Raw genomic sequence first — 144179 nt, 5'->3', positions numbered from 1 at the left:
TGGGTATATTAGCATTTGTATCTGTGAAAGTGTGTTTCTGGTTACGTTAGTGAAAGTGTGTATGTCTAGATATGTTAGTATATGTGTGTGTCTGGTTATGTCAGGATATTTGTGTGTCTGGGTTTGTTTGTGAGTGTATATGGGAGTATTGTAGTGTGTGAACATGTGTCTTTGAGTATGTTAGTGTGTGCCTTGGTATGTTTCTGTGTGTGGGGATGTCAGTGTGTGTGAACATGTGTCTTTGGGTATGTTAGGGGGGTGTGTCTAGGTACATTAGTGTGAATGTCTGGTTTTGTAAGTTTGAGTGCCGGGATGTGTTTGTGTGAACGTCTGTGTGTGTGTTTTAGTTGTGTGTACATCTGTGTTAGTGTTGAATGTCTGTGTGTAAGCTTGTCTGGTTGTGTTAGTGCAAGTGTCTGGGTATGTTAGTGTCTGTGTGTGAGCGTGTGTTAATGTGAGTGTCTGGGTATATGGTAGTAGTGTTGAGTGCCTGTGTGCGTATCTGTTAGTGTGCATGTCTGGATGTGTGTGTGTTTGTTTGTTTAAGTGCCCCTCTGGAAGCCAGGCTCTGGATCTGTCCTTGCTGTATCACCATGTCTAAAAGGCATCCAGAAAATATTACGTAGCCCACCAAGGCCATCTTGTAAAACAACAATGTTTCAGATTGCTAAAGAGTAACACATCAGTGTGAAGGTTTTAGTGACATCATGAACAATTTTGTCTAGGAAAACTATTTTAATAAACACACACTGCACTTTACACACAGTCCAAATATTCTTAGCACCTTTAAAAAAGTACATTAGGGTAGGAACATGGATCAAAAGGTAGACACCTAAGAAGTATACTTTTGCAGTCTACCATTAAACCACCCAACTATCAGAGATCACCCATTAATTTCCTCTCATCCTACAGCCATTGGTATAATGTCTTCATTATTCTGCCTTAGAATACAGGAATCCCATTTGGATTTGAGAATGTTCAAGCCTAACAAAAAATGCACTCCTCTGTTTTGCTTTTTAGGGCAGGAAAACTCTTATGGTGACATTGATTTTGCACAATGGTGCAAACTCTGTTTTTATATAAATAAGCAGCTTATGCAATGCACGAGAAGCAGCTTCTTCAGGTGGCTCAAAGTAAGGGGCATGCTTTAGCCACCCAGGGGCAATGTCCCTTTGCCCCCTTCTGCTGTCAGAAGCAGATTAGACATCAGCATGGAACCTCTGAACCTGCCCCAAGTGCCAGGAGCACTCTTTAAATGATATTAGTCTGAATATATAGTCCCAGCAGTGATTTTTATTACTGCTAGCATTTTAAAGCTCATGACATGTGCCATCACCATAAATCACTCCCGCAGTCATTTCACAATAAAAATAAATAAATAAAACATCGGTAATGCATTTCACGTTGTAACATGAAGCTAACCTGTAGGACTGCAGAAGAAAATACAGAACATTTAACTTTATTATTTTGCTTCAATTTAAACTTGTTTTTGACAGTTTCGGAAAGTCTAATGATATTATAAAAAAGACTAGCAAAGTAGTAATTTATGGTAAAAACTGTATTTATAGACTAATAGCTTTGCCGCCTACTGTGTGGCATTCTAACGTTAATGTGCTGTCAGACATGCGGTGCAGCCATCATAATCGCTACAAGGTGTGCTTTATCGATTAGATACACAAACAGCCTGGGGGTTAATATTCTGATTCAGAGCTCTTTACTATAACTTTGGCTCAGTAGGATATATGTGACAGATGTTGGTATAAAACTCTTAAAGGTGCAATTATGTCCTGAGCTTCTTTACAAAATCACCCATTGGTTTCATATTTCGCACAGAAATTGTTACGGTATTTTTGAAGCCAGTAACCAGCAGTGTATAGATAGGTTGCAACTGTAGAAAGATAGATATATAGATACATACTCTATTACTTATGACAGTTCTGACATTTTGTTTAATGTATAGAGCCATAGAAAATGTAAGTTCACCCCAAAGCTCAACATTTTTGTTAATTCTTCCTGTTCCTCGTTGGTGACACATTTTTATTTAAAGATAAATATAATCTTTCATACTCTTCATGTCGTCCCGAGGACCATCCAGTTCAATAGCCAATGCCATAAGAATATTGAGGTAATTAAACCAAAATTATGAACAAATATGGTTCTTAATGGAAATACATAAAAGTCATGTACTGGAAGTTCCCTCTAAATAAACCTCTAAGTTATAAGGATTGTATGATAATTGACCTATAAAATAACAGTAATTTTGTTCTGTACATTGATCTTCTATTTGTTGTTAGATGAATATAGCAGGTATTTAAATAATACATCATAATGTAGTTAAATACAGTAGGAAGCATTTGTTTGTAAAAGTAGCCAAGCATTGAATAATACAGAAAGCGATAACGGAACTGTGTATGGGAATATGGAGCCATGGGAATAGGCTACTGTCATAACTTATTAAGACAAATATGCAGAATGATGTCAAGGTGAAGGGCAACGTTCTGGGTAGCAGTACGGAATTTAGATAATCGATAAAATGACAATTCACTGTAGCATGTATATGGAAATTATGTCTATTAAATGATTTTTAAAAATCTTGTATATGGAGAATGGTAAATTGCTTTACTCACACTTATTGCAAGGTTTTTGGAGGAGACTTGATAAAATAGCCTTTGTATTAGTAATAATCTGTTATAAATGTGATTCATTGTTCTAACAACAAGCAGTTAAGTAATCAGGGGATTTTTTTTCTGGCCTATTTTTTCCATGAGGTTGTTTTCAAATGCACTTCATCGGAAGATAAAAGTTTATCATGCACTCTATACATTAAAAAAAATATATAATGGTGTTAGATTGAAATATGCAATGTGTTCGTAAGCCACCTTATGTTATGTGCACATCATGGGATCATCAGTCTCCACTTTTTGTTGAGGAATGAATTGTAAAGAAGCGCAGAAGAGAAGAAAGAGGACACTTCAGGATAGTTTAAATCATTAGGCAATGCTAGTTGTGACACAAATTATGCTGTTGAACAAACAAAAAGTACAAGCTCATTTTAATTAATGCTAAGGCTGGCTTGTTAGTGCAACTGTCCCCCTCTAAAGCAGGGTGAAAAGGGTAGCTGTCCTGTGTGCCCCACCAAATTGGAAAAAAATGGAAGACAACGGTGACCAAGGTAAACCAGGCAAGGCTCTTACCCCCATTGGGATTCTGTGCTATTGGGAGCTAGTTGGTATTTTATTTTCAGTCTTCAGAGCTTACTTATTTTCTGTGCCACCCAGTCTTGTATCATTCCAGACTCTCTCTAATCTCCTTTATCTGCAACCCTTTATGCCTCATCACTTCGTTCCATTTTCTGCTACTACTGCTTTTCTGAGTCTCATTATGGCTTCTGTTTGCCCTGTGATCTGAATAAATCTGTTAGTTTTTTACTTCTACACAGAAGGTGACAGCTGTCAGAAGATCCTGGAATAGAGAAACAAGAAGGGCCTCAGGGCTCAGCTGACAGCAAACAAGAACTTCACAAGAGCAAAAAAAATCTGAAAAAGCTCTGAACTTTTATCCTCAGAGAATAAAATTAGAATTTACAGCTGATAAAGTCAGAGATCACATTAAAATAAGCAGTACACTGACAGGAAAATAGGATGAACACAAATAACTAGGAACAGTAAAAACATAGACATGGGGGAGGTAAAGACATCTTCAAGGGATAGGCCCTTTACTGGTTTTATCCTAACTGCTGTACAGTAGCTTCGCTACGTGGCCCACTGTGCCCCCCAACTGAAACGATGTAGTCGACACCCTGACCTCTAACCAGCCCAAAATAAAGGGAGCACAGACCTCTGAATTGCTGCTCCCTCATGAAGCATGCCGGCTATTGCTGCCGAGAGCGTGGATATAACATCATAACCTGGCACCAGAATTGAAGCCAGGTCCACTATGACGGAGCACTGAAATAGAAGTCTGTAGGAACAAACCTTGAGCTCCCACCACTGCAAAGGTAAGTAATGGAGAGAAAGGGAAAAGTTAGATAGTAAGAAAATGGAGATATACAAAGAAAGATACATAATGGAAATTATGAGGAGAGAGACAGGGAGAATGAGAAGATAATGAGGAAGAGGATAGATGGGGACAAAGGGGAGAGAAAGTAATAAGGGGGGATATAATAAGAAAGAAGATAGATGGGAAGAAAGCAAGAGATAATGAATAAAAACAGAGATAGGGAGAACGGGGAGAGATAATGAGAGCGAGGAAAGATGGGAATAAATGGGACAGATATAAAGAACGAAAATAGATATAAAGAGGATGAGAGATAGAGAAAGAAGAGGAAAAAGAGAAAAAAAGAGAAAAGGAGACAGATACAGAGAGATGGGGAGAAAGGTGAGAGATAATGAGAAAGAGTGAAAATAATGAGAAAAGGCTGAGAAAATTAGAAATGGGGGCCAATCTGGAGACAAAGGAGAGATACAGTGAATAGGAGAGATAAAGATGAATGGAAGAGCTGAGATAAAAAAAGAGGAAACATAAGGGAGGTCAACAGAAAACAGAGAGGTAGACAGAAAGAGAGATAAAGATAAATAGGAAGAGAGCTATAGAGAAAGGAGAAAGGAGAGAGAGAAAAGGAGAGATAAAGAGAAATGGTGGGGATATCAAAAGAGCAAAGAGATAAAACGAAAGAGGAGTGCAGATAAAATGAAAATAGAGAGCTGAGATAAAGAGAAATTTGAGATATGAGAAGGGGGAACGATCAAAGCGAAATAAGTGTGAAGGCTGTACCTAAGGGTACTTAAGTGTTTTGGGTCTCTAATCTGTCTGGGTTTACCTTCCTTTCCTTCATTGCTTGGGGCAGTTTCTCATCAGTTTCCAGCCAGGCGCATCTGTTCTCATACGCACGCACATATGCTACACTCGCATGCAAACATGCACGTGCGTATCCAGCCCTCAGCATCCACCACGATGGGTCACGAAGCGGCAACCCTCAACCCGCTGCTCAGTGTTTCACAGTAGGCAGGGGTACACTAGCAATATCAGGCTGTTTGGGGGCAAGGGAGGTTGGTTTCGTTAGTGTAGGGGCTCACAAGTGGGCGAAGGGGCAAGGAACAATCAGCAGGAACAGGACTGCTTAGCAAGGGGGTGACTCGCAGTGCACAATGGCATGGGGGGATTTGCTTAAGGTTACACATGAGGAGGGAGAGTCTGTGTCTCTCTTCATCAGATGTTCAGAGCTCGGCTGGGGCAAAAGAGGGTGATCTTACTGAGCGCCACACAGTCATAGTACAGGGGAGAGGGATGGTGATAGCGGTGAGGGAAGGGCGTTTCATTTACAAAGTATATCTGATGGTAGGCTCTCTTTGTTCTGCTTACAGTCCTACACCTGCTGCCTTTCATATCTCTTCTCCTGTGCTTTCAACCTCCAAGACTGTTCCCTCACCTGGACCTTTTGCGATGGGGGTTTCATATCATTCTAAATAGAGAAACTTTACTGGTGGGGAGGTTACCCTGAGGTCATTCAATTCATTTTCCTTAGGTGAAGGAAACGTGCGCGTATACCAGGTATGCGTGAGACGTGCAAACAGTGAGATGAAATGAAATGGAGCTCCTAGCCTATAAAAAAGGTATTTAACAGTAGGCAAGTACAAATAATGGGGAAGGGGATAATAAGGGACACAACCGCCCCCAAGGGGATAGACAAGGGGATATTGCCAAATAAACACAAGTAGCTGCATACATCAGAGTAATACAAAATGGTGGCATCTGAGGGAAAAGCAGAAAAGAAAGAGGAATTGCTATTTATATGGAGTTTATACTAGACTTGTGCATTCCTATTCAGGCAAACATAAAAACAAACACAAAGGGTGCGTTTTCGTTGTGCAGACCGAATACCGAACATACGAACATGGCAGCAGCAAAAGTATACGAAGATGAAGACACACAACAGGAAGAATCTTTGTATTCGTCTTTGTTTACTAATCTTCCTCATCTAGCCTACTTTATCTACGCAGCATCGCAGGGGAAATCCATAGGTTCATCGTCAGGAGTTAAAGGGCACTGCGAGCGACTCTATTGGTTGTCTGCAGGGGCCTCCTCTAGCATCAACCAATTGATTGATGCTGAAAGAGGCCCCTGTCGGCGACCAATAAAGTTGTTCTTATGGCCCTTTAACTCCTGACGGCGAACCTACGAATTTCAACTCCTGTTAACCCCTGCGATGCTGCGTAGATGCATCCCTAGAACTGTCAAGTGGGAGTAGCCAGTGACATCTGCGCAATGAGCGCAGACAATCTCCACTGCTATCCGGGACGTCTATGGTGGAGCACCAGAAGGTCATGTCACACCAGCGCTCTGTCATAGAATGTCGACATAACTATTAGTATATAACATAACAGGATGACATGCAGAAACAACAGGTGAGTTAGGATGTATTATAAAAGAGGTAAAAGTAAGTACAATAAGTATTGCAGAAAAGGGACTAGGAAAGACAAGCTAAAGGAATATGAGAGGAAAGGGGATTAAAGCATAAGTTTGTAGATGTGCTTAAAAAAGTGTGTTAAGAGATTTTTAGAAGGAGCGAAGGTAGAGGGAAAGATGGATAGGCCGGTGAAGGAGATTCAATAAGATAGGGGCAGCCCTTGAGAAGCAGCGTGCATAAAAGCTAAAAATCAGAGAAGACAGATAGAGATCATCGGATAACCAGAGAAACTGTTTAGTGTGTGTAGAAATGAGTGAGGAAATGTAAGTAAGCAAACCGCTATGAAGAGCTTTGAAAGAAAGAGTCAAGATTTTGAAATTGCACAGGCAGCCACTGAAGAAACTGACAGAGAGGTGTTAGCAAAGTAACGGGAGAGGAAGATAAGTCTGGCAGCAGCATTCATGTGGAGACTGTAGAGGGGGCTTGACAGGTAAGAGAAGGACCAGCTAAGACAGAGTTACAAGGCAGGAGATAATGAGGGCATGGATAAGAGCTTTAGTGGCATCATGTGTTAGGAAGGGATGGATGCGGACAATGTTTTCAAGATAAAGGCGGCAGTTTTTTGAGACAGATTGAACGTGGTGAGTGAAGGATGACACCAAGGCAGCTTGCTTGAGGAGATGGAGAGATGATTCCACCATTGACATAAAAAAAAATTGATAAGGGAATGTTAGCATTGGTGGGAGGGAATATGAGGAGTTCAGTTTTTGAGAGATTAAGTTTTAGGAAACGTGCAGACATCCTGTTGGAGACAGACACAGGGAAGTTAGTTACACAATCTAAGACAGAGGGAGAGAGATCAGGAGAGGATAGGTAGATCTGGATGTCATCAGCATAGAGGTGGTATTGAAAGCGAAAGGATGAGATTAGTTTGACAAGTGAGGTAATTTAAAGAGAGGACAGAAGGGTTCCTAGAACTGAGCTTTGGAATACCACAACTGAGAGGGGGAGGGGATGTGTTACTAGAAATGGAGACGCTGAAGGTAAGATCAGAAAGGTAGGATGTGAACCAAGATAGAGCAGTGTCATGGAGACCAGAGAGAGTGAGCATGTTCGTGTTTTGAAAGTATTTGTATGTTAGGGAAAGTATATCTAAGGGCAAGCAAGTGTGTGGATGCAAGGGCACGTATGTAAGCCAGGATGTTTATGTGTAAGGGCAAGCATGAATGTGCGTGAGTATGTATTTGTGTATAGGCAGAGGCGTGTGTTTATGGGCAGGCATTTGTAAAGGGTAGAATTTATGCGTGTATTTTGACAGCTTTCCATTTCTGTTCCTGTTTGGGCCATAAGCTTCTAGAATGAGCAAGGGCATGAGTAAGCCTGAGAGGAGCCATGGCTGAGATGAGACGTGAGACACTGAGGGGATACCACTGTGGGTGCAATCTGGATAAATCCTGTGTCTGTGTGTGTAATCTGGGTGCTGGGGCAAATCCTGTGGGTACATATTATACATAAAATTGTAATCTATAAAGCAAGCTGTCAGGACCCGGGCGAGCAGGTCTGGTAGGAGTCCATGTGCAGGGGATACGGGGGACTCTGTCTGTACTCCTTTATGCATGGTGACAGAGAGATAGGTACAGACAGAGTAGCAGAACTGGAAAGGACGGGAGCTGAGGCACAGAGACGGGAGCAGAGGAAGGTGCAAGCTCGGGAGCTGAGGCAGAGAGACGGGAGCTGAGGCAGGTACAGGCTCGGGGGCAGGTGCAGGTACCGGCTCGGGTGCAGGTGCAGGCACAGGCTCAGGTGCAGGTGCAGGCACAGGCTCGGGTGCAGGTGCAGGCACAGGCTCGGGTGCAGGTGCAGGCACAGGTTCGGGTGCGAGCCCACTGGCAGGTAAGCCCACAGGCAGGTTCAGGCACAGGTACAGGCTCGGGTGCGGGCCCACTGGCAGGTAAGCCCACAGGCAGGTTCAGGCACAGGTACAGGCTCGGGTGCGGGCCCACTGGCAGGTAAGCCCACAGGCAGGTTCAGGCACAGGTACAGGCTCGGGTGCGGGCCCACTGGCAGGTAAGCCCACAGGCAGGTTCAGGCACAGGTACAGGTACAGGTGAGGCCCACTGGCAGGGCGGCCGGGAACGGAGGCCCACTGGCAGGGCGGCCGGGAACGGAGGCCCACTGGCAGGGCGGCCGGGAACGGAGGCCCACTGGCAGGGCGGCCGGGAACGGAGTACTACCGGGCCAGGCACGTGTACAGGTTCATGCACGGGTACGGACTTACACTCGGGTACTGGATCATGCACGAGTACCGGCTCAGGCACGGGTACAGGAACGGGCTCAGGCACGGGTTCAGGCTCAGGCACGGGTTCAGGCTCAGGCACGGGTTCAGGCTCAGGCACGGGTACAGGCTCAGGCACGGGTACAGGCTCAGGCACGGGCACAGGAGCAAGCTCAGGTACAGGTAGCGGCTCAGAGCAAAGGCAGTCCTTTAACATCAATGCCAAGGCCCTGACTGATGGGCAGGGCAGGTCTTATAAAGGCAGGCTTCACTCAGTTCATGAGGCGCAGCTGTACCTGATAATCAGGTTCAGCTCACTCCAGAGGGAGGAGGGTGGCCACTAGTGGTAGCAGATGTATTAGCTTGATGTATGATTCAGCCATGGTTCAGGGAGCAGAGAGTGGACCCTGACACAAGCAGACTTGGTGGCATATTTGACATGGTATGATGGGGAAACTGGAAAGGACCAGCTTCCAAGATGTCCCAAATAGGACATAGGTGCAGGATGACCTGATGCCAAAACTTCAAGTTAAAAAATGCAGATCTCCCAAATGTGGCCTTTTAGTCCCTAAACAATGCAACAAATCTATGCATGGGTGGTATCATTGTACTCAAGAGATGTTGTTGGACACATATTGTGGTGTTGTTTGTGAGTGACATATACCAAGAGCTGTACATTAAAAACCTGAAATACAATATGTATGGGGAAAAAAACTACAAATAATGACTACCACAAAATTTGACAAAGGCTGGTGGTAGAAATAGTGCATGGAAAGTGTTAAAACACAAAATTATTATTTTATAGTAAATTAGATTACATGAACAAAATAATGGTATCTAAAAATAGCCCTTCTTGTCCTGATAAAACAACATATAATTTGTGTGGGCACAGCAACTGAGAAAGGAGAAAAAATTACATCTAAACACACACAGTAGAAGCGTTAAAATAGCTTTGGTCACAAAGGGTACAGAATCATGGACACCTATTTAAACATTAAATTAGGTTGGATACTGGCTTATTGCTTAAGGCTTGGGGTAGGACATGGACAAATAGCTTAGGTTATGGTGGGGTAAGAAAGGGTAATGGGAAATCCCTCCGCCTAGAATTAAGAAATAGCATCCACCTGTGACCTGTGCATGGTTTTGTGTAATTAAGGTTTAGAGTAGTAAATTAACATGCAGAAATGTGTACAGTGGTATCCACTGTCTAACACTTTCCATCATAACAAATGACTGTAGTTAGCAGATTGTAATTTAATCAATAACAGAAAAAGTGGCCTTTTATGGGCAAAATATACCATGACCTAAACATGGGCAGTTAATAAGCTCCACGTTTAGCAGGCGCTAAACTCTAAGGTAACTCTCATTAAGTGAGCAACTATTAGCTCCAGATTTCACTGGGACTAAATGGCATAGAGGTGGGCGCAGGTAGAACAACTCATGTTCCTAGCAGTTCAATGGGAAGTTCCCATACGAGAAGGGCAAAGATGAGTATTTCTATGCTTTAGGGAACATCCCAACATAAAAATTAGACTTGGGCGACAGAAAATACTTTGTTTGATCCTGTGTTTTTGCAGCACCACTTCACCAGAAGGTGTAATACTTATATTTAATTAGAATATTGCGCTTCACTTTTTTGTATTTTGAAGAAAATACTTTGTGTTCGTCTTCATGTTCGTCTTCGGGAAAAAAATATTCATATTTGTATACTTCTTCGGATTCGTTTTTCTCTTCGTTTTCTCTTCCTTAGGCTTTAGCCTATTTTAAGTCTTCCGTAGTATAACAGGGGTTTTATACGGGAATCCGTAGGATCACGCCAGGATTTAAATCTCCGTAAGAGCAACCCTATCGGTCGCCGACAGGGGGCTCATCTGGCATTAACCAATGAAGAGCAACTGTTCTTTCCCATTCACACTAAAGAATGAGTGAAAAGAGTGAGAAGAGGAAAACAAACAAAAAAAACCACAAGAAAACAAACAACACAGCTCTAATCAACCTGGCGAGAAAAAAAACAACACAAGGGAACACTCACTGGACTTTTTCAAACCTCAAAGACCAGTTAATCCAGGGTACAAAAAATAATCGTTGCGTTCAGAAGCATGACCTTCTTTTTCTTGAAAATTTATAAAACATAAATATTAACAGTTGTTATAGATAAAACAGAAACCTATATTAAAATAGAAAAAGATTTATATTTTTTTCTTTCCTTCCAACTAGCCCTGCATGACTGATCATAATATGTGTGATCAGCCTGCAGGGGGAGCTTTGGAGATTACTGCAGTGTCTAGAAAGACCCTGCTAAATCTCCTGCTGAATTTGCTTGCACTATTACATACGATGAGTCATCAGGAAGCCAGCAATGATAGCTTTTGCCGACAGAGGAGGGTCAAGGCTGCCAATAGATGTTGCTCCTGCGAAAAAAAGGCAAGAAATACCAGTTTGTCCTAATGGGAGTCTTGGCACAGCTTTTATGGACATAACAGAACATCCTAAGGTGTGTTAACGGGTTAAACAGTCTGTTCTGTCTTTTCTGTTGCTGAGACAAGGATAGTGAGCGGCACTATTATTAGTATATTTTGCATTATGTTTCTGGGGTTAGTATCTACTAGTATCTACTGAATTTAGTATCTACAAATTTCTAACCTGACACTTCACAGCATTCTAATGTTCTTTTTATTTGTTTCTTGCTACTTTTTGTATTAGTGGGCTGTAGGTTGCGCCACTATTTACCCTGTCAGGCGCGACTGTGTGGAACAGGTTATTGATTTGAATTTTCCATCTCTTTTGGAATTATTGCTGCCCTGTATCTCTTCATTGACTGTTATATGTAATTCAATAAAATAAACATTATAATCATTTAATAATTTCACATTGGAACTCTGTTCAAACTTACACGTTTCACCTTCTTTGCTCATTTCCAGATGTCGATATGTTTTATTAAGGGCCAACCCTTAGCCTGCATAATGCATAGGTAAATCTTTAAAGAAGCAATGTCAAATTAGCCCTTCTTTCATCCAATGTCAACTCTAGATAACATTACTTGATGACAACATCATGTAAACTAGACCCACCATTATACATAATGTATATTATAGCTTTATTATGCTTGCTTGATTTGGTATTTTATTGCCATAAGACATCAGACAATATCATAAAATGCTTGCTATATTTTTGTTGCACTTGTAATGTGTCGTGAAATAACACTTAATCGAAGTTGTTTAAATCCGTGGCTACCGAGGAGCACTATCATCTGGATCCTCAATATATAAGTACATTTTTGCCTGAAGCCAAGCATACCAGAGACCACTGAAATTGATACCCTATGTTTTTTTAAACAAATGTCAGTTAAAGTAATTAGGTCTATAAACACGTGTGTCTTCCGTCACTTTCTCTTTTATACTGCTTCCACTGGTGGGATTTACTATACACTATTAGTGTCTAACAACTAATTGTGCATCTCAACAAGTCGGCCCTTACATGGGTCCCTGTGGGTCCATGTGACCCAGACAGCACATTGACAGGGGCATATTCTTTCTGGATCTCATAGGCAGACTGTTTGGGGCACTCACAAGCTGTTTGTGGCAAAGATGGCACAGGCAATCTGTTTGGGAGCACTGACAAGTTGTTTGGAGACAAAGATGACATAGACAAGCCATTTGGGGACAAAGATTGCACAGACACTTGGCTTGGGGACAAACATGGCACAAGCAAGCTGTTTGGAGACAAACATAGCACTGGGGTCTAATACAAATTGTAATTATTTTTTTCCAGAATACACCTTACCTTATGTTATTTGCAGCATTGCTCTCACACCAAGATCACATCTGAAAATCATGTCCATTTCCAGTGTGCAGATGTCATTGGAGTCTAGCAAAGCCTCTGCCAGAGTGCGCTCCTACTTCAGCACCCCTTAATGGGGGACCATGTAGTATTGGGTTACAAGCTTGGTGGAAGGAAGACTTTGTCTCCCTGAGCGGGCCCCCTAAAACAACCGGGCCCCTTACAACTGTAATAGTTTTACCCCTTGATGAAGGCCTTGTCCGAGAGCATGAGAGAGTGAATTATTAATCCTGATATAGCACAATAGACTGCACCGAGACACATACAATTTAAAGCCTTCTCTGAGCAATATTTATGCCTCAGAAATGGTTCTTTTAAAAAGTATTTGCTGGGTGGGAGCTGATCTTTTGCTGATCATTTTCTGAATCTGAAAATGTAATATTCAGGGTCTGTTGCCGTCTTTGTATCTTTTGTGCATACTTGCAGGTTCTGAACAAATCTTAAAGTTAAGCTGTGCATTGCTAGGAGGTACTATTGGGGCAGAAGCACAGAGTTTCAACTTCATAGCCCTGAATGGAGACTCTGCGGCTAAAGCATACTTTAGCCCCATTGTCTTTATTAGGGGCTATAGGCTGGCTGAGGAGATCATGGATTTCACTCTTACCCAGGGTGCCACTCACAGTGTCACCACAATTTGTTCCTGCCCCCCCAGGGCCAGTCCAGGATGGACCCTGTCAGGGCACTCGGTGCCGGATCAGGTAGGAGTCTCAATGCAGGGGCAGGTTCAGAACATGGCTGTAGGCAGGCTGATGTGTCCAGTTCAGGGCTGTGCTCTACTTTAGATTTTCTCTTGAGCGCCATCTTTAGGTGTTCAGAGAGAGCAGGATAAAAACAGGCAGGAAACTGGAAGCCCACTGGCAGGGCAGATGGCTAGGAAGCCCACAGGCAGGGCAGACGGCTAGGAAGCCCACAGGCAGGGCACACAGCTAGGAAGCCCACACACAGGGCACACAGCTAGGAAGCCCACAGACAGGGCACACAGCTAGGAAGCCCACAGGCAGGGCACACGACTAGGAAGCCCTCAGGCAGGGCACACAGCTAGGTGTCATACACGGAAAACAGATCAGATGCGGAAACGCGGTAGGTCAGTATACAGGGCCAGGAACACAATGCTCTAGCAAACGAGGGGCAGGTGTTTCAAGAGCATTAGGGAACAGCCTGGTCCAAGGAGAGGCAGAAGGAGACCGTGATCCAAGATCCACCTGGTGGAGTAGTGGATAGGTGATTCACCTAGATTCACCAAGGTTGCAGGTTAGAATCTCATGACAGGCCCGCTGTTTCTGAACAATTTAGGACTGGACCAGGGAGGCAGGAACAGAGTGGGGGTAAGTGAGGGAAGGAGGGAAAGGGTATAAGTGCTAGTGAACATGAATGCATGTATATATGTTTGTGTGTGAGCATAGGGACAAAGGGGACAGATAAAGAGAAAGAGCGATTGCGATAAAAAGGAGAGGGATGGAGGAAAGGGTAGCGATAATAAGTAAGAAGTATAATGTGAAGGGGAGAGATAATGAGAAGTAAGGAAAATAGAGAGAAAAGGGAGAGATAAAGTGGAATCAGAGGAGAAATTAAAAAAGGAAGAGGTGGGGGTGTGGCCTGCTCGGTGGGGGGCGTGGCCTGCTCGCGACCATGATGGCCGCTTGAATCCGGAGCTCCTCGACATCTGGTCCTAATTTCGCTTCGGTTTCGCTCCTGTCACCGCGATGGGCAAACATAATAAACCCAGCGGCACCCCGAAACCTTCGGGACCTAAGGAAAAAAGGTTGCTTACCTCCTTCTTCCACGCAACGTCCAATCAGGACTCTCGTGATTCCTGCACCAGGCCGCCATCTCCTGCTGCCAGCGTGGTTAGTGAGGCCCCTGATAATGCTGCCATGGACGGGGAATCGTCCTCACTTGCTCAGCCGCCTCGCACCTGGAGAGAAAAGCTGGATTCTTTACCCACGAAGGGAGACATCGCGGGTATTATCGAAAGAGCTACCCAAGGCATTCGATCCAGTCTCACAGAGATACAGGCTGACATCCGCCATATTGGGGGCCGTGTGGCGGCGCTGGAAGACGACCAGCCGCGTATTTTTCATACGGTTGACTCCCTGACTTTCCACATGCGGCATCAATCGACTTTAATCCAACAGCTATCCAGGAAACTGGAAGATCTCGACAACAGAGGTCGGAGGAACAATCTCCGTGTGCGGGGCCTACCAGAGTCTATAGAGCACCTGGATTTGCCGTCTACACTCCAGTCTATGTTTAATTTGATCCTGCAGAGACCTGAGGACACTGAGATTCGCTTTGACAGGGCTCATAGGGCACTCCGCCAAAAGCCCTCTGGCACTATGCCCCCCAGAGACGTCATCTGCTGTCTACAGGACTTTTCCCTCAAGGAACTCATCGCTCGTGCCTTTCGCAATCGCCCCACGTTTACCTGGAATTCTTCCACTATTACGGTGTTCCAGGATTTATCGCCAGCTACGCTACAGTCCCGTCGTCTGCTGCAGCCTATTACGAGGGCGCTTCGGGAGGCGAATATCCCCTATCAATGGGGCTTCCCCTTTGCCCTAATCGTGCGGCGCAATAACGAAACTCATGTCATCCGTCAACATGGCGGCGTTCGCGGATTTCTTGAAGCCTTAAACCTTCCTCATTGTGAGGTTACTGATTGGGAATACTCCTTTCAAGCGCCGGCCTATCTCTCTGATCCCGCCAAGGACTGGTCTCCTAGACCGCAGCGACCTAAACGTATGAGGCGACAGGATGACCAGCGTTCGTGAGGATCTTTCGACCTTCATTTACTTCCACCTCCTCTACACTACCCACCACCGCTAGATGACCACCACCGCCGAGGCCAAGTCTCGTCTGCGCTTTTCTTGTACCCGCATGCCGTTACCACCCAGTGGCTTCCTGGGTTCTGCTTTCTGCGGCATCCCAGGCTTTCTGGACTGCCTCGGACCGCTGCGGACTCTAACCATGCTCCTATCAGATTGTGCCTCTCCGACGTAGACTACCTAGTCGTACGAGACACGGTATTATGCCTACGGGCTTTGCTTACTGTTTGGGGGATGATTGTTTCCCCGGAATGTTTTTGTTTTTCATTTCTGTTTGTGTATGTGTGTCGGGTATGTTCGTCACGATTACACATATATATACACTCATTTTCCTTCACTGCGGTTATGTTCTCTCACAGATGTCTCCCACGCGCATACATTTTGGCTGGGTGGCTGTGCGTATCCCTCTATCACTCCCCTACTTTACTACACGGGGTAGCGCCTTTACCCGGAATGATTCTCCCGTTAACCTACTTTCCTTGCGGCTGCTCTCGCTTCATATGTAGGTTTACCTCATGGCCCATTACATTGTTATATGTTGTTACCTTTTTATTTGGGATCTTAAGCAGACCAGATGTCCCACTTTGCTCCATACACCTTTCCCTTTACGCACATATACTCCCCCAGAGCCGGCCTGCTTCGGCTCTTTTCAGAGTCGTGGCCTTGGTTCATGACCTACCGATAGGTTGCATGGCTCATTATTTGATGCCTTGGCATCCAGGGCCTCTTGCTGCGTCTTGCACGCACATTCTGGCCCATGGTTTTTGTTTTAGTTTTTTGTCGTTTTTGTTTTCTCGGGTTCTGTTTGTTTTGGTTTTTCTTTGTTTTTGCGCCGCTGTCTGACTGCCTACTCCATCAGGTCCCTCCGGTTTCCTCACTGATGACACTTGATCGCATTAAACTCACCTCTTTTAATGTAAGGGGTTTGAACAAACCGCAGCAGCGGTCCAAGCTGTTGCACATCCTCCACACATTTCACACACATATAGCGTTTCTCCAAGAGACGCACTATAAGTCCTCGAAGGAATTCAAATTAACTAATCATCATTACTCACATAGCTTCTTCTCTAGTTCCTCAGACTCTAAAACAAAGGGCGTGGCGATCCTCCTGCACAAACTGCTCCCGTTTCGTCTGCTGGATATCTGGAGGGACACGGAGGGTAGAGCTCTCTTTCTTAAAGGTTACATTGGCAATCAAATGGTTTCTCTGGGGAATGTGTACGCACCCAATCGGGGTCAATCAATGTTTTTGTCTCGTATCTTATCCCGTTTTGCGGAATTTCAGGAGGGTTTGGCTATCTTTGGAGGGGACCTGAATATGACTTTAGATCCTCTGAGGGATTCCTCTTCCCAATTTTCCCATATTCCATTCCGTCACATCAGGAAGGTGCGCAGGGCCCTGCACCTTAACCAGTTGGTTGATGTGTGGAGATCCCAGCATCCAGACACGAATGATTACACCTTTTATTCTCCCCCCCACAACCGGTATTCCCGGATTGATATGTTATTCTTATTGCTCCAGTTACATTCCTCGGACATGGGTATTCGTTCGTTCAGGGATCATGCTCCAGTGCACCTCTCGTTTTGCTTATCATCGCCCAGGGGCAAGACCTGGAGTTGGAGACTGAACGAGAATCTCCTTGATAATCCCGCCTCTCTTTCTGATCTCTCCCTGCACCTTCAAAACTATTTCTTAGAGAATAACACGGGTGAGGTCCCTTTCCCCATAGTGTGGGAGGCCCATAAGGCCGTGATTCGGGGTCATCTTATTAAATTAGGCTCTCAGCAGAAGAAAGCTAAACTGGCTGCTGTGTTATCACTACATAGCCAGATTTCCCTTCTGGAACAATCTCATAAAGCCTCTTTAGACCCGACCATTCTACCCCGCCTGCAGTCTCTTAGGCAGCAATTATCCTCCCTTTTAGATGCTAGGGTGAAGCCCTCCTTCCTCTTGGCGCGTAGAGCTTTTTATGAACTGGGAGATAGGCCGGGCAAGCTTCTTGCTAGAGCTTTGCGGTCCAAACGGGCCTCCGTGTTCATACCGAAGATTAGGAGACAATCAGGTACACTGTTATCGGAATCCTCGGCTATTGCCCAGTGTTTTAGGGAGTACTACCAATCCCTCTATAATTTGCCCCCCTTGACTGACCGACACTCGCATCACGATGCCTCCATCGCCACTTATTTAGCGAAATACCTGCCCCGACGCTTGACTGAAGGCGCTAAAACGGCTTTAGATGTACCCATAACGTGTGACGAGGTGAAGGCTGCACTCAAATTGACCCCTAAGGGCAGGAGCCCTGGCCCGGACGGCCTCACTAGCCGTTATTACGATCGTTTCTTTCCGGTCCTGGGCACTCACCTAACCACCCTTTTCAATTCTTTAGCTGACGGTGCTATCCCAGACCCCCATACTAACCTGGCGCATATTGTCGTGATCCCTAAACCGGGTCGGGACGCCAAACTCTGTGCTAATTATCGCCCCATTTCCCTCATTAACGCCGATCTCAAGCTCATGGCGAAAATTATGGCTTTACGCCTTCGTTCCTTTATTCCTCCGTTAATCCACAGGGACCAGGTGGGCTTTGTGCCTGGGAGGGAGGCCAGGGATAATACTATTAGGGTGTTAAACCTGATGACCATGGCTCGTGAGCTCGGGACACCGTATGCGCTAGTCTCTATGGACGCCGAAAAGGCGTTTGATAGGGTCTCTTGGCCATTTATGTTCCGAGTCCTGGAATCGATCGGCATGCCGAGCCATTTCCTCAATATGGTCAGAGCCCTATATGCCAACCCCTCGGCATGAGTTAAAGTGAATGGTATCCTCTCTGATGCTTTTGACATTAGGAACGGCACGAGGCAGGGCTGCCCCCTTTCTCCGCTACTGTACATCCTAGTCATGGAGCCCCTGGCGCAGGCCATACGAACGAATGCTAACATTTCTGGACTCGTGGTTGCTGACCATATTCACAAACTCGCCATATTTGCAGATGACATGTTATGCATGGTCACCCAACCGGACATTTCCCTCTCACACATAGTTAGGGAACTAGGCGTTTTCGCGGACCTTTCCAATTACAAAATCAATTTGCAAAAGTCAGAAATTCTGGGACTCAATGTCCCTGCTCTGACTAAAACGAATATTATCCACTCTTTCCCCTTTAAATGGGCGGATTCCGCAATTCAATACCTGGGGCTGTAGATCCCCTCAGATCTTTCCCTGCTTCAGTCCCTAAATTTTGACTCCTTACTTTCTTCTGCACTTGCGGATCTTCGCAAATGGTCCGTCCCACACATTTCTTGGTTTGGACGCATAGGGGTCCTGAAGATGAACGTTCTCCCTAGATTCCTGTACGTCATACAGTGCTTACCTATTTTTCTCCCTAAGGCGTATTTTCGGAACTGTCATAAGATTTTCCGGAATTACATATGGGCTGATTGGAATCCCAGGCTTGCCCTTTCCCACCTGTCCAGGCCCAAACACAGAGGTGGCATGGGGGTCCCCAATATCGAATGGTATTGGATGGCTTCTCATCTCCGTCGCCTGGTGGAGTGGTCCATTGCTGCACCCAAACTTTGGATCCCCCTAGAGGACTCTTTCTTCCTTCACCCTATTGCAGTGGCCCCGTGGCTGCCGGATCGCTGTGCGAAGCGTGTGCCTTCTAATCACCCTACGATCCCCGCCACTTTGGGCGTTCTGAAACGTGTAGCCTCTCGTCGACTCTTGACCTCTGTCCCGAGTCCTCTGTTGCCTCTTACGCACAATCCTGCGCTGGACTCCACTACCCGAGGTGGCTTACGTGCCCTGTTCCCTCAGTCGTCTTTTGGACCTATTAGGGTCCACCAGCTCCTGAAGAGCGATGCCTTTCGTCCGATTCGTGACCTTACGAGACAAGCTCCCCCGTCCTTTAGGCAGCTCTTTGTCCACCACCAAATTAAGCATTATGTCTCTACTTTACTCCCTGATCCCCAGGTTACAAGGGAGTTAAGCAACTTAGAAAAGCTTTGTATTCTAGATAAGGAACCAACTCACTTGCTCTCCCACCTCTATTCCCAGCTATTAGAAGTGCATTGTAACACTAAGCCGTTCTTTTTGTGTCTTTGGGAAAGGGATCTAGGGATCCCTTTTTCCGAGGAGGACTGGGATAAGATGATACTGTTCACCCATAGGGGCAGTATCTCTAGTAGAGTGCAGGAATGTTCCTACAAGTTTTTGACGCGTTGGTATAAGGTCCCCTCGGAGTTGCACCACTTTCTCCCCCTTGTTTCCCCCCTGTGTTGGAGGTGTGGTGTCTCTAGTGGCTCTTACTTTCATCTGTGGTGGGACTGCAGGGATATCCGTCCCTTTTGGTCCGCGGTGGTACTGGTGATAAAGGAAATAGCTGATCCTGACTTTGTGGCCTCTCCGGCCGCCCTCCTCCTGCACCACACGGACTCCCCAGTTAACACTTATAGAGGGTCTTTGCTCATTCACCTAATACAGGCTGCTAAGTCGGTTATTCCCCGTTATTGGAAGATCCAGGTTACCCCTCCCATCGACGCTTGGCTGGCCAGGGTTAACTTTATTTATCAAATGGAGGGTTTGTCGGCTATTTCCCGGGGCAAGGAATTTACCCACGATGTGACCTGGCTCCCCTGGGTGGCTTTTTTGTCCTCCTCCCGCCTCCTCGATATTTGCTATTGATCTTCCTTGTCTGAACTCCCTTTCATTGGTCTACGTGAGGCTTGTTGGCATCCCACTATGCCTGTACCTCCGTCATGCCGTCCCATGCCCTCTGGCCTCCCTCCTCCTTTGTTGTTTTTCTACAACTGGATGTGTATACGATGACTGTTTTGTGTCTGCTTCCCCGAGTGCCTTTATTTGAGTTCTCTCGAGACAGTGTGCACTTTGTTTTCCTTGTTTTCTTTGTTTATATTACTTTTGTTGCCTCTCCGTTGCTATATGTATCGCCTGCCCGTATTCGGCTTCAGGTTGTGTCTTGACACTACTTCTCGTATGGCTTTTACGGGCCCTGGTATGTCGTATTTTGGTGATCCGGCTATTCTGCTGTCACTGTTTCAATTGTTATTGTGACTTCCTGGATCAAATGTATTTGATTTTCTTTTGATTTGTATCACGTTATGCATACTGTGCTTCTATATTTTATATCTGCTGTTTTTGGATGTTATGCATATTCAATAAACGGAGATTTGAAAAAAAAAAAAAAAAAAAGGAAGAGGTGAGATAAATAAAAAAAGAGTATATATAATGAGAAAGGGGGACCAAAGGAAAGGGGGAGAGATAAAATAGAAAAGGAAGAGAAAGTGGAGGAGCGAGAAAGAGGAGGAAAGAAAAAGAAGAGGACAGATATAGAGAAAGAGGAGAGAGAGAGAAAAAGATGAGGTAAACAGAAAGCGGAGAAGTGACAAAGAAAAAGGGAAGAAAAGCATCTTGGTCCTAGAGAAAAGAAGAAATGTCGGTGCGCTAAGCTAGTCACAGGCTCAAATAATACAAATATATAATACGAGGCCTACCAAACAGGTGTAAGCATGCTGCAAAAACAGTGTATTGGCTGTACAATGTATACAAAAAAAAAAAACTGTCTGCGCTTCTTACCCTAATAAAGTTGGCAACAAATATATAAACATAATATAAATGAGAGGTTTTGGTTATATGAATTGGCCTACATAGTGGGCACACAAAGCAGTTTATACTGCTACCAAAACCTTATTAATGTGTAGGAGGTGAGAGTAGGTTCTCACCCTATTGAGAGTGTGCCTTGACGTGGCGGGTGAGCTTAATTATGCTTTGGCCAATTCATATAACCAAAACCTCTCATTTATATTATGTTTATATATTTGTTGCCATCTTGGTGCTAGATACCACAGCACACCTTAAGAGGTCTAGTGAAGTCTATACCTCGACGGGTCAGGGCTGTTTTGGCGGCATATTAGGCAGGTGGTCATAATGTTATGGCTGATCGGTGTATTGTGCAGTGTGCACAGAGACCACTCCCAAAGCAGACTCCACTGCTATCCAATCTGCTGAGGCCTCTCTGAAGACCTAGCAACACCCCTGAGGTTAAGCAATCCAGCTTCCCCACAGATGCCTCATTAATGTCCAGAGGCCTTAAAATTGCATGAGTGGGTTAGAATGCAGTGCAGTCCCAGTGTTTCAATACCTTGGTAAGCAATATAGCCATGTAAAATTAGATAGGACTCACCAAAATTGGGGTACTTTGACGTAGTGTCGGGCTAAACAATATACGCCCATATAATGTAGTGTACCGGAATGCCCAATATTTATGCCTCAGATAGGTGCTTTAGATTAGCATGAGCTGGGTGGTCGCTGATCTTTTGCTTTGAAAATATTTTTTTTACGATCTATACCCTGTTCCCGGTTCCCACGCTGCCGCAACAGCCGCCACGAAGGAGAGGGAGACCCCCCTCTACCGCACGGCCACCTCCGCAGCAGCCGCCACGAAGGAGAGGGAGACCCCCTCCACCGCACGGCCAACTCCGCAGCAGTCGCCTCGAAGGACAGGGAGACCCCCCTCCACCGCACTGCCACCTCCGCAGCAGCTGCCACGAAGGAGAGGGAGACCCCCCTCCACCACACGGCCACCTCCGCAGCATACTCGCATACTGCAGGACTTTACAAAGGGAGATTACGCCACTCTCAAGATGGCCACGATTCCCGGACACCGGAAGTGATGTCGTGAGGGGCTGATGGGAGATTCAGACTTCCTCCGCAGTTCTCCATTTAAACCCCTCAGACCAGTTACACCTTGCCTTCTGATGGTCATCTATGCCTTGTGCTAGTACCGAGATAGCGTTTACCTGTTTGATTCCTGTGTTTGACCTCGGCTTGCCTGACTACGTTGTTATCCTGTATCCTGACCTCGGCTTGTTTATCATTTATCCTGATCTCCGGAATCCTGACCTCGGCTACGTATACCGGCTATTCTGTTCTCCGGAATCCTGACCTCGGCTTGTCTGAACTGTTCTGTCCTGGAGTCCTACCTGACCACGGTGTCTCCAAACTACTTGTACGTGACATCAGGTATGGATTTACAGCTCCTGGTGTGTTTCACTTTCAAACAAGACCAAAATATGTGTTCAGCAACATCTCCCAAGTACAGTGTTACTACCCATACATGGTTTGCTTTTTTAACTTGGAAATTTTACATCTGGTCCTACTGCCCCAAAGTCCTTATGCCTCTTGACATCTGCTCTGTTTATATAAAGATATAATGACCCCCGCTCTCTTTTCATGCCTCATTTCTGTAGTGAATAAATCCAGTTTTATAAATACTCCTCACATTCTCCTTAATAATTTTGTGGTTGTTCTTGGTATTGTTTCCAATTAAATCACACTTTCACTCACATCATGACCTAAATGAATTCTATGTAATTTAATCATCTGCAAAATCTGAATTTTTGCTATAAATATCCACTTCAATGTCATTGAAATACAAACTAAAAAAACTAAAATAGAGCTTATAAAAAGTTCTGCTTTCTATCTTTTGAATAGTTTCCATTCCAGGTACAAACACTACATTTTGGGCCTAGTCCCCTTAATTTAAAGACCAGTCTTCCTAGTGTCCCAACCTATAACCAACCTGCCACAATAAACATGAACTTGAGAAGACGCAGTATTATATGCATTTCGCAAATGTATTTCACTGACTATCATGCATTGTGTGAGCCAGGGGAGTAATAGAAACTTAGCAAGAGTAATATAATTACATATAAAGGAAAAAAACAGGTTGAAGAAAAAGCACAGAATAAGGTAAAATATTTACAATGGAAAACAAGGGCACTCCATGCCACCATCTAAAGCTAATAACAATAGCTTTTTTTATTATTAGTCTTCTAAGAAAGTAACATCTTTTAATAAAAAAGGAGGAGGCTAATAACCTCCTCTTGGAAAGTACAAGGGCTAAAGCCTTTTCACTTTTGAAAGAAAATACGATGACATACTGTATCTCTCATCTTACTTGGACCTCTCACCTCTCAAGCTAAATTTTTCTCTCTCTTTCAGAAAAAAAACCACTGCTTACTTACCAGAAGCACATTGTTTTCAATGAGAAAAAAATAACATGATGTGACAACAGAATATTAACTGATCAAACTCAAGGCCTCAGATTTTTAAGGAAAAAGGGAAAAAAAACAGCCATTCTGAGCAACATGTTGCACACCGATATGAACATCATTAAAAAAAATCCCATTAAAGGACAAATACACAAAAGAACAAAGACACAAGTCGACTTGCAGGTTTTGGTGCACTGCCAAATTTTATTCTCCTATATTTCTGGCTTAGGAAAATTTGACAAAACAGTGTTTAAATTCAAGACACACATGTCTTATATAAGGATAACCTTGCGTTATATTGTTTTATTTTGCACCCACTCATCTGCTAGAAAAAAGCTCTCTCCTCACATATATGCTTTTCTGTCCTTACACCACTACACAGTTCTTTGCACGCTAAGAGCAGTAAGTAGCCTCTCTTAATGCGGGAGAGCATTCTTTTGCCAGCAGACACAATGAAATGTTCAATAAAGAAAAAAAGGTAGAAAAGGACAAACAAAATGTTAAGGGTTTGGTTGAATATTGATTGCGTTGCAAATATAGGAATCCCATCCTACTAAGTTTGAATTTGGAAATAAATCAACACTATTATAATAAAACAAAGTGACATTTACAGGTTTTAAGGATTTGTTTGAAGAAATCCTAGAATAAGAACTCTTCAGACTGAACGCCACTTGCGTGAAACACTGACTCATAGAATCAAGGATTGATCTTTTTGGATGGATTAGATAACTGCCTTAATGTGTGTGGGTTTTTTTTTTAACAATAAAACAAAAGTAAAACTAAATGTTGCTACAGTGGAAATGTTATCATTTTCAATGACATGGCTGTATTCTGTGTTGCCAACCATTCTAGTCGAATATCCTTTTTAAATACTAGTTGTTCAACTACTTATCGATAAAACTATATCATTATTCTCTCATACACAATAGTATTGTGCCCATTTCCCAATCCTTGGAGGTGGTCATATTTAAGAGGTTACTTTTGAGAAGCTGGCTAATTCCTTTAGTTCGATAAGCCAAAAATGATTATACTTGTGCCATTATCACCCAGATTAAGAAAGTGACAAGCTGCATCAGCTGCTCAAATCCCCTGAGAATATTACTTGTCACATTTGAGGTGCTTTTTCATGCTGTTGCTTTTCTGGCTGACTATATTACTGAGAGATGTCCACAGGCTCATTTCCATTCATAACACTGAAAGTTCTCTTACATTCCTGATTTGACAAAAATGGAATACTACTAATAATAATAATAGTAAATGATTGTGGATGCCAACTATATAACATTTACAATGTTTTCACATAACCCCTTGCTTTATTTCCCTTACCATTAAGTCAACTTCTTACATTGTCATTTTCATGTTAACTCATACTATGTCTTCAAACTTGTATTCTGTGCCTGTTTTACCCATTTCAAGTCTTTTGGCTGCCCTTTTGATGGATGATAGATTGTTCACTTTTATACCTGCTAAGTGCTAAACACTGTTTATATGCAATATTTATGGGTAACATAGCCTACCAACAGCAATATCATAACTTCAGCTTATTATGATGTGCTTGGGACAAAGCCCAAGGGACTGGGTCTGGTTGGAGGCACCTTTCCTTGTGGAGGTTCTTCATCTGCGAGCCTCATAATACACTGTTGATATATACTTTCTAAATGATGATAAATATGACCTTGTTAACTGTTTAGATATGGTATACAGAGACATACAAAGATGACATGCTCTTCTTTTTTAATGTCTAAATGTACCTGAATGTGATTGAGATAATGTACATGAAGAAGAGAAAGAGACAGGTAAAGCCAGTGGCTACAGAGGATGAATAGTGAAATGGTGGAAGGAAAAGGTGAGTGGCAGTGTATGGGCTTGAATACATTTATATAGAGACACAAAAGGGAAAACATTATCCAATCCCTTATGTTTGGGAGAAAGCAACAGTCTTACTGGGTGCATGTTCGTTCATACTGTTTGTTAATATTGTCCCAACAAATACCAAAGCTATGCCATTTCTCTGACTCTCCTGATGTAGTCTCTAAGTTCCTGTGGATCTCGTAGTCCCATGTCCCGACAAACCCATTCCAGATCGTTTTCCTCTGTTCCTGGAACTGCATCATAGACACTCCCTTCACTTGGCAAGCTGGTAAAAGTGGTAAACTTCACTCGCTTGCGTTTGGATGTTGGAGAAGAACTTAGAGGGTCTTCACTTGCTTCCCGGCTTGAGCCACCGCCACCAGAGGAACCATCCCCCCGTCCATGAGACTGGCTTTGCACACTAGCTTGGGAGCTGCTGTTACTACTGCTTCCCCTTCCCTCCCCTCTACAGCAGGAAGCATGATGAGGTGGTAGAGTTCCAACCTCTAAAGGGTTACCTGGACTTTCAGGTGGGGGTGACAATTCTCCTCGTGCCCTTAGAGGCTGCCCATTTCCTAGGAAGACCCAATGATGAGAATGATCTGGGTTAGCCTGGCCCTCAGGCGGCACCCTCTTGTGTCGATACTTCAAAACAAATACAATACAGTTTATGAGGAACACCAAAATGGCAAGGCAGAAGACCCCAAGGAGGGCATACATCCCAATCTCCAGATCTGTTAGGCCCCTAGGCATCTGAGGAAAGACAGTAGGAATAGGTAATGGATATTCCCCAGAACCATGTGAGCTACGATCTTCCACAGGTGTGGTAAGGAGAGCAACGGAAGTTGTGCCAAATATTTCTTTACTTTCTTGCGCAGGAAAATGTGGGGGCTCCACACTCACCAATTTCCCTGGTTCAGTCTCATCCACAGGCTCATCCAGGCTAAAAATGACCTGTGCTACAGCTGTTGAAGTAGCAAGTATGCTCTTCCTCTTTGTTTTTTGGCAGCTCTCATTTATAATCATCTCTGCTCGCAAGAATGCACCTGTGCCTTCCTCCTCTCCAGCTATCACTAATGGATATGCCCGTTCAGGACTCACAGAGACAATCCGCTGATCCGAGCTGTTTAACGTTAATGTATAATCTTTAGGGTCGTAGAGTGAAAGAGGAGCTGTAGTCCCATCGCTGAACGTGAGCCAAAGATTTAACAGACCTTCCTAAACATGAAATATAAAAATAAAAACATGTTATGTAAGAGTTTGCGTGGTCTTATGATACAAATACATAAAGACTGGTTAAATAAATGAAATATGTTAAATAAAGTTATTAAATATATATGTTTTGGAGTCTAAACTGGTATATATAGGACATTATGTCACATAATCTCTCTGCTTTTGTACAGTGTCTGGCATACACCTGTTTTATGCTGGTACCTACAGTTTGAAGAATCACTAGTTATGTGGCAGTAATATGCTATGTATATAAAATGAACAAATACAATATATATTTACCTTTCTAGTAAAGATCATTAACTCTTTCTTTCACAGGTAGGAGAATAGTTCTCTCTATGTCCCCCAGAGTGAACTTAACTGACCACTTTATGTAACACCATAGTAAATAACTTATCAGAAGCTTTCAGCTGTCCTCAAGTATTTTTATCGCATAACAGTGTGACGCACACATTTCTAAACATCACTTGAAATAAGTTCTTCATGGTAGATGTGCCTTTGCATATTGGAAACCAGTTACACAATAATAACGCAATGTTTTTTCAGACATAATTTAAAGATCTTCATTTTGTATGACAGATATTGAGGTCTTACAATTATCATGAGATCAATTTGTTTGATTTTTTTGCAGTGCTATTTTATATTGGGTTTTTTTACAAACCCAGGGTTCGATTCATTGACCTGACTAAACCTTAATTGGCCTCAACAGTGTTAAAAAAAACCCCCACAGCAACACAACAGCCTACCTAAACCACATAGAATATACATACATTCTAGGGTTCAAACTCACAGAAAATGCTACACTGCCCCTAAAGCGAATCAATGAGGCGCAGCGGTTCTCTGAGCACCTAAAATAGATAAACTAGACATGACTAAACTAAATGTACACCCTGTACAAGAACCAATTAAACACACTTCACATGAGCAGTCAAGCAAAAATAAAGCTCATCAAGGCATTTTAACTCTTTCGATGCTGAAAATGTTATTTACTATATATTAACCACACTACTCCTGTCCTACTTACACCTTACAATGCTTGTTCAAACCTTACTTATAAATCCCATCATGACTGTCAAATGCTACAAATGTAGGGATTGTTAATGTTATTGGACGCTGTGTGCAAAGGTATACTATGTGTAATCTAATGTATAAAAAGCATACACCCACTGTCAAATACCTCTGTTGTCAACTCTCTTTCTCTCTCTAAGTATCCTCCACATCTTAGCCTATTGTCTAATAGTTTTGCAAAAGTTTATGTGTTATATGGAATGGTTGTTTCAAGTTTCCCACTCCCACTTAGCTGTAATCAGCATTTTCTGTGGCAAATGGCAAGCTCCAACATTTCCTTCATCTAATTGATTGTTAAGTGGTTTGGCGGTTTTCGTAATGCACTTGCGGTGTGATTAGGTGATATGGTTATATTGTTTACGTGCATTTCGGCTGAGAGCAGTCGTTCATTTCCTCTTAGTCAGGGGCATCAAATTGCTCTGTACATACTGAGTACAGAAGAACCATTCTGTATTTTTTGACTACGACTAGATTTAGTCAGGTCCATTGAATCAAGCACTTTGCCTCTACATAATGCATGCTGTGTTGTTTGATTCACTCACCTGTTTTGGATATTTCAGTATGTGCTGAGCACTTGTTTTGGCTATTATAGTGTGGCTGTTTCCAGGGCTGGGATGCAGTGAGAGAGACAATCCAGATATCACCTGCGCCCGTAGCTCAGTAATGCTGACCTTTTCATCTGTCACAGTAATCATGGTTTCGCCTAGCACTGCCTCCATGAGTGGGGACACTACCTTGTAACACAAAAGCAGAGTAGTAGATTGAAACATTGTATACTGTGCAAGTAACTCATCTTCTGAGTTGGTGTCCCACTTTAACCCCTTCAATCCCAGGGGTTTTTGATACCTCAAAGCCCAGAGCAATTTTGCCATTTTTGGGGTATGTCGGTTTAGCGATGATTCTCTTTTCCTGTGAATAGTGTACCCATATAAACTATATATTGTTTTTTCAAGGAGAGATAGAGCTTTCGTTTGATGCCATAGTTGGATGATTAGCTGAAAATTTAGAATGAGAAATTTAGTAAAAACTAGCGAAGATTAGAAAATTAAACTAACTTTTTTTTACATTTTCCCTCTGAATCCTCACAAAATTAGGTAAAGTGATGGAAAATCCCCTCCAAGTTTATCAATTCAGGTGTCCTGATTTCAGAAATACCTAATTTATATAGATTTTCCAGACTTTCCCAGCACCAGGGAGCATACTATAAGGTGTACAATTTTGTATAATTTTTATGCCTATGGCTTAACGGGTTTGGGGGTTGTGAACGGGGGCAGGAGGGTTATACTGGCTAGATGTTATGCTAGGGCAATGGGAAGTAAGGTTTTTTAATAATTTTTTTATTATATATTTTTTTTATTTTTTTTTATTTTAATTTTTTTACATTTTTTTTTTATTTTTTATATATTATTTTTACACAGAAATGGTTAGAGGTCCTCCTAGGGACCTCCTGAACATGCCAGTGATGTCACAATGACATCACAGCTCACATTATATATATTTTTTTGTATTATTTATATTATTATTTTAATGATTTATTATTATTTTTTAAATGGACTAACGTTTTTTTTTTTTCTGCTTTTCTCTTTCAGGACGGGAGGGGGAGTGAGAGACATGGTTTCTCACTCCCCTCCCCGCGATCCCCCTGCACCGATCACACTGTGATCTCTATGCAGGTCCTTACAGACCTGCATAGAGATCGCAGCGTCTCTGTGCCTTATCTGAGGGCAGGATATCCCCGCAGGTGACGCAACCTGGAAGGGAATGCGCTTATGCAACTGCGCGATCGGGCACTTTCAACTGTAACAGCTTACTGGCTTTCATGCCAGAAACTGTTACAGGAGATCGGGCAGCAGAAAGCCGGCAATGCCGGCTTCTGCTGCCAGGAGGGAGTCCAGGCTGTCAAACGACAGCCTGGTCTCCCGTGCAGCGGCAGGGATGTGTCCCTGACGCTGCACGAAGGGCTGGACGTACCGGGACGTCCATAGGGGTTTCTTAGTGGGCGTTTTTTGGACGTCCCGGTACGTCTATAGGGGATTGAAGGGGTTAATAAGAAAGTGGCAAAAAAAGACACTGCATTCAAAAAAATGTGGTGTCTAAATAAAAGCTTGGTAAAATAAGGTAATAAAAAACATGCAGACTTATATAGACCCATATAGCAAAGGAAGACACATCGTAGGTGCTAGAACTTCCTTGTCACTGATACAACCACCACACTACCTCTCACCCTTTCTCTATTCCTTATGCTTGTCCTCACCCCATTCCCTCAAGATTATAAACTTGCGAGCAGGGATCTCCACCTAATGTATCGTGTGTTATAGTCTGTCAATTCTCGTCTTGTCATACCCCTTGAATATATGTATTGTAAAAGGCGCTGCGTAAATTGTTGGCGCTATAAAAATAAAACATAATAATAATACTATTTAAGACTACATAGTAACCATTATATATGCAGCACTTGACTATAGGGGAACTTTCCAGTACCTTAAAATAGATGCCCACATTCACTACTACAATAGCGAAAAATGAACTAAGAAAAACAGATGATCACAATTAAACAACACAAAAAATCAAACCAGCCCTATTTCTCCAGATCAATACCATAGGTATGTAATAAAATATATTAATAATCCAAGCCCCACAAAAGGGGCTACCAGTGCATTTAAATGTAAAGAATAAGATATTAATGTACAAAATGTAGCATACATGTTTCTATCTATAATACTGCTCTGTGGAGCATATGGTTAATTTAAGAATAAAGAAATAATAATAATGGTAACAATAATAGTGTCACTAAGTTGTAAGTAATTTGTCAACTATTGTACCGGAGATAACGAAGATTTTTTTTTTAATTCTGCAACATATGTCTGTTTCTCAACAGGTATTTAATTATTTTATATGTCAAAAGTGCTATCACTCATATTAAATTGGACCTAAATTCCAATGTACTATTACCTCTGCTTGTTTCTAATGCTGAGTTGTAGATTGTAGATTCTGTAAACCTCATTACCTTAAATACGGTAACCAATCTCTAATCTTTCAGAACAAACTGTAAAAGCATACACAGAGTTTTATACCACAGAGGTTGCATTTTTTATGTATTCATGACAAAACCAAAGAGGCAGATGGTAATTAGACCAATATTTAAAATCATTGGGTTGAGATTGGGTTAATTTTGCATCACTTACTTTAAAGGCAGTTGTACCAGGTTCTCGTCCTGCCAAAGTAGTGCTATCAACCATTTCTGCTACTCGTGGGTCTTCCACTTGCATAAAGTCATTGACTAGATCAGTAACCTCCACGAGCCAGTCAGGGCCCAGCATGGTGATAACCTGGTCAGTTCCTTCAGAGGAAGTTGTATGGAACTGAGTAAATACTTGTAGAGTAGCATGCTGATACTGCAAGGTACACCCACGGCTTAGCTTTCTATCATCCTCATCGTCATCATCATCACTGTCACGTACAGACCTGAAAAAAAAAATAAAGTCATATCCATCTGCTGTTGCCTCAAAAAACAGGGCAGCACATTAAAAAAATGCACATAGGCGTATTTATTTTTTCATAATTATGCTTAGTGGCATTATTCGATAAACTAAATTACAATCCACAGACTTCATTCCTCTCAAGCCTAAAAGTCAATGGTAAGCAATATTGTTCACCTGCAAATTAAGAGCTGAGGAGGAGAGGTATAGTGATTCCTAGGATAAGTATTATTAAAAAAGTACTTGATAAATTAGTCAGTGTCAATTTCGGAGCACACTGATTATGGCAAACTGACTCAAATATCAGGGTACGTTTTATACTAGAAATGTTGTTCTGATCCAATAACACAATATATATATATATATATATATATATATATATATATATATATATATATATAATATTTCCCTGTAATTATGCTATCTAAAAGAACAGATTAACAGAATGAGATGGTTGTGTAGTTTTTTTTTTAAAGAATGCATTACAAATAAACAGAACAAAAATGCATGTAAATAACGGGCTGGCAGTCAGATATATTTAATGTCTACTAATGTGGTGCAGGATTTAGAATACAGTTACATTTGTTTTAGACTGTTAATTAGAATAATGTTATTTTTTAAATACTCCATAAAACAAGGTTGAAAACAAAACTAAACACAGAAAAATAATGAGCTGCAGCAGTGGCCTGCCCAAGGGAAGGTTCATGTCATTATAGAACATAGCAATACCCATGCTTTCTAATGTTTGTTCCAACGTTTTATTTTCTATTTCACTTTATTTAGATTGGGATTTTTATTTCTTGTCAGATCAGGATGTTTATAGAAAGACATGAAACATTTTAAAAAACAAAATTTGTGGAGATGCCAGGGCACAAAATAATAACCGAAGAAAGTATGCTGGCAAATAAAATAAAAAAAACATATGTTGCATATAGAAAAGACAGAACAATACCAGTGGAAACAATGGCTTCCTTTTTAGGGGAAATCTACTGAAATACAGCCGAACTATGACAAATCCCATCTGCCAGCCAAATCAAAACTTCCTGTACTGCTTGCAAATTTTTTTTTATTTACAATCTATGTTTAGTGCATTAGTGATGCTGGACCAATTAAAAGAAATCACATTAAACTGATTTGATTTCCCTTGGAACAAATTAGCCAAATGCTTCATGGGGTTTATTTCTTCTTTGGTTTCAGCTGGCCTGGAGTAAAGTCAGAGCAGGATTTAAAGAATCTCACTTTCACTTCATTCGTATTCATTTTTTTTATTTCCTGAAGTGTATAGAAAATAGAATATTTCAGAAAAGAGACGACTTAAGTAATTGTTTTTTATTACTCTAGCACCTTCGTACCTTACCTAAGGATTAAGAAAAAAAACATTATTTATACAGTCATCAGTTCAAACTCTAATACTGCCAGATCAGTCTTAACAGAAGATACCCTGGAAAAAGCATTGTCTAAGATTAGATTAGATTCATATGTCAAGAAGTTGTGTTTTACTTTTCATAAATGTACTGTGTTTATATAGAAAGACATTACATGAACCATTGTGTGTTTAGCTATCCTTAAGACATTTTACTATGTAACACAATATATGTATGTGTATCGTATTTATAGCAAGTATGTACTGACTTACAGTATAAGGAAAATAGTATTTTTTTCTTTACATGACATGTATTATGTTAAAACAGCAATGTTTTAAATGTCTATGTATCCTTAGGTCTTTTGTATATAAAGAACAAAAGGTCTGGCTCAACCAGTATCTTTAAGCTTTGTCTTCTTCTTCTTGACCATTTGAGCCATGATAGGGAACCATCCAAGAAACCTTTCTGGACAGCTGCTACATTCAACTTCAACCTTATAGGATCCTTATCGGATAGGTAGTGCTACTTTTATGCGTAATATCTAGATGTGTATCAAAAAGTAAGGAAACATGTAGAAAATATATATGGCTTAATAATAAAAATAATAATAAATAGATAATAATAAGGTAACATCTTTGGAACTGCAAGAAATGATATTGTTTTCTGTTTGCAGATGGAATTAAAAGTCATCTCTCAGTTGGGAAAGAGTTAAAAGAATAAAATTAAGTCATTTCTATTCTCTTTTGAAAAAACAAAGTTACTGATCTTCCCCTTGGCTGAAATCGCCAGAAAGCAGTGGTGCAGAAAATTGAAGAGAAGAAATTGGAATTCTCAGATGTTTAAAGTATCAGTGCTTTGCTCTGTAGATGAAGGGGGAACACTGAAGTGTGTTACTAGTGCTGTGCCTGAATAGCACTATAATGCTTGGTGGCCACAGGAGGGGTGATGAGTAGGGGTTTTGGACAACACAGAAATTCAAATGCATTCTACATTCCCACCCATTTTGAGATTATAGGCATACAATATGCAACCTAGACAGACTAGGTCGTAGTACACGTTGGCACAAACGACAAAGTTAAGGGCAGATGGGGGGTCCTTTAAAATTATTTTAAGGCACTAGGTCACAAACGTAGGCAAAGGTCCTCCAAGGTAATATTCTCTGGAATATGACCAGTACCACAAGCTACATCAGGGAGACAGTGGGAGCTTAGGGAGATCAATGCGTGGCTAAGAGTGTGGTGTAAGAAAGAGGGATTTGGGTTTTGGAGAACTGGGCAGACTTTGCAGTCCGCTACAGACTCTACAGCAGGGATGGACTGCACCTCAGTGAAGAGGGGGCTGCAGTGCTAGGGGAGAGGATGGCTAGAGGAATTGAGGATCTTTTAAACTAGGTTCTTGGGGGAAGGATAAAGATAGAAATGAAGTGCTAGCTAGAGTAGACTGGGAAGGGGATCTAGCTATGGAAAAAGGGACTGAGAGCAGTGGTGAGGATAGCATAGACAATATGGAGCTACATAGTGCAAAACCTGCAGTCCAGAAATATTTGTCAACTGATAAACCAAAAACGGGTAGTAACCTTAAATGTATTTTAAAAAATGTGAGAAGCTTGGCAAACAAAATTGGCGAGCTGGAAATATTGGTAAGTGATGAACAATACGACTTGAAACGTGGGATGATACGCATAACTGGTCAGTTAAGTTACAAAGTTACTCACTTTTAAGAAGGCACAGAATAAATAGAAAATGAGGAGGGATTTGTTTATATGCAAACCCTAAACTAAAGCCCAGTATTAACCCCTTCATGACAAAGGCTGATTTTACTTTTTGTACCCTTCGTGACAATGGCCGTTTTAACATTTCTGCGCTGCTCGTGTTTAGCTGTAATTTTCTTCTTTCCCGTTTACTGAACCCACACACATTAGATATTGTTTTTTTCAGGACAAGAAGGGCTTTCTTTAGATGACATTGTTTTGATTGTATCATATTATTTACTATTAAAAAAAGTATAAAATATGGTGAAAAATTTAGAAAAAAATGACTGTTTCTAACTTTTAGTTGAAAAATCTTTTACTCATCTATAAAAGGTAATAAAAAAACCTGCTAAATAGATTCTACTATTTGTCCTGAGTTTAGAAATACCCAATGTTTTTATGTTTTTTTGCTTTTTTCTGCACGTTATGGAGCAATAAGTACAGGTAGCGTTTTGCTATTTCAAAGCCATTTTTTCCACATCTGGTAATTCTTCCCCCCATGTGCCATTTCGGGTATCTTTGAAGCCAGCCAAAGCAATTTACCCCATCAAATCATATATTTTTGAAAACTAGACAGCCCAGGGTATTCCAAATGCTGGTATTTTAACCCTTTCCAAGCACTTATTCTACCATCAGCCTTTGTCAAACTTTATGGTAGTAATTTTTTTGCATTTGTTTTTTCACACACATTTTACTTTAGGTATGAATTAACAGGTTCTGGTATATGTCACTATCAAAAAACACCCCAATATGTGTTTAGCAACATCTCCTGAGTACAGCGATACCTCACATGAATGATTTTGCCTGGCTGTTTGGGGGCAAAAGGGCCACATTTGGGGCATGCACATTTTCAATGTTGAACTTTGGCATTTGGGGATCCACTGCCCATGCCCTATTTGGTACATCTTTGAGCCGGGCCATTTCAGTGTGCCCAAATAAAGCTATATATTTTTGAAAACTAGACACCCCAGGGTATTTCAAATGCTAGTATTTTAACTCTTTCCATGCACCATATCTACCACCAGTCTTTGTCAAACTTTGTGGTAGTCATTTTTTTGCATTTGTTTTGTCACACACATTTTACTTCAGGTATGAATTAAACATTTCTCGTATATGTCACTATCACAAAACACCCCAATATGTGTTCAGCAACATCTCCTGAGCGCAGTGATACCCCACATGAGCGGTCACAGTCCATCCCCAGGTAAGTGTTTGGTGTCGCTGGATGCCTCCTGATCGAGGCATTCCAGCGACACCATTTAAGTTTAGGAGGCGATCGTTGATCGCCTCCTAAACGCTTTTAAAACGGGCGTCCGCCGCCATACAAAGTATGGCGGATGTTGACGCCCCGGGGAGGGGCCAGAGATGGCCCCTTTGTGCCGATAATGGCGTTGCTGAATGCCTCGAGGTCGAGGCATTACAGCAACGCCGTTTCGGTGCAGAAAGCGAAAATAGATCGCTTTCTGCACCCGTTTAATGACGTGCCGGTCCTGGCACGTCATTTGTCGTTACGACTTGAATTTCCGTGACGTGCCCGGACTGGCAATTGTCATCAAGGGGTTAAGGAAGATGTGCATGATGACAGTAGTAATGTGGAGACGCTGTGGGTGGAGATTAGCCTAGATAGTAAAAAGAGTCACACATTACTTGTGGGTATATACTACAAGCCACGCAACATTAGTAATGAGAGGGAAGATCAGCTGCTATTTCAAAATGAAACGGCTGCAAATAGGAATAAAGTTTTAATCATGGGAGATTTTAATTACCCAGATATAGACTGGAATAGTGGAACTTGTTCCACGAAGGGCAGCGGGTTTCTGAACCTGCTTAATGACCAATTTATGTCACAAATAGTAGAGACCCCAACCAGAATGGATCTGGTAATAACTAACAAACAGGAACGTATCTCAAACATCAAAGTAAGAGAACACTTGGGGAATAGTGACCATAACATGGTTTCATTTGAGATTAATTCCAAAAAGCAAATGGTTAACTACTCAGGCTAAGGTCATGTATGGAAGGTATAGACTGGCATGGATTGTTCTCTGGACTAAACACAGAGGACAAATGGAATACCTTTAAGCACACATTGCAAAATTACACATCCCAATATATACCTATGGGAAACAACTACAAAAGAAGCAAATCAAAACCAATGTGGTTTACCAGGAAAGTAAAACAGGAAATAAGAAATAAACGATTGCCATTTAAGCATTATAAAAGCGAGGGATCAGTAGTATTAATTATAATGATAAAAGTGTTTGTACCGTGTTAGCCATTCAGAAAACAGGAGAAAAGTACAGTTAAAATGATGCAAGCTTTCGAGACCAAGTTGTTAGGTCCCTTAATACCTGAGGATTATTAAACTCTCAGTTAGCCAATAAATGGTATCATTTTAACTATACTTTTCTAGTATCATTTATGGCATACAAAGCTTGCAAAAAGGTGATTAAAATGGCTAAATTGGAAAATGAGAAACTAATTGCCAAGGAGAGTAAAACCAATCCCAAGACTTTTTGTAAATGGAAAAAAGTTAAAGGTAGAGAATGTTGGTCCTTTAATATCTGAAACCGGAAACCTGGTTACTAAGGACAGAGAGAAACACGACATCTTAAATACTTTTTATTGTTCTGTTTATACCATGGAAGAACCAATAACGGAGCCCCTGCTGGCTAACTTTAAGGAACCATTGCAGCAAACATGGGATTGGCTGATCCAAGAAAAAGTGCTCAAGAAATTAAATACTGTTAAAGTAGACAAGGCCCCTGGACCGGATGGTAAACACCCAAGGGTACTTAAGGAGCTAAGCCTAATTCTGGCCCAACCATTATTACTAATCTTTAGGGATTCTTTCAGTTCAATCATAGTTCCATTAGATTGGCGAAAGGCAGATGTTGTGCCCATATCTCAACCATATCTCAAAATCTCAACCAGGCAATTACAGGCCAGTAAGCTAAACATCGGTGGTGGGGAAATTATTTGAAGGCTTTCTAAAGGTATACATTCAAGAACATATCTTGATTCATAATCCAATTAGTAGAAGTCAACATGGATTTGTGAAAGACAAAAGTCTTGTCAAACCAACCTATTAGCATTCTATGAAGAAGTTAGTAAAAATATAGACCTGGGTGTGGCTGTAGATGTGATTTATCTGGACTTTGCTAAGGCATTTGATACGGTTCCACATAAAAGGCTACTCTACAAATTAACAGAAACAGGCTTAGGGGCAAATGTCTGTATGTGGATCAGAAATTGGCTGAAAGATAGAATGCGGAGAGTTGTTGTGAATGGATGTTTCTCAGATTGTACGCAGGCATTAAGTGGAGTGCCTCAGGGGTCTGTCCTGGGTCCTCTTCTTTTTAATTTATTTATAAATGATCTCCCAAGCTGCATTTAGAGCCATGTCACAGTTTTTGCTGATGACACAAAATTAGGCCCGGTAATTCAGACTGGATGTTTCTTCTTTGCAGGAAGATTTAGACAGAGTTGGGGACTGGGCGTGCAAGTGGCAGATGAGGTTCAGCATAGATAAATGCAAACTTATGCATTATGGTAAAAATAATAAAAATGCAACCTATACTATAATTGGAATATACCAATGAGAAGGACTTAAGAATAATGGTAGACAATAGACATGAAAACAGTGCGCAATGCCAGCAAGCAGCTGCAAGGGCCAATAAGGTTTTGGCATGCATAAAAAGAGGTATTAATTTTAAACAAGGAGAAAATCATCTTGCCTCTTTACAGGTTCACCCCACCTTGAATATGCAGTACAATTATGGGCACCAGCCCTTAAAAAGGATATTATGGAACTAGAACAAGTGCAAAGGAGGGCTACAAATTAAGGGGATTGGGAGATACTAGTTATGAAAAGAGACTAAAAAAGTTAAAATTATATACACTGGAAAAAGGTGTCTTAGAGGGGATATGATAACTTTATATAAATATATGCAGGGCCAATATAAAGAGCTCTTCAGTGACCTGTTCATTAGCAGAAATATACAAAGAACAAGAGGTCACCCTCTGAGACTGGAAGAGCAGAGATTTCATAGACAACAAAGGAAGGGATTCTTTACAGTAAGGACAATATGGTATGGAATTCACTGCCAAGGGAGGTGGTGTTATAAAATACATTAGATACCTTCAAAAGGGGTCTGGATATTTTTTTTCAGAAAGGCAGGACATACAGGGCTGAAAATAGAATTAATATTTTAGAGCTTATTGATCAAAGGAGAAATCCGATTGCCTCTTGGAGTCGAGAAGGAATTCTTTCCCCTGATGGCAGAATTCAAAGGAGCTTAATTAGGGTTTTTTTTGCCTTCTTTTAGCTCAAGAGTAGGAAGGTTAGGTAGAAGGGTTGAACTTGATGGACTTAGGTCTTTTTTTTTCAACCTTATGTACTATGTAACTATGTAGTTACTTCAGTTCTACAGGTCATATTTGGTTACAGCAGAAATAACTTGATGTTGCTTGTAGCCTACTTATCTTCCATATACTATATCAGCCCTGTGACTGTAATTTATTTAACATAATTAGCAGTAGAGTTGCAACTAGGAGACAGAGAGCTTCTACATCTAGAGCCGCCTTTCCTGTGCAAGAACGGAGGGGGTCTTTAGCATTTAACAGACAATGTTTAGGTTAGTTCTGATGGGGGATGCAGAAACACATACGTAACAGATGAGATGCAATATGTCCTCCACTTATCTTTACACAACTGTGTGCCCTAATCTTTACACAACTGTGTGCTATAGTGGCACCAAATAGTTGTAGTACAGTTGTGTGCGCAGTAAGGCTGTAGTATGAGTTGTTCCCTGTTCCCTCATCGGTTGCTATTGGTTTTTTAATTCAAACTGATTTGCATGTGGGGTTTAGATGGAAAGAAGGTTGAATGTGATTAATCAAGGAAGTAATGTTGACCGGAGAGAGTGAAGTAGTTGTAATAGATTCAGTGTCATTACTGTCCAAGGAAATTCAGCTCAGGTCTTATTGACCAACATAATTGTCAGTGGGGCTACTGGGAGGTGAACACCAGTAAAGGCGCAGCTCCATATCCGAATGCTTGCCTCCTAGCATGGGTAAGAATACATTTCAGTGTGTGCATATTTTCATTATGATTCTGATGGTGTTTCTACATCTCAGGGTGTGAATGACAAGATTCCAAAGGTTATGCATTCTGTGTTCAGTCCTCTCACTATAGGGAATAAATTAAGTGGAATATCTGACTGATCACAGACAATACTATCAGAAATATACCTTAATTGACACATTAGAAGCAAAACAACCAACCTCCAGGACACCAAGATCACAATATCTAACACTTCCACTTGAATTAGAAATTCATTGTATCTAAAGCCTTCGGGTGACTAATACAGGAACAGAGAAAAAACCCAGATACATTACACCTTCATTTATTCGTTGCCAAAGGCAACAATTAATTATATTTCACAAAGTGGGGGTGGGTGATATTTTTACATGTTATTGTAAGGGATGAGTTTGTGGTTTTTCTGTTAGATGACATTTTATAGATATTCATAGAATACAGGAAAGTAAACAATTACGATGTTTTTTTGTTTTTTTTTTTAAAAAAGCACATTAACTAGAAAAAAATGCATAGTTTAGAAGGAAAATGTGCTATGATGAAAATTGTTGTATCAACATTCAAATCTATTAATATGGGCTTCAATTTCTCACTCTCCCTCACTTAATAACAGAAGCATGCCAGGTAGACTACTACTACATACATAAAAATACAAATTATACATTTATCTCAAGTATTAGTCTCTGCCCCAAGCTTTATAAGGGTTCTAAGTGTACATTTTGAGAGAGGATAGAGGTGTATGGCAATTGGAACATAAAATGGCTAATTGTAGAAGTGAGTAGTGGACAATTAAATCATCTTCCATCTGCTGCATGTGTAATGCAGATACTATCTCCAATTCCATTTTCTAGCCAGTACCAATAACGCTGTTTAAAATATATTATTTTTGTTAGTCCCCATATAAAAATGAGCATTTATTTGCATGTCAGTATTATAAATTTGAATACTGAGTATAACTAAAGTCAGATTAGTACAAGCTATTGCTACTGCAGACCTAATTTATTATAATTTGCATTCTGAGTCTAAGTGAGTCTAAGATTTATGCTCTTTATCAGCCCTGTAATATTTTGTACAGGAGTCTGGATAAAACCAATTAAAAGTAGAATAGCATATAGAGGAGATGCGACAGAAGCTGTGATATGGTTATGCTCCTTGTAGTTTACTGGTAAAAAAAAACAAAAAAAACCTACAAAAGTATATTTGCAAAGTCCATCAAGTCATTGACCTAATTGAATCTCTGGCTGCAATCCACTGGTGACAGCAAACAAAATAGTCAAGGACAACGAAATTCTTTCATTTGCTATAAGAAATAATGGTTTTAATGTCAGTTTAAGTAGGACAGATCTTCTAAATCACACAGAATAAAATGATCCGCTGAATTTTACTGCACGGTAAGATGACTTATACGTGTGGTGAGCTATGTATCTCTGGTACATGTACAAATTTCTGTAAAAAAAAACTGAGACTGTAATGTCAGCCGCGAACTTAAACAGAGACATAATGTTTTCACAAAGCCCAACCAACAGCCTTTCATTAAAGCATCATTCCCAGGACCCCCTTGAGGTCAGTAACAAAAAAAACATTATTTCTTCCCTGCTTTTTCCTGCAATGTAGTTTAACATTTTCTCCTCTAGGCACTTAAGATAATTATACTTAATCACAGATTCCCCTTACCGTCTGTCTGGCAGTATAGGGATTCTCCACCCTTTCACCTGACTCAGTTTGGAGTCCGAAAGTTCGATGTACAATGGGAGTTTTGGAACCCAAACAGTCATTTCCAGAGGTGCGTTTAGGTGCTCATAGCTAAAAATGGCTTGGGCATTCATAGAGCCTCTGGTCTCTTTTCCGCTCACAAACACGTAGTCACAGCTGCTTGACACCTGTCAATAGAAAATGGTGTAGATTTAGACACTTGAAAATGACTCTGCCATAGTATAGCACTCAAGACAGGCGTATCTTGGCTACAAACAGAGTCTTCCTTTGTAAAGACACAATTGATAGGGTGAAACATGCTCATCACAGGGTTAACCTTGGATTCTCCAACCTTTGATCTAGCCCCTTCTGAATGATCTTAAAGTGTTAAAATAACAAATATATAGATGTTTTGACCATCTTAAGCTAACAACTTGCTTTTTCATTCAAAGCTAATAGAAAACTGGACCCCCAACCTACTATTTATGGCAATGGGAATTTCTATTTGTGTATTATTGCGTGAAATAATGACATATAAAATGATGTTTTAATAATGGACTAGCATTTAAAGTAAATTGGTGAGGTGTAGCTTATAAAAATTATATTCTAGGGACTAGACTGTTTAATAGGCCCCAATGTTATATAAACCAATGTAACATCAGTCGATTTAGCTTCAGCCTTTGGCATAGAAAGGGTTGTGGTTGTGTTCTCTTCTACTCTAAAAGAGAATGTTCAACAATTACTTGTGGACCACAGACCGTAATAGGCAATTTTCAAAGACAACAAGAATATGACCCATTACATCAACAAAAGAGTTGTTTCTATGGAAGAAAACAGGATTTGTCATATAATGCATTTTTAGAGATACTTTCAGCAAATCTGTGAATCAAGAAACGGCAGGGCATTTTTTTTCTCCATGTAGAGTTGAAAGAGTATGCTGGTGCTGAAGAAATATCAGTAAAGAAAACTAAAGATGAAAGATATATTATTTCCCTGAGTCCACCACTGTGATCATATGATGCACAGGCTCTCTGTAATATTCTTGTGCTTATTCTGCAGAACCTAATGATTTACAGCGTCACTGTGGGAGTTACTTGAAACTTGTATCATAATGGGACATATCAGATTCTGCATCTTTAGGCACAGAGTTATTTTCTTTAGCCAAGAAAGCTGCCAAAGTTGAGTAAAAGGCTGGCTTACTATTGGCAACAACTACAAAAGGAGATAAAAAAGTAATACACAAATTTCATATATTTTCTCACTGTGTATAACTGTGCACGGGCTGAGTTAGAAGTGCTAGGTCATCTGTTTTTTTATATTATCCTTTTATTATATGAGACTTCATTTTGATTGTATCATTGTTTTCTTCAGGAAATAGGATTTGCTCTGTGACATAAAGTTTTATTTTTCCGCAAACCTAAAGTTGTTGAGACTGAAAATTCACTTTTGTGTAGCGTCAGTTGTTGATAGCTTATTCAACAAAGTGGGAGGAGAGTTTGTAGAAAAAACAAATTGGTTTATTCTCCTTGAATTTACTATTTCTCTGTAACAAGCCTGGACTGGACACCCGGCACACCAGAAAAATGCCGCGTCAACTGGGGACCAATAGCTGGATATGCATCAGTGCATGGTGTGCAGTCTTGCCCTGTTCTGCAAGAATGATTACGTTTGCCCCGGATAATGCACAATGCAATGAGTGGGGTGACTTTCAAAAAACAGCTCAGATTTAATAGTACTTTTCAGGACCATCCAAGATTTTTTGCAAAAGCTCACTGAAACCCTTCATAATGTAAAGTTACGTCAGTGAGATGAAAGAACAACTCTCCTGTCATCTACTTCTTTAGCAAATCAAATCCATAATGTAAATATATTATGTAAAAGTCCTAACGTTTAAAAAGCATATTTAATTAGACTCTTTAAAAGTGCCAGTGTTGGCCAAGTAGCTAGTATAGTTTAAAAAAAAAAAAGATGATTCCCAAATATGCACACCAGTGTATATTGGCGGCTTAGTTAGTTAGCTGGGATCTAGTCATTTCAAGTTCATCATGGTGTGATTTAACCTTGCGCACAGAGCAATCAGTTTTCTGCACACAAGTCTTGCATGTATCCATGGATACCTATTATCTTTAAGGACATGTTCCAATACTCCCCAACTGCAAGCAATTCCTGAGCTGAGAAAGGCTCAGTCATAAAATTGCTGCTGGAAGATGAGACTCTTAGCTTATATCGTGCCAATTAAGGATCACTGTAGCTAATCTGCTGTGTGACCTCATATTTTTTTACACTAAAGGCATGGAGCCAGAAATATGAATTAACCATCAAGGATTCACAAGTTTGAATCACATATTGCGAAGATGGCAAATTAGGGGAGCCTAGTTACAAATATCAAAGAGTAGTTTGACACCTAGAGAGTCAGAATACAGATACTTACAAATTCCCAGAGGCATGGATGATGGAGATGATGTGGGAACTTCACCAAGCAACATGAACTTCACCCCAAGTTCACCAAGCAACATGTCACACAGTGCCCTAGACAGCTTGTGAGCACCACCTTTGCCCTAAACAGCTTGTGAGCACCACCTTTGCCCCAAACAGCTTGTGAGCACCACCTTTGCCCCAAGCATCTTATAAGTGCAAACCCCCAAAAAGCCTTTTCAGTGCCCCCAAACAATGAGTTTATTTATTTATTTTACGCTTTACACTTTTTTCTTGCTGGAGATTCCTTTATGATACCATGGTAAAATAAATGTAGTATTTTTTTAACTTTATTTATTTATTTTAACTATCTTTAAATAATTTTTACTTTTTAAATATTCTATAAATATTAAGTATTTTTTGAAGATGAAGAAACACAGTTTCTCCCTCTCTTCTCTTTGATCACCCCTGGTGCTGATCACAGAGTAAGCAGTAACAGGGCTCCATTGGATAGACCCTCTGGGAACCTTTAATATTTAATATTGTTTTAAGCGGTGTCACAACCGTCAGGACTTCTGTTCAGGCATCCGCCGTTAAACCGGTGTAAAACTATAGGATGCACTATTTAGGATGTACTATTATGTCATCTGTTATCTGTTAGAACATAATAGTACATCCTGTGTCACAAACAGGTAAAACACTGTTTTAGTTAACTGAATCTCCTAAACGTTATCAATTGCTTGGCCTAACTGTAGTTCATAGTTCATAATGTTGCATTATTTCTAATACATGCAATTTTTAACTTTAGAAGGCGTATAATAATATTATTATGTGCTACAATTTTAAATTGTGTTTGTTATATATTTTCACCGTGCTCCATTGTAACAGCACTACAGAATATGCTGGTACTTTATAAATAAATGTAATGTAATACTTAAAGGTTTACAGATGGCTTATGTAAGAAGTGCCAAGATCCCAATGGCATTTTTCCCCACACATAAGGGTCTAAGATTCAGTCCTTCTGTCAAATGATCACCCGTATTATCAGGAAGGTTGATAATCTAATTTTTAAATATTTCCCAGAGGCTGTGTAGCTACACACCACTCCTACGCAGCTGGCAAAATATAAAATAGAGACATTCATATGCTAGATCCCGAAATCCCCTACATTGAAATCCCCTCTCTGTCTGTTCCCTTATGGAATGGCTAGCTAGGATAAAATCTAGCAACAAGTTGGATAACATTGTACACAAAGCACAGGGGGGAAATGGGCTACTTCTGCTTCCCTGGACACATTTCTGAGGCAAGAGGTCCTTAAATCTTTGTAATTTGGCCATGCTTAGATCTAAACAACTGGTCAGGATGATTGGCTGGCTAGACTTTCTCTGTCTAGGGTTTTAGAAGGAGACCAAAGCCACTCCAAATTGATTGTAACTTACATAAGGGATGTTCCTGTTGGTATAACTACAGCCATCTCTTTTTTTGTCTTGCTCTCTCAGAGCATGTTTGGTTTAGTTGATTTTATGTTTTCCAGTACTTTTTGTATGGTGCTATTCGCTGTATTTGTATGTCTCACCTTGATGATGTCCTCATTACTGGATTTGCATGTAGTGTGAGGTGATATATCTGTAATATCTCCAGAAGTCTCAATGGCCAGGACCTTCACAGGGATGGCTACTGTCCGTCCAGTTAAAATGGCTGTGTTTATTATTTCTGTGTCCTGATGATACACAAAATCATATTTGTACACCAGATACATACAAAAGCTAAATAATGACAGAAAACAAATGGAAGGGGGTATGATATATCAAATAATATAAGGTAATTATATGGCTATGGAAGTTGGTAAAGAGAAAAAAGAAAATACTAACCATTGCAAGAGGGACGATGGCTCGAATGTCTTTCTGTATTACCGTTAGCTCAGTAACAGCTTTTTCCAGATCAGGAGGGGGATTTCTCCCTCTATAATCTAGGTGCCACATTATGCGTCTTGTGACAGACTGACTAGTGAAATTCTCCATCTCAAAGTCCAGCTGCATTATCTGATAAGGGGCATCATCCGTCCTAGAAATAAAACAAATGTTCAGAAAAGACATCGACCTTTAGTTTGTATATATATATATATATATATATATATATATATATATATATAAGGAAGGCAAAAATATCACAGAATACATGAAAGGCATTTAGGAATCTGAATTAAATTTAATAGCCTTAGAGATACAAAGAGGTGGAAGCAGGAAATGTAGAAGACATCAATGGGAAGTAATATGCAGAGATCGGTAGACACAATTTAGCAGAAAGGTCAAAACCTGTAGAGAGATTACAATTTGATTAATACAGTGTGTCTCCATGTCTCCTTAAGTAGTGTCCCAGATCTTCTGTATATAACAATTAGAACTAAGATCAGCATATTATATCCATGCTCTCTGAGAGATATCTAAGGTCCAGGAGCTAAAAAAAGAGTTTTTGATCTAAAAAATATATGTAAATGTGCTCTATTCCTTTATTGAAGAGACTCCATAAAACTTTTGCTTTTTGGCAATATCACCTGATCAAAGACATGGAAACTGGGAGATTATACAAAATCTGTGTTCATGCAACATTTAACAAACCTATTATCTTATTTCATGATGTTTCAAATATACAACACGTGTATTTAGAGTACCTTCATATACATATTATATTTAAGATAGTTTGATAATGGTATTTACAATTTCCAGAAAAAATGACACTGCACAGATGCTGATGACTTGAGACACTACATATATACTTTGCATTATAATGCATTACACAAATATCAATATAAAAAAAACACCATGCACACCAGAGATATAATGGAAGGTGATCTAGTACCACGCTCTTTATTGATGCAAAGAATCAGTAGGCTGTACAAATAATACAGGAAACACCCGAGTAACAGAAAAGGGGAGACGTTTGAAGTGTGTAAGTGTTTATTGCACACACTACAGCAGCCCATTTCTTTCACTAAAACAACAATGCTATTTGTGTTGGTCTCTAAGGACAAGAGTCCTGTATCTATCAAACTCAGCATGGGGAACTTCCAATGTATGTGTTTCTATCATGTGTTATCTGGGTATGAAGTGTGTGAGAGAGGGACACATATTGTGCTTGTGCCACACGTATTAAAAATAATGATTGCTCATACAACTTAAAATAATGTCTTTATAGATGTAATGTACAAATGTAAACAGTCTGGCACTAGGGAAGGCTGGTACTGTTTTGTAGATCATGTGGGCCACTGACAGATGTTTTTTTGTGGCCCAGATACCACACACCACATTCGGTAGAAATATATGAGAAAAGCTTTAATCACTGAGATCCTGCTGGAGTCTGAATTTCGTGCCTGCTGGAGTCTGAATTGTGTGAGTTGTACTCAAACATACCGTATTTGCTTTTACAGCTTGATTAAGTTTTGGACTTATATTTTTTGGACTTAGAATTATGGTTCAAACAATGTTTCAGCCACCAGAATATACGATGGAAATCAGTTTCATAGCTTCACATAAAATAAGCGACAAGGGAAAGATGTTGAGATTTGACCAGAGGTATATCACACTATGTGCAAATGGGCCAAAAACCATTTGGACTAATTTGGAGTTCCTTTTTGGCCCGTTCATTTTCAGGCAACAAATTTTGTTCCCTGCCCATTCACATCAGCTGAAAATTCAGGGGTATTTTTAATTCAGGAACAAAATTTGGTGCCCGGTGCCCACATTTACTCTCACACTCTCAATATTGTCCACTCTCTCTCGCTCTCAAAATGTTTCACTACATTATCTGTAGACCACATCTTCTTCGTACTTTATTCTTTCCCTTCTCTTATCCTCTACCTTCAATCTGCTATCTTCTATCTTTGTCTGCATCTTGGTGGACATAACCTCACGCGAACTGCCGTAAAAAATGACAGCGTTTACCACCAAAATTACAACACTTTCGGTGACGTCCTCTCCCTCCCTTGGTAGATTAAGGAGAGGACGTCACCAAAAGTGTTGTCAACACTTGTGGAAGTTCCTCCCGTGTTATGTCCGTGCTGGTGCGATAAAGATAGAAGATTATTAACTTTACCATTATTAACAGTAGACTGGTATTTCCTGCATTAGAAGGATTATAATTTGCCCTGGTAAAGGGCAAGTTCTTGCTTCATAAATGCCTCGGGTTGAAAGGCACATTTTGTTTCTTGTGAATATGAACTCCAAACATTTACAAATTTGGCATTTTCTGGTAGTTGATATTACATTCTCCTTCCCGGATGCTTATAAAATGTGGTGGGATATGAGTAGAGCTTAACTGTATACACTTACCCCACTTCTGGACATCATAGCCAGGTCTAGGACATATTGAGTATATAACCAACCCTATTTGGTCATTAATAAGTAGAAGGAAAATATCCATTTATCACAATCAGCAGAGGTATAGAAAATGGCCAAATTATATAACCCATTTTACATTTCATAGCATGGTGAAAAATAAGACGGTCCTATGAGATCGCTATGAATCAATGGTGTTAAAATCCCAGCATCAAGGGCAGCAAACAGCCAGGATTTGTGGCTATAGCTGCTATAACAGCAGTTGAAACTACCTGGGTTAAAACAATATAAAAAAATCCCTGGTGTGTTTGCAGCCCTCAGGGCAAGGGTTTACATAATCTGCTGGTATGGCCTCCTCAGCAGTTGAAAAAGTCATGCACAGACTCGTTCACAGCACACCGACACAATACTTTTATAAATACAGGATTGAGATTCCCCTTAGTTCCCCCCCCCCTTTACCTCTAACTGCACCTTAAATTAACCTTATTAAATTAACTCTCAGTCCTCAGCATTAAATTGACCCTAAAGACCCCATTAACCATAACTGCCCATAAATTAACCCCCACCTCCCCTAACTTTCAGCAACCGAAATATTAATTTTATACTTACTGTTAGATGAGTTTCTAAGCAGTGTGGAGGCTATAAGAAAAGGGGTGGGGCCAATCATCAGAGTGACTGCAGGGAGGGACTGGGAGGTAGTAACTACTGTAAGTGATAGGTCGGATTATAAAACGAGGGGTATTTTTCAGAGCATTTGCACATGATCTCAGTATACAGTATGTATAGTATCTGAAAGGCCCCAGAGTCTGCAACACCAGTGAGCAAGGATACCACCAAGCAAGCAGCACCATGAAGACCAAGGGGCTCTCCAAACAGATCAGGGGCAAAACTGTAGAGAAGTATAGAAACTGACTTTGAACATCTCACGGAGCACAATTAAATCCATTACTGAGAAATGAAAAGAATATGGCACCACAACAAAGGTGCCAAGAGAGGGCTGCCCACTAAAACTCACAGCAAGGCAAGGAGGGCATTAATCAAGGCCACAGCTGAGCTTGGAGTATCTGAACCCAATGCAATTGACAATATGTGGTATGACTTAAAGGTTGCTGTACACCAGCAGAACCCATCTAACTTGAAGGAGCTGAAGCAGTTTTGCCTTGAATGGGCAAAAATCCCAGTGGCTAGATTTGCCAAGCTTATAAATACCTACCCCAAGAGACTTGCAGCTGTAATAGCTGCAAAAGGTGACTCTACAAAGTATTTACTTTGAAGGGGTGACTAGTTATGCACGCTCAAGTTTTTTTGTCTTCTTTTTTCACAATAAACATATTTAGAATCTTCAAAGTGGTAGGCATGTTGTGTAAATCAAATTATACAAACCCCTAGCAAACCCACTTTAATTGGTAGATATTCAAATATTCGCAACCCCATCGAACACATTTGGGATGAACTGGAATGGAGATTGTGAGCCAGACCTTCTCGTCCAACATCAGTGCATGAGCTCACAAATACTCTACTAGATGAATGGGCAAAAATTCCCATAGAAACACGCCAAAATCTTATGGAAAGCCTTATAGTTGCAAAGTGAGACCAACTACATAGTAATGTCTATGTATTTAGAATGTGATGTTGTAAAGTTCCCTGTTGGTGTAATGGTCAGGTGTCCCAATACTTTTGTCCATATAGTGTGTATATATACAGACACAGTGAAAAAATAGATTTAATAAAGCTTATTCTTCTACTATAATAGTATTATACATGGGAGTGATATGAGATTCATTTTTATTAATACACATATTGTGTGAAAAAAACCCATTTGGAACATTAGCAATTAAAAAATTCAGTAGTAGTTTCGATATTCTCTGTAAAGTGCAGTCCATCTGTATTTTTTAAATAAACGGTAATAATGTATAAATGTCTCTATTTTGAATGCAGATTGAAATCAGACTTCAAAAGGTTAGAGACAGATGAGGAATTTAAACTGATCTCGATCACCGTTTGGGAAATCATACTCACGAAAAAATAATGCGAGAATAGATATCACCTACTTCAGACCAATTCTCTGCAGGAGGCTTAGACGTCAATGTATTTATTTTTTTAGTTCCTTGTTTAGACCGGACTTAATAATTTATGTGAGCACTGCATGGTCATTTAATATAAGTAGCCAGTTATTAGTTTTAGGGCAGGAGATAGTACAATATAGCTTACTAGACAGGCTCCAATAAGTCTGTATCTGTGCACAGTAAGACAGACAGTGTAGGGGTCAGTTAGGTAGACTAGGCTGGTGAGCTTAGAACAGGCAAGTAAGCAGCATTAAGAAAGGGCTGCCTCATTACGTCTTAGTAATTTCCAGGAAAATGTAATGTTTTAGGTTAGTTGGAATTTGCGTAGTTTGTTTAACAGCCCATGGGTGGTCATTAACAGATCTGATTGAATGCATGGGTGTTCATTGAGAGTCACAGGTTAAGGATAGGAGTGTTAGGGCTCTTGAGTTTAGATATAGCATTAATTCAGCATTCAGTATTAATGAAAGGGCTGCTTTACATGGCATATAAATATAATTCAGGTTAGTGTGGAATGGGCAGAAGAAATTACACATAGGAAGAGGAGGAATTTGTGAGCAAGAATCATGGAAAGTGTATGGCCTTTTATGTGTGGCCTTTTATCTCCATGCCTCTGTGTCTTTATTTGACATTGCACCTGTCAAGATTCTGGAAATATTAAGAAAAAATGGCAGTGTTCTTTGTGAAGGCAAGTAAAGAAATATGCATGTTATATATCCTTGCACTCAAGATTTGTGGGAGTCAGATTAAGAAGATAATGCAGAGCCCTTTTGATCTATAGGTTGTTGTTTAAAACAACTTTAAATATGCCTAAACTAAGCCTAAAGGGGTTTTTGGTCACATGCATTTCAGTAAACCACTCAACTTATAGTAGGGGACTTGCTGTCCTCGTGTAGGCCTGCAAAAGGGGTTCCTACTCACAGTCATAGTCTCTGCAGGTGTGAGAGGAGAGGTGTAGTTGGATATGACATCATATCCCTTGACCTGCTTCTTTCAGACCTATGCAAGCATGTTTTAATGTTAAGGAAATCACCAGTGGTGTCGTGTGGGCACCAGGATGGGAGCCCCTCTTGCCTGTTCAAAGGGGGTCCCCAGAGGCTGCTGGAAAAGCAGGGAAATTACTGGACAATACTTATGGAGGATGTGAAAAACAGGTCTCAAATAACACTCTTCTCTTCTGTTGCCTTGTTTATCTCCAGTAGCACTACTAGGATAATATCCTTCTAGGATCTTCTAGGATTTTCTGTTCTTATGGAGAACATGACCACGAAAGTGAGATAAAATGGGTACTGGAAATGGTGAGTTAGTGACAGGGAGGAGAGTAAATGAAAGGTTGTTTAAATACCGTATTTGCTCAATTATAAGACGACCCTGATTATAAGGCAACCCCCCCAAAATGTCAATATTAATTTAGCAAAAAAGAAAAGGCCTGAATATAAGACTACCCTATAAGAAAAAAGTTTTACTAGTAAATATTAATTCACATGTAAACTATTTTTCATATTTAATAAAATCTATGATTGAAAAAAGTTTGTTTTGTTTTTATTTCCTTTTATTTGCCAACCTGCCCCCAGTTATGCACATCTGCCCCCCAGAAATGCCTTATATCTCCTATATGCCACTCTGCCTCCCTAATAAGTCACTCTGCCCTCAGATATGCCTTTTAACCCTTATATGCCACTCTGCCTCCTTGACATGCATTTTAACCCTCTATTTGCCACTCTCCCCCAGATATGCCTTTTAACCCCCCTATATGCCACTGTGCCTCCAGAAAACCATTGAGCCCCCATGCCACTCTTAACCCTCCCCATGCCACTCTTAACCCCCCAACTTACCAGTACATCCCGTTACTTGTTGTGACCCCTGCTTCAGACTCCCTGATGTCTAGTGGGGCAACCTGTGCAATGCAGACCTCCGCTTCTGCTGGCAAGTACTTCTGCCGGAGCTCCTATGACTGAGCGCCGGCAGCAGTGGAGGTTGTCTGCGCGCATCGCACATACCTCTACCTGCTGCCAGGGAGGCGGATCCGGGTCTCCTGCAGCTCTGTGGTGGATCTGGATCTTAGTCTTGTAGTCAGACCTCTATTTGAGGTCTGATTAGAAGACAACCTCGAATATAAGACGATGGTTATTTTTCAGAGCATTTGCTCTAAAAAAACCAAACCTTGTCTTATAATCAAGTAAATACGGTATATATATATATATATATATATACTTAATCTAAGCGTAAAGTGTTTCTGGTGACATGCATTTCAGTAACCCACTCACCTAAAATTTCCTGTAAGGTAAATTAATAAAACTCATACTAAAATTTGAAAAGCAGAAAATGCTAAATAAATAAAAGATCTGTTATGTATAGGATATGGAAGGGTTTGTAAGCGATAAGCAGTACCTGTATGGCAGACCCTGAACCCGTGAAACATCCACTGTGGCAGTGGAGTGTTTTCCACCTGTCAGAAGTTCGGAGTTCACCAACCATTGGGCATCTCTTGATCTGGTACTCTGTAGATTGATTCCTTTCTTTGCTTTCACCCTAATTGGAGACATTGGGAAGAATTACTTATGCAGAACGAATACAGTTGCACCTACCAATCTTTATATCACACAGCCAATACTGCATGGCGGTTTAATTTTTTCATGTCAATTCACAACGGCATCTTTGTTATCCCTGACCCCACACATATGATCTAGTGAGGGTACCTGTCGGGCTACAACATTTTAGAAGCCTCTGAAATACTGGAACATCCTACATAGTTTGTTCAAAGAAGGTGCACAGTTGGCCACCTTAATGTGTCTACTCCCCTAAGGCAAGAACAGCTGGAAACATCTTAAATTGCCTCAGGGAAGGAGCTGTACTGATAAGCCAGAATGCCTCACTAGAGACAGAAATGTTTGATGCAATTCTGATCATCCTATATATTTTGTCCCCTGTGTTAACATGACTGTATGTCGTAAACATCAATGCAGATGAGAAGGAGGGAGGAGCGGAGATGAAAAGAGGCAAGGAGGCAGTTAAAGCTTTGCTGAGCAGTACGATACTATCTCTGAATTATATTAACAAAAACCCCTATGATAGGCAGTGCCGGAGAAACCTCCTGTTATTAAAATAATATAATAAAGCTGACAGATGCTAAACAAACACGCGACTATCCGGAAAAATGCGCATAGTAACATGCAGTAAATATTCATATACATTGCTGTGCGTAAAGATCTGAATGATAAATCATGTAGAAATATGTCAGGAATATTAACTGTTGGTACATGGATTATCATTGTGTGATGACAGAGAACTACATGCTTATGACGGAGGAAGGAAAGTGATCACCAATGCCCCTATAAAAAAAAAACCACATATATAACCTACAGATAAAATGCAATTATACCCACAGAAAACAGAAGGGGAGCACATCTCCATATGACCAAATGCGGATGCTCTGACATGCAAACACAAAATGCCATGGGCACATTTACAAAGAAATGAGTATGATACATTGTGCACAGATGACTAACCCTCCCAGAGAAAGGGCTAATTGAAAGGTACAACGTGACGCTCCTGCCTCTCTTTCCCCAATCACACAGCCTGACAAGAAGGGAGGTAGTAATACAGAATGGGGAGTATGATTATTCAGAAGATGGAATAACAGATCAGAGAGCACCCTCCTCTCTCTGCTGTGCTCCCTGATTAGACAATTATGTTCTAAAGATAGTGACAGCCAGGGGAGCTGCTGACAGCAACTACCTGCGCTGCTAATCACTGCAGCTTCCTATACGCGTGCAGTAGGGATACCTATCATCCTGCAGAGGGCTCTGTTATCATTCACCATGGTCCACATCTCTGCATGACAAAAAAGCCCATAAAGATAATGTATCTGTTCAAAAAGCACCAACCTTTTGGGATTGTGTACACGGTTATATCTAAATTTTGCATTAGTGCTATAGGTCACAGTATTCATGCAGTGCTTAAGTCTGATAGTATTATGTCACCTGATCTTCGCTATGTACACAGTACATCGATCTACCGGCCAGAATATGGAGCTGTTCAAGAACTGAGAGTAAACACAAGTCATTCGGTAAAAAACGATTGACACGTGTTCCTAAGAATGTTTCTTTAGGACCAGAGTTGTAATAATAAAGACTGGAGTTTGGTCTTAAAAGAAACGTTATCCTTACCATAGCTGATGAATCTGTGAGTTTATTAAGCCTTAAAGAGACATTGTCATTCTTTAAAAAAAAAAAAAAATTCTAAGCGCTGTAATTCTGTACCGGTATTTGTCTTTCCAGTTCTCCACCAGAGTTTTCCAAGTCGAGTGGGATGCCAGCATCATATTGGAACACATAATAGGAATGTGCCAGACCCAACAAGCACAATAATCGGCTTGAGCAGCCTCAATATTATGCCACTTTTAACCCTTTTCCAAGGACACCAATGTATTTAAACAGCATTTGTTGCTGGCTTGACAGCACATTGTGAATAATGCTGGAGCTCGTATGCTGACAGAGCTTTCTTCAGCAGAATTACTCTAAGCAAAACAGATGTGACATATTTACTGCAATTGATATTGGTCAATAAGGATGCATCGTAAATTGTGTCATCTGTGAATTCCGTGACGGCTGAAATGAAATGCATTTCAGAATCAGTCGTTGGATTTCTTAATTATTAATATACAAGCAAAAATAACCCATCTGCCAACCTGAATTCTTAATAAGGCACATTAAGCACTTGCCCAGAGTGTCGTTTTATTTTACTCTGAAGGCGTTTATCCCTTATGTCTTGATCGGTTCATAGAGATTTTTCCTTTGTAGCTGCTGTGTTACTATAGCTTGGCATTTCAGATCTGAGCAACCCTTATGGGTAGGATCGACTGTAAAGCTGGTGATTCCTTCTAATTTCTGTAGTAAAGAGCAGAACAGTGGCTGAAATGCACCCATATGGATGCATTCCTAATAATAGGCTGTTAGCGCCTTTTGTTTAGTTCTCAGCTAAGCATCCCACATAGCTTTTGGTGGAATCCATTATTTAAACATGCTCATCCCACATCCAGCAACCTTTTTAACTTGGATGCTGCCCTGGGCCTGACCCAAGGCAGTGCATCAAGCTGAACCATCCAAAGCAGCCATCCTCAATGTGGAGTATGACGCCTTAAAGCTGCATAGCCTCTATTGTGTAAATGGGCTGGTCGGGCAGATCACAGACTGGCTCATTAAGCAGCAATACATTGGACGGAAAGATCACCCTAGACCTGCGCCTTCGGACTACACCAGAATATATCACTCTTGGAAAAGTATAGCTGTTTGAGGTTATATTCATAGCTCTGACATTGACCTAGGCTTATGGTAAAATCAGTCTGCAGTCATTTGGAGTTTCGTTGGCGAGTGTTTCATTTTAAGACAACAACATGCTGTTGCTGAGAATCATGGGAGGCATTGGGAAAGACAACCAGTCTTAGTAGATACATAGATCACTACAGAAAAATCAATTAAACAAATAAATCTTTCAGGAACTTGCCTATGAATCAGACACCTGCCTGTTTACATCAGGATTATGAGCCTGTATTTCCCGACTGTTTACTGGTATTTCTATGTCAAAGAGTGGCTTCCAATAATGTTGCTGAGCTTTGTACACTAGATCACAGTTCACTGGTTGCACCCTATTGAACCAATTTTGTTCTAGAGTGCGATAGGTGTTTAGGATACACAACAGATTCTAGTGAACGGACAGGATACGTACACACCCAATTATGCCAAAACGCCAAGTTCTCTTCTCCATTTGATCTGTGCTTGCACAACAAGGTAAATAAGGTTCATTAAATCTTGCAGTCAGTGTTCAACAAAATAGCTACAAATGAAGGGACATGACACTGCAGGCTATTAGCTGTACTTGTGTGAGAGCACAGTTATTACAGTAGATGTCTGGCCAGTGATCCTGTTGCTCGGTGCTTTTGAATCAATGAAGATACCTTGTTCTTCTTCTCAAAACTCCCCGGGATGGGAGAATAAGCACGCAGGTGCTGACTGTACTCTGATTGGGGGCAGTAAGCACGTTAGGCCTAATAAAAGGATACACGGTGCAGCATATGGTTTGTCGCACTTATGCTAATAACCTGAGCAATTACTGCAGAACAAATGGTACAATTGTAAATGTGTCTCCTTGGGGACCCATTTTTCTTTCTCTCTCTCACTCTCTAATACTTTAGTCCTTCTCTCTCATTTACTTCCTTTGCGCTGGGCTGCCAGAACAATTCCTTGCTTAGAAAGCACTGATAGCTTTGAACGTTTATAATGTGCAGTTATTTAATTAGCCACCCTGTCCTTATGTGTGCAAATCACATCAATATGCCTGTGGTAACAGCACCATTGCTAGGTTCTTAAGCTGATTGGTGTTATGTGACAGATGTCTGCAGCATAGGGACTGCTGTCTTTATGACACTGTCAGCAGTAAGGATGGTGTGATTCTCCACCTAATAAAAAAATAATAATAGCAAAAGTGTGTATACAAATGTTCTTAACAATATGTGAGCGTGCTATTACTAAATCAACTACTTTGAAATGTTGTGGGCCCACTGTAAAATAGTATATTAGCTCAATACGCCCTTCAACTAGGCCAGTTGTCTATGTCAGTGACAAAGAGAGAAAACTCAATCACTACTACAAGGACACCAAACTTTGTGTTATTTTGTTTATTCCCCCCCCCAAAACTTTAATCAGTAACTGTGGATAACTCCCTTTTTAAATGATCAGGGGCTAAGTGTGATGTAGCGTCCTCACATGACATCATACACCAGCGCTCAGCAGTAAGGATGGTGGTGCGGCAGCTGGTGGAGCTGCCACTGGGCAGTGCCGAAGAGAAAAATGCCCCAAAAGCTTAGGCCAAAGCTTAGCATACCACAGGCGAACATAAACTCTTCCGTTCCATGGCAGAGGGGAAGGATCATTTGAACAACATAATGTTCGGCACAGAAAGGTACAATATTAATAAATAAAAAGACAGTATGGTTGCTTGTCACAGTTCTCACATATATGTAAACATGCTGAAAGTTAAAAAATACACAAATTTTCCAATGTGCAAATTTTATTTTTGGGAACAATGCCATGGAGATGGTGATGTGTAGATGAGTGAATTTACTATAATATAATACCATGGTGTTATAAATATTTTATCATTAGCGATGCCACCCATTTTTATTGCCACCCTATTTTCTCACTTTCCTAGAGTGACAGCTAGCATGTGGTGTATGTGTGAAGGCACAGACGCTAATTGAATTATACAAAATAACTGTTACAAAATAATTATTTTTCATCACATTTTACTCTGTAGTGCTCAATTCCTAACCCAAAACAAATACTTAAATAAGAAACCCCAAGAACCTAAAACTAATTCCAGTCAGTGGCATATCATGGCCTAGAGCGACTAGGGTGATTCAGCTGCTCAATGGGCCGGTTAGCATGGAGATCTTTGATCTCCTCAACCAGCACATTTACATTATGGAGGCATTGCAGACTCAGTACAGCCTCCGTAGACAACATTAGAATGCGCTGTGAGACACAGTGTACTGGGATATGACATCATGCCTTTTAATGCAGTACAGACATAGAGCGAGGAGGGGCAAATGGGGGCACTGCCCAAGGTTGGGCCTAGCGTAGCACGAAATGTACATGCATTGCTGATTGCTGTATATGTATCATCTAGTATTGAAGCTTCTGTTATAGGTTATTGTACATATATATTTTATGTATGCAAATCCTGTACAGATTCACCTAAAACTGTTTCACATTGGAGGGTGTGAAGCAGTGTCCTCAGAAGCAGTATCTCTGAGTGCACAGTTTAATGGCACCCTAGTCTAAGCATATTGCTAAAGTGACTCCCAGAATAGACGCACATATGATGGTCTTAATGGATCATCACTTGCTGTGTCCTCCACTAAATTGTTCTTTCAGAACTGTTAAAAAAGAAACAAGATTAATCTTGACATTCGCAAAACACGTCTACCAACAATATAACATAAATTGTTATGTATAAAAAAAAGTTATTCTGGTGCAAAGTGTGAAAAATTACCACGGCTACCAATGGAATGATTTAACCTTTACCTATTTTTGTGCCATAAAGGGTTACTGACTCATAATTGTTTTGTCTGTCAGTTGGCAGTTTTAGGGCAAGTTGGAATCTATTCTTCATCATTTGGCACTATTTATTTTTATACTCTATTAGAAGCTGTGAGAACATGGCATTTATTTTTCTCATTCGTGAAAATGGATTAAATATCTGTAGGTCATTATTTCTATAATGTTTACTACAAATGATTTAATAACTATTGTTTTCATCAAAATGCTAATGGACTGTACAAAGGAACAAAATATATTAGCATCAGCATCCAAGATATGCTTGTATTGGTGGATGCCAGTAAGGAAATACAAAATCCCACAATTCCTTGACTGGAAAGCAATGATCATACTTAGGAATTATCCTATATTTTTTTGCAATATGTAATGAGGCCACGGTTTCACAGCTTATCAGTGCCCTCTTTGTCCCCAAACAGCATGAGGAAAGAGATTTAGGGGTAATTATTTCTGAGGATTTAAAGGTAGGCAGACAATGCAGTAGAGCAGCAGGTAATGCTAGCAGAATGCTTGGTTGTATAGCGAGAGGTATTAGCAGTAGAAAGAGGGAAGTGCTCATGCCATTTGCACTCCTGCTTCGGAAATAATCTAGATTTAACGAGGACACTAGTGTATGAACACCAAACATTTTATATATAAATATATTAACATTACCTGAGTGTGAAGTGCTCTACACTGGAGTTTCCCACCAAATAGAGCATGATACTAAGGATCTCTCCTGGTCTTAGAGGTCTGTCTGGTAATCTGATGAAAATATTTGGATCCAACTGCTGTTCTTGCATTTGCTCCAACTGAACTGGCTGGTATAGGCTGACACTGCCAATTCGAAGGAGGGGGTGCTGGGTGGGTGCTTCTCCTCCCTTACGAGCTCCCACCTCACCCTGACATCCACCAGCAGGGTCCGGACTATGCAAAGTGTAGAACAGTTCCACTTGGTGAGTTTCTCCATTCAGCTCTACTCCACCAGTAGATGGTTTTTGTCTTCCCATGGGTACAGCTGTTAGTCCAAACCAGCTTTGAGGAAGTTCAGCCTGTGCAAGACAAGTGGCTAAGCTTCCTCTTAATCGGCATGAACTCTTGATCTCCCTGACTTCACGGAATACGTGAAGACGGACACACGGCAGACGTTCTGTGACTCCAAAATCATCCCAGTCCCGTCCGGCTACATAAAAGAGGACCTGTACAACCGGGTGACTGGCAGGCACTCGTGTCCGTATAATGTAGGTTCTTACTTTCCAGTTTACAGTAAGCCGGTCAGGAACTTCTAGTGTGCTTGAAGGTTGAAGCAACTCTTTTGGTAACACCTGTCCAGCAGCAAAAGGTCCCAACGTTACATTCAGAACTGGTAATTCCTTTGTCTGAAACACCACCAATGGCTCTGAGCGATGTAATAAGGGTGTGCTTGAATTCCACGTTGGCAGATGCCCAGCTTCTCGCAAGAAGAAGGCCAAACGGGTGTTGGACAGACGATAGCTTACTGGAAGTATGGCAGCTGGGGATAGAGGAAGGGCAGTGGCATGTGGTGCATTTGTTGGCAGAACTTTGCAGGATGCTGAAAAAAAAAATCAACATTAGAACATATTAGAATACAGTATCTGAGTTAATTCAACGCACAGTCCTGAAACCTGTCGTCTTTTTGCTCTTAAAATGGACACCTCTGATTCCCATACCAGCCAGTGAGGAAACACAGTCCTGCACTCACGGAAAATATGAGGTAAAAACAGAAATAGAATAAATCTACCTTTTACGTTTTTGCTAATATTTTACGATCACATTTTTTCATAATAAATATGCTTCAACGCCATAGTTTCCATGTGCCGTACGTGGACGTCTTACTGCCATATTTACAATAAACTAGAACATTGCAGTGGAGCAGCAATTACCCAGTCGCTGCTTTATTTATGAACTAGGATTTTGTTAAAACGTGGAAACAAGGACATGAAAATTTCAAATGTAATCACTTTTTGCTGTTACATGGGACACCTTGTGTAAGAAGAATATTCTCTCTAGAGCTGGCTACAACATTCTTTTTTTCTTTGATTTCTTTTTAAAGCTTAAGCACATAATACAACTATTTTGTGTGATTGCAGAGAGCTACAGAAAAAGAGGGGGGCAGAGGCTACAAGCTGAGAAAATCACTGAAGCATCTTTCAGAACTGCTAGAAATGTTCAGAGCTACGATCATTTGGTGTTCAGTGCTCTGATGGTTTCTTTAACAGTTACGTCTTCAATCCTAGCTCAGGATCTTCATGGCATACACAAAATGGGTGGAAATGGAATGGAGGGAGGACTGTGTCACCGCTTCTAATGTGGCTTAGAAGAAGAGTATTTTGCTGCTTAGTATTCATGCTCAGTCTCTTTGCTGAATGCAGACTCACCACGCAGCCAGAACTTGGCCAGAACTCATCAGGGAGATGGGTATGTGCCAGACGCATGGAGGACACAGTTGATCTGTTAACCCCTATATGAAAGCAAGAGACCAAGCTAATTCCCGATGACCCGACCACAACACTGCATAAGAAAATATACACATCTGTGATTAACCGTGTAGCTTCCAAACTGACTGACAGTTCAATAAACACCCTTACACAGAAATAACACGGAGAAGGTGAAATGCCTCTACACTGAGACCTGCAAAGTCACAGCCCGATGCGGCTCCAAGATATAAAAAAAATGCATAGCACAATTACCTAATGCTTAGCTAACTATGAAATACTTAAATACACAGAGCTTCAAAGCAAAATTGAACATTGCAGAAGAAGAATAGTTACCAGAAAAGATTCAGTAAAATGCTTTTGATTTATTGAGAAGTGTAAAGTGCTATGGTATATATATATATATATATATTGTGACAGTGAACCAGGCATGGTGGTGGATAACATATATATTTCTCAGAAAATACTGCAGTGCAGTGTATTTGATAACCTCAGGGAGAATGGTTTGTTACCAACAAAATAATGGTAATGTTGTAGTTATGTTTGGGTCCCTGGGGTGGAGCATTTGGAGAGAAGGGAGGGCCAGTGCTCCACTCCACAGTTTACTTGCAGCAGGTGATGCAGCCAGTCCAGGAGATCTGGTTCTCTCAGATTGTTACTCACCTGTTACCAATGAGCAGCAGGGGGCTGCTACAAAAAGGAGCCCTGTAAATTAGTCAGGTGAGAAACACAAGCAGTGAGTGAGACTGCATTGTCTCCTAACAAATCTGCTGACTGGTTCCTAAACGAAAAAGGTCTGTGGGAAATGTTTTTTGTTGGTAGCGGGTAAGCCGTCCAACGATAGTCAGTTGCTGTTTGTCAGTAAGTGCTCAGAGAGCAAGGCTTTTCTTTTTGTTTGTTTTATTTATGTTTGTTTACAGACCTTTTAATAAAAAGGACTACAATTCTAAAAATAATTTAGCCTTATGTGGTATTTCAAACCTTAAGACTGTGTGGTTACATGATCCCAGCTCACAATATATATATATATATATACACATTATTATCCATTGTTTTACATAGCCCCATCATATCCTGTAGCATTATACAATGGGTACACATATGCACTTACATAACATATCTGTAGCATATCTCCATTATGAATAAAAAAAGAACAGTGTTTTATTAATTTTATTTTGATGTAAAATTTCTGAAAAGGAAGACTAGTAAGAACAACAGAATAATATGGCATTCTGTCTGAATATCCATAGTGGATCGGTTACGCTTCCTGAACGTATACATTTCTGTACACTAAATAATCATGTTGTGTTTACAAACTAAAATAAGGAAGAGACGTAAAAGACACCAACTTTACATGTATACCATGAGAGCCAATCACAATACCTGTCCTTAATACACGTATGATTATTTATACCCGTGAACAGTGAAAACATTTGGGTTTTAAAGTCTAATTCTCTGCTTTATATTGGAATTAATTTGAAAGCCTTATCAAAGTTTAATATCATAGGACATAAACTATCACTGTTATTATTCTCTTGTGCCCTACTGGCGTCACTTAAAGTGGCTTAAAAAATAATCTCTCATGTGATACAAAGAAGCTCTTAATAGGCTCATTAAAGTGGGCCTGGCAAAAACGAACATTCCTATGTTGTATTGCTTCTTGGTAATACCACACCACAGCCATGTCTGTGTTTCTGGGATTTTTGCATTTGCCAGATGCAAAGATCATCTTAGGACCTTAATGTTAGGTAATCATAGGTTTTTCCCGAGTTCCAATGGTTTTAAAGATAGCCCTGCACTCTCTTTGACTCAAGGAACCACTCTTGGGTAAAATACATCCTTGGTGGGAGAATTCATTTTTTTAAAGCACTGGTGTAGATTTGGACAGCACTATTTGAAAAAAACTCATTTTGGATTGGAACAATATGTCAGCCATGCCAATTATAATTATTTACAATTGTCGATAAACATATCAACAGAAATCCATAGCTATGTATTGCTAGATATAAATGTACCAGTCACAGGAAACATTCCTTTAGGTTCTGAGAACTACTTCTTATAGTAGCTTCAATTAATTGAAGACCCATATAGACTTGGGTTATGCCTTTAGTAACATTTTACAGAAAAAAATAATACAACATACATGATCTAAAATTTGAGACTCTCCCGTGCAAGAACTCACTGGAGGGGAAGAACTTCTCTGAATGTCATGAATAATTTAGGTGTCAAAAGAGGCTCATAACAACAATAATGTTACCTCTGAAATGGCAAAGAAATAGTGGAAACCTGGAAGAGACCTTCAAATGTGTAAAGAAATTAAATAATGTCAAAGAGGGAAGTATTCGCAATAAAAGCAGGAATATTAAAGGGAGGGCTTTGTTTGAAGCTTGATAATAGGTAAAGAAAGAAGTACTATTTCAGGGTAGACAGTATATAGAACAACGACTGGATTAAGGGCAACACAGTAAATGAAGGCAAGAATGATTCAGATACCTGGGAGCTTTCCAGTTATGCTAGTCCTGAGGTCTCTGCCTTCCTTTCCGTAGAGGAGCTAGAGCTAGGTCAGAAGAGGCACCACCACCCAAGAGTAAATAAGGCACATAAAGATGCATTGCTAGTTGCAAATGTGAAGAGAAAGAGGCAGACCTAGGTGGGGAGTATATAGAGAAAAATGACATGGAAATGTGCCTAGTGCAAGTATAATACATGCATACCCAGCTTTAAGGACCTTCACTTTGAGGACACTCCTGAGTAAGGACCTATCTACAGCACAACAAATTCTCTGTATGAAACATAACAGCATGAGTATTGCATGTCTGGTCATCTTTTGAGCTATTCTCATTTTGTGGCGGAAATGACATGACGATTGCAGTGCATTACATTTTCATTTTACATACATGTTCTGGGGCCCATTGTGTACGTTAATGTTGGGTATGCCTGTAAATAAACGCATCAAGCCTGGGGTCTACATGCCAATAAAGTGCATGGGGCTGTCAGCAAAAAGTAGATATAGACTACCAAACTATCAGCAGTAAAATGTATCGCAATGGCTTCTTTTGTAGATCAGCATGGATGAAAACTACTATGTGTGTTAAAGATCCTATGAAGCTTTCAATTAGCGGTACAAGGATTGAACAGTGTCCAAGTGTTTTGTAAATCCACTTCATTATAAAAATTAAAAGAATCAGCTGCAGTGTGTAAGCACATATGTAATTTACAGATTACTAAATACTAACATATTATACATTGTTGCACATATACACAATACATTAATACAATTATTTATGATTATTTTCAAAATAAAGTTTAAACCATGATACTATATTTAATCATTTTGCAGTCTCTTGTGGGCGGAGATATATTTATCAATAACATATAAAAAGGATTCTCTTCTCTCTAGAGCTGAAGAATATGTTAAAATGTAATAATTAGCAGTGATTACCGTATAGCTTTATTTGGAAATACTTGAATAAGAAAATAAAGTGTGAATGATCATAAAGATAAAACTAGAAATCCTAGGATATCTTCAGAATACACTTATTGTACTCATTACAACAAGTAAACTACCAATGTTTTATAAATAAAAAAGAAGTAACACGATGTGTCATATGAATTCATAGTGAAGAATCAGAAGCAAGTATCCACTAACGAAAGAATGCGACCAAGCCAGGACCCTGAACCTCATCCATCTAGAAGACCCTAAATCCTTTTTATCTAGATAGTACTAAGAATCAACATTTAGCATTCTAGAAAAAAAAATTCACATCATGACACATTGTTTTGTGTTCATTGTTTACATAAGGTGAAACAAATATCAGAACACCTACAACTAATAATTGTTGGTTTGCATAAATAAATTGTTTATAAATGGAAACAATTTAGTACTGTGTCTACTCTCCCTTGAAGAGGGTCCCCAGCCAAGATGACTCTAAAGGCACAATGCAGAATGCTAAAGAAGGTAAAAAAAAGAACCCTAGAGTAACAGCTAAAGGATTAAAGGAATCATTGGACCAAATTAAAATCTCTGTTCATCAGTCTACATAAGTAAAACATTTAAAAGTCCATGGCAAGACACCACGGAGGAAGCTACTGGTCTCCAAAAAAACCTTGATGCAGACCTGAAGTTTGCCAAAGCGCAACTTGACACTCCATGACACTTCTGGGAAAATCTTTTGTGGACTGGTGAAACTAAGGTTGAATTGTCCAGGAAAAACATGCAGCACAATGCATTGTGTAAAAAGGGCATCATATAACATGAAAATATCATCCCAACAGTGAAGTTGGGTGGAGAGAGCATCATAATTCGGGGCAACAAGGCTTTGTTGCCTCGGGACCTTGACAGCATGCCATCGTCAAAGATAGAATGAATTTCCAAGTTTATCAAGGTGCCATACAGGATAATGTCAAAATGGCTGTCCACCAGCTGAAGCTCGGTAGAAGCTGGTTGATGACGCAGAACAATGACTGTAAATATCAAAGTAAATATACTACTGAATGGCTTTTGGAGTGGCCCACTTAGAGCCAGACCTTAACCCATTAGAGATACTGTGTAATGACCCGAAGAGAGCCATTCACCCCAAACATCCTACGAATATGGCTGAGCTTAAGCAGTTCTGTAAAGAAACATGGCCTAAAATTCCTCTTGAACGTTGTGTAGGTGTGATCTGCAGCTACCGTAAGCGCTTGTTTGAGGTTATTGCTGCCAAAGGTTTGACTAGTTTCTAAATGCAAGCGTTCATTCGTTTTTTCCACCATTACTGTGAATGTTTAATGGGTTTGTTCAGTAAAGGCATGACAAATTATCATTGTTTGTGTGTTATTAGCTTAAACACATTGTGTTTGTCTATACTTGCGACAGATCAGATCACATTTTATAAACAATTAATGCAGAAAACCAGGTAATTATGAAGGGTTCCCTTACTTTTTTTTGTCATTGTACTTATTACCTATATAAAGTGACTTTTGGGAAATTAATGTGTGATGCCTCTCATGACCTTCAACTGTTCATGAAGCCCAGTATATTAAATTATGATTCACCTTTAAACTATGATTTTGTATACAGCATGGTTATTATTGCTGTTATGTACAGATTATGATAAGAAAAGTAACGTGACTCATATCTGGATGTTCCTTTCTTTCCTACTAAAGAATTCATGATGCTGCTCTATTAATGGGCAGACTACATGGGCCAAATGGTTTCTTGTAGCTGTCAAATTCTTTGGTCCTATTAATTTTCCATGTGGCGATGCAGGAAGATTCAGAGGTCTGCTTTTTTGTGGGGTTTTTTTTTACAGCTACTTATGTCCTGAAAAAAGCTGGTTCAGTCATTTTGATTTTGCAATACATCATTGATCTCTGTACAATATTCATAACTTGGGGCAACCGGAAAATCTCAGGAGCACAATCTTTCCCCGGCCTCTTCTGCAGTAATGTGTTTGTTTGAAATATCACCACTGCTCCACTTGCATGCTCCAGTTCCAACGTCCGCTTGACAGTTAGGTGTTAATGACCTGTGAAAGTGAAGTGATTGCTCCCAGAAGGCTGCACAGAAGAAGCTTGAGGGGTACCAACAGCTAGATTGCTTGTAGGCAAACACCAGTAGGGTGTTAACGGTCATGACAAAACTGCTTGTACATTCAACTACATTCACTCAGCTGTTGCCCAGATTGATTATAATAGAAGCACATTGTAATTACCAGTACAGCATAAAATGTTGGGTATTAGAATCATGCATCAGGAGCTGCTTGAAGAGTTGAAATGAAGTTTTAGCTCACAGGAAAAGCTTGTGAGAAGCAAAAGTTAAACATATTTGTTAAAAAGTTTGTAGGAGGGCTAAATACCAGACATTATTATGAATAATGAAGAGCGAAACCCTGCAATTAGGGCTCTTTTTGTCTGCATAATGCATCTTTCAGTAGAAACTTGATGAGCTCGGTCTTTCCTAATGCAAGATTAGTTTGAGAGTTGTAAACCGCAGCTTTCCTACAAAACTCACCTCCCAAATAGCGAATTATCCCTAAATTTAAAAAAAAGGTATATGTGGTTTACCAATGGGAAAATGAAAATCAAATTAAAAACTTTGCAATATACAAACTGCTTTGTATAGAGGGAGAAACAGATCCAGATTTTTAAACAGAAGTGAGAACACTAATATAACACAAAGAAACAATCATTATCAATCTTAGTGCATTCTCTAAATACAGTAGTTGGCCCAAGAATTCTCAACTCTCTTTGGTCACTCATCTTTTTCATGGAAATAGACAAACTAATTGAACGTTAAAGAAAACTCAGCAAAGGAGTGAAAGAGAAACCCAGTTTTTAGTCAACATAAGGACCTCCTTGTTCTCTTGTGCCTAGGGGGATACAAACCATACCCCACTGACAAGGCCAATGAAGGCAAAAACATAGATCTGGAGTTGTTGGTTACCTCGTGCAGAGGAAATTTGCCTCATATTTCAGTTCTGCTCTGCCCTTTTGGAGAGGGATCAGACTGATATGATGTAGATGAAGATTTTAACTCTGTAATGGTAGGAAAGCTAAAATTTGAGATGCTCCCAAGTGGTAAATCAACGTAGGACAGTCTATGAATAGGCAATCTGTTATTGGTAAGCATCTCATCCTCTTTTTGTATGGCACTTCTTCTGAATATACACAATTAACTTTGTATAAGATTAACCTTAAAGCAATTTGATACCTCCTCCTTTTCAGTATAACATGTATCTTGTATGGCAACACCCCAGTTATTGCGCTCATTGTACCAGGTCTCAGTAACCACCACTAAATCCAAATTTTCTCTTATGACCAATTTTCTCTTATGACCAATGCATCAAACTGCAGGCATTTGTACACATTCAGGGTCTTGGCAGACTTACACTAATCATTAACCACCACAACCTGTCTAGCTTTCCTACACTTTTCTTCCCCATCTCAAAATTATATTAGGCTTGTCAGTAAGAGCAAAAAACCACTGTGATACTTTGCAGAAGTGGCCAAAATAGTAAACAAGAGTTAGCATTTAGTAATTATTAAAACAACCCAGAGTGATAACAAAAGACAGACGGAAACTATGTTAAAGGATAGGATTGTTGAACATCTAAAATCACATGGATTTCAAGATCAGAAACAACACAGGCTCACTTCTGGGAGATCATGCCAAACTAATGTTATTGATTTTTTTGATCGAGTGACTGAAATAATAGATCAAGGTGAAGCAGTAGACATTTTGACACTGTCTCACAGAGACAACTTATCAATAAAATGCAATATCTGAGTTTAGGTTCCAGTATTGTTGAATTGATTAGGCAGTGGCTGAGTGACAGATAACAGAAGGCTGTAGTCAATGGAGTACATTTGGAGCAACGTCTTGTTACGAGTGGGGTACCTCAGGGATCTGTACTTGGACCCATTCTCTTTAATATTTGCATTAGTGATATTGCAGAAGGTATTGATGGTAATGTGACACAAAGATTTGCAACGTGGTTGATGTTCCTGGAGGGAGAAGCCAAATTATTTAGGTAAACTAGAAAATTCATCAGAGCTGTGGCATTTAATGTGGATAAGTGCAAGCATAAAGTTAACTCCAACATCTGAGGAGAGGGAGTTAGGGGTAATTATTGCAGAAGACTTATATGTAGGTAAGCAATGCAATAGAGCGGCAAGAAATGCTAGCAGAATTTTAGTTGTATAAGGAGAGATATTAGCAGTAGAAAAAGGGAAGTGCTCATGCTGTTGTACGCATTCCTGGAGACCGTATCTGCAGAAGGACACAGATACTTTGGAATGTGTTCATAAAAGAGCTACTAAATTGGTTCATGGATTACCGGGAAAGGTAAAAGATCTCAACATGTATAGCTCGGAAGAGAGTCGTGACAGGGGGGATATGATAGAAACATTTAAATACAAAAAGGAAATCAATGTAATAAAGGAGGAGAGTGTTTTTAAAAGAAGGAAAATCTACCAGAACAAGGACATACTCTTAAATTAGAGGAACAAAAGTTTAAAGGTAATATCAGGGAATATTACTTTACTGAGAGGGTAGTGGATGCATGGAATAGTTTTCTAGCTATCCTAGATATAAGAGAAGACCAGGGACTAAGGAAAGTGTTTAGAAATTGGGCAGGCTAGATGGCCCAAATGGTTCTTAGCTGCCAACACATTCTATGTTTCTGTGTACTAGAGAGGCTACTCACCTGGTGAATGAGCCTACCCTAGTAATGACAGATCTGAACTGATCTCCCCACCATCCTTGCAAAAACTAACAAAAATGGTGGGTGAAGCAAGCCCACGGCTATCCTCCCTAAACTTATTACCCCTACGGACCATCTTGCAACTTACATGGCTCTGTGCCCTAGATACCTCCTCTAACCCATCTCCACCCTCACCAGCACAGACTCCAGCCTGTGCATCCTCGGTAAGGACTACGATCATCTCCACATTATTAATGTCCCTCTGTGTTGCCAATTGCTCTTTTAATCCAATAGTAGATTCAAGTAGGTAACTTTGCATACTTCTCACAACAATACAGTCCCTGGGGCACTTGCTTAAAATGCAAGTGAAAATGTATGCTTGCCTCTCCTTCCTCACTTACCAGTTTTGCACTTGTCACAATTGCTATAGCTCAGGATTCACCCTGCCGCTCTGTTTGAATTGAAGAGAAGGAAATGTCTCACAAACCAAGCAGGCCAAATAGAATGAATTATCTAATTAGGCAACAACCTGAGAATATCCCCTTTCCCCCAAAATTTTTACTTCACTCACCACTAAACAAACACAGTGTATCAGAAACTTACAGTAGTAGTAAAGCTGATTAGAAAGGGGTGAAAATTGTTACAAATCCAGAATTATATGATATCATATTTCATACATATACATATATATATATACACTTTCATTTGTAGTGCAAGCATTCCTTAGGACAAGGGCATTAGGAACATACTACTGGCTCGATGTGAGACCTAACGGACATAAAACTTCTATCGAAGGCAAATTGATATTGAAAATTCTCCTTGACTGTTCAGAATCATTAAATCAAATATCCATCATTAATGCAGCATTTATTTTTGAATGATTATTATAAACTTTTAATTTACCACCATAATTTTATTATACGTATGTGCTTCATTTCCTTCTCCATTATTATTTTGCATATAATTTGCAGGGGTGAAATATTCTAAAAATATAACTCAGGGCTATTTATGTTGGAATAAACTACTTTATGTTTGAGGTCTGGAAGAATAGTTATTGAGATATTTTTAAGAATCATTAAGAATATGTTTTGGTCATTAGTTGTGGTTACAGCAGGTTATGTTTTAGAAATAATAAAATGGGGGGTGGGGGGAACATTTTAATATAAAATCTCCATCTTCTGACTGCTGCTGTACTCAGAAGGTATGCATTTTTTATTAAGAAATTAAACAGGTTAGGGCAACAGTACTTATGCCTTCAACAAATTGTCATGTAGAGTAGGTTGGGGACTTGTTCTCTTGCTTGTTCTCTTTTGTGGCTCATTTTGTGTCAATAGGGAAATCTGTAAAAACTGTATATCAATTATGCACTTCAAAGCACAACACCGGTATCTGGAAATTATAATTAACTGCGCTGTTAAAAATCACAGAAACTCAATCAAGTCTATGGGTCAATTCAAGTGAATAGAGTATGCGATTTATTTTTTTAAGATTTCTTCCCCCTCCATCTCACAAGTCAGGGATGGAGGTAGAGATGGTGTCTGTGCCTATACAAAAGTTTTTTGTTCAAAGCAATGAAACTCCATCACAACAATGGACAATGAGTGGGGGCATCTATTATTTTTTATTTGTTTTGGGGAATCATGAGGGGGAGACATGAGATGGGACACATGCCCTCCACAGCCTGAGCAAGGGATGAGGGTGACAGATATACCTGGGCCCCATGTCCCCCATGGTTTATTTTATTACCATGTTCATTGGGTAGGGGGAAGGGGGTGATGTACACTATATAAGGTAGGAAATGCTGGAGTAGTTATATTAGAATATATATATATATATATATATATATATATATATGTTATTCTGCCATTGTATCTAAAAAAATGAAGATCATTAATATGTATAATACTAATATCTTATTGAACATGTGTTTTCTAACTCTTCAGATATTGCACTTTTGGTTGTTGTTTTCTAAGCACCAGTTAACTTGGTGAGCCCTGTTACCTTTGTGGATGCTGTACTATACTAACTGCATTTATTAATTCACAGTTATATATAATATGAACCCATCCACCTTACCCAAAAAGCCACCTCTCAGCACTCAACTTGATGTGGCCATGTGGCAGCTGTAGAGGAGGTCTGTGCTACAACGGTATATAGCTCCACTGGTTTTACAGATCCTTGAGCCAATCATGGAAGATACAAGGATCTTTCCAACTGGCCCACAATCTCCACTGCCCATAAAATCAGCATAGTGGAGCAGCTACCCGGGACAGCGCCAAAACTTTGTGACTGTCCAGTAAAAACTGAAAGTGTTGGGAGATACAATTTTGTAACCTTTCTCCAAGAGTTAGGCATTAATCACATTTGACCTTCTGCTCCCGTTCTCACATGCAATGTCCACACTAGGTTTTCAGGTTAATGCTTACCATATTGCATTGCAAAACACAAAGGTAAGTGGTTCATTACAAGTTAACTGCAGAAATACTAAAACTCTGGCAGTTTAATCACCCTAGAGAATCGTATTGGCCAGTATTGCTCTAAACAGTCATTCTGGTGCATAGTACCCACAGATCATTAAATATTAAAGGGAGGGAGAGACTAGTACCACATACTGGTCCGGTTTACATCTCGGCAGGGGCATAGTACATCATGCATGAAGGTGCTTTTCTACTTAGACAAAACTTTAACCTCACCCTTAAATAGGCTAAGAAAATAAACCTTACTAGATGTCTTATTATTCTTCCTCTATTAAACAGGGTTTGTTTTAAGCGAAAAAGGGAGCATGTTTGACAAATGTTTTTTTTTAAATGTTTTAACATCATTTATTATCCAATGTAAGGTTGTCTCCTTCTTTTTGACATACAGCGGGGAAAGGGAACAGTTATTTTTACAAATTCAATTGGATAATGAGTTGTAACATTCAGAAAGGCCATATTGGATACCTGAAGGCTTATCACTTCTTTTTATTATTAATCAACAATTTTACCAAATAATATTGTTTAATTTATTAGTTAACTAGTTTTATACACTTTTGTTGCCTCCCAATGGGTAAAAAAAAAAGAACAAAGAATTTAAAGAAAAAGAATCGTTGATCACTTTCTAAGCTTGTTTAAGACCCATGAAGTGTCAGACACGTCATAGGTCATTAAGTGACCGTTTTACATGACGTGGCTGACCCAGCAATGGACGTTAAGGGGTTAAAATCATATCAGTACAGTGGCAACAGATGAACAGATTAATATAATATCTTACAAATTATAAACATATCTGTATTACTAATTAGGAAATACAAGAGCAATTGAAGTATAGGCAACACAGAGTATAATACAATACAGTAACCATGATTAAGAAAATATCTTCACAACATGCATAGAACCAAAAAAGAAAACTACACTAAAGGAACATACAAATACGTGCAAGGTCCACAAGAGAACAGTTAACGCTGCAAACTCACATGCCTTACACATGTTGATGTGGGGGGCTTACATTTTTCCATAATAGGAAACTCTGGGATGCCGGAGTGGCATTGTGCCACGCCACACTACCCACCCACTTCTCCATTAAAAATATTGTGTGTCCCGCAGTGTCGGCGTGATCGCTCACTGATGTCACATCCTGCAAGTTCCCAAGTGTGCTCATATTAACTTCATAAGTGCAAATGCAAGTTGGCTTTAGTGAATTTGCGAGTTGAGCTTTTGCTTAACTCATAGGAGTTTGCTACAGCCAGCTCACATTTTTTGCCAAGTCACACGCAGTCCTTGAATAATGACCAGAATTACCTGTCAGCTAAAGCTTACTTGTAACATAAAACAACTCTATTGTAAATTGTATATCCCAATTTCTGATGTTTTTTTTCATATAGGTGAATACAATGAACATTTGATTTTGCTTATTTTAATTTTCTCACATTGTTTTACTATTATGATGAGAGTCTATTTTGTGTGCTAATTTATCTACTTACTTGAATGTCTGTTCAAGGGAGAGATTGGGGCTGAGTATTGTTATTGAGCTCAGAAACATTACAGCCATTACTACTGCAAACAGATTTCAAGTCCTTAACCCCTTCAATCCCCTATAGACCTACCGGGACGTCCAAAAAACGCCCACTAAGAAACCCCTATGGACGTACCGGTACGTCTAGCCCTTCGTGCAGCGTCAGAGACACATCCCTGCCTCTGCACGGGCTGGACCCTGACCCTTATGATGGTCACTGTGAAAAAGCCCACTATACGATCATATTGGAGCACAGATCCCATAATATCCACCCCTGCTTTTTCCCAAATAATGCCCCGGAACAGGTACTTTGGGCTCCTAAAATTTTTACATTTTAGTGACAATTCCCAATGCCCCCCTAGAGAGCACCCCCAATTTGACCGTTTATATAAATTGAGGCCCATTATTAATTATTTTTCAAGTAAATTCCCTGAAATTTATACCTCCGATAAAAATGTGGCTATAGACGAGTCCCTGGTCCTATTCAAGGGTAGACTGAACTTCAAACAGTATATCCCGTCCAAGCGCTCGAGGTACGGTGTAAAGTTATATAAACTTTGCGAGAGTGGGACGGGATATACTGTTTCCTTCAGAATCTACGAAGGGAAGGACAGTCACCTTGATCCCCCTGGCTGCCCACAATTTGTGGGTACTAGTGGGAAGATAGTGTGGGACCTGCTGCTCCCCTATTTGAATAAGGGCTACCACCTCTGGGTGGATAACTTTTATACCAGCCCAGATTTGTTTCATTTTTTATTTTTACAGCAGACCCCGGCATGTGGCACTGTTAGGCCAACCAGCAAGGGTTATCCTAAAAACCTTACATACCCAAAGCAGAGGCGCGGCACTACCAGTGCTCTGCGCAGTCAGGAGCTGTTGGCCCTCAGGTACACTGAAAGGAAGGATGTGTATATCCTCTCCACTATACACAACAAGAAGGTGGTACCTGTCAGTGTACGTGGGGAAGGTGATGCTCAGGGGCTCAAGCCTCAGTGCATCACCGATTACAACAAGAATATGGGGGGGTGTAGATCTTTCTGACCAGTGTCTGCAGCCGTACCTGGTGCTGCGTAAGACCAAGACCTGGTACAAAAAGGTGGCCATTTACCTCACCCAGGTTGCCATGTACAACACACATGTGTTGTACAAGAAATGTGCCACTGGGAAGATCTACACCTTCCTAGAGTTCCAGCTCAAAATCCTGAGGGATATCCTCTTTGAGCAGCCAATCCCTAATGTGCAGTATGAGAATGTCCTGCGTCTTACCGGCAGGCATTTTCCTTCTACAATCCCCACCACTGGTGCCAAACAGAAGCCTCAGAAAAGATGCAGAGTCTGTTACAAAAAGGGTATTAGGAAGGACTCCAGGTACCACTGCCATTCCTGTCCCTCTTTGTCAGGACTCTGCATCGATGAGTGCTTCATGATCTACCACACCAAGGTAGATTATTAAATTTCCGTTATACTTTTTATTTATTTATTTTTGTGTTAGGGTGAGCCACAGGGGGGGTATTTTCAATTGGCACAATTCCATAAGTTTTTTCCCTGCAAATTAAAAAAAAACATAAATAACCATATGCATAAAAAACCTATGCGTGTGGGGTATTTCCGTAATCAGTGATCCAGTATGCCGGCACGTTACAACTTATGCCCTGTAATGTCCAGAAAACCACAAAAAAACAAGGCATGTGGGGTATTTCCGTAATCAGGAGCGGCGGCTGAACACTTTAGGCCATAACATATACCATGTGCAAAATATCCTCAGCAACACAGATGTGTTGGCGAAAAAAGCGCATGAAATTATTGCTACGGCTGACTTTGGCAGTGATTGGTGGCCACATGGTTGCATGAAAATTGTCCAAATGCTCTTGATGAGATACTCTGGGTTGTCTGCTTTACGGAAATATATACTTTTATGGGGATATTTATAATTAGGGGGGTGCTAAACAGCCCCAAATGAAACATAGGTCTACTAAAGCAAAATGTGAAAATTTCACGTTTGGAATCTATAACGCGCATGGTCCCGTTTGTGCCCTGTAATGTCCAGAAAACCACAAAAAAACTAGGCATGTGGGGTATTTCCGTAATCAGGAGAGGCGGCTGAACAATTTAGGATAGATTTCTCTGCCGTAACACATACCCTGTACAAAAATCCTAAGAATACTACAAAATACTAAGACGCGTAGTTGAAAAAAGCGCAGGAACTAATTTCTAAACACTTGTTTATATTTATTTGTCAACAGGTCAAAGTTTTCAGTGTTTACTTCCAAAGAAGAAGAATGGCAGAATGTACTGCATTGATTTTCAAATAGGTGAGAAATTAAAAGGATAATCAGGGCACCCTGGTATTCTCAGACTTCATTTTTTGGTGACCGTTTGCTTGGGTTATAGCAGGGGCGTCCAACCTGCGGCCCTCCAGCTGCTGCAGGACTATATCTCCCATCCTCCTCAGCCAGCCCCTTAGCTGAAAGAGTATTATGGGAGATGTAGTCCTGCAGCAGCTGGAGGGCCACAGGTTGGATGCCCATGGGTTATAGAATCTATTACTTGTGATTTGCATCTAGAGTTTAACAGTAAATATGAAGATCAAAGAAATAACAGATAATGAGGTGTACTCACTAAACAGCAAGAGCATTCTATGGCAGAAAGCGCAAGCTTGGTGCAGTAAGTCCAACTTGCATATGTACATAGCCAACTTGCATTTGTGCACTCAAATGAAGACTTGGGTTTCAGCAAGCAATCTACAGATCCATTGACCAACACTCTGCTAGCGAGTTTCAAATGTGGGAAGGAACGTGGGTGGGATGTGAGGTGACATGTGAGTCATTTCCCCCCTAATCTGTTGCAATGCATAATTATGGTAACAAATATACTACCTACAATAACACAACTGTTATAAAATAGATCGATACCCTTAAACATTTCAAGAGTTCACTGAGAGTATAGGAAATCATAGCTGGTTAATGGGTTTTTCTGGGTCACTCTGTTTAATTTACATGCAGAGGAGTAATATTTGGTCACTGACACTTTCTGGCCAGATTCTGTCCCTTTAAGTGTATTAAAAAGTAAATAAAGAAATGCAAAAATATTCTGTATCTCTTTCCATCTCTCCACATGATGCTTGTGCTTATAAGAAAAGGTGAAGCATGTTTATGCAATGGCAATGTGTTCCTCATTCATTATACAACTCCTAGCTGTGGTAGCAAGGTATATTGACATTAACGAGTAAGCAGAGACAGGCATTGTTTAATAGAATGGAGGGAGGTGTTTACATCAGCTCATCTGCTTGCTTTAAACCTGTTTGGGGATAATTACATAATCAATTTCTAGAAAAGTGATTTGTGATGATGCTGGTACTTTTAAAACTTAGTTAATTAATCACTTTTAATAAGTAACAAGTTAAGTATAAAAAACAAGCCACGTCTAAGAAAGGGCAAATAATTATTTAATAAATAGTACAACATGTAAAGAGTACTCTCAGCCTTGACAGCTTTGCACCGCATAGAGATTATAACCGAATAGGAGGGTAATTTGTCATCATTTGTAACCAATATATGAGTGGAAATCTGCCACTCCATTATAGGCTGTATACCATTTGAAAAACTGTTCCATTAAGCCAGGAGTGTCCAAGTTTTTTCTGCAGTGGGCCACTTCATCAGAATTGTATCCGTGCGAGGGCCGCACTCATTTTTCACTGAGAGAAAATATGGCCTTTTGTAAAAAGGAAGGCATGATTGACAACCAACTGTATGCCAATGAAGTGAAATGGTGTTATGATGCAGAGATCCAATGGGCAAAGCCTCTCTATACAAGACCTTAAATTGGTCTCAAACATTAATGGAGATTCTTCTCTGCAGAGCACATGGCAAATCAGTTAGGGCATTTGGTCACCTTCCACTCCCTCCCCCAGTGCAATGTCCTTTCCCTTTTCTATCACCTTGGTCTCTAAGGGTCACTGGAGAAGATAGGTAACCAGGGGAGTGTCCAGCAGAAGGAGGACTTATTGTGTTTATAAAGTCCTGCCAACTCTCTCTCTCTCTGTCTCTGAGTCTGCGTGGAGATGATCACAAGGGAGTGGTAATTGTATCACGTGTTTACAGGCTTATCCTGCTGTTTCTTTGTTATTTCCATTCAATCAATGAATAGATAGTTTGGTAACAGCATATACTAACTTATAGTAATTTGTATATGTATTGTTAATTTGTTTAGCCTCTCTTAATAAATATTGTTAATTGCAGAAAACAAGGAGTGTGGACTCTGACTTTACACTCAATAGTTAGTGGTTATTGATAGCATAACAGTGTATATATATATATATTCATACATTAAATGTTATTCAGTAAGATACAGACACGTTTTTATATTTATAACACCTTTAATAAAATATGCAGATTAAAATAAAGTAAATGACACAAAACCTTTACTTTTCCTCTCACTGATTTCTGGGATTTCTGGGCCTACAAATTCAGGATTCTGGATAAGTAAAAATAAAATAGTTCTATTTATTTTAGCGATGCACTAAAATGAAAATTCTGGACCAAAACCGAAAATTCAGGGTTCACTTAGCCGAAACTGAAAGTGACCCCCCACACACACACTTTTAATAAAAGTAAGTTACACACCAAAATTGTACAAAAAAATTATATATTATGATTGTTAACAGTAATCTCAGGCATACCCAGATTCCAGCATGTACTGGTTGGCTGGGGATTGTATTTTTTGTCCAATTTTAGTGTGTAACCACACTTTTATTAAAAGTAACACACCACAATTGGACAAAAAAATCAACAATATGACTTAGCATGATAGGAGTGGGATTGCTAACAGCAAACACACTATTTTTATACCCAGGCAACCAGTGAATGCTGGAACCTAGGCATGATGGGACTGTGATTGCTGTTAGCAGATTGCTGTTAGCTGTTAGCAATCACACTCCTATCATCCCAAGTCAGCCAATACATGCTGGTACAGGGTGACTGTAAGTGCAGACCCCATAATGCTGGCAGCATCAATACACAAGGGGCAGCTAGCCAGGTTTCAGCATGTACTGGCTTACTTGGCATGATAGGAGTGTGATTGCTAACAGCACGAGGTGGAATCACCTGTTTTTTTGCATTAACTGTTCATAAAATGTGATCTTCCACTGTATGTCAGAGTTCTTGTGACACGATATGAAAGGGCAAATCTCTTGAATAATCTCAAATTCAGCATACTTTTAAACTTTCAAGCACATTTCTATAAGTAAATAAATCTAATTATCTGTATGCAATGCTATTTATCTCATACACCAAGAGTCCCTCCTATATCCAAATAAGGCTGTTCATATGGGCTCACATTAAACCTCCTGGAAGCTTGTTGGTGGTAAGTATAGCACGCTTACCCACTATTGAGCACTACATGTGTTTGGCCAAATCCAACAACTGCAAACTAAGGAGCTGAGGAGAATTGATAAGGGCAACTGGATAGGCGGTAATTTTTATGAATCATTCCATGCATTTGCAAAAGGGGGAAAACATCAATTAAAAAAGGGTTCACTCAGTTATCATATGCATAAATGTAATAAATAAATCTAGATCAGAACAGCAATTGACCCTGGTTACCTTTCATCTTGACAGAATGTATTTTGGTATAATGGGCTGATATGTGCTGTGAACTCCCAGTACAAGACCCAGAGAGAGCTCTTTCATACGGCAGCTGAACTGCACGGAATTGTGCATGCAAAACTCCTGGCGTCCTGAATCTCTGTATCAAGGCCATTTCACTTTCATCCACTTAATTAACCTCTCTCCCTATTTCTGTTTGCTGCACAAAGCTAATATGAAGAAGATCAATACAGATATCTTGGCAGAGGGCTGCCCTATTAACTGGCTTGCTGTAACAGAGAAGTGATGTCACAAGGGCCAATGGGAACAGCGACCTCACAGTTATGCCTCTAATGCAAGAGAGAGGTGACAGAGGAAGTAGAGGTAGCCCTCTGTTATATTTTTTAAAAGTTATTAAAAAGTAGCACGATTGTCCACAAATACATCAATTATATATTGCAACAGAATGTGGAATTGGTTCAATTAAAGGGAAAGCATTAGAATTAAGCACTGCAAAATTGTTGGCGCTATATTTAAAAAAGATAATAATAATAATAAATACAGAATTGAAAATAACCTTCAAACTCATGTTACATGTATTTGGCTCCTTACAATTTAATGTTGTTATGCAAGGAATATTAGAAAATGGCCAGTTATTGTACTTAGTATTGCTCAATTCTGGATTCTTTTTGTATGTATAAAATGGACCTGATTATAGCATTTAGAAGTAGAAACTACAAAATGTTTAGGGGCAGAAATAGACATGCAGGCTGTTTTGGGGCAGAGGTGGCACAGGCAGGCGGTTTGGGGGCAGAGGTGGCACAGGCTGGCTGTTAAGGGGGTAAAGGTGGCGCAGGCGGGCTGCTCGGGGGCAGAGGTGGCACAGGCAGGCTGTTAAGGGGGCAGAGGTGGTACATGTAGGCTTTTTAGAGGGAGCAGAGGTGGCACGGCCAAGCTGTTAAGGGGGCAGAGGCAACACAGGCAGGCTGTTAAGGGGCAGAGGTGGCCCAGGCACCTGTTATGCTTTATGGGTTATGCTGCACTACTGTCAAGGTCTGGCTCAGTGTATAATGATGAGAGTTATGCTGTACCACCATCAATGTCTGGCTCAGTATATAGTAATAAGAATTATGCTGTACCATATCTGTCCAGTTTATTTATTTTTTCAGATGTCTAGTTTTTCCAGTTGACATACAGTTTACAAATTTGTGAAATAAATACTCTTGCCAACATTAATATGTTTGTGGGTGTCTTTACATTTTAGTGTGGAGGGGTTGCCAGGTACAGGATCCACCCCGGGTGCCGAATACTCTAGGAAAGCTCCTGTTGGGAACATAATCAGCAGATCCTTTTCCCTTTTATAAAAGACAGATTAAAACAATTAACACAAACCTACGTAGTCCCTCTGTTTTACAATAAAAAAAATGTACCGTATAGGCCCGAATATAGGCCGCACTTTTTCCACCCACTTTAAGTCTTTAAAGTGGGGGTGCGGCTTATATTCGGGGTCTAGCGCCCGACGCCCGGGACATGCAGTTCCGGGCGCCGGGCAGGCAGCAGGGTTAGGATACAGATCCCCCGCAGCGGTGCATGGGACCTGCATCCTACTCTCTGATATGCTGAGACAGCCTCCCCTGCCAGCACTTCCCATGGGGGGAGTGCCGGCACGGGAGGTTGTCCAAGCGCATCGTGCAGACATTCATCGGCAGCGGCGATGCGCGTAAACAGCCTCCGCTGCCGGCACGTCGGGAGATTGTTAAAGCACATCGTGCAGACGTGCCGGCAGCGGAGGTTGTTTACGCGCATCGCCGCAGCCGGTGAACGTCTGCACGATGCGTTTTACCTCTGCCCCAAGACTTACCAGAGAAGACTCCCGGGTGTCTTGCGGGGGACATCTACGCAATACGCGCACACAACTTCCGGTGCCGGCACATCTGCTGAGTGCCGGCACCGGAAGTTGTATACGCGTAATACGTAGATGTCCCCTGCCGGCCCCACAAGACACCCGGGAGTCTGCTCTGGTAAGTAGGGGGGGGGGCAGAGTGGCAGCATATCTCGGGGGGGGGGCAGTGGCAGCATATCTTGGGGGGGACAGTGGCAGCATATCTCGGGGGGGAGGACAGTGGCAGCATATCTCGGCGGGGCATTGACAGCATATCTCGAGGGGGGACAGAGTGGCAGCATATCTCGGGGGGGGAGGACAGAGTGGCAACATATCTCGGGGGGGCAGAGTGGCAGCATGTCTATTAAAAAAAATTTCTTTGAAAAAGCACCAAACTTTTAGGGTGCGGCCTATATCCGAGCCAATACCGTAATTCATTAACAGAATGAGGTAAAAGGATTTGGAGACAAGAAACAAGGCTATAACTAGGAGAAGAATACCCACTTAGGACAGGTATGATCTGGGTTATCATTAATTATCGTATATTGACTTCTTCTAAAACAGTGGCACTTAAGGCAGATGTCCTGTGTGTAATCCCAGCCATTATGAGCAGCACATATAGGTGGGATTATCTGTGGCAAAGAATACCCCTACCAGTCCATTTTTAAGGTATCATTTTGTAACTGCTATTAATAAATAATGGAATGTATGGGCATCCAAGAGTTCACTGATTTCTCAATACCAACATCTTCTGCTGTCTTCCTGTGTTTGTATTTGAAAAATATTTTAAAAATGAAAATAAAAACAGAAAATGCAAAATATTCCCTAACTGGGTGCATACCTACTGCGGAATTAAAATTAGTCTATTAGTCACATGCCAGCATTTTATCTAGTGCTATTGTTTCCCAGTGAAATGATGCATAGTACTTCTCTCTTACGGCCTAGAGTGGAAAGTGGTTGTGGCAAATAAGTTGCACTTGTACAGGACTAATTAATAAGAGTAGATTCACAATGTACCACTTTGCAGAATAGTTCAGGGCCCCCTCTAGCAGTCAAAGAGTTGTACATCAGTATCCCTACGCCTCTTAAGCACTGCACTTGTCCTTCCAGCGGTGCATACAGCTCTCTGTCAAATTTATTAGGCATGTAACCTTTCAATGCGCTGCTGGCTGTGACTCTTCATCAGCCGACATGCCAATAGCAATGGTACAAAAGAAAATATATACCGTTCAGCGACAGTGGCAGCAGGAAACTGAATTCAGACTCCACACCACCTAATACACACATGAAAACCAGTGAACCTTGCATGTGAATTCATGCTTGCCATATAATACGTACATTTCTTCATCAAATTTCTACAAACTATATGTAACATTTAGGGAGGTTGCTTAAATATTTGCTAGACTGAATCCGATTGATTGGCTGAGTTATGCATTTTACAGGGCTAACTTGGAAGAGAAGCTTGCTAGGCTTGGCCCTTCATAATGCATACATTTTTAAGCTTCTACACTGTAAACTCACACAATAATTTCCTCATTAGTCTATAAATCCCAATTTTGTTAAGCATCCCTTCTTAATGGAATTTTAGGAGTAAGGCGGAAAGATTGAGAGCCTGTTTGTATTTCAGCTCTTTACTGAGCTGTTGTGAGTTCATATTTACCTCATTAACTGTGCATTATGAAGGGTCTACACAAGACAATAGAAACATAGAAAGTGACAGCAGATAAGAACCAGTAGGCCCATCTAGTCTGCTGAACCTATGAGTACTTTCCTTTGTCCTGGCCTTATCATATATCTAGCTTAGCCTTATGCCTATCCCATGCTTGCTTAAATGTCCCCACTGTATTAACATCTACCACTTCTGCTGGAAGGCTATTCCATGCATCCACTACCCTTTCTGTAAAGTAATATTTCCTGATGTTACCTTTAAACCTTTGCCCCTCTAGCTTCAGACTATGTGGTAGTATTTCTCCTTTTCAATAAACTCTCTTCCTTTATCTTGTTGATTCCCATTAAGTATTTAAATGTTTCTATCATATCCCACCTGTCACGTCTTTCTTCCAGGCTATATATATATTAAGATCCTTTAACCTTTCCTGGTAAGTTTTATCCTGGAATCTTTTCTGAACTTTCTCCAACATATCTATATCCCTCTTTCTACTGCTAATACCTCACCCTATACAACCAAGCATTCTGCTAGCATTTCCTGCTGCTCTAAATCCTCAGAAATAATTAGCCCTTAATCCCTTTCCTCACACATTGAGGTTAGGACAGTATCAAATATTCTATACTCTGTCCTTGGGTTTTTATGCCCTAGATGCATTACTTTGCATTTATCCACATTAAATGCCAGTTGCCAAAGCTCTGCTCCCTACTGCCTTTTTTGTGAATGGGCACAGCATTCGCTAATTTCCAATCCCCTGGGACTACTCCTGTTACTAATGATTTGTTAAATAAATCAGTTAACGGTTTTGCTAGTACACCCCCAAGCTCTTTTAATAACTTGGGGTGTATCCCATCAGGCTCCATCGAATTATTTGTCTTTACCTTAGACAACTGAAGTAGAACCTCTGCCTCGATAAACTCACATGAATCAAATGACTCACTCTTTTTACCTGAGGACCCATTCTCTCATTTCCATCTGTAAAAACTGAACCGAAATATTCATTGAGGCAGTCAGCTAGACCTTTATCCTCTTCTACATACCTTCCTTCCTTCATTTTTAATCTAAATAATCCTTGTGTTACTTTCCTTTTTCCCAGTCTGATAGTGCCTCCTCTACACATATTCTCATTTTAGAAAAGTAAAATGATCACTAGATCCCAAACTTTCACCTACAGGAATATCTGTTAACAAATCTCCATTTGTGAACACTAAATCCAATATGGCCTCCCTACGAGTTGGCTCCACAACTACTTGTTTTAAAGATAATCTCAGTAGGGAGTTTAGAATATCTGCACTCTGGGCACAACCTGCTACTTTGGTTTTCCAGTTCACATACGGAAGATTAAAGTCACCCATGATTATAACATCCCCCTTCACTGTCATTTTAGCTATTTTTTCTACTAGTAGATTATCTAGTTCTTTTACTTGTCCTGGGGGTCTATAAATCACACCTATGCGAGTTACTTTACTTTTGCCAAATTGTACTGTAACCCAAATGGATCAACACAGTAGGGACACAATATGTATATAGGTTGAACTTGATGGACTTTGGTCTTTTTTCAACCTTATGAACTATGTTACTATGTTACTATGTTTTCCTCAACAACTTGTGTTAAGTTAGATTTTATGTTATTTTTCGCTTATAGGGCCACCCCTCCCCCTTTCTTGCCCTTTCTGTCTTTTCTATATACAGAGCACCCCGGTATTGATATGTCCCAGTCATTTTTCTCATTATACCATGTCTCAGTAACAGCCACTATATCAACATTCTCAGTTGCCACAACTGTTACAAGTTCATGGATCTTATTCCCTAAACTGCGAGCATTCGTAGACATGACCTTTAGCTTGTCATTTAACACTGATGCTGCAATCGCTTTCTGTCCTTATTTTGGGGGACAAAATATATGCTTCTCTCTATTATTTGTATAGACCAAGCCCCCAGATCCACCTACCTGGTTACTAAGTAAATAACCTTCCCTTTCTATACTGTCTAGCCCGGTATTTATCCCCCCCCAATTCCTAGTTTAAAATCTCCTCCAACCGTCTAGCCATTCTCTCCCCAAGCACATTGGACCCCCTTGCATCCAGGTGCAATCCATCACGACTAAAGAGATTGTACCCCAAAGCAAAATCAGCCCAGTGCTCTAAAAACCCAAAGCCCTCCTTCTTACACCAAGACTTCAGTCATGCATTTAGCTGCCTAATTTCCCGCTGCCTTTCTGGCAAGGTAGTATCTCTGAGAATACTACCTTGGGGGTCCCTTTTTTAATCTTACTCCCTAAATCCCTAAAATTACCTTTTAGGACACTCCATCTTCCTCTTACTATGTCATTGGTGCCAATGTGCACCAAGACAGCTGGATCCTCACCAGCCTCTCCCAATAATCTATCCACTCTGTCTGTAACAGAGAACTGCTTTTTCCAGAAAGCCCACCTCTGAGTCTGCCTCCCCAAACGTGCTCACTTAAAAGGGCAAATATTTTGGGACAGAGAAACAATGTCTTCTGTATGATCAAAAGAGATGGCTCATGAGGTCTATTCTATTCAGCATTTTGTTATACATCTCATCTATTAAATTAAGCTAACTCAGGCCTATCGAAACTAGAAACTCATTGCATCTCCACACTTTATATAAAGTTATAATAATGTTTCTAGGTACTAAAGATGTTAATGTATTAAACAAAATGGATGCCCAAAATGTTGGCTGTTTTTATAACTACAGACACACTACATCAACAAATCTATATCTGATGGTTTGGATACCTTTACAGGACTTTACAGGCTTTTTGAAATTGCATGTGCTCAATCTCAGCGGGATGGCGGAAGCAATTGTTCTTTGCACTCTTAACTGCCCAGGTGGGAAGCTGTTCTCTGCTGTGTTAGACACAGCAGGAAGTGAGGAGTGCAAAGGGAAATAGTTTCCCTCAGCATCCTGAAAAACAGCACTTGCAATTTTAATTATTTTTATGTTCTGTCACAGTGTGTAAAACTTTAGAAACATATTGGCGAATGATACAACATGCTCTTTAATATGCCCATCACTGAATATATAGTATTTGTTTTCTTTTAAATGATACCCTGCCTAAAAACACTCCTAAAAGTATTAATTTACTATTTGGGGATTCTTCTCTGTTTAATTATCTGCTGGAAAAACCTGCAGAAGAAATTACAAGATCAATGCAGTTTTAGACTTTACACCTAGTAGCCCCACTCTCTCTCATTTTTGTACAGTGGGGATCATGGGCCAGTTGGAGAGTGTATCTGATTTTCATTGAGTACCCCACTTGACCACACTCTGAACTCAATTTGTGTGTGATGTTGCCAGGACAGACATCAATCATACCACACATATGGCAGCCTCGCTATGTAGTGAAGTTGTGAGCAGAAATATGACATCATACCCCGGTGTTTGCATTCTCTACCAAGGGTACGGTAGATGTGCCATCCACTTGTTCTAGCCACGCCTACCTACAGCCAGACACCCCAACAAAGGTATTGATCCCTTTTAAGCCAGTTGTAAGAGAATGCAATAATTTGTCATCATTGAAGATCAGATCTCCCCTGACCAGCACATCAAGCTGCATTTGCAGCATGTACAACAATCACAGGTCCCATATCAGGTTGACTATATCTCAATCTCAAAGTAAAAAGTATGGAGGAAAAATTATTCTGGTGTATGCTTAGGCAATCTTCAGGGTGTGTTTTATGTTCTTATTCCAGCCATATACAGTAAAGAGTGCATACTGCACTTACTATTTAATTGTGCAATAAAAGATTATGCAAACAAAGCATATGCAATAATTTTATGGAGCAGATCTAAAATAACAGCACGCAGATTAACTACTGCTTTTATTGAAGTAAATTAATTCCTAGTTCAGAAGTTTGCAGATATAAAAAATACCTAATGAACCACAGGCATAGGGCGAATATTTAATTTATAAAGTTTGCTCATTACCACTTTGTCCCTGGGTAACATACAAGGTATTGTTTATGCTAGATGGTTGCTGTCAGAGTGATGTGCTTCTCGCTGTGTTTCTAGGCTGAGGTGCACTGAGACATGATTCGGCCAATGATCCTTCAATAAGTCCTGCAGCAGCAGTGGATCTGTTGAGTACACAAACTCAGGATTAGTTATCATCACTGTTTACTGTGGCTACCATCCAGGGAATTGCACAGATGTCTCAAACAAGGATCTTCGGGAAGCCCTGGTGAGACAGGAACACTGCCAAAATAGACAGCCATGAACAATATGTTTGTAATCATTACAACTATTAGGGACTCCTATTTACACACAGCAAGCGTGACATCTAGACAATGGACATCTAAAATCTCCAGCAGACTCTTGATTGTTCTGACAACATCTTGCACACATTTAACCTGCCTAACTTACTATACTAGTGCAATAAACCAAGAGAAAGTAAAATTGCTTCGCTGAAATAATCATGGTTAAACAATTGGCTGATTCTTCTAGTGAACGTAACAATTGTAAATATTTAAAAGAAGCATATAGCCAAGAAAATAAATCTCAAAGTGTGTTATACAGTGGGAAATAGTCCACAAAGCAATGATCATATGGTTTCCCATTAGATCGATCATCAGGATTTATATGAGTTTGGAGATTTGACTTTGTTACATAACTGTATGTTTACTCAAGAACAACCTAATGCTGTTATGTGAGCTTTAAATTAATAAAGTGGATATATGAAGAAACACATAAATAAGAAGGAAAGTTGACCCAAGGTCTTCAAATCAGTGCTGCCCAGGGGCTAATTGCCCTCTCTGTCCCGTTACGAGCCTACCTTCTCCAAATGGTTACAGTTGCCCAGTCGCCATTCCTAATAGAAAGCATTTCTGAAAAGCTTAAGAACATCTTTCACAGTCCCCGATGTCCGATATAGCAGAACAGGGATGAAAGGTTTAGCTAGCGAGCTCTTCTTAAAATGATCTTGTTGGCCTTGCTAACCTCTTGCCCTCTAGTCACGCATGTCTAAGCTGTGCAGTATTAATTAGCTTTTCCATCTAAGCATAGAAAAAGCCAGAGTCGACATGGGGGTACGTGCATAGCAAAAAGCATTCCTAATGAAAAGATTTCTCTGTATCCCCTCAGGCAATTCTGAGGCTGCCATACACGGGGAGGAAGCAACATCAAAAAGGAGTTAAGAATGGGGGAGACCCAAGTGCTTCAATTAATAAAAAAAATATAGGAAGTGAAGGGGAAGGGGCATCATCACAAGGTCATTTTCAAGTGATACTGAAAAATAAAACATCATAAAGAATACAAATTAGTTTCCCAATTCACTGCAGAAAATGGAAAAGGTTACTTATTGGGGTCATTCAGGTTCATTCCAGACATATTAGGATCAGAGGTGAATAACTACCGTACAGGTGTTCATCACAAATATTACTCAAGAAACAAGAGCACTGATTGTAAAAGGAAATATGTTAACAAATTAAGACCTACAGCACAGAAAAAAGTATCCGTGCCCATAACCAACTAAAAATACCATTCTGACAGACTGCATTGTTAATATCTAGGGAAATGATATGAAATCATTTGCATTGATGGAAGGGAAGAGAACAGATGCTGAAAAGGCCATAAGAATCTACAAGCGCCTGCCTGCATTTCTGACCAATCCCAGCTCATCTATACTGCATCAATGTGCAAAAAAATATAAATCCCAAAGAAAAAAGAGAGATAAAAAATGAGAGATTTAAATACATTTTGCACTGCTTCCAAATATTTTATTTGGAATTAAAACTGCATGTACGTTAACACTTTTTAGTATATGCCAATAAGAAATGCCAGATTGAGGAGATTTACAAAAGAATATAATCAGTTATGGTACAAATGTTATATATATATATATATATATATATATATATATATATATATATATTTCTTACAGATTACTTTAATATGCATTCTTCTTCAATGGGGTTGTCAGGGACATTTGCATTCCCCTTTAATGTGAAGGTGTAAGCACAGTGTACTGGTACTGAACTCTGTGAATATAATTACAATACTGTATTTGTTTCTTTTTGTATTGTTCACCACAAAGTATGTGTTTGATTTGATAACGGGCTTTCTGTTTTCTAGTCACAACTGTTAAAACATTTTGATAAAAAACATATTGTGGGAAGCTATCAGCAGATTAAATATACTTGCCCTCTCAAATTAATGGTTCCATGTAGGTACTTCATGACATATACCTGGATATTTCGTTGTTGTTTTGTATGTTAGCTCAATGATTGATAGATGTTGATTCCAGATTAATAAGGGGCTGTGTGTTCTCTTGAGGTGTCATTTATCAGGGAATGGATGTTGCGGTCATTTCCAATCATCTGTCAGTTTTCATAGCTAATGGCAGCTGGCACCATAGTGCTTTTTGTCATGTTTGTTTGATATTGGATGACTTGCATGGTTAACAACATTCGTAAAATGTTTTTGACATTAAGGCCATTAAAATCTTCACCAGTAATACCTATGATGTATTCTGAAAGATGCAGTCCCTATGGAAATCATCAGGACTTTCACTACAGTGTTTGGAGTCTTTGGTACAAACATAACCCATAAAATATAAGGTGTCATTGCTTGTTTTAATAGTGAGGGTCCTTGTTCAAAGTACAATTGTGTACCATTTAAGATGTATATGATCTTAAAGAGGAACTATTACCTAAACAGTTTTAAGCATGATAAATTAATTTGATCTGTATAGTTTTTTTTTCAAACTGTTTACTATTTTATTTAGCAAAGATGGTTTACTGGCATCCAGTAGCAAAATAATAAAGTATCTCCTAGCATTCCTTCTTCCAACCACCAGATAAACCAGACTCTAATATAGGTGAGAAATAATCTAAATAAATGATACACAAATCCAGTTGCCACAATAGCAATCATATACACATACAATGGGTTTCTGACACTTACATAATGTTTGTCAAAATCTCATAGGTCTATTAAGCATACTGGAGCTTAATATGGTACATTTTTTTTTTGTTTTTGAGCCATCAAGCAAAGAGTTAACAGTTATATTTTCTACCTGGCTTCAAGATTTATAGAAACTAGGTACCTATTTTCACACTGGTAACATTTTTCCAGTATGATAAGCATTTTTCCAGTACACACCAATACGCTATACTCGATAAAAGAGTATTCTTTAGGTCATCGGCACTATTTTTCAGTGAGGGTGCAGTGATATGGGTGAAGCTTAGGAAGAAGAGTGCAATCCCTGTATGGACCAGTAAGCTCAGGGCCAGCCCAATCAGAAGAAGGAACTTTAAAACTTTTTGGATTAAATCAATACCTCTTAAAACACCAATTATATATATACACAGTTGACTCCATACTGACATAACACTATTTAAATCCTGGAGTCTAAAACATCTTCAGGCAGATTGATAAACATGCCGTAAGCGGTAAACCCACCCTGCTATCCAGATCATCTTAAAAAAGGCATAGACTTGCACTCTAAAAATGTATTCAGTTACAAAATGGTGCATTTTATATAGAATATAAGCAGAGAGCTCCTCAGCTGAAGGCCATCTCCAGAGCAACGCTCCCACAGCAAAGACAACAACAAAAGTTTTTCCGTCCCCAATAGAAAACACAATGCAGGCTAAAGATCTGTAGTACTTAGTTGTCAAGGAAACGGGGCTACTAAAATCTTGTTTCTGAGAACAGCTTGCTCTGGACAGCGTTGAACACAGGTTACTGATTTCCACAAGCTCGAGATCAGGGTTCAGTGTTTACAAAAACTAGACTCTACCAGCACTACAATGCTTGTCGGCTCAAATGAGGCTTCCAAGGGTAAGATCTGAATTTGTCAGACATGAAAAAGAAATATAGCAAGGTTGAAAATATACAATGAAATACTGAATGTGAGTTACATAAGCCACTTCCTGGATTGTACTGTTTCACAAAGATGTAAGGCTGATGCTGCTGCTAATCCATGTAAAAGTGTGCAAATGTATCCCATACACACTGATTGACATATGCAGACACCGTCATGTACACATAAAATGCATTTTATATTATTTATTAGAAATCCTTGGGAACTATGTTGATTTCCGTTTTAATAATATATCTATATTAGAATATCCATATATTCATTATCAGACATTAGCAGTTTAAGATAATTAGCCTCTCTGTTACCAGACATGAGCAGATTCAGAGAATTAACCCCTCTATTACAAGACATTACACACACAGTCACACATACACACAAACACAGTCACACACACACACACATACCTGGTAGTGGTTGCAGCTTACACTAAGCTGGGTGTAAAGCAGGGACTCAAGAGAGGCTTAACTCACCTCACAGACAATCAAGAAAGTTGAGAAGTCTCTCCTAATTGGCTGAGACCTCCGTCCGATGTGCACTAAGTTTTGATGCATGATCAGGTAAACATGAGAATCTTTAAATTGCATGGAAAGACATCAATGTCCTTTATCTGAAACTCTTGCCTGGGTGTCAGTAGAAAACCAATGAGGTTGTTAGCCTGGCATGTCTATCTGAAAATTAACACATGCTGTTTAACACAACTCAGATTTTTGATTAGTTTAACCATTCTGTTGCTTATTATCATGGCCGGTGCATGTAAACAATCCCTACTAGATTATACAGATCATGGCTGGGCCAAGCTGGGCCACAACTGTCCTCATTCCATCATCACTGTGAAATCATGAATTATACTCACAGTGCGGCCAATGTCTCATGAACTTTACAACCTTGGGGACATACCAACACTACTAGTTTTACCTGTACACAAAATATAGTGGAGACAATTATGTGAAGAATTATATTACAAGATGTGGGATCAACTCACACCAGAGCTGTTGTCCATCACCAGAATATTCTCCATCCATCTTGCCCTTGGTCGGCCCCTCTTCCTTTTGCCTTCCACTTTCCCTAACATCAGTATCATTTTGTGGTCAAAGTACTTTTGCCTTTAGTTTCATTCCATCAACTGAACAGTTTGGCTTTATTTCCTGGAGTATGGGCCAGTTTGATCTTCTCGCAGTCCAAGGCACTCTCAGAATTTTCCCCTAACACTACAGCATTTTTCATCCTTTGGTCAACCTTCCTTATGGTACAGCTTTATGGTGCATTGCTTTAACTATGCGAGAGGGGCAAAGCCGTAGCTAGATCTTTTTGTGCCTGAGGCAAGAACAGAAAATTGTTCCCACTCCACTATATCTTTACAGAGATTATTTTGAGGGAAGTTAATAAATCCACAACCACAACAGTATAACTCCTATCCTGATATAGTGATCCAGACACTGAGGGTGGTACAGTGTATCGCTTATCATTATAGCAAGATAAACACAAATGGTGGTATGACATACAACCTATCACTATATGCTGTGTCAGACATTGATGGTGATACACCCTAACTCCCATTATTATTATATACTGAGACAGACACTGATGGTGGTACAGCATAACTCTCAATATCACATCAGTATATTAATATCACTTTTTAATTTTATGTGCTGGGCCATTGGTGTAAACTTTTCTAGTTTTTACAGTAGCTGTAGGTAAAACATATATCCAATAATGATAAATTATTAAGGGCCAGTTTAAATATATAAAAGGATCAGCTAGAAGAAACTATGAAAGGTTGGCCCATCAGAATGCACAATTAAGAATATGAGCATTGATTCATCACAGCTAAACAAATTACATTTTTGTTCATGAGAAAGTTTTCAGCAGCCGTTTGACATCCCTCTCTCTCCTCTGCTGGTAAAGCCATATTCTTGAGATGATATACACAGTTCCTCCCAAAGGCAGATGCTGCCCTAATCTACAACTCCTCTTAGGATACCATTTCTTTTATGCAGACAAAGCTACCTGCACACAACAACCTCCTATCAGTTAAGCAGTACATGAATAATATAAGAAAATTGTACATAGGGTCACAAAGGGCCCATTTCAAATTGAAAGAAAAATTATCTGACATGGTATCCATGCTACTGTAAACAACAATGTCGCAGGCCAAAGGTTCTGTCATTTAGACTACCTGACATTTGCAACAATGCATGTTCTTACAAACAGAAGTTTTTTAGCCTAAAGGGCTAATCGCGGTATAATGACAATAAAATTGGCTGAAGGACGTAAGGGAAAAATGCCAGTAAAATTTCCTCTAGGGTATAACAAGTTTTTTTACTTTTCCCACAAAGTAAATATTATGAAGGTTTTTTTTAGTAAAAACAATATACAGTTGTTACTTTACAGGTATAGGAGGGATTTTGTGGATTAAAATGCTTTTTGTTTGTTTTTCTCAAAAATGAAACCATGCATTAATTAGCATCACTATATAGGTAACATGCAGTGTCAGGCAGTGGCGACTCTAGAAACAATATATAGGGGGGGCACACAAGATACCACAGTCAAACTGGGGGGGCATTCATAATTTCCAAAAGTAATGTGCTATGGAATTATATTTTTGTTATTGGGCTAAAATAATACTTGATCATTCAACATGGGAAGCCTGAAGCCACAATTGAGTGCGACTAATCCTTGAAATAAATATTATAACACAATAAATAACTTTTCCACTAAATGATTTCAGGGCCTTGAACGTTTTGTCCCCTGAAGTCACTACAACTTCAGGAGGGCATTTTATCTCTGGATAAATATAAATTAAATAATTCCTACTGTAAGTTAAGTGCCAGGAAACAGATGACCAAACACACACACCAACACAGGCTCTGTCACACCAACACCCAGACACACACACCAGGACAGGCTCTGGCACACCGACAACCAAACACACACAGACACCCACACACATCAGGACAGGCTCTGCCACACCCACATCCAAACACACACACACACACCAGGACAGGCTCTGACACACTGACACCCAAACACACAACCTAGGACAGGCTCTGCCACACTGACAACTGAACACACACCAGGACAGGCTCTGCCACACCAACACCCAAACATACACCAGGACAGGCTCTGTCACACCAACACCTATACACACACACCCAAGGACAGGCTCTGCTACACTGATAACCTAAAACACACAAACAGCAGGACACAATCTACGTCACAGACGTCTACATCAGGATGGATTTTTCGTTTATACCCCCCCTTAGTGTTTTTGCCCCTTGTGTATTGATGCCCCTGCTGCCCAAATATATTAATATTAGCCCCAGTTGCTAACAGCAATCAAAGTCCCATCATGCCTAGGTTCCAGCACTTACACATCCAACCAGTAAATGCTGGAACCTAGGCATGATGGTACTGTGATTGCTGTTAGCAATCACACTCCTATCATGCCAAGTCAGCCAGTACATGCTGGTACAGAGTGGCTGTAAGTGATGTTCAGACCCCATACTGCTGTCAGCATCAATACACAAGGGGGGCAGCTAGCTAGGTTTCAGCAATCACAGTCCCATCATGCCTAGGTTCCAGCACTTACACATCCATGCTATCACACACACACTCATTCATTCATATACTCATTCATTCACAGATTATTTCCCTCAATCACGCATACTCATTCAAACACCCTCCCCACCCCCTTACCTGCACTGCAGCTCCTCGATGCCGCTCACAGACTTCAGCAGAGGGCGCGGCCTCCCTCTCCGTTCTCTGGTACTGCGCAGAGGAAGCAGGACTGGAGCAGAGTCATGTGATGTCACGTGAACTCTGCTAGGTTCCGCTTCCTCTATGCAGTACAGAAGACCCTCCCACAGGTAAGTAGCAGGGCTCGAGGTGCGGCCCACGTAAGATCGGTTGCCCTGGCTGCCGATCTTACGCGGGCCGCACCCTCTCTCTCCTCCGCATTAAAAAAAAAGAAATTAAAAAAAAGACGGGATTTAAAGTTGCATTGCGACTTTATTCCAAATTCGGCAGGGGGGCAAGGATTAACCTAGGGGGGGCCCCCTGCAGCGACGCCACTGGTGTCAGGCTAGGTAAATAATATGCAGTGCTGAGGAACAGATATATTGTACTGAAGAGAGGATATACATTTGGAAGGAATTTGCAGTACATTAGACACAAACTAATAGGGACATGTTCCAATCTTTCCTAGCTTTTTCCAGCCTCCTTTCCTATTTACCCTCTATGCATGCACAGTGTCCTTTTCACATCTAGGTTAAAATGACTATATAATACCAAAGACTAAGAAGCTGGGAAAGTAGTTAAAAAAATGTATTGAAAAATTGGCCTTTTAACCACCCTACTCTAGACTAATACTGAGTACACCACAATGTTTTTCTTGTAACAAAACTGGGATTCATTGGGATATGCCTACCTAAACAACGGTAATGCATTATTACTAAACAGTAATAAGCAGTTGTGGTGAAAAGATATTCATAAACGAATATAAATACGCAGGTTTGTGGATTGATGACAGAGAGTGGGCTGTGGGTTAGCTCTGGTGACATAGATGTCATCTCAACTCATTAAGGAGGCAGTCATGTTTAAATTATTCTTGTGGGATCATTAAACTATGTTTGTGTCCCTGTCCCCATCCCCATGCAGTCTTACGGGTCACTGACTCTTGACAACTTGTTTCTTGAGGACTACTGGGTAGCTGGACAAGTAAATTAAGCACATAAATACACATTAAGGCCTTCCTTGGCTTTGCAAGAAGGGGTGAACTGGTCCTGCATAGTTCAGTCAGTGAGGTGACTTTCAAGACATTTAACTGATTTTAAAAGGCTTTAAACGCGACTATTCAAGCAATTCTACAAGCAAAAGCTAACAAGGTAGACCCTATATAACTCTCCTGCAAACTCTCCTTTTGGTGGATAGACCCCCCATAGCAATATTAGGTTTGCCCCTGTAGTAATGCAAAGGAGAGGCTTTCGGCATGCCCTGAACAACACAGGATTCATTCAAAACAGGAAAATCACAAATGTGTCTCTCTGCATTGAAGTTATCCTATCCCTTTCTGCACATAGCTATGAGATGTGGCTGCATTACATAAAATCAAGCAAGACAGGGAGTTTTTGTTGTCTAATTGATAAAGTGGATTTTAATTGTGTTTTGTATTAGGTGATTTGTTAAAACTTTATAGTTGTCATATAAAATGAGGATCCCTCATTTGAGTCTGCTGAGACGACCTGGTGAAGATTGATTGAAGACAACCACACAAATTAGTACCAAAAGAGTCAAAATTAATAAAAGGAAGTTCATTTGAGAACATTTTGCTGTATATGCCAACATTTTTGAAGGTGGTTTAATAAGCAATCAGAAAATGCTAGTTCTTGGGTCTCCAACTACGATGTTATTATTGAGTTGATGAATTAGGCTAAAATTTGCAAAAAAAAAGGTTGTGAACCAGCAGCACCATGACATATAAGCACAGCTGGATTTAACCCTTTTGTTACCAACCATGTATGGGATAACATGGTTGGAAAAGTGTTCGACGGGGGCCAGCCATCCCCTTTCTGCAAATGCATGTACCTATTCTGTAGTATAGTGGGGGCTGTGAAATGCCTCCTGAGGTGATTGCTGAGCTGTCTTGCTCCCTCACAGCAGAACAATTTAAAGCTTTATTGAGCTAAACAGGCAAGTTGATAGTACTTAAAATGGCTTTAAGTTGACTTTGTTTTACGTACAGGATATGCAAAAGATATACTCATTTTGTAACTAAAAAAGTGACTTTCCTTATCCCCTTACAACCAACTGCAATTGGTAACCAATAAACTAACTCCAATATCAACTGTTTGCACAGCAGATAGCCCAATACTAGTGGCTTCCTAGAAAATACCCTTAACTAGTGAAATTCCCCAAATTATAAAAAGTAACTAAAATTTTGCCACCGACACATACCGTACTGGAGGAATTATAATGTACCAGTCTGTTTCACAGTGTGTGGGTAAATATAATGGCTTAACTAAAAGCCAAATCTATGTAAAGTATCCAGGGCAAGTCCCAGGGCAAGCTCCCCTAGGGAGGTCTGTGTAGCCATCAGAACAGACCTCTCTTATTAACCCTTCCACCACAATCTGCTTGCACCTGCTGTTGCCCCACTATATATCACATCATATCCTGACAGTTGGCATTCAAGCCTCTGGGACAAAGCGCTGTTAGCGGGGAGAAGTCCACCTACATAATGGGGGCGAAAGCCAAATCCTTGCTTGCAACATCTACCTGCCTTCCCTGTCACGTTTGACAAGCTGTACCAATTTTATGAGGCTGCATATCCAATTAATCTGTGATTGTGTGCTAATGTGTAGGATGAAATATCAACCTATATATATATACTTTTTCTGTCAGATTCTCCCACTTCTCAAGTCACTACATTTAAAATACTTGAGAAATAAACTATTTTAAGATAAACACAGAGAGAACGGGATCAGAAGCTGCAATGGTATTTTAATGCTGACAAGATGAAGTTGGTTGTGTTAAGTGTTTTCTTAAGTGCCAGAAATGCCTTAGTGTCTGTTGTTCACATATGCAGTGAAATGTGTTTGCAGAACTGCCACATTGCAGATAAGAGCAATGGGTAATAATGGAAAGAGAGGGAAAGTAGGCTAAATCTTGACACACTGCTGGAAGCATTCAAATGTTCTAACTTGTTTCTAAAAGAGTACTGTTAGGATACATAAAAGTCAATTTTAATGCAAAATATCAATGGAAACAACTGTTAAGATTGTATGCTGTCATTTCAATGAATGTTGATTGTTGGGCTTCTACAGCCAGATGGTTTATTTACAATGCACCGCAGTTTCCTTTTGGCAGATATGATACTAAAAAATGTTAATATAAACATTCCTCCTAAAGGATATCATTGCTTGGTTTAAAATTACATTGACTGGTATTCTCACAATGGTAAAAGAAAACATGTCTCCAGCAGCTATTTTCTTGGCTTCGAGATTTACAATGTATAATGGTCACACTACATGCTCTTATCTTGGAGAAACCGCTGAGAGTTTTCAAGGAGCTGGTCATAGACACCCCCCATGAAAAACCCCAAACTTTAGATATACATAATGTGTGTGTGTAAAATCTTTCTATATGGGAATATATAGGGAAGGGAACATTGCCTTTTTAAAGTGAACTCAAATGCTACATCACTACCCTGGACTCTGTGGATGCATCCTCCCGGTGCCCTCCTGATTTGAGCATCATGGCAGCTACCTGATACCAAGACCGGCACTTTTTATTATTAGTACAGTGAGCGGGTAAACAGGATTTATCAAGTAAAATTTCACACTCCTGCAAATAATGTTCTACTCAACACCAGATTATTAATGTGCTTTTCCACAGTACCTGAAAGTACATATTTTTCACAATAAACAAACAATTAGTCTCTATTTCACAATAAAGTTTGAATCATCAGAATTAGAGGTGTATAAAGGCAGAGTTGTTTAGGTCATATTAGTAGCCAAGACCCATTATAACTTTCTCAGAGATATTTTATTTCTTCTTTTTTTGATGGCATTGCAGTTGATATTGTTTTTTTTGCAATGGAAACACCACAGTGGAGACTGTCCCTAAAGACTTGGCTTATTTATCAAAACTAGTGAGAAACATTCTCCAATATGATATATATGAACAACAGGAGCAGCCACCTTTATGCTTGCTTAACCTTTATTCTGCCATTGTTATGCCTCCCAATTTGTTAAAGCCCTGCTCCTCTTTGGTTGTAGCTTTTTGGTGGGGTGAGAAGAAGTAAAGAACATCACAGCAAAAAAATGTTCACTCTACTTTTGATACCTTTTGCCATATTTCTCACTTTCCCTGAGGTACACTAATCCTGTTATGGCGCAGGTACCAAGTGTGAGCCAAATCAGTTAATGTTCTTTTTACCCTTCCATAAAGCCGGACAGAGGTCTAACTTAAAGTGGCTTAACACCCCTTAGCGTGTGTTCTGCCACAATTGTCTCAACCACTAATTCTTATGAGCCATATCTGTAAGGAGCAAACAGAAACAATTTAAGAGCTATCTTTGGAACTTGAACACAAGGAAACCAACCAAAATGTTTACTTGTTTTTATGTTGATTGATGTGGATTAACCACTTTGCTCCAAATTGCTATTTGTTTTCCTTTTGTATTCAACTACCAATGCTCATTAGGAACATAAATTCTTTCCATAATACAAATTGCAGACCAGTCACTTAATCACGATGGTTTCCATGGTACAACAAACAGAACGGAAGAAACACAGTACACAATCATTAGAATTAATTTGTATTCATATTTTAGATTTTGAAGTTCTGTTTTTTTAAATTGACAATTTCAGTTGGATGTATTTCTAAAACAAAATTCAATTTCAGCTTTCCTGCTTTTTGTATGGACGTGATGTCCTTTTTCTCTCAAGTATTTAATTTGCAAAATGACTTGTGTTATTCTGCCTTCAGGGCATTTCATACACATTTGCCTTCAATGCCCCATGATGCTGTGGTGCAGGTTTGATTGAAATACCAAAGTTATTGCTTCCTACAACCTACCTGCCTTGTTTTAGCAGAGCCTCTGGCTGCAACGATTACTCACAACAGCGGAGTTCTTCTGTGAAGCTGCCACCACAGTATTACAACTAGGCAGATATGATGCAGCAGCAAAGTGGCAGCCCCAGAAACAGTATAACAGAAAATTACAGGCAATTTTTCGATTATAACAAGATTCATAGGTTTTTGGGTCATATGTGTGACAGGACGGCTCCCTTTTCACTTTCCTGTTAAATACCATTAAGTTTCGGACCTACCACACAAAACACAATTTGAGTAAATGTATCACAGATTGGGAATTACTGAGAGGACAGTTAAAATTCTACATTACTAGAGGTAACATTACCAGTGTGTGAATGTGTCTTTGTGACTAGCTGTGCTTGCATCCATTTCTAATTTTATTTTTTAAGAGCTCTCAGTAGCGCTATTAATACAAAATTAACAATAATATTCATGCATGTTTAAACATACAGGTACAAAAACAGACAAGGGCCCTGCTCTTGTGAGATTACAATCTATTAGGAAGTTAAACTGGACTGTGCTTAAAATAGAAGGACTGCTTGGGTGAGGGTGATTTGATTTTCGTGAAAGAGATGTGGAGAAGTTGGTGGCCTGGAGATCTTGAATGTCAGGAGGACTAGAGGTTTCTTGTAGAATGCAAGTTGTGGGTACAGCTTGTATTCTTCTCTGAATAAGTGGGTTATAGTGAACATTTACGTAGGAAGAGGTCATTTAGGGAAATATATAATGTCTATCTTTAAATCTTTTTTTATCCTTTTTCATAGGCAAGTAAATAAACACATATACATACATGAGCTATACTAATAAGTATTTTGCAAGTCAGCAAGGGGATTACAGTGCAAGAATAAGGGGTAAGGAAAACATAAACATTTGTTTAATTTGCAGGCAAGCTTCTCTCTTGGCTTTCATTTGGGATCACAAATGAATCTCGTGCTGGCCATACAATTAATTGAGGCTCAGACACCTCATGGAGAACGTGATAAACTGTCTGCTTGGTTGGAGCACCGTGCACTGCTCGCTCCGCATAGCTCCATCCTGATGTCTCCTCTTTTCTAGGTCATTAGGTTACGAAGATTACAGCTCAGAGGATTTCCAATGTGTTTCACTTAGTGGCTTTGGTTTTGTCTGGAGGTAAGACTTGGGCAGGTCAGCTAAATTGTTTTCATACATAATATGTTTGTGTGGGAGTGGGGTAAGCAGATTTATCAATGAAAGCAATGTTTTTCAAACATTATGGTTTAAACTATGTTATAATTAGCCTACATATCTCCTATTATTTGCTAAAACATTAAAACGCTATGGTTCAATAGATAACAGCATGATGTTTCAGTCTGCAAATTACTGATACCCCTGCTGAGATCATGGACACAGGTTTTTTAACTGCTAACCAGATACGTGTAATAAGCCTTAAACGAAAGCAAACAGCACTACAGCTCTTTAAAAAAAACAACTAAAGATGATAGAAGTCTGACAAAGAGATGTAAAGTTATCTACCCCTGGTTTAAAGATATCCCTCCAGTCGGTTACCATACACCGTTCATGCACACTTTTCATTGTACTTAAGGAGAAAAGGGATCATATGTTGTCCCCCATCATAATGCACTGTTTTCAGTGCCTCTCTGTGCAGTGACAGACGTGTCTCTGCTCAGCCAGACAGGTTTGATAAATATCAGACACTGCTGCATGGTACCAAGGGACTGTACAGTGGGATTTCTGTGCTGTCATGTTCACGCAGAGCTGTGGCAGATGTAACAAAGGCAGCAGGGCATAAATGATTCAAGGAGAGGAAGTACGAAGTATATGTGAAATTGTGCGGCAGAGGACTGGGAGGGGGACATATTCTAGCAAATACCCATAAGAAGTGCAATAATCATTTAAAAAAAAACTGCTGATTTAAATGCAGGAGTCGCTGGCTAAACTAATCTTGTTATGCATGCGCCTTGAGCATGGAAGGATAGCATAGCACTGCACATCATATGAGAGATGGGGAGCAAGAAACCTGGGAATGTAGTCAGTCCATGTAAGCAGTTAAGGACAATAATGGGGATAGTGTCCAATCCATCACATGACACTGCAAGAAGATCTGATGCCACATAAAAGCTAAAATTAATACCAGTGTTTGGGTATCTATAAACAATGACATTATTTAACCTTGAAGGCAACTAGTGAGTTGGTGATTGGTGCCGATATACATACAATTACTGTCTGTAGATTTGTAAATGTAAACTGGAATTTATAAACTTGCTTCTTGAATGCACTGCTATTGTTTACCTGACATTTCTAGATTGCAATACAGATTTTCCACTGAAAGCTAGATATAACTCATTGTCAACATTTTACTATTTACTGTTGGGACACCTACAGGCAAGGCTTAGGTTTTGACAGTTTGAGTATGACATCATAGCCCTTGGGGACAGTCACGTAGTTGTGAGGCGCTGGTCTTAATGCCTGGTATCCCAGGTAGCGGCCTTGGTACCAGAATCAGGGGGCACCAGGCCCAGGGTTGCTACCAATTGAGGCTGCAATGGGACAAACCTGTAATAATGATTTACTGAGTCCAGGACCTAACTTGTGCTTAGTGAAAATCTCCCCATAATGTTTTTATGTGTGTATTTCATCTTACCATCATAATAAAATGATAAGCTTATTTTAAAAAAATTTTAATATATTTTTCTGTCTAGGCCCTATTCACATACTATTTAAATATGTGGTTGCATACCCCTTGCACAGCTGTGATGTCAGACTGGGAAGGGACTTCCAATACTGCCCCAGGCATCAAGAGCTCTAGTTACCGCTCTACCCAACAATTTCCTTTAGCACTGAATCGGTCTGCTCATAGAGGCGGGTGCTCAATAGGGTCATGAGACTCCGGCTTGCCAGTGAAGCTAGATTACACAAGTAAGATGAAGTGAGCATGCCTTTATTTTTAAAAAGCTACAACCATACACTAATGATTTGACTTGAATGATGAGACTAGCAGTACAAAAAGAACCAGATGGTTTTCCAAACAAAAAAAATTATAAAATCTCATTTTACATGTAATCTTACATCATCCCACCAGGGTAACTTTTACCCTTTCAGTACAACCTTTAACATGCAATATATGGGTTAAAACTGCAAGTACATCCTTGTGTCTGGCGCTTAAAAAGTCAAACATTAGGTTTCTTTGGCTGACCTTTAGGGCAGCAACAATACATTTGTAGTACAGATGTGTACATTTTTACCCATGGCTGACTGAGCAACTTGCTTTATTTAGAAACATTTTGTCTCTTTATTGAGCAGGTTAAGGATATATTCAGTTTCTTTACCTGGTAACTAAAACTTAAATTTAATATACAAGTACAACTACGTAACAAGTAATAATATCAACCAACCGGTCAAAGTATTTCTTCAATACTTGAAGACAATAATTCCTACCATTTAAACAATAGTTATTACCTCAAGCTTAGCATCGGGGGGGGGGGAATTGGACATGGAGCCATGGAGTCTCCAGATGAAGGGCTGGCCCCCAAGTCTCCTGGTAACTTCTTTTTTCTCCAGGTAGGGGAAGCTGTGTTTAGCCACACCAACTATCAGTAACCCCCTCTGGAGTGGTAGAGCTCCTGGTAGCTTATGAGATGTCATGTCTATACCTGGTAACTCTCCGGGTTTCGCCTGGAGACTTCAAGTGAAGTGCCACTACTCCAGTCATTAAGGGAAAACTCGAGGTTGCGCCCCACTCCCCATTAAAAATAAAATGTGTCCAACGTTAGAAAAACCTGCTTTAGATCTGGTTATAAATATCCTTTTAAGCAACTAAGATATTGATAGCAAGACTTTGACGAGATATTGAATCTCTTTTGCCACAGGAGTTAATAAATCAGATTGATTATCAATATCAGATGGAAAATAATTTATTTTTAATCAAGGGATAGATCTCTTCTTATAACAAAACCTGGTTCCCCTGAGTAAATGTGAAAAACTCAAGAATAGAAAAAAATTCTGATTAAATGTATTGCTATTTCCCTCTTCCTGGGAATTCTCCCCTAACCTTAAGAGGTATATCAATGCCTTTGTCCCATGGTTCTGTCTATTTTTTTCTTTTCTTTTCTTTTATTCTTTTCAATATGTTAAATCTAATGATCCTAGGAAGGCAAATGAATTCATGCTCAATACCTTCTTGAAGACTCATATTTGAATCTGTTAATGCTTGATTATGTTATTGTCTATTTTAGTAAATGGTTGTTCGACTTCTATATGTATCTGTATTTATTAGATTAATTTAAAAAGGGCGTGACCGCCCGACGTCAGCGTGACCGCACACCGACGTCAGCGTAACCTCCGACCAGCATCCTGCAAGGAGGGTGTTACAGATAGAATGAGCCAAATAGTTCCCAGGTACGGCGATCCTAATCCCTGTACTCCATCTCAGCATGGTCATACTTTGAGAGGGATACTGCGATTATTGTGTGGCTCTCTAATCTCACTAACTAGCCCAGTGGTCACCCTGGAATCCTGATTTGAAAAGAATGATGACATTATTAAGGTCAATTAGCACTGGTAAAAGAGCATTTAATATTGAGATGGGCAAATGTTTAATTTTATTGTTAATAACTGGTTCCCATGAACCACAGGGTAAAACATTACTTACAGAAAAAGAATGCAAACGGCTGTGCCGAAAGGGTTCTAAACTGTAACATGATGCATTGTTGCTGCTTAGACACCAAAAGACAGAGAAACCGCTTTGGTACTAATAGCAGGCATTTTGTCTAGTGGCAACTAATACTTTATAAGAGTTTATGGCAAATTAAGCCAGCAGGCCTGTAAAAACTTTCTCACTCTCTTTTTATTCTTATGGAAATGAGCAAGGTGATCTGCATTAATTAAATTCCAGAGGGGAGGGAACACAGTTAGGATTAATAAGTGCAGCTTTTATAATTAGACCTAATTAATGATTCAGCATGGGTGACAAGCAGTACATCCGTCACTATGTGGACAGGCAATCCCCGTACACATTTGCTCACCTTGCAGACATATAAAGCAGGATTAATTTGACAATAATCTTCCAACCTTCTCACTGCCAGTGTGCTGGTAAGGTAACGGTTCTTAGTGTTAATATGTGAATTAGCCCTCCATTGCCTGCAACATAGTACCTACTCATCGCAATAATAGGTATCTGAGACTTGTAATGAGCCCTCTCATTGTTTGAAGGAAGGGAAAACATGTAGGTGTAAATGGAAAAGACTTTGTATGACTTTGTGACATCTAATAGAATGTTTACTTACTATAGAACACCGCAATACACCCCTACACATCCTGAAAAAGAGGGACATCAGGACAGGAAAAAGGGAAAGAGGGACTTGGGTCACAAAGAAGAACTGTATCTACTAGCCCCCCTAAAGTTTTTTGGGGGTTAGCCGCACCCTTATGAAAAGCCTCTTAGAAGTAGGAGAGCTCAGGGTAGGCTTCCAAGGGAAGTTAACAGTTATGTTGGTTATGTATCATTATGAAATCAAAAGGCACACGCCATCATATTATCACCCAGCTGAATAATAAAACTAAATTTCAGTGGTCTGCCCTTGCATTGTAACACTTGTAAAACATACTCACTACAAAATAATTATGAAATATCCATCTTCGTAATATGCAAGTGCATACAACAACCCGCATGTTTTTGCTTGAATGTCACAAACACCCAAGAATATCAATACATATGTGTATTTGTATTGATATTAAATATTGATTAAAAAAAGGGGTAACTACGATTAAACTGGGGTTGGGGAATCCACTTGCCTCTTCCCTCGGTGGGGAGCAATAAATCTCAGGGGTATATACAGGCCGCCTTAACCCCCATTTTCTGCTCAGTTGGATGAGGGGAAAAAAATATATACACCGTATACACTGTCCTGTGCCTCTCCCACCCCCCAATCCCATGGCTAACGTGTTTGTATGGTTAACAGCAAATAAAGCACCTTTGGGGAGCACAGAAGCTAAAGTAACAACACAATCACAAAAAGAGGTGGATACATGTGCCTGTGTCCCTTACTATGAGTTTAAAATATAAAATTTAAAAGTCCCAATTTTTAATCAGTCAAGAATGCTATTTAGAAACATTGGCATTAATGTTTACCAAGCCAAGGATTAAGGAAATGTTAACATGAACTACAGCACTCTATGTCAGTTTTCTTCAGCAGAACATGAAATATTTGGTTTGTCACTCTACATTACGTTAGTCATATTTAACCCACTTTGTTTTTCTTGTGACACTTTAAATTGAAGCAATGTCTATGGAACTATAACTCACTTAATTTCTCATCTGACATGTTGCAGAATATAATCTAGTGGCAAGGAGTTTAAAATGTGAATAAAAATGTAATATTTAATCTTAAGGAAACAACTTGCTTACGGCCAAACTGAGCAGAGTGCATAAGAAGGATCACAACATATGTGTGGTACACACTGCAGACATCTCTTTTATAATATGTGCCTAGGATGGACATGACCTCCTCGAGACTCAAATCTCTGTGTCCCTCATTTTCTTCCCTGTTGCTCCTTTTTTAGGAGCTCAGAATTTTTACTGGGTAGGGTTGTATCACTTTGTTCTGCAGTCACACATCACACTAATTTGTGTAAAAACAGCAGAAAATGTGTTTATAAACACATGTTAAAGAAAATACATTGGTATGTCTTAGTTCCAAAAACAGCTATACAAAGATAGAACAAAAATACATAAAAAAACACATTTTAAGCCCCTAAGCCAGTCTTAACCACATCTCTTAAAACAAGAGTAGCCCTCTTTGGCTATTTGAAATGCTAATGGATATGTATTAGGTGCAGGTGTATTGCATCAAAAATATTTCTCAGTCTGATGTTAATTAGCAGTACTTATTCTGCATGAATGTCTTTTTTTATTCATAATGCAAAAGAATGATAGAGAAAATTAACAAAATTAATTCCCTTATATTCTCAAGCCTAGTTTTGAAAAGACAAAAAAAGAAGCATCTTTGGTGTAAGGCACTTGGGGTTATGTTTAAGGCTATTGCTATCATGTAATGTAATGTTGAAACTTACTTGTTCACTGAAATGCAAGTGCATGCAAGCTGGCAGTGAATGAAGCTTTGAATAGTCACTTTTGCCAGCATGCATTTGCAAACCACATGAATTAACACTAAAAAAAATGCATACAATCGACTGCAGGAGAGAGGAGATGATGCAATTAAAAACCACCAGCAACTCATGAATCCATTATCCAAAGAGTTGCAACGGTGAGTTCGCTCTCTATTTGTTCTTTTGATCGAACACAATTTAGTAGTTATTTTAGTAAATAGACTGTAGAACTAAATAGAGTTGCTGTCTCTGTCTAGAAGACTGGAAGGTGCTGTCTTTTACGATGTTTTGGAATAATACCTCCATGCATCTCATAATTGGCTTTACGTAATGCTTGTCTTATTTAATGCGTGTCTTAAGTGATTGCTGCTTTTATTTATACTGCGTCTGTGTACCTACTGCATATTTTATGTCGACTGTAAAATAAAAATAGCTGTTGTGATAGCAGAAATTCTCAACGTGACTGCTGTGGTTTAGCTGCTCTGGTATGAACAAGAACGAGCAGCTAAGTCCGCATGGAAGTTGACATAAAGTGGCTATTTGTCATGCCGGTGACACGAACACCTGTCTCTTTGAAATGGGATACTAATTGTAGCGTCCATTAGCTGACTGACCAACTGTGCTTAGCTTATCTGACTACAATACATACTTGAGGTATTAGCTTGAAGGGAAAGGGCAAGGTCAGAGGTCACCACTTGGCTTTTAGTGATAATGGCAAGCTGTGCTGGCCAGCTAAGGTCATTGGCATTCATTTTTCCAATAACAGCCAATTGCTTGAAATATATATATAGATATATTGTGACCTGGGGCCATATAACCACACAGTCTTATGTGTGAAACACCAGACAAGATGGTATTTCTGATAGAACTGTCTTTTTTATTAATAGGTCTGGCAAAATCTTGCTCTTTTTTAACACCAACAGGTTCAACTGTTATATGTTGGGTGGCTAACCCGCTGCTAACAAAAACAGAACAAATGAAAGCACAGATCGTTGTCTTCTCAGCAGACGTTTCAGGAGAGTACTGCAGTCTAACTCGCTGCTTGTGCCCTCGCCCTCCCCAGGAGGGTGTAGCCGCCTGGTGCTGCTTATTGTTAATAGGTGAGGAACTACCTGGGTGATCCTGGGATCCTCACCTACTGTGCTGGATTTAAACTGTGGAGTGGAGCACTGGCCCTCCCTTCTCTCCACACGCTCCACCCAGGGACCCAAATTAAGTTACGGAATGTATTTTGTCTTGTTTGAAACAAAAACATTCTCCATGGCGCTGTTCCGCCATAAACTGCAGCACTTTTGGTGAAATATATAAATCACTAATAACAAGGCCTTGTTTATATATATATATATATATATATATATATATATATATATATATAGTGTTTTGTTAATTGTTTTGTGTGCTTTGCTACAGTCTTGTGGTATATTTCCTGTGTAGAACATTAAATCCAGCCATCATATACACTCTAGTCATCTTATGCAATTTAATGTACATGAGAGCTGAGCGGTCCCTTTAAATGTTGGGGTGAGCTCGATGCAAATGCATGGGGATTTCCTAGCCACTGACTGTCTGCCCACTGACTGTCTGCTTTAAGCAGGTACCATGAATGATTCCCCATGTATATAAAGATTAGAGTTTGTCATTTAGGCCAGGACAGGTATAACAGTGGACAGAGCAGCTGTCTCTTGGGGTCTCTGGAGGTCAGGATACTGTATATCATACCTATCTAAATGTTGCAAATAAAATATGAATCAAAATAAAAATGAAATCACAATTTTTTATTGATGGAAGAAGAAAATCTCAATATTTAAATTTGTACATTTGAATTCAAAGTTTTTAGGTCACAAATTTTCTTAGCAGTTGATTGAGACCCATCCTTGGATACTTTTTCTAATGTTTTATAATTTATGCATAAAATAATTATGTATTATTATAATTAAGAAAGAAGTAAGAATGCATGAGGTAGTTACAAAAAAATATGTTCATGAAAATACATTACTTTCAATAACTAATGTAAAAGTACACCGATAAAAATACATGTTCTATGAAAGCAGATGCCAGAAGGAATCTACATATGGCCACAAATGTAGCTTTTAAAACTTTTTAAATGAAAAGTAACAAAGGTAAAAAACTAAATTCATAAAATGAGGCTATTAAATATCTTTCTAGAACTTAGATACTATATCTCAGTATAGTAACTTAATCTGCTATATACAGTACAGTATATGTATTTTCTTGATATACGTCAAGTTAAGTGCAATCTCCTAGTTAGAGACTACACTTGCTCCCAATCCTTCATCCATCCTGTTGTTCCATGGTGTGTACACCAAGTGAGACACTATTCAGGCCTCCATCTAAGGTAGAGCTTATAAGGTTTAATAAATAAAATTAATGGTTCAGTGATGTATTTAGGGTTAGTACTGCCCCAGGCCTTACTTAGATGAGTGTCCCTAGCCTCCCCTCATTACTTACCTCCTATCTTCAATCCCATCTGCTTGAGCACTAGAATATGCCATAATATCCTGGTGCTCCATCTCAGAGGGATAAGTGGTGTCTGCTGCTTGCTACTGTGGATGGTGTGCCAGCTGGACACAGACCTCCAGTGTGTAAATAACGTCTGATTTCCCAAAATGACCCTTTGAACACTGGCGCTTGGTAACTCTTAATTAATTGTAAGTATGTTTCTCTATCTACTGGCGCACGCCAAATAGTGTAAACTATTTGGAGACCCAACAATCACTAGATAGCTTGGCAACAGTAATATTCTGAAATTCCTCTCTATTTAGCATGTTTTAGCTAGTCAGAGTATATTAAATTGAAAACTGAATTTCAAACAAAAGAAACGGTTGTAAATGTCATAACAGAGACCTTTCCCGAAGCTAAAAGGGCTTTCTCATTGACATCAAGATCAGCATGTGGCAGCTGGTCAGTGCTATGATCGGCAGACACACGATACGCTGCGGCTGATATCTTGAAAGTCTAATAAGTTATTAAAAAGATTCCTGTTCCTCATAACACAATACAGGCATTCTGACAGAATTCATATTCCCTTGCCATTATACAAATGTATTTATATTGCACTACTGAATTCAGAAAATTCCAACTATAAATTCACATACGGAGGGCTGCCCTGTTGGTGTCCTCACTGTGCATGTATACAAGGTTGTATATATATATATATATATATATATGTGTGTGTGTATATATATATATATATGTCTATAGTAGAAATTAAGAGATAAATAAAATAAGTGTATATTTAATGACGTGATATTACAGACAATGCCCAGTTTGATAAATGTTTACTGTAAATGCAAAAGAAGAAAAAACATTAGCAACAATAAGGCTCAGATTAATATTAAATGACACTGTATTTTTGCAATAACTACATTTAAAGTTTCCAGTGTTTGGCTGGAACTCAGAGCTGTAAACATAATGAGATTTTACACATTAATTAAAATATTGTGTTCGCTCTCATAGGAAAACTACCTTTTTAGAAATGGTTTTAAACGTACCTGAAGAAATTTGAAACATTTAATTTTTGTATGAAAAACAAAAAGAAAATCTTCCCTTAGAAAGGTAAACACTGTTAAAGTAACATATTGAGAATCATCTTTATGCAGAGGAAACCATAATACATGTTATGTTCTAAAGTTATTTAGTTCATATGTCCACTACAACGAGCAAGTTTTGCACACACACACTCAGAGATAGCAGGACAATGCACCTTTTATGAGTCTTTATGAAGTAATTACCATGAATACTAGCCACTGTCTGAAAGTGTAATGTGCATTTATTGGGGTACTTTGCCATATTTTATCATATATATGCTTTCCATATAGTGGAACTTCACAATTATGTGCCCCTCTCAATCAAGATGATGTGGAGGCTGACTGAAATGTCATTATCCAAAATTTCTTGGTATTTCCCCTTCAGCATACCAAGGCATTTTGAACAATCCTATCCTTCCATCTTTGTGCAAACAGTTTGGGAAAAACCCTTTTCCATTCCAGCATGACTGTCCCCATTGCACCATGCAAGGTCCATGAAGACATGGGTGGATTTATGTGGTGTTGAAGAACTTGACTGGCCCACACAGAGCCCTGACCTCAACCCCATGGAACTTTGGAATGAACTGGAACAGAGATTGCGAGCCAGGCCTTCTGGTCCAACATCAGTGATTGACCTCACAAATGCTCTATTGGATGAATGAGAAACAAATTCAACAGAAACACTCCAAAATCTTGTGGATAGCCTTCCAGAAGAGTAGAAGCTGTAATAGTTCCAAAGGGGAGACCAACTACGTATTAATGTCTCTGTATTTAGAATGCAACGTCATAAAAGTCCTTGTTGGTTTATTGGTCAGGTGTCCCAATACTTTTGTCCATATAATGGTTATCTTAATATAACTATTCTTGTACTGTTTCACTTTACAGCTGTGCCTATATGCCACTTCCACTGACTACCCTCTGATACAGATCATTATACTATTTGTAGCAGTGGCACAGATACTGCTGATGGGAAACCCCCTCAAATTTACAAAAACAGATTAAATATAAAAATAATAGAAATATACAGGTAAACATCTGATGATTTTAGATGGGTATCATTGAGCATTCTTAAACGCTGGGGAATATGCAAACAGTAGTTGGAAATGCCTCATTAAAATAGCTCTAAAAACGCTGACCTGCTTAAAATCTAACCACAACATATAGACAGTTGTATAGGCTTTATTGATTAATGTAAATTTGGTTTTAAGTGACAGGTTCACTTAAGCTCAGTTTAGTGGAGATAAGGTAGCTGAGTTACCAGTGCTGACTTGGCATCAAAGTTAATATGAACAATAGATGGAGACAAGGCATATTGTGTCATGATTGACATATATGCAAGGTAATAGGAAATGTGCTACAATATTTAAATGGAATCTATCACTTGAATCCAAATAACTGTACATTCTAATTATCTATTAGAAGGGAAACTATTTAACGTTACAGATTAAATAAAATTTAAATATAAAGATTCCACTGAGCTTTTTACACTTTCTTCATCTTCATTGCTTAATATCTACCAGCCCTTACAATTCTGTTAATAAACCATTGTGCATATGAAGACATACCATTTACTTTTTTGAAATCCAAAAAAAACTCTATAGGGATATGCGATTCTAATACAAAATTTAAAAGTTGCCCTGCCACCTATGGAAGTCTCCCCTGTTGGCTCCTCTTGATGGTGGGTAGCCAAGGCTGCCATTAGCCTACATGTCCATGTATCGATGAGGAAATCACCCTTCCATGCAAAATCCTCAAGACATACTATTACATCCTAGGGCTTGCAATCTAGTAGTACACCATAATCGCGTGAACTGGTTAATCCAACATAGTCTATCTATCTAAAATGAATGATACAGCTCATGGGATAGCTGCTGATTTTTCCGGAAACCAGGGCTTCCAGATCATTGTCGGTGGCATGTTCAGATACTGTCAGGCTAGTTGTAGATGAATAATAACTATTATATATAGTTTGTTGGAAATTCATTTGATCAGGTAAATATCTTCAAGGTTTTTTTTATGGTACATGAACACTTGATAAAAGACTGTCTTCTATTCCATTTCAGAAATTGTGTGTTCCAGATAAAGCTGACAGGGCTTCCTGTTTTTTTTTTTTGTTTGTTTTTTTTAAACTTCTTTATTACACGGAGAAGACAAAGCATATAGCATAATGACAAAGTCATATACAGACAAGATGACAAAATAGGCATATACAGATACAAGTGATGTACAATATAGTATCACAGACAGTGCAAACAATAATCCGAGTGACCAAAAATAAAGTTAAGCAAATGACAATCATGGAATCGACCATAATGCGTAGAAAACAAAAACAAACATGTTACACACATGTACAAACCCGTCCGTCAATAAGATCAAAACCCTGGTATGGGGCGAGTACCTTTCAAGACCTGAAGGCAAAACCACCCAGTAGTATTAAAGGTTTGAAACAACGACAGCCTGGTATCGCCATCCAGTGTCGCAATATACGGGGACCAACGATTAAACAAAAATTTAACTTTGCTCTCTTTATGAAGAACGGCTTCAAGCCAATCCATTTGAAACAAAAAGCGCAACCGCGACAGGACCAAAGGCAGCGTCGGCGGTTGGGGAGCAATCCATTGTGACAATATAGCCCGTTTTGCAACTGCTGAGAGAATGAGCAGGATAAATTTAGCTCTCGCTACAGTGGGAGGAACATGGTCAGGAAGTATACCAAAAATTGCCCATTCTACAGAGATCGCAAAACGAATGCCCAGGGTGTCTGTAATATACAATTGCAAAGCATTCCAAAATGGGGTAATAGAGCTACAGGACCAGAGGCCATGAAGAAGATCGGCCTCAGGCAAGTGGCACTTAAGACACCGGGAATGGTCTGATAAGCCCATTAAAAACCGGAGCTTGGGGGTGACATATGCTTTATGCAAAATCTTAAGGAACATCTCACTGTAGTCCCTAGACACCAAGACTTTAGAATTGCACGTATACGCCTGGAGAACCCGTTTTGGACTCAAATTCGGAAAATCAGCTTTCCAAGAGGTAACACCTGTTCTGTGGGACTCCCAATCGATGACCGGTCTGATCAGAGTATATATTGTGGACATTGTGAGCATTGTGGCGGGGGACAATATCGTTATCTGGTCCAAAGGGTTATTGGAATTAGCCCCAGAAAGGTAAGGAAGTAGAGTGTTAACATAATTACGAAGTTGAAGGTAGTGAATAGGGTGAACCTGAATAGTAGAGTATTTAGATTGGAACTGCAGGTAGGACAGTAATTTACCTGTTCGCGGGTCAAGAAAATCACCCACAGCGCGACCCCCCGCCCGGGCGAGTCGTTTAAAGACACCATCCTCCCTCCCATGCTGAAACTGCGGGTTACGGACCAGGGGCAAAAACCGAGAATAGTGAACCTCCAAACCCAGGCGACGTCTAACACGCTCCCAGGCCTTCAACGTATGAAATAACAATGGATTGGAGACAACGTCCGATGGTAAGTTAGCTTTAGACAGATGCAGGAGAGAGGCCAAAGAAATAGTTGGAGAGAGTTGTTGCTCCAGAGTCACATTAGTGAATCTAGACCTGCCACGCAGCCAATCCGCCACATAACGATAGTTAGACGCCAAATTATAGTCCAGTAGGTTAGGTAAATTCACCCCACCATTATGAGCAGGCTGTTGGAGCTTTACCAACGAAATTCTAGCTTTTTTGTTAAACCACAGGAACTTACGCAGCAATGCATTATGACATTGGATGTCCTTCTTCTTCAAGGAAATGGGCAGCATATGAATCGGATATAATAGTTTGGGGAAAAAGGCAATTTTATATAGGTGGCATCTACCTAAAAAGGAAAGATTAAATTTGGACCAAGATTTAAAAGAGTCTTCCATTTGACGCAACAATGGGGGAAAGTTTAGTTTATAAAGATGTGCCAAATTCGTGGGAATAGTAAGGCCCAGATATTTCAAAGAGGGAAGTTGAGTCCAATTAAAGGGGAACGACCCACCCCATCCACGCTTAGCCTGGGGGAAAATGGGAAGCGCCTCAGTCTTAAGTTTATTTATCAAGAAACCCGAGGCCTTATGAAATCGATCAAATAAGTCAAGTAGGTAAGGCATCGCTGCTTTGGGGTTAGAAAGATACAACAAAAGATCGTCAGCAAAGGCAGCAATCTTTAACTCAACATCACCCACCCTGATTCCCTCAAGCTCGGCGGAACGCTCGATGACACGTATTAGAGGTTCAATTGCCAGATTAAAAAGTAGAGGGGCAAGGGGACAACCTTGACGAGTACCTCTGCCAAGGGAGAACCAACGGGAATTCATATTATTCACCGTAACCTGAGCCATCGGCAAATGGTACAATGCTCGAAACATCTGAATGAAAGGTAAACCAAAATGATGGAATTTAAAAAAACTAACAAGGTAGGGCCAGGAAATTCTATCAAATGCCTTATCAGCATCACAACTAATTACGATAGAGGCCCTACTATCCGTAAGCTTGGCAGTAAGGATAGCTGAGATAAGGCCTCTAATATTTTGAGTGGAGTGGCACCCTTTAACAAAACCAGTTTGGGAGGGGGAGGTGAGTTTCATTAGGATAGGTTGCAATCGAGAGGCCATAATTTTGGTAAATAGTTTTAGATCTTGGTTCAACAAGGAAATGGGGCGATAGGAGGAGAGCAAGGTAGGGTCCCTGTGAGGTTTGGGAAGGACTATGATGCGGGAGGCTGTGAATTCTCTCGGGGGAACCCTTCCCTGCAAAAATCCATTATAAACATCAGTAAGATGTGTCGGCAGGCACGTAGAAAGAAGTTTATAGTATTCAGGCCCAGGCCATCCGGGCCTGGGGATTTGCCGTTAGAAAGGGATTTTATAGCAGCGGCAATTTCAGGAGGGGTAAACGGTTTAATCAAACGCTCGCGGTCCGCAGGCGACAGTTTTGGAATATTAGCCTGCCTAAACATTTGAAGCATCATGTCGGGGTCATTGGATTCTGAGGAGTAAAAATCCTCAAAGTACGTAGCAAAGAGTTGTGTAATTTCACTAGGTTCGGTCACAACCGAGTGGGAAGCGTCCTGGAGCCGAGTCACATTATGACACTTAGACTTAGAGTGACGGATAAGATTGCCCAAAAGCTTGCCGGATCTATTGCCCCAGCGGAAAAAGGTATTACGAGTATAAGTATAAGAAAGCTGCGCCTTTTCAGTGACCCAAGCATCGTAGAGGGATTTAATTTCTTTATACGCTTTTAGGGTATCTGGACTTGGGTGAGTTTTATGGGCAGCATATGCCCTGGAAAGATCATCCGTGAGTCGGACAAGTTTGGCTTCGGCCTCTCTCCTGCGTCCCACAACATAAGCAATGATATGTCCCCTCAAAACCGGCTTAGAAGCACCCCAGAAGAGATCAGGGTCATCGAGATGTTCATGGTTATCATCGACATAGTCATTCCATTTTGCAATCAGGAATTGTTTAAACGCCTCCGAAGTATATAAATAAGTAGGAAACCTCCAATTACGGGACACCTGATATGGGGAAGCCAGACAGATATCTACCCAGATAGGGGCATGGTCGGAGATTACAATTTGACCAATGTGGGCATCCTTTAGCCTGTGTAAAAATAACTCGGGTATGAACAGGTAGTCCAGCCTAGAAAAGGAGTTATGGGGATGAGAGTAGAATGTATATTGTTTATCCGTCGGGTTAAGAAACCTCCAAGCATCCCGCAAACGGAGGTGATCCAGCATAGGTAAGGAGGTGAGGCCGACAGGGCGAGAGGAAGGGCCAGATACATCTAAGGAAACGTTGGCCACTAAATTAAAGTCACCCCCCAAAATAACGTTAGGGGCCGAAAGTTCCAGCAGGAGTGAATAAATTTTGGCCAGAAAAGCGGGCTGATCAGAATTGGGAGCATATATATTGACAAAGGTGAAAGACTCCGTAAACAATTTAACCCTTAGAATAATATATCTTCCCTCCGGGTCACTACTCTCAGACTCTACAACAAAGGGCAACCGTTTGGAGAGGAGGATAGTGGCACCTCTAGATTTTTTTGTATACATGGCGGAGTAACAAGCTCGAAGCCATGGAGCTTTTAGCGTATTTTTGACAGGGTCACACCAATGGGTTTCTTGGAGATAAATAACATCCGGACGCATACGTTTAAGATGGGTAAGAACTTTTTTACGCTTAACAGGTGTATTCAAACCTTCCACATTCCATGATACAATACGCAATGAGGATGGCGCATCACATCTAACATCTGACGGTAGCACAACAATAGGGACAACGGAGCCAGGAGTTCATCCAATGCCCCGCTGAGGAAAAGATAAAGCAAAGAGTAAGTCGGAACATGTTGGCTTAGGGAGGTCCCAGCCAGCCCCCCCAAACGCCCAACAGACCATGTAGAGAACAAAACTGTACATCACTAGCTGTAAAGTGCTAAGCTTCTCCCATTTTTTGTTTTTTTGCATAAACCAAAACGTGGCACAATGAATCGTGTGCCTAGAAACACAACAGAATAACCAAAAAAAATAAGCATAACTAAGAACCATCAAAACAGTGTACAATGACAAGTAAAGGTGAGCCGGAAGATACCTAACCAGACACCAACGGTTTTCAAAGATCTCGAGCCCTAGGAGAGACAGGCGGTGAGGAACGAGGCAGAGAAGCAGGGCGAGAGCGAGAAGAGGGAGGGGGGGAGGCCCCAGGCACTGCCGAACTTCCAGTCGGAGAGGGAGATCTGGATCCAGCGTGAAGAAATTCCTTGGCCGCTTGAGGGGTGTCAAAAAAGTAGGCATGTCCCTCATGGGTAATCCTGAGCTTAGCAGGATAGAGAAGAGCGAATTTCACACGCTTGTTGTAAAGTTCCGTACAGATTTCGGAGAACTGGCGTCGCTTGGCTGTGACCGCAGCAGAAAAATCCTGGAAAAGTAACAGCTTAGTTTTGTGATAATAGAGTGATGTAACCTTTCTATAAGCGTCCAGGATCTTGACCTTGTCAGAATAGTTCAGGACCCGGAAGATCACCGCCCTAGGGCGAGATGTAGTAGAAACTGGTAATTGACCAATACGATGTACTCTTTCAATGATCAGTTCACCTTGAGGAAACACCAGGTCCAAGGACTTGGGAAGCCAGGTCGTTACAAGGTAACATAGTAACATAGTTCATAAGGTTGAAAAAAGACCAAAGTCCATCAAGTTCAACCTATATACATATTGTGTCCCTACTGTGTTGATCCAGAGGAAGGCAAAAAACCCTTATGAAGCAGATGCCAATTGCCCCATACCAGGGGGAAAATTCCTTCCCGACTCCAAATATGGCAATCAGAATAAATCCCTGGATCAACGTTCTGTCCCTATTAATCTAATATCCATAACTTGTAATATTATTGCTTTCAAGAAACACGTCCAGGCTCCTTTTGAACTCTTTTATTGAGTTTACCATCACCACTTCCTCTGGCAGAGAGTTCCATAATCTCACCGCTCTTACTGTAAAGAACCCCCGTCTGTGCTGGTGTAGAAACCTTCTTTCCTCCAGCCGTAGAGGATGTCCCCTTGTTATAGATACAGTCCTGGGTATAAATAGGTCCTGGGAGTGATCTCTGTACTGTCCCCTTATATATTTATACATAGTTATTAAGTCCCCCCTAAGCCGTCTTTTTTCCAAACTAAATAACCCCAATTCTGATAATCTTTCTGGGTACTGTAGTCCTCCCATTCCCCTTATTACTCTGGTTGCCCAGGTCATGCAGCGCTGTGCCCTTAACTTCCTCAGGCAGACCAACCAGACGCAGGTTATTGCGCCTACTACGATTCTCAAGATCATCTATACGTTCCTGTAACGATGTAATTAAATGATCCTGTGAGCGGAGAGACGCAGCCATGGAGACGTTCCCATCTTCTACGTCAGAGACCCTGGATTCCAAAGTAGTAATTCTCTGTCCCTGAGAGACCAACTCAGCGAGAACGGCATTAATGGAATCAGACAACTTTTCAAGCTTGACATCCAAGAGTGGAGATATGACACCAATAAGGTCTTGAGCCGTCAGTGGATCTTTGGAGGAGGCGTCGGATACGGAGTGACCCTCCGCTACAACAGAGCCCGGCCCAGGAGGTAGAGCCGGTTTGAAGGACGCTGTGGATTTATCTCTTGTCTTGCTTTGTCGAGTGGATGTTTTAGGTGGTGGATCCATATATTTCTCCATGCGTAGACCAGAGGCCGTGAGGAACTCACCCCCAAGAGTAGGAAAGAGCGAGACAGCACAAGGAGATACGACACAAAACTACAATCCGATCACAAAAATGATGATAAGGTTAAGCAATCAAACATACATATACGCATGGATATAGCACAAAAGCAATAAGTGTATCACAACAATGGGTAAGATACCCAGGCGCAGTCACTCCAAGATATGAACCCGCGCGGTCAGAACGTGACGCAGTCCTGCTTGACACGATGCACACCCCTTCCAAATTGGGCCCAAACCACCCAACCTAACTAGAGCCCACCCGTAACCCTAACCTAACTAATGATGAACAACAAAAAAAAAAAAAAAAAAAAAAAGGGGGGCCAACAGAGTCCCGCGATGAGTAGGCAGACAATTCAGCCGAATATCCAGAGACCCGAGGAATAGTGAAATGGAAATAATAATATGTCCCCAATATGTCCCCAACACCCCTTCCTAACCCTCCCAACCTAACTACAACCCTCCCGTACCCTAGCTAACTAATGGCAAATAAAAAGAACTAAAAATAATAAAAAAAAAATAAAAAAAAAATAAAACAGTAAAAATAAAAATAGACCAGCCCTGCAGGTACACTGCTGGGGCCTACCTGACCAGGTACCGAGGTCAGCCGCAAGATGCAGCACCGTGAGGTGCAATGTAACGTAGGGCCGTCGAGCCGCAGCAGAAGGAGTAACACAGACTCCGGCACAGCGTGGTCGTCAGCTTTAGAGTAGCCGGCAGCAGAGGCCCTCACCCAGCGCACGCGAGGAAGGGAAACAGCCCCAACCCCGTCGCCCGCCACGGAGGACCACGGCAAAGACAGAGCTCACCACCGGAGCAGCAGAAGGCAAAGGGAAGGACGGCACCGGTACAGCGGCTGGATCCGGTAAGGCAGAGCAGAGGAAGTACCCCTCTCCAGGCCTAGCATGTGCGGTCGTCACACGGCTCCCGGGGAGTGAAGAAAGAGGGCAGCGTGGCCAATAAACCCGCGATCCAACGCCGAGTAGGTACACCTCAGCAGCGATGGTAAGTTGGTGCAAAATTTATGGGCCAAACGCTTGGATGGATGCCGATTGTGTTAGCCCTCACGGAGCTCGTCTAAAAAGCGGCCATCTCAGGGGCCCGCCTCCCGGAAGTCCCCCTGTTTTTTTTGAATGCCTAAATACTACTACAGTAGTATTTCTCAACAAGGTACATGTTTGTAGTTGTGCGCAATCAATATGTGTCAGAACAGCCATGTGATTAAGGACTAAAGTCCCTGGCCTGTATTGACCCTAGAAGAGCTCTGTCCTCCAAAATGATGATAAATATAGTGCATATAAAATGGTCCAAATCATCAGCCACTTGTGTTTTACATTCCACGAATGCCACATCTATTGGGATCAAGCAAGAACAATTTTGATTTCCCAGTGAAATTTTAGTTCTGTAGTACCTGGAGAATTATTGAATACTCACCTTCTGCTGTTTATCTCCAGTTATATAAAAAAAACAACCAAACTGGTATAATTAATAAGCCCTGTATGGTACTACTATTCTTTGCTATTAACCAGTAATAGATGGACCTGCCAGCACCTGTTGTCTATTACCAATGTTTCTCTGGTAGAATTCAGTGCAAAGTAAACTCTCTATTCTTCTTCCTTCCTCTTTCTCTCCACAAGCAAAATTGCATATACTCCTGTGTTCTATCAGCCAACAGAAGGTAAAATTTTATTTTTCAACAGTCTTGCAAGTGGGAATAGACTCTGCTCTTCATAATCTTCTCTCTGCTTATGGGCTGGTAGTGGAAAGGTTTCAAGAAATAAAGCGTAATTGCACAGAAATATTGTGGAAATCGAAAGATGTTGGCAGCAGTATGGGTTAAAAAAAACAAAGTAACATACAGAGCTACAGCCATACCTGAATATATAAGGCATAACATTGACGGTAATACCACATGTAGTACACAATAGCAGTTTGAAAACAACTCAAAGCCAGGTGGTGACATTTTTGGAAGGGTGCTAACAGTTTTTTCGATAATGGGACACACAGATGCCTTTAAGCCACCAATGGTACTCTTGCAGGATCATACAGTGTCAGGGTCTGTTGTTTAAAAATTCCAATAAAAAAGAATGTATTGTCAAATTAAGCACACCATTTTGGGCCTTCTTTGTTATCTCCAGGTTACATTAGTTTTTGTGTTTCAAGGAGTGCTCCATAGGTGTAACACTCACAATAAGGTGTTAAAAATGTAGCAGTCAAGTAAAATTGTGTGATAATGTAAATATATATATATATATCTGAGGTATTCTGCAACACAATGTATGATATATACAATATGTTTTTTAAAAAAGAAAACATTAAAAGTTCTGATTGTCTTCTATTTCTTCACTAAAAATTGAAGTCCAAGTGCATTGGGAATAATATGAAGAAGAAGGAGCTGTCCATGGCACATTATGTTAATTTGAACCATAATCTGAATTTGTTTAAAGACCAAACAGCCATAAAATGTAGAAAAGGATCTCTTTTCTACATTGGTAAATACGCTATTTTTGACAAAAGAAGACCCATGAGTTTCAAGAACTAGATATACATTTCCTTTAACAACGAAAACAATTATAAATCATCTAAGAAGGTTTTTGACAGATTTCCTACCAGCTGCCACAGATATTTACCCCATCAAAGCATCTGTCAAGTCTTCCTTGTATCCTCTCGAATGCTATTAGGTGACAGCAGGGGATACAAAAAATGCCCATGGGAATGGTCTCTAAGTGACTCTAAACTATGCAAGTGACTCAACTAATGGTAAAGCCACTGTCCATACCGAACTGGAGACATAGTACTAAATGATCTCCCTACATGAGCTCATCATGCTTGCACATAGCTATCGATTTCCTTCCAATGCTGATATGAGATAAATTGAGATAAATATAATTGTGATGAACCCATTTGAAACGGCACCTCATTACCATGCATTAAAGTTAAACAATTCTGAACATGTTTCGTTTGTAACCTCAAAAAGCCATGACAAGTATATAGACCTATTATTGTATCCTGAGAATAAAAGACATTTTAGAATAGTTTTTATGCTTTCAAGCCTCAATGATGCTGCGACTTAAATATTGCATTTTATTTTAATTAACCACACAACACATAATGAAATCCACTGAAATTGTGGCCATAAAGCATCTGTCTCATGAACATAAACAGAACCTCTGCTCGCTGATTGGATACCGCATAGAAATGCGCTCTAGAAATATTTGAACTAATGAAAGCAGTAAAGCAAAAACAATCCTTTATGAAACATTTGATCATGAGGAAATACATTATAGTTTGAATATTTTCCACTCTCGGTCAGGAGGTAAACACAGAATATGAAGTGAGTGAAAAATGTGGCTATGCAGCAGTGAAAATAAACATATAATTTAATATTTTGACATCACTGTAGAATACTAATAGTCTGTCATAATGCTACATTCTAGAGACATTGGATGTGTAGCCAACAGAGCGGCAATACTTGCTGTTTCTGACAAATGTTTTGGATCACTACACTTGAGCCCTTAGAAAGCAGTTCCTTACATTTAGCTCTTTTTTAGGCAGAGCAGATCTGTCTAGCAAACAAACAAGTGTGTACCCCTCACACTTTGAACGCGAGTTTCTAATTTTTTAATTGCCCTTCTTTGAAGATACGGAATGAGGATTTTCAGTGGGATTCATTAAATTCAAGAAATGAACTGTGTAAGATTAAGCAGCAGCAGATGGGGACAAGAAAGCATGAATCTACACTGTGAGCAAAGGAGGACATGTTACAGGGAGAGCCAGAAATGCAAAACGGTATTACAAAAGCTGGAGGAAGTAGGGAGATTGAGAGACCGTGATGCTCGGGAGATAGCAAATGGGAAATAAAGCACATGTAAAAACTTCCATAGCTCTATAATTTCTCAATTAAAATTCAAAGGTGCTGGAAAGCCGAGAAGACGCTTGGAGCTATTAGCAGAGTGGTTAAAGTTACTTAACATTATGTAGGATAAACTGCAGTGAGTTTCGCATAATAATAGAGTCATTTTGGTATAGCTTTCAGATAATATCCTGGAGGTTTTCATAGAAGACTGAGAAAGCTTAATTTAAATTATACCTTTTTATAGGACATTTTTTTCTTTCTATTTAAATTGGCTTTAAACCTTTTCAAACTTCCACAGCGGAAAAAAGAGATATTTGTCCTGCGTATCTATTATAAGAAGCTATCAAGTTGAATTAGAGTTGCAACATTGGCTGGGAGGAATAATACATGCTGCCAAGGCCATAGCGTACATGAGTGTTTGACTCTGTGCTTTTATCAGCAGAACCAGTAAAACAGACCTTTTCGTTAATTATTATTATTTATTGGTTTATAAAGCACCATCATATTCTGAAAAGAATTCTATATCCCTCAATAGCATAATATGCTAGGCGTGTAACAAGTGGGTATACCTAGTATCACAAGGATAGGGATGGAGATGGGGAGAAAATCTACGGTAATGCCTCAGTAGCTAAAAAAAATTATAATATACTCAAAGTACTGCCTCTAGTCTCCAGTATTTATGAAATAAAAAAATCTTATGGCCCAATGCATTTTACAATTGGCTTCAAAATACAGAATACTCATAAATTGGAAGGAAAGGGGTTTACAAAGCATTGGCGCTTTGACAGGAGAGAGAAGACTACCAGTAAGGCCAGTTTTGCCTCCAGCAGCAACCCATAAAACCATGACACGCTAGATAATCCAGCATTGCCTCCAGGGATTAAAAGGATTAAGGGAAAACATGCATTAGGGGTTACATATAAAGAGTACTTTTGGTGCAAAGTGGTAAATGTGGTACAACCAATAGCAACCAACAGTGTTTACTGCTCTTTGTATACTATTCATTGTATATAAATGAAGTGCTGTTCTGTATTAAGGAACTGCTTTTAGAACTGTTATTCCATGTCCTATTACACATACAAACGATATATAGAAAATTGGAAAATGAATGGACAAAGCTATACAAATCAACATGCATGATCCATAGATATATTGGGGTCAAATCTGAAGCAGTATATAGGTTCAACATGATGGGCTTGGTTCTTTTTTCAGCCTCAGTTGCGATGTAATATAATCCATTATACTATATTCTCAGTTTGAAAAATAAATGGTGCCTTTTGATGAATGGTGTACTCTGTTTTCCACATTCCTTATGAATTTTACTTGTGCAAAATGAGGAAAAATGTCTTTTAGACCAGTTGCCCACTTGACTTATATCATATGACCTTCATTTTCAGATTGGTCCGCTTGCTAAATGGTTTGGCACAAATGTGCCTTGCACTTGAAAATCTACTACATACTCAACTGCATTTATCTAAAGTTGTTGATTGAAAGGTGCCATGGATTTGAACAAGGGTTAGCTATTGTGCAAAGGGAATTATTGATCAGCGTGTCTCCCGTGCTCCTCCCATAATGGGTCTCGGCTCAGAAAAGCATTTCCCTGTGACAATATGTCATCCTGCATTAATGGTACATTTACTGTGTGTCATTAATGTCTAACCTACAATACATTTTTCTGAAGCATAGAGAAAGAAGACAGCTTATAAATAAATAATATTGCCCTGTGTACAGACACAGTTTTACCAGCTAAAATCCACAAAATACTAAACCAAAAGTACCCCCATCTGTTCATCTACCTCATTAATATGTATTAAATATCAAGGCCAGATTAAGGTGACTGGGGCCCTGGAGCACTTACACAAAAGGGGGCCCGCTTTTTATGCAACCAACAATTTTTCCACATCCACAAAAAACATAGTTAATATGACAAAAACAGTTTTTTTGCAGATTTCTCTACATTCTATATTTCTCTAGATTGTAAACTGGTAATAGCAGGGCCCTCTTCTCCTTTGCACCAGTTTGTTATTGTATGTGTTTTTAAATTGTTCTAATTAATGTAACAGCGCTGTGGAATCAGCCGGCGCTTTATAAATAAATGTAATGTAATGTAATTCTTTCTCTACATTCTTTCTTTCACACTCTTTTCATCAAATTATGTCAAATTTAATCTAAGGCTCGGACACTGTGCATGGCCACAACATGTTTCACTGTAAAACAGCCACTGCATTTGACAGGACATAAAATGGCGGAAAAAAATGGGCACTTAAGCGCCTCAAATCTAGCCTAGAGTTGCTATCAGCTATTGCGCTTCAACAAAATTCCATGTTGTCTGGGGGCTGCATTCCTCCCACCAGCATGGAGTGAAATGAAACAAGGTAAGAGGAAAGAGGCTGAACACTCCATGACCAAAAGCCTGCTTCCTGTCTGGGTGAAGATGGACGCTGGCAGAGAGGAGCCGGCTCTACACTGGATTAATCAGGTAATATATGAATACCTGCTGTAGAGCCGGCTCCTCTCTGCTGGTGTCTGACAGCCCCGCACATTAATCTAGAGCTTGCAGGGGGCCTAGATTATGGCTCAGGCTACAAATCAGGTCTACTAAAAAATGGGGGCTCAGGGCCCCCTTCCCATCTGGGGCCCTTAAGCAATTGTTCCATGTTCCCATTGGCTAATCTTGCCCTGATTGATACACACAGATAATGATAAATTAGGGAAAATATTTCCTTCTAGAAGCTGTTTGTAGTTTGCCATTCGTTTTGTAATCACATTGTTACATTTTACTGAAATGAAACTGTGCTTACATTTTACTTTAATCAAGTTTACTTAGCTCCAGCAATGTGAACATTACAGGGGTCGGCGAGTTTAACAATTCAGATATGATTGCTCTTAGCAGGAGGTTTAGCTACTAGAGGAAAAAAACATACAAAAAGACAAAGTATGTGTCTCTCGTATACCTGTTCCTCTACTTTAACAAGAGGTGCTCTTAGGAAAAGCCACGCATTCTCAGCAGACCTACATGCATTTATTTTCATTATTTATCTAATAAACTTGCTTTTCTGCTTACTTCAACAATGTTAATGTTTTATTATTACTACTAGTCCTGTCTAAAAAAACACTCTTTATTGTTTTAAGTACATGAGGTAGAAGTTTGATGCATTGGGCAAAGGGTTTAATCGGTAATAGTTATAAGGGACAAAAATTTCTCAAATGGTGCTCAAAGTAAAAGTTAGGAAGGGAAATAAGAGAAAAAAGTATTAAAGGGAATAATAATGAGACTGAAGAAACACAAAAAAACTAAATGAATGAAACTGTTATAGAAATGGATAAACCATGACAGTAAAGAAAATGGGGGTATGAGAGAGCGTGTGAGACAGGATATTTTATAAGGTTTTGCATGGCATATTGAGTTGAAGAGGGGATGGTATTGACGCAGACATGATCTAATGGGAATCTCCATTTTAAGGCTTTGAATAAATATTATAAAACTCTCGCAAATCTTGCTCAGCGAAAGTACTGTACGTTTTATACAATACCCCATGGGTTCTTGAAAGATGTAAAGATCACCGGTTGGTTGGGGGAACCAAGCTTGGAGTGTAGCAAGGCGTATGAGTTGGGATACAGGTACAGGATTGTTAATAATTGTGAATAAATCTTGGTTGTTATACAGCTGTGCTTGCCGTCAGCAGAATCAGTAGATATCGTAATAAAAACTGTGCCCATCTAGCCAGCTAACAGAGCGACCCACAAGAGAGGGGTATTTTACAGTATTTCAATTAAATTAAACCTGTGCAATGTGCGCAACCATTTGATACTAAAAGTTTTCTTAAGTGCTACTTCATAATAAGAGTGCAATTTAAGAATTACTAAATACTAAAGCAAATTTACACACAAAACATATAGGGATATGCACTGTATGCCTTTCTTTAAATAGTTATTTGGGGACTGAATAGATGGCATAACGATGAATGGTGTGCAGTGGTTTTCTCAATGATTATGCTTCTAATAAACTGCACTATGAGTTCATTTGCTGTTTATTTTATAATGTGTACTACAATGACTGCACTTATTGACGTGGTGAGATGTGACCACCCAGCAAAAAAACTGTTTCTAATGCTGTTCCAATCAGCTTGTCCCAAAATAGAGGCAAACATAAATGGTAAATCTTAATTGTACAGCTCAATGATGGTTTTTACACATTTAAGCAAAGAAAATCAATAGATTCGCAATACAAAGAATGTTTATTCAGTTTCTCACCATTTGAAAATCATTTTCCCTGTCATAGGATATAATTTTGTTGAATAGAGAAAATGAAAACTTCAAAGAAAAGTCCAAACAGTGCCATTGATGTGCACTGCAGCTATAGAATATTCTAAAGAGTGGCACTGTTAGACTTACACATAGAGTGCTTTCTATGGTACTTGCTATATTTACTAGTATGATGTGAACCATTTACAGGGCATCCTTATTCCAGACAAATGAACTTGTTGGATTTTTTTTTTTTCAAAATGTACCTTCCTTTTCATTTTAAAAATAAGCTTTTTAATATCAGCATATATTTATTTATATATATTATATTTATATTAACTACATATCAACTCAGAGACTAATGAACCACTCGGGGGGAAAAGAAAAATGAGCATGCTATTTAAACGCTCTAAAAGATGTTTATGTTATTTAATAAAACGTAGAAAATTAATGACAATCAGTGTTCAAATCACTGCCCAAAATAATTGTGGAATTTAGTTCTTCGGCTATGAAGGGAGACATAAATTAAATTCTTTTTATTCAACCTTCTTGCATCTCAACTTCTACAGCATTTAATTCAAATATGAATTTAAATAGGGGATTTCAGTTCTAAAAAAGAAGCGCAAAACTGTGTCTTAAAAACAGCACCTAGGTGCAGCATTTCTGCATTTTCTACCGCAACTGTTTCTAGGGGTAACACGGTTCAACTCTATAATATTAGTGTTGTCATTTAAAGTCCCTTGCCATTTCTAAAAAGAAAGCATCACAAATGAGAACCATAATTATGTTTTGTTTATATGTCAGATTGTTATTTTCCATCTGCCTACATCAAAATCATTAACAAGGCATTTTATGCAAATGTATGCTTTATCTCCCATAATCCCTTATGATTATTCTAGAAATACACTAGTACTAAAGGCGTACAAGCTCGCAAGTCAGGAGCGGTATTCCCAGCACGTGACTTTCCAAGTCACTAGTACTAGCTATAGAATGAATGGTTTTTGGAATGCCTGTATTAAGTTATATATGTGCAAGATTCAAAGAAAAGCTCTTACTTTCACTGGAACACACATCTTGCCAAGAGATCTGATTTATCAAATAAAAAATGAGGGCATTTCCACAGGATCTATCCATTATAGCTCAACAAAGGCAGGGAGGGACTTACAGAACTAGTGTTTCTGCAACATTTCAACTTCACTGCACATAATTAAGAGCCAGCTCCAGTGAACGTCTCTTGCAAGAAAGGCAGAGGTGGTCCTGCATATGCAGTAGTCAAGGCCAGCTCTGTTCTTCTTACATGAGAACCTCACTGAGATTGGCCCCTTAGTAATGTATAATAAACAAGGGTGTTTAAATGATTCAACAAAGTGAATTAAACCATTTCAAATTTTCAAAAATATGGATAAGATCATACGTAAATAGGCCAGCTGTTGCTCGTGCTTAGGAATCACCAGAACGTTGATTTTTAAGGAAACCCAGAAATACATTCTGGTTGTTGATTGTTCATACAACCACGATATTTAATGCACCACACGTCAAACTCTGAATGCGAGACAAATAAAGTAATCCTTTGAACAGATTCAGTCCTACACACAAATAAAGTGTTCATCAATCAAAAGCAACATATGAATATATGAATAAAATAATTTTGTAAAGTGTTCCACACTCCCACCGGATTAAAATTCAACAATGAAACTGGAGTAGGATTTCGCAGTTTTAGCCTGTACAACAATTACATACACTGGTAGGTTAACCTATGGGCCTGCTGCTAATCGAGGTAATAAAATAATTTAATACAAATAACTGCCTAGGAGAAACCTATGTTATTTCTATGAAATTGATACCAATTATAGTACCTGTATTATCCTACCTAGAATAGGTGGTTATTATTAATGTTTGTAACTGCGATGGCATTTCAGTCAATAAGGATTTTACGTCTCTTCCTATACTCCGTAACATTTCCTCCAAGTTCCTAATGCAACCCTATGTGTATAAGGCCTGGAGATGCTGCTTTACAGGAGAAGCAGCTTCATCTTGCCACCCGTGCAACATGGACTGAAAAAAGTAATCTGTACACACATGGCCCTTTTCCGGGAATTACAAAGCGGGGATAGACAAACCAATCCACACCTCTTATCATTGCATAAGGCTGAACAGAGAAACCCCTGTTTAGAGGGTTTTGTTACAGATGTAGTTAGTGGTAAAATACTTTATCAAGACTCTTTTTATGACTTCATGGTATTTGGAACATTTTTAAATACAAATTAAAATCGTATTTTCTGTGACTACAAAAATCTGAATAGTATATGATGGATTTAGGAAAAAACAACGTTATAAATATTGTATGTCGTTCTGCCAAAGGCTTTATTCAGAATAAAAAAAAAAATTACAATTACATATTGTTCTTAGTCATCGCTAATAGAAAATGTTGTGGCCACGCTGCCAATTGAAGTCTTGAATTAGACTACCGAACTTAGGTTTTCTAATGTATTATTTATATATATATATATATAATATAATATATAATATATATATATATAATAATATAAATAATATAAATAAAACATACATTACATTAGCTTACTTAGTGTGCTGAAATATAAATGATAACTTACAAAGCAGACAGGTCGCCTTAAATTGATGGTTTTAAGATGTGACGCCACAACTGTTGACTTAATACTAACATGCTTACCTACACTTGTGTGTAGTTGACAAAGTACAGATAGAATTATTTAAGAATCATGTTTTCTGTATGTAAATTGTATAAATATGGTCATTCTATAATGCACCCTACCTTCTACCTCAGGCTTTGAAAGCTTCATTCACATTGTGCTGGCTACGCATGTTACCAAGTACAATGAAGCAGCAGATACCACAGGTACAGGAAGATAGTAATTACCAAGTGAAACACGGAATGACTCTTTGTTCTTGTAATCAGTTGGTTGATTCCAATCATTGCTGCAATGACGTGAAATTAAACTAGAAAATCCAAGGAAATTTTAAACCGTTTCTTCTGAGAGGCATACTTTATAGATGTTAAATATATGTCTTTCGCCCCAAGATTGCTCAGAAATTGCACAGAAATAATGAGGACCACAGATTATATGTTAATTTATTCATTGTTAACCTTTGTAATTTACAGTCTTTTCCCAACACTGCACTAGAAACCTCTGACATCCCAAAAGTCACAGTATTTCTTAATAGACTTTACGATATGGTTTTAGAATATCCCCCGATTTTAATGGTTTCGTTTATAGATAGTTAAAAGTTTAGGAATAATAACAAACGTTCATTAAATTCAACCTTTTCAATATATTACTATTTGCATTTACACAGAAATACAAATATCGCCCCCAAGCTCAAGTTAATTTAGTCCGCTGGACCAATCATTATTTTAGTTCAAATATGAGCTACGTGAATGACATTTCTGGTCAAAAATGAACGAGTCAGGACGACCCTTTTGTGAAGTTCCCACTAAATGTGAATATTACTTTTTTATATTTCGTCTTGAAATCTAAACACAGAACAATCACACTTGCTACATTGTGAACAATTTTGACCTAGATGGCTGATGGAAAATTCAGCTGGATAGACATTTCGACAACCTTTACTGCAAGAAAAGTCCCTCCAAGAAAAACATCTCTTAATGATAGATTGTACTTAGATGTAATTATCTGTTTCTTAGCAACTGAAAACATCAACTATTAATTGTACCAGCTGTGATAAAGTAATTATTATGACAATTAGATAATAGATCAGACACATTCCCCTGCATTTTGTTTCTCCCTGCGCCTGTGGCTTTGCTAAAAACGAGAACCAATGTTGTTTACATATTCAAAGTTTGAAAAATAAAACGTATTCTTAATAAAATTTCAAGATAGGCAGTTCTAAATTGATTTAAGTTTTAGTAAAAAATCACTCTGTGCTTTTGTGTTTGTTCAGACATTTCTTGTATAATTCTGCTGAACAGGGTATTTTATCTTCACCTTTTTATTAATAAATTGTGTGTGAATTGGTGTATGGTATTAGCATGTGTGGGTTACTGTATAGTGTGTAAGTGTATGTAGGTTTATGGTGTTAGCATGAACAGATGGGTCTTAGTATTTGGAGTTAGCATGTGTGTGGTTGTCAGTGTTTGAGAATGTATGCGTGTTGGTTATAGGATGTGCTGAAGAAATACTGAACTGAACACTGAGCGCCACTAACCCAAAGCTTGTCCCTGTCATAAGGTGTGCTTCTGGGAGGATCTTAAGATAGAGTGATAGGTGGAGCAATGATTGGGACAAATGTGACGGGCACGGGGCATGCTGATTGAAGGGGCATAGAAATCCAAGCATTAAGTCTGTACTGGGCTCCAAGATTTCCAATGGCAGCCCTACTATTAATATCTATATATGTATTACAGCATGTTTCTAGTACTGGCAATCCTGTGTGATTTTTGGAGTGTCTCATAAATACTTGAGCTGGAACTCAAAAACAATTAGCAATGGCAAATTTTATCAGCTTTTTCCTGTATAATGAGATCGGTTACAGCATTGGTCCATCTTTTGCTGGTGTAGTTAGTTAGTATCTACATGATTGTAGGATGGCATATGTCTGTGAGTGGGCATTTATCCATAACAACTATTATACAAGGCCTCCATTGCCAGCCTGATAGAAATAAATGTCCCTAAAGCCTGTCTTCAGGCTCCGGATTAGTCAGTGAAGTGAGGTTGTCTGTATCAGTCATTAGAGCCTGTTGAAGCAAATGGACATTAACAAATGATAAAAGCTCCAGTACTTTAGGGAATTATCCCAGCAGTACTGCATTATGATGTTGGGCGTGAAAATGGGTTAATTTAGACTTGAGTGAGCGTGTTGAAGCAGAGCTGATATTTAAATTCATAAATCAGCTCTAGTCCCAGACAGTTTTACACAAGAAAAAAAGACATAGGCAGCTAAAAAGCACATACCACAGAAAAGATGTTAAACAAGTGAATTTACTCTTTAGCATGCAATTAATCCTCCACATGATTACAGTTAACAACTTTATTTTAAAAGACCTGAGCTTAGAGGAACAGGCTTGTTGACAAAGCATTTTCCTTCAGAACTAGGGTAAATAAAACATTGTGTTTAATAAAGGCTACCTGCAGGTCAGGGCTAATCATTTTCTCTAAGTAGATTTTGTGTAGAGACGTCCACTTAACCTCCTCTCTTCCAATTTAAAACAAGAAACAACACAAAAAGTCTTGACGATTTGGTGTTTAAGAGGGGCTGGAAGAATTCTTGATGTTCTGCTAACAACAGCTCAATACCAGCTTTCTATGAGAAAATTCACACTGGTTGCAATTTTTAACAAGAGGGCCTTTTGTTGTTTTGTATTATTGAACATTGTATACACTGCAGAGTTTAGAAAAAGTAGAATATAATGCAAAGTGGTACAAGTGAAACTTCTTCATTTCTTCTGATTTGTCTGATTTTTTACCACGGGGGAGCTGCTTTCTTTGCCTTCTGGCACCAAGAAGATAAAACAGGCAGTTATGGCCACTATTTCTAAATAAACAATTGAAGCCTGCAGGTACTACAAGGTTGTGGCTAAAAATATTTGGCTGTTCCTTTAATGCATGGCAAGCAGTAAAAGTATGAGCAGAACATTTTATAAAATGTGCAGAAAAAGCAAGAAGGCAATTTAGTGGTTGATTTCTGGAACTTCTTCCTCTGCTTTTTTTAATGCTATTTATCTTACACATGTTTGACATTCAGTGATAAAACCCCATCTTCTTTGAAGACATAGACCTCACTTCTCTACCTCTCTTCTCTATTTGTGTCTGGGTGGTATAATTTTTTTTTTTTTTTTGCTTTTTAAGTGAGTCAGCAGATGAGAGATTGTGAGGAGGAGAAAAGGGTGTGTGGATCTGTTAGTAGATTAATGGCACATACAAAAATTACAATAGCAAGAAGAGTTTTTAAAACTTGACTTAAGTAAAGTTAAGGATTGCTTGCTATTCAATGCAACAAAACATATTTTAGCTATATTGAAATGCAAGTATGCTTAGAAAAATGGGTACAGTCATAATTAAACAAGAGTGAATGGACAATTTTGGAGTATTTCTGTGGGATTTTTTGTCCATTCATCCAGTAGAGCATTTGTGAGGTCAGGCACTGATGTTGCATGAGAAGTGATGTCTATGTATTTAGAATGCAATGTCATGTTGGTGAAATGTTTAGGTGTCCCAATACTTTTGTCCATCTAGTGTATATTTATATTTAAATGTGTGTCACTAATGTCATATGGTATATGTAAGGGTAAATATCATGTTTTTACAGTTTCTTGGTTCAAGAATTTCTTCCTTACATTTAGGTGCCATGTTGCTCTGCAGTGACCTTTAGTACTTTGCTCTCTAAAGCAGGCATGTCCAAACTTTATTCGAAGAGTGCCAGATTTGATGAAGTGACCATGTGCGAGGGCCGACCATTTTGCCTGACATTCTTTGAACCATTAAAATTAAATGCAAATTAACTATTTTATGCAAAGTTTATTGAAAACGGCATACTTTTCAGAAGTTAAATCACTCTGCCTTTAATATAAAAAAAACAGATCTATATTTGGGCAACTTATCTGTGGGGCCTTATCAGTCCGGAACGCGGGCCGCAATTGGCCCTCAGGCCGGACTTTGGTCATGCCTGCTCTAAAGCTTGTAATCTAGAGAAATACTAGGCATTATGAATGTCATGTGCAGAGATGCTTGCACCTAAGACCACCCCTCCATCGATGTAGGCCCTCTCCATTAACTCTTTGCATACATTTCACAGCTCCTATACGTGAAAAATAAACAGAACGCTAGAGTTTGAACCTCTAGGCCTCCACTGCAGTAATTAAAAATGGCCCTTATCCACATTACTCTGTAAGTAAAGTAATGTGTGAAAAACATACCATGCATGAGATGAGTTAGTTCATTGTAAAAGGATACCATCAATTTCATTACGGAAATACAAATGCATACATTAACTAGAGCCTCTGTCAAGAAAATGCATACGGCTAATATTACGTGGGCCTAATCACTGACACAATTAAAGGATTAGTATGACACCTACACACAGTCATTTGTATATGAAAGGTGAACCATAGACTGACGAAACCTCTGAACACTGGCCATGAGAGAATTAATTTCTGTTAAAGGGCAATCACTTTACACATCATTATATGCGGGGCTAACATACAGAATCCCTTATTGACTAGCTACCGGGTAGGCTGACGTTATTTATACGCTTGTAAAAAAACAAAAACCTTAATTACTACAGTATATATATATATATATATACAGTATATATAAAATAATATATTAGACATTCACACTTGATAAAAAGAAGTTTTTATGACATTTGTCGTGCAAATTAAAATGACTGAGCTAGCCCACAAGGTTTTAAAATGTCCACGTAAGAGCTATGCTGATAAAAAAACATAGTGGCAAGTGAAGTCAAATTTAACAAGAAAAAAATCTCAGAGCTGTTAGCTTTGATAACATGCTTGTAAAATCGGTATCTCGTCACTTACCCAGTAGGGAGATTCGTAATACCCATACATTTATAGTTCTAGAAGCACATTAATTTGTATGTTGTTATTTTGTCTCTCCTCAGGTAACCGTACAATTCTGTATTTTAATGTGATGCTATCATTGTTCTAGTCTTGTTTTTTTTAACACCTGGGCCAGCATGTAGCTCCAACGATTCGCTACAACATTTCTTATTTGCAGGGATTTACAGTACATTTTGCCAACATTACCTACTTAGCACAGAAATACAACATTTAAGGAAATATAAATAGTAACTTTCCAAAGTCACACATAACATTTTATAATTATAATATAATACATCAACACATCTACATATCTAGTTTGTTGTCTATATTATACTCTTCTTTTTCTTCTTCTTATTTTAGGAAAAGATTATACAAATAAAAAGTGGTCACTAAGAGATACCACTTTATTTTTATCCATAGATCTGCCTGAATTAGGTGTTTACCTGACTAATATTAATACTAATAATAGTAGTATTTTTCAACACATAGTAGCCATAATGTATAAATGTGTCCAAGCACACCTGTTCTGTGTATAATCATGTGGCAGAATAGTGCCAGGTACTTGCATTTAGTGTATGGATCCAACTGCTTATTTGCATTGATATTTAGATATTCTAACATACAAATACTGCTGGCATTTTGATCAGTTACTTGTTAAATAGCAGTATAGCCTAAGTTAAGAAATCAATAGAAAATTAGCATTAAACACAGATAAGACTACTTTTTAAGCTAGTGACTCAAGAAAACAAGGCATGTTGAAATGGCAATAACAATAATATTCTTAATGGAAACTGAAATAAATAATGTTTGCATACTTTTTGTTTCAAGTGAACCTTTCGATGTAACCATAACTTACAATTACATTCTCAGAACATATTAAAACAGCAGTGCAAATGCTACAATATGAATCAATGTTTGATGTTGCATTTACAAAAAAGCAGCTATATTTTATGGACTTGTTTTTATTTTGTGTAATTTTAAAGATACAGTAATCAGAAAGCACATTCTGATTCTGCCTTTGGTTTACAGGGAATAGGGCACTGGATCTGATCTGAAACCATGCATTCAGATCCCCAGTTATGGGAGCTTGTAATCCAAAAGGCAACGCATAAGGACAGAGTTAGGCTTTTTTTCATCTGAACTGAACTGGTAAAATCTAAATAGATTGAAACAGCTGCACTCGGGTTCGTGTAATTCCAACCTGATCAATACTTAAAGCTATGTATAAAGTAGCAGGTATTTGCAAACGGTGAGAACAATGTAACAATGGCTAAGGAATACAAAAACTACATATGTTATGTCCTTTTCTTCAACCAGAAAACTTACGTTATGGTATATGTTGGAATATCATTGCTTTCTGCTGTCCAATCACCACACACATCACCTGGAAACAGATGTCTTAGAAACATAATTTGCTCATCAGCACATCAGTTGACTTCAATGTGGAAAGCTACATCTCCATATGGATTTTAGACTTCAAAAATGTAAATGTCACTAGTAATACTAGTCATACATGTCAGAGGTAAAGTGTATACACTTTCTGAACAGCACTAACTTAAGCAACTGGCTAGATTAGGTTGCTTTCTTTATTAAACATAATATATTGCACAAATCATTTCACAGCATTTGGAGTTAAAGTGAACCATTCCTCCCCGTTAAAGTCAAGCAGTTGAAAGCAATTCTTTGAAGTGTCCATCTGTTTTGATTAGAGCAATACTACCCAGGGCCTACATTGATGCATTCTTGGGACAGGGGCCAAGGTGAATATTCTGTGGTATTGCAGATATGTTTTATCTGATAAAAGTGTCCTAATCAGATCTGGAGTGGAAGCAGAGAGATACAAACATGAACATATGTTAATGTTTAATCAAATGCCATTTCATCTTGTCACATGAGCCAACTCTGAAGCTGGCTTTGTGACTGCTGTGTTGTGTTTTGTTATATAGATATTGGCAAATACTAACCTAGATGAATCACCATGAGTTACTTACAATAGCCCACTGATTTTTTCTTTTATCTTAGTTTCTTTCCTCTCTATTTCTTTCTTATATATTTACTTCTGTGCTCCCATATGCATTTTACCATATGCCAAGGAATTGTGAAGAATATTTACTCCCCAAAACACTCTTTACCGGAAGGCTAAAATGTTTCACATTTTAAGGATGAATGGGCAAACAATATAATAATTTATTTCTTGAAATACCTATATAATTGTAGATGTAACATTGTCCCATGATACATTTTTGAAGATGCTAGTTTGTTCTATGTATGGCAAAATCATACACATTAGCTTGAGAGGAAAGGAGTTGAGCAGAAAAAAGTAGACGTTGAAAAAAACAAGTAACTTGCAGATTTACTAACCCACAAGATGCATGTGAATAAAAGAAAACCATTTGAAACGTAGGCAACTCTCATCCCACAAAATGACATGTATAACCCAATAAAGTAAAAACGAAATGTACAATAAAAAATAGCTCACCAATCAACTGCTTGTAAAATAGGCCCAGGAAAAATGAAAGAGTTATATATATATGTTTGCTTGTTTTGCAAAAAAAAATGGCTACCTTAAAAATATCCCTTGGCATTTTATCAAGCCAAAATATTCCCAAGACATTCTAACTACCCTAACACATATACTTAACCAGAATACCTGCAGGGTAGACAAACTTGAAGGAAGTAGCATATTGTTGACTAATTTGCGCCATTTAAATTTTTTTACAAAAAATTGTGATTATTACCGTATTGGCTCGGATATAGGCCGCACCCGAATATAGGCCGCACCCTAAAAGTTTGGTGCTTTTTAAAGGAAAAAGTTTTGTAATAGATCTCCTGCCACTCTGTCCCCCCACCCCCGAGATATGCTGCCACTCTGTCCCCCCCCGATATGCTGCCACTCTGCCTCCCCGAGATATGCTGCCACTCTGCCCCCCCGAGATATGCTGCCACTCTGTCCTCCCCCCCCGAGATATGCTGCCACTCTGCCCCCCCCGACTTACCAGAGCAGACTCCCGGGTGTCTTGCGGGGCCGGAGGGGGACATCTACGCAATACGTGTACACAACTCCTGGTGCCGGCACTCAGCGGAAGTGCCGACACCGAGGTTGTATACGCGTATTGCGTAGATGTCCCCTGCCGGCACCGCAAGACACCCGGAAGTCTGCTCTGGTAAGTCTTGGGGGAAGAGGTAAAATGCATCGTGCGGACGTTCACCGGCTGCGGCTATGCGCGTAAACAACCTCCGCTGCCGGCATGTCTGCATGATGTGCTTTAACAATCTCCCCTGCCGGGACTCATTCCTCGTGCAGACGTGCCGGCAGCGGAGGTTGTTTACGCGCACATCGCTGCAGCCGGTGAACGTCTGCACGATGCGCTTAGACAATCTCCCGTGCCGGCACTCCCCCCTGTCTGAGCGTATCAGAGAGTAGGATACAGGTCTCCTGCACCGCTGTGGGGGATCTGTATCCTAACCCTGCTGCATGTCCCGGGCGTCGGGCGCTAGACCCCGAATATAGGCCGCACCCCCACTTTAAAGACTTAAAGTGGGGGGGAAAAGTGCGGCATATATTCGGGCCAATACGGTACTTGCTTACTTCATGACAATGCCTTATAAGCCTTATATTTACAGAAAATCACAGTTCAGAAACACCAGCATATTTTCTTGTTATAGCAAGTATCACATAATACAAGACCCATGTTTGAATAACTTAATTAATTGGATGGCATTTGAAATGAATTTCACTTTAATATTTCAAGAGACTAAAGGAATAGATTTCCCTTTGCTCTTAATTTCACTTCATGATGAGGAGGCAGGCATAAATCATAAGAGGAAGTAAAGGGATGTCTCAATTTGTGAGAGCTGTGCCAGTAGCATAATTGCTGTACGGTTTAAATTCAAAAGTATTTTAAAAATTCAAAATTTCCATTTAAAAATGTGAAAACGGGTGTATATTACGAAATAAAGTAGGTTCAAAAAGAAATAAGAAGCTGTATGTGCCTATCCTGTAGGGAAATGGAGTTTCAGGTGCATAAGCTGTATCTAATTAGATACATTTTACAGTATGTTACACAAGTCATAAAAAGGAAACTATAACAGTCATTAGTTTTCACAAACCCACTTTGCCTTTAAACTAGCAAAAAACTAAATCCAACATCCCAATATAAGCCTAGAAATCTACTTTCAAAAGGTAAACACAAAACACAAAACGCAAACACAAAATATGTTCTCCCATTTACAAACTCATTTTGAGATAAAGTTGTTTCAATGCGGTTTTTCCAGCATTATGTATGATCTTTATAATCAGCTGCTAGTCTAAGCTTTACCAATCCATTTTTGAAGCTTTCGTCCATATTTTAGAAATGTCAACTGCAGTGAAAATCCCTTAATGCAGTTTATCAGTAAGAGGTTTATGTGGAATTATGTGAAGTCCATTCTTCTTTTTCAGTTTAAAACCAGGATGATATAGTACAAGGTAGTGACAACACAATAATGCAATTTAAGTTATCAATGCTCAACTTTTCTTGTTGTCAAATTGTATAATGTTTGTGGCTCCATGTTTGCTACATATAGTGGAAATACACAGCGTCCCGCAAGTTCTTTAGCACAACCAGGAACACCAGATGTCACCGCTCACCTTAGAATTAAAGGCTTCAAGGGACACTTCCTACACCCTAAATACACTTTAAAAAGCCCAAATTGTGGCAAAATACATTGTGTGCTACTGGGGGATGTTGTAGGACCATTTTTTTTATTGACTATCCTGCTGACCAACTTGGACTTTTGGATGTTTGATGGGTGGATTTACCCTAACCTATATGTGGATATTTCATGAATTAAATTTGGATATTAATGTTTCAGAATATCTTTTCTGCTCGTATGCTTCTAGTGTAGAATACAACATGGAGGTGCCCTTTGTTCACTGTATGGCCCTTTGAAGTATCAGAAGTCAGCCTTCATATACCATAGTAGGTCTGTGCTCTGGAAGAAGTTGAGTGGTGTTACAATACATGGTTTTGTAAAACATATTATACTATATAGTTGTTTTTGTGTAAATTATTAAGTATACATATATGCGTCATTTAACACTTGTGACACTACTGTTTAGGTGCATCTGGGATTTGGACACAGCGCACCTTCTGGGCTTAAAGTGCCATGGCCACCTCATCTTTGCCTTGAATGCCATCTTAAGTTATGATTATATCTAATTTTATATTTTATGGATACTTTTCCATTTTAGTCCTTAAATTACAATGTGTACTTATTGTGTACTCCCTTTCTACCACTTATTGGAATCATACATAAAGAATGTATATATATATATATATAGTCATCTTATTCTGCTTGCACAACCATAGAATTAATCTGGTAATATGGATTTTTATTTAATAACATCCTACCCCTATCCACAGATCTATGTGAGTTTTTCCTTCAGCTGTTACCACCACACATTTTCATACTAGCTGTCAGTGTGAATACCTCTTACAACCTTTACTTTCATGTACATCAGGTTCTCTCTTGAATGATTTATTTATGTGTTTCTCAAAAGGCACTACGCTTTAAAAATGAATGTGTAATAATATAAAAAGGTGGTGTTGCGGGAAGATCAAAATCACTGTTTATAATAAGGAAAAATAGGAAACAATATCTTGCCAAGCATCTAGGAGCAAGCTAATTGATCTAGTATGTATAAAAAAACAAAAACCTCCCCAAAACCATTCTAGAGGCAAGGGAGAAAAAACAATACCCAAGAAGGAAATTGGCAGTTTGGAAGCTGTGAAACAAAGAGTGAAAGCAGATATTAATTGCTAGCCCTCTGAGAAGCATTACTGTGACTATGTGTTGTTGTTTATAGATTTATTATAAACTGAAGCACTACTAGTAAGCTCTGAAATAGTTAAAGTAAGGCTTTCATATACCTTAGGAAACTTACATTAAATGTCACCCCCTTGAAACAGTAATAGCTGTATTTGAATGTTTCCATGGGGATGAGATGTATGATAATCTAAATTTGTTTAGCTCTTCATTACGTAATGTACTGTGTCCATTGAGGACCTCAGTTGTTTATATTTTAAGAGATTCTATGAATGGTCATATTCCTGAGTGGTAAAATTGCATCTGAGATGTCCCATGTTTTAGATATCTAGACTTGTTTTTGTAAACCGTTTTATATGGTTCCAATAAACATAGGGGAATGTAATGGTTTTGCAAAGGGCATGCCTCATCCAGTTGTCCTTTTGAAAAAACTGTTATAGTTTTCATATCCCCTGTGCACAGGATGTCACTTAGGGCTGCTCCTGACAAATGGTGCTTACATGCCTGGAACTTCCCAGGGCTGGCAGCGTAGGGGAGACTTCCTCAATTATCCTTAATTGGCCAGGAGTGGGCAGAGTAGAGTAGATGGGAGTAGGCAGTACCAAGGTGGAGAATAGGCATCGGCCACTCCCTTGTTCGGAGATTTAAGATCCATCTCTCTACCTGTAGACTTTGAATGGAACCCAGCAGGTTTCCAGATATGGGTGCCTGTGCATGCATCTAGTTTCTAGACTGTGAAAAAAGCGAAACAATAAAGCTCTAGTAAGAGATTCATCTCCCGGGGCACATAGTCAAGTAACAGATGTTAATCATTCAACATTGTGTTCAGATTTAGTGAGAGTAACTCATAATTACCTTACAACTAGTGCTTTTTTCAATTAAGAATCACCATTTTTCTAAGAAGAAAAAAGCAAATCCCCAGGCCTCCAATTGAGATCAAAGTCATTGAACAATTAGGTTCAATTTAGGTTAAATTAAGATAAACTAGCTGTAAAAATGGGCCCAGACCCATTTTTAAATACAGCTATACCATTTATATAGTGATGTATTGACCTTGGCCTGACGCAGAGCAGCACTCCCAGGCACCCACTCCATACAATTGTCTTTGCTGATGAGTGGTGTGCTATTGTGTCTTGTCCAGGTGCCTGGGGACTTAAAGGTGCACAGCACATTTTAAAGTCATCTATGGAAAGTGTGCCATTCAGCACAACTTCAATAGTGTAAATGGGCTGGTCAGAAGATCAATCTGCCTTGTAACCAGTCAATTAAGCAGCAGCACACCAGGTGGCCTTATCTCCCAAGACCGCCACCCCACGTGACCTGCCACCCTAAGCCTAGTTGGCCAAGGCCACAATACATTGCTGCTTATATACATATACCTTTAAAGCCCTATGCATTATCAATATCGTATGTATAACAGTTTTGCATACACATGAGAGTAATAAATATTTACATATATACAGTATATACATGTGTGTGTGTATAATTGATTTTAACTATAACTAATATAGAATAAGATAACAAAAACAATAATCAAGATATTCAGAGTAAGAAGGTGGATTTAAAAAAAAGAAAAAAAAAAAGATTCCAACGCAGTAAAAAAGGTATCAAAACACCCCCTGCAATGTTGGCACCTTTTCAAAGTAAATAAAATCAAGACAAACATCATATATTATTATTAGGTTTTTGTTTTCATTGGTAGTTATAAAAATGAATAATATACATTTGCACTGCATAAACTACATGTCATATTATACATCCTCTTGATTGAAAGTATTAGGCTCATTGCGTTATTTGATTCCCTTGAGTTGATACTTGTCTACAAATTAGCAAACTTGCTTTTTGATTGAAAATCTGACTAAAATGTAAAATTTGGAAATGTTTCCGCAGAACTCACTGTTTAGGTGCGGATGCTTCCATTAGCTTTCTTGTAGCAATTTTAATGGTCGTTGTGTACATTCTACCCCTGAGAATTTGATTTTAGACAGGTCATTGAATCGCAAACCATGCGTTATTCACCTCTGTTAAAACCAATTAAGGTTAAGATGGGTCATTGAATCTGGCCCAATATTTTAAGTACCAGCATTAACAGAAACTTCCAACAAAGTGCCCTTAACATAAACCCTTTTTTAAAAAACAAGAACAATTACTACCTGCCAAACATATTTTTCTTTGAAATAAAACAAGAATAAAAGTGCCCCTAGCTCTGTCACGGATACTGGATACACACATTGCAGGAGCTTCATCACCAAATGCTTTAGACAGGCTGTGGTTGTTTGTAATACACCATAGTATCCCATAATTCAATGTAAATAACATTTACATTTAAACAGACAGAAGGGCAGGATGCGTCTGAAGGCTTAACTAAATGAACTCAAATTTCCATGAATATTATTGTATAACAATAGCCTTTGCACATTTATAGATAGGGAATCTTAATGAGGAGGTAAAGGAGACAGAGCAGCTCTGGGCTGACCTAATGAGCTGGCTAGTAAGGCTGGCACGTGCGTTAGATTAGCAGGTAGTCTCAACACCTTAGCATTGTATCATACAGCTCTTATAGTAGGCTGATTTCTGCACTGGTGGGATGCTTTCAGTAAAAGTGTAAAGAGATTTCTAAAACAATGTCACTGAAGGAAGCCTTGTAGTTTCTATTCCTCAAATAGTGGCCAGAGGGGTCCCTTTTTTTAAAAGGATTATAAAATACCTGCATCGCCATTTAGCCATGAGAGGGTTACTGGATTATGTACCTTTTCTTAACGGACACCTTGCTATATTTGTTATCGATAATGAAGCTATTCGCTTAGGTTATGTTGACAAAGGTATTCAAACAGTGCCTCCATGGTACCATTTTTTAATGATTTTATTTACCTGCAAATGACCTGGAGAGAGCTTCTGGGGCTTTATTCTGAGGATTATTAAGATGGACATAGACCTTAGGAGATGGGCAGAATTTACAAAACAAGGAGGGAGCTATCATAATAACTTTTTTAAGGTCCTTGCATCAAAGAGATCATGTTCATAGTCAGAGCCTTGAAACTGTTAAGCACTTAACGTCCAGGGAATCTTTTGGACAAATACTGCACGATACTGAAAGCTCTCACTGAAATGCAAATGATGTCTCTGTGTGAATGGGAAATCAAAAGCCCCAGAAGATAAAAGCCATTGCTTGTTAGCCGTGTCCTTGCGTTTGTCCTGGTAGCATGCTTGCGGGCCTTGCAGGATCTTGTAAGGAAACTGCAGGGTATGAATTTTACAGTTGTCATGATTGGTGTAAAACTTGCCAGAATGGTGCATGTGCAATTAGTCAAACAATATACAGTTAGGTGGAGCAAAAATATATTTACTGTTACATGAGACACTCACTACATCCAGCTATGTCATATGCGAAAAGTGCATATGCTGGACTTTACAATATAAGCAATTAAGCAGCATAAACAAAATTAGTCAATGAAAGGAGAGCTTTACTATCTCTTAACAACTGCTACAGTGTACACCTTGTACAAAGCCTTTACAAACACCAGACACCTCCCAAACATGTCCACACACACATATGTTGTGTAGGAGGGGTGTGACAAGAAGTGCCAACATTGTTATAGTCATGGCTTGGCCACTTGGCTGCTTCACAGAAAGAGCCGCCATGCAGGGCCTTGCTTTAGAGTCATGAGGCGGCCACATGGGAGCTCCACTGATTTTACAGCTTATCAGAGGATCTCCCCAACTGGTCCATGCTCCCCACTACCGTCAAAATCAGGATGTTGGGACAGCTTCCTTGGACAATACACAAACATTGTGACTGTCCTTTGAAAACCATGACTGTTGGAAGATATGCATACACAGTCTCTCAAGCCTAGGATCATCTTTAATGATCTTACCTAATGGGTCCCCCAGCTCAGTTATACTGACTACCAGCAGCCCATGCTGACCCATGGTGGTCTCTTACCTCAAATGGGTAGGAGGAAGGAGATAAGCCTTCAAGGATGTTATTTAACAGTGTGCCAGAGGCAGTACTTTAAAAAATTAAATGCAACCTTTGAGGGGCCCCGATGGACAGGTAAGGCCGAACCTCTTTTGCTCTGCATTAAACATGGCCCTGCACAAGCTAGCATGAAGACACAAGTGTTGCTACAGTAGGATACTTTTTTAACTCTTTTCTTTGTAAGCGTATGTATTTAATAGTTGATTATTCCTATTAATAATACAGTATATAAAAGCATTTTTGTGTGGGATTGCTGCAAGTACTTGAAGTCACACGCCAATTTAAATACATTATTTGTTTAAATTAGTTTCCAATTCTCCGAACAAATAAAGTGATTTGAGCCCGTATGCCCTGTTTTCAATAGCCTCTGTAAACAACTTGTGCTGTCTATCTTTAATAATTGGTTCATTTTTTTTACATATCCCTGCTTCTTGTAATCAATTGCTCTTGTGCTGACCTGTGTGTGACTGCCTAATACAAAATACACAGAGACATGTACAGCCTGATCCCTGGGGTGATGTAAATAGGCGGGATGCTGTAGTAAGCCACAGTATGAGCAAAAAAGGAGCGTGCGAATGTTTTGTTACCTTCAGCTCACTGAATTATGTCTTTTGTTCAGCTGAGCATGGAGGGGGCGAGGTGGAGGAAGCAATCAAAGCTGTAACCTCTGGCCAACAGGATGAATGGAATAAGGCTGGATGTAAGCCAGGAATATGAGTTCCTATGTAATTACCTGGAGTGTGCAGGCAGTCTGGCCAAATCTCTATGGACTGCAGTTGGATTGTAGAACTCGGTAGCGTGTCCACCTAATGCCTTGTTGTTTCAGAATCTTATACATTCATTGGGATCCGGTCACTGTGGGAGTGCTACCCACAGAATGCCTTAGATCATGTACTTAATCAGTGTCCTCTGGCTTTATTAGCATCTGTGACCCACACCACAAAAAAACAAACAGCAGAGTTTAATACAACAGCAGCATATACAAAAAGTGTGTGTATATTATCATATTTGCATGTACCAGTATGCTGAGTGACAAAGGAAGACAACAACGAGCAACAGTCAACAAGGGACTTGATAGAAACGAGTGGTCAGTGTCACATGTTATCGGAAAATAAAGACAAATGGAAAGCAGCAAAAACCACAATAACACATTGAAAGACAATATTCTGCCAAAGTAAAATAAACAAATAAATAAAACATTATGTGCACTTGGAACATTTGTCTCTACTGACTGATAAACATCAGTGAGAAATCTCAGGGATATTTTCCTGTCCTGAAAAAAAATAAACTAGCTTGCTCATTTAGTTTTGTTTTTATTAAAACTTGGATTTGTATTGGTTGGGCTTACGTTAAACTCAGGGCAGGCCCAAGACATAATGCCGCCTGGGGCGAACTTTATCTACCCTTCCTCTCCCTCCCTATTATCTACCCTATCCCCCCCACCTTTGCACATACCTTTCAGCAGTCCTGCGGCGAGTCTCCCTGCTCTGCCACGGTGCGCGCTGCTTTACTGCTGAGCGCCAGAAATGACGTAATTTTCCGGCGCTCAGCATTACAAGCCGGAGCTAGAGGGCTCACAGAGGAGAGAGAGGGGTGCCGAGCGGGTAAGCGAAAACCACTCGGTGCCCCTATCTCTCCTCCGCTTTTAAAAAAAAAAAGCGCTTTGGGCTCCATGGTAGGGCCGGCCCTGGTTAAACTGACTCTTCTGTTTGTGTTGGTACATCCCTCCTAACCATCTACCTTTTTATGGGACAATCAAAATTTCTGGCACTGTCCCAACAAGCAGTCCT

At 39.7% G+C, this 144179-nt stretch overlaps 1 protein-coding gene across 1 annotated transcript; it reads right to left on the bottom strand.

Moving 5' to 3' along the window:
* Positions 1–25417: 25417 nt before the first annotated feature.
* On the bottom strand, positions 25418–116901 carry LOC149300959 (transmembrane protein 132E-like). Its single transcript, XM_089484493.1, has 12 exons — positions 116427–116901; positions 115123–115198; positions 114955–115011; positions 113550–114343; positions 58535–59432; positions 52158–52298; positions 45238–45430; positions 44943–45086; positions 40934–41139; positions 30754–31033; positions 28111–28302; positions 25418–26488 (listed from the first exon to the last, which is right to left on the bottom strand). The coding sequence occupies exons 1-12, from the start codon at positions 116899–116901 to the stop codon at positions 25418–25420; spliced, it is 4527 nt and encodes a 1508-aa protein (XP_089340619.1).
* Between the last annotated feature and the right edge of the window lie 27278 nt (positions 116902–144179).

The sequence above is a fragment of the Sceloporus occidentalis genome, unplaced genomic scaffold (genome assembly GCF_023333645.1).
Source record: "Sceloporus occidentalis isolate IW3139 unplaced genomic scaffold, rSceOcc1.0.p SCAF_22, whole genome shotgun sequence".
Lineage (NCBI taxonomy): Eukaryota > Metazoa > Chordata > Lepidosauria > Squamata > Phrynosomatidae > Sceloporus > Sceloporus occidentalis.
This window is presented reverse-complemented; position numbering and strand designations above follow the sequence as displayed.

Excerpts from the sequence above, each read along its gene's own strand:
- LOC149300959 (XM_089484493.1), bottom strand. The coding sequence starts at position 116,901 with ATGGAGAAATATATGGATCCACCACCTAAAACATCCACTCGACAAAGC. Across the intron at positions 115,012-115,122 it reads AGCTTAGCACTTTACAGCTA|CGGGGCATTGGATGAACTCC; the intron begins GTGATGTACAGT and ends TCTTTTCCTCAG. Across the intron at positions 114,344-114,954 it reads TTGTTGTGCTACCGTCAGAT|GCTGGACTACCTGTTCATAC; the intron begins GTTAGATGTGAT and ends CTCCTTTTCTAG.